General features: G+C 37.0%; 2 protein-coding genes across 3 annotated transcripts; one reads left to right on the top strand and one right to left on the bottom strand.

Moving 5' to 3' along the window:
• The first annotated feature begins 6544 nt into the window (after positions 1–6544).
• On the top strand, positions 6545–49732 carry LOC140754402 (uncharacterized). The gene is made up of 2 exons (XM_073089407.1): positions 6545–6699; positions 46029–49732. The coding sequence occupies exon 2, from the start codon at positions 46059–46061 to the stop codon at positions 47799–47801; it is 1743 nt and encodes a 580-aa protein (XP_072945508.1). The 5' UTR covers positions 6545–6699; positions 46029–46058; the 3' UTR covers positions 47802–49732.
• Positions 49733–70499: 20767 nt separating this feature from the next.
• Positions 70500–97030, bottom strand: LOC140754217 (uncharacterized). 2 transcript variants are annotated; one of them, XM_073089166.1, is made up of 5 exons: positions 96895–97030; positions 84887–84983; positions 77950–78162; positions 77179–77311; positions 70500–72040 (listed from the first exon to the last, which is right to left on the bottom strand). In XM_073089166.1, exons 1-5 carry the CDS (start codon positions 96918–96920, stop codon positions 71889–71891), a joined length of 621 nt encoding a protein of 206 aa, XP_072945267.1. In that variant the 5' UTR covers positions 96921–97030; the 3' UTR covers positions 70500–71888. The 2 variants fall into 2 exon arrangements, with proteins under 2 accessions (XP_072945267.1, XP_072945268.1); XM_073089167.1 differs by lacking the exon at positions 77950–78162.
• Positions 97031–127530: the final 30500 nt, after the last annotated feature.

Genomic DNA, 127530 nt, shown 5'->3' with positions numbered 1-127530 from the left:
TCGTTGCTACCTGAGGATTAAGTTGAAATTCCTCTGTTAAGTATATCTCCTTCACCACACCCTCCAAACTGAGAATATCATCATCATCAACCCATTACTGTCTCACTGCTTGGCACGGGTCTCCTCTCATAATGAGAAGGATTAGGCCATAGTCCACCGCGCTGGCCAAGTGCGTATTGGTAGACTTCACATACATTTGATTTTTTTTATAAATCTCTCATGTATGCAGGTTTCCTCACGATGTTTTCCTTCACCGTTTAGCAAGTGATAATTAATTTCTAATACGCACATAACTTTGAAAAGAAATAGAGGTGCGTGCTTGGGATTTGAACCGCGAACCACTCGATCAAGAGGCCGAGTTCCTTAACCACTAGGCTCACTGACTGAATATAGTGTTTAATAATACTGTTATTAAGTAAAAATAGGAGCGACGTTGCTGCCACGAGACACGAACCACAGAGGGTTCTACCACCTTCAAATATCTCTTTACTCTCATTAAACTTTTAGACCGACTTTCTAACCACTAGACTACCACTGTTTTAGCTTACTTCTTGAATTAACAGATAATTTCAACAGGACTAAGTCCGATAGTGGCCCGGCAGTAAAAATAGAAGACGAATACCGTATTCCAAAATCCGAAAGTAAATTTAACCCATTTCAGATTTCCACTAGAAAGTATTTTGCGGAAAAATTATAGCGCAATTCCTTTTTACCTTCAAACGGTTTTCCGCTTCGCACTACGTTATTGTTATTTCCAAAAAGCTTTGAATCTAAAACGGGTTTACTGTAAAACCCTGAAATAGGTTAGTTGGTGTCGAAACGCTATATAGTTGGGACTATTGCAACTGTGCATAAAACTGAGAACAATATTTATATGTAATCGTCAATCTCAGTATATCTGAGTTTGTTAAAATGTTTCAAGTGTAAATGCAATTTATGTAAAAGATGGTACTATTTCTGGATATTCTTACTAACACATTATTGTCAATTTTCATGACGACCCGTATGTTGCAGCGGTCACCACGCCACAAAAATCCTGGGTTCGATTCTCAGCGGGAAAGAAATCTAAATAGTAAATTTAAGTGTATTTCAGTTTTTCTGGGTGTTTATGGGTAAAAAAAATATTATCTTCGAGTGTCTTTGATTTGGTCTTTGATTTTTGACTACATTTATTTTAACCCATATAGCAGACATTTTAAATACTTATATAAGTACAATGCAAATAATATGAAGTTTTTGAGCGGATTATGGACCTGTATGCTAGCCTTATCGTATTTGCTGAATACGTCACTAATTACTAGGATCCCATATCGCCGTTGCTAGAAGTAACTTGCCTGCCAGGGCCAATAGTTCTAAATTGTGATCTGTTGAAGAGCGAAGAAAGTGCCGATAGAAATGCTTCAACTGAACAAAGTACCCTCGCTTTTTGAGTTCGTTTTAATTCATGCATTTTTAATTATAAACTTTTAAAATAAATAAATTATGTTGGGTAAAATGCGTTTAAAACCGCCGCTAAAAATTTTCAAAGCCATATACCGAATGCCGGTCGGCTACGGAAAATTATCGAAAATTTCCACTTCTGCCAACCGCGACGCTTTCCTGTATACCAAGTTACTGTTATGTCCTAGAATCGTGTCCGTAATGAGATTGTCACAATTCTGTGGGAAATTATGTCGAATTCACACGCATTTTCATATTACTTCTGATTAAAATGTTGTTAATAAAATGTTCACGTATTTTTGTCACCAATCTTTTAAATTTGTGGCAAAAGTTTTTTTCAGATGGACAGACAGGTTTATATTAATTTATGACAGCCGTATTAAGTGCTAGTTCTGATTCGATGGGTGTGGTAAGGCACAAAATATTTAAAAGTGGGTAAAATCCATTATGGTTTAACTTTGGAGGTTGCAAACGCCACACCTATTTTTATTCATAACAGCAATGTTAAGCACGGCTGTGTTTGGGTGTTTCAACTTAATTTTAAGGGATAGTGACGCGTTTGCATCAGACCTCAGGTAGGAATCTAATCCTATCTGGAGCTGATTACACATGACCATGAGCGGCAGTAGCCTCTTACTCATCTACAACACCAATATTATAAAAAAGACACATTCTTATGTACCGCATAATATCCCTTATCATCAAGTGCTACTTGCTATGCTACTTCATATGCTTCTTCTTGCTCAATTCATATGCTACTTCTGTATAATAAAAAAGATACATTCTTATGTACCATATATTAAATCACATAATATCATATTATAAGAAGTACCAATAGTGTTTAACAATCTCTAATCCTAGTTATTTTTACCAACGCTCGAAGTTAAGTGTAAACGCTGTTAACGGTACTTAAACAGCACAGCTTACATTCACTTACATGAAAGCAGTTTATGGGCGACGCTTGTTTGAACTGGCCCGCACCTGCTGCTTGTTTCTCTGTATTTCCCATAGGGTTGCCACTTACAGTTTTGGATTTATTTTAATTTGCAAACGAATGCGTAGTAGAATATTAACAGGGTTATATTCATACTTAGGTCGTTTGTCCACCGCCACCGTCAGTGAACCGATACTGAGAACGAGATAATTTCGGGCCGATTTTAATATGACGTGACGGCGATAGTTTGTCCACCGCGACCGATATCGCCGGTTTAGTTTGTTCCAGCTGTCACGCGTGTGACGGCAGTGTATAGACAAGTTCAAAGTTTATATTGCCCGCACATCGGCCCGTCAAAATGCGTAGAAGACTATGGCCTAAACTTCTTTCACTCAAAGTTTTCAGTAGTTTTTAATACTAATCTGTAATCCTAGTTATTTTTACCACCGCTCGAAGTTAAGTGTAAACGCGTTTAACGGTACTTAAACAGCACAGCTTACATTCACTTACATGAAAGCAGTTTATGGGCGACGCTTGTTTGAACTGGCCCGCACCTGCTGCTTGTTTCTCTGTATTTCCCATAGGGTTGCCACTTACAGTGTTGGTTTTTTTTTTATTTCAAGTAATGCATGATATTTTATTTTAGATACAAATAAGCGTGTAGTGAATGAAAAACAAGATTGGATTCATATTTAGAACTGGTTCAAAATTGGGTGGCCCTTTACCTTAAGTTGAAAGTTGTAAGAAGTGGAAACATGAGGAGACCCTGTCCAGCAGTGGGACAGTAATGGATTGACTAGGCGACGGTGCTTCATTTACAGCCAAATTTAAATTTTTATTATGTTTTGATATTAGCCTAAGTATAGTGTGGTGGCATTGAGGCACGCCTTAAAGGAGGCCTATATCTAGCAGTGGAATTATAAAGGCTAATGTGATGATAATGATGATTGATATTAAAAATGAAACCAGCCCTATCTCCAAATTTAGTTAGAAAATCCAGCCTTTGGCAACCCTAAGACCACTAAAACAGCTTCCACTTACTGAACTACACAACATCGTTAACTTGTAAGTATAATTCTGTTGAAGTTAACTGAAACTAAAAATATATTATTCACTATCCTTTACAGAGTCTTCGCAAATCCAATCTGTCCCATTTATTGTGTCAAATATTTCTTTTTTTATTATTTATATTGTCGTAGCAAACGAGTATACAGTCCATATGATGGTAAGGGACTTCTGTTGCAATGGACATCTGAAATCAATCCCAGATAAGATTGAAATCCTACCTAAGATCGGCAACAAATGCGTTGCTACCCTGAAGAGTTGGAACATTATGGATAAGTATGTCTTAATTATCACACTCTTTAAACCAGAACACAGCAGCGTTTAACACAGTTGTCATAAGGCAGAACAAGGTGTGGCGGTGCAGCGGTGATGCCTCCGGATTCGAAGCACAGAGTCTTCTACCACCTTCACAATACTAGGTGGGGGTGTACCTAAAAACATTTTTAATTTCTAGATGGACTGTAGATACGTTCTTAGTTAGAACAGGTAGGTTAAGTAGGTATTTCCTCAAGGTCTTTGCCCTGGAGATAAGGTTCGTTGTAAAGTATTTCACCATCATCTTGCCAAAATGATTTAGAACGGGAAAGGCTCACAAAAGTACTTTCCAGAAGTATTCCTCTAGAAGGTTTCCCCTAAATGTTAAAAAAACATCTCTTAAAAAAAGAAAAGTATTAAAAAATAATTGACTACTCCATAGGATCCTTAGGCTGGTCACAGACATACATACATACATTACATACATACATACATTACATACATACATACTTACTTACATACATACATACATACATACATACATACATACATAGAAAGTCACAAGTAAGTTTATCTGTATTAGACCCTTCAATTCAAAACAACAAAACACAAATAGCTCTACCATTAAAAACATCAATCAAAACTATAAATAATCTTCTATTTTGTTAAGAGATAAAAATATTCATAAATATTTGCAAGAAGGCAGTTTGTCTGTGACAAGTTCAGGTGTCGTGAATGGAAGGCCCAACTGTCAACCGAATACTTGGAATAGATAATAAAAAGACGAACTATTCACGTCAAAGACAGACCTGAATAAGTAAAAGGCTATTTACACTAACAAAAATACTATTGAAAACAGTTTTTAACAAAACGTTTTTTTATTGCTTCCATTGATCGATCAAGCTACAATTAAAGTAGAAATGATAGACAAGTTTTTGAAACTCGGTCGCTCAATCGGGATCTAAAGTTTGATGCCCAGGCAAGCACATTTGATTTTTCAAAATTACGTGCTTTTTACAAATTAATTTGCTAGAATGCAATTGCTAATTTGCTAGAAATTTGCTAGAAATTACAATTTGCTAGAAATTAATTATTAATTTTATTAATTAATTAATTATTAATTTGCTCAAAAACGCCATGAGAAAACCTACAAGCCTAAGACTTCAAAAACTTATGAAAAGGGGATGAAGTCTACAAGTTTGCACTTGGCCAGCGCAGGACTATCGCTAAACCCCTTTCACTGAGAGAAGAATGCCAGACATGGGACAGATGGGTTCACCACAACGTGCAAATATATAAAAGTAAAACAGATAAGTTATTCGTTTTCAAGGTACATTTTTGCAAGAAATTTTAACCGAACGAAAAAAAATAAACAAAATTATGCGTCACCGAAAGTCGCTTAACCCATTTCATATAACCAACATTTAATACGAAATTTCGCAACACAGTATAATAACAAAAACGCGATACGTAAAACGTATAATGTACATTAGCATAATTCTACGTGAGGTATTAACAAAAATGTTCAGCGGGAGACACCGCTACAGCGCCACAGTGCAGAGTGAATAGTAAGATAAGATGTCTTGATTGTTTACGGTCGAAGGTCTTTTTGGCGTTTGGCGTGAAGTAAAGTTGAAACTAAATCAAAATAATCTAAATAGCCTCTTATGTCCTTACTGAAGGAGCTAGAATGCTTTGTGTTTCGACTCCGGCGGCACCACCACCACACCTATTTCTGCCTAACAACAGCTGTGTTAAGCGCTGCTTTATTCTGGTTGGGGGGTGTGGTAAGGCAGACATACTTTTCCGATTAATTCCAGTTTAATGCTCAGGGGTAACGGCGCATCTGTGGCCGACCTCAGACGGAATCTAATCCTATCTAGGGTTCATTACAGATGTCCAAGATTAAAAATGTCGACTTTACCGTAATTCTTCACAACTCGATTTTTATAAGTTAGGAATAGCAAACGAGCGTGTAGACCACCGTATGGTAAATGTCCACTGCCGCTAATAAATAATATTTGTAATCAACTCCAAATTAGATAGTCGTACTACATCAGGTCAGCTACAGTTGCGTTGCTAGTTTTGAGGACTAAGTTGGAACGCCTTGAATAGGTATTTATCCTTTACCACACCCTTCTTAAACCCTGCTGTTCTTCGCCTGTGTTGTTATTCGAAATAAGTGAGACGACACAAAAGGCTTCTAACACCCTCTAATTACATCTTATTTCCTTAAAACACACACATACACACTCATGTACATATTCGTCAGGATAAGCTTTATAACAAAAGTATTACCGTATAGCAGAGCAATAGAATCATGAAGTTCTGCATTATTATGAAAACAGTATTATTGGACCCGTATTTACGCTAGGGTATGCAGTTTAAACGTATCTGTAAATTTAATGTGTATTTGAATAGAGACATATAAGATTTGAAGTAAATTTAAAATACACTTTCAATACGATGCCTGTACTGAGCTGGTTATTAACTAATACTGGGATATATAAAAAAAACTGTCATTTTCTAGTCTGATTTACTTAGAGTCCTTTTCGGGCGAGCTTCACATACGTATTTCTCTTTTAACAGAAAATACCTCAATCTTATGGCTTTATGCCGGCCCGAAATATTGGTTTTTACTTGTTACATCATACAGTACTGTCAAATTCACTTTCGATTAGAAACTTTGATGACAAATGCACAGAGTAGACTATGGTAGAAATATTTCGTATTAGCGTAAACAGAATTGATCGAAGACCAAGCCACCCTTATTATCTTACTGTTTCTTCTTTACTTAAACACCAGTATATTTCGCTATGTTGAAAGCCGGGGTACCAGATTGGCGTCAGCTTGCGTCGTGAATACACGTGTCGACGATCCGTCGCCCGATTCGTCGACCGATCAATCCGCGATGTATTTTGTTTACACCATCAATGTCTAACTAGATGTGTCTGTGTATATACGCTTGGTTATAGTGCTAGTGATGTGAGCTGTTTCGGATAAAAGTAAGTATTGTTGATTTTTTATGAATAATTAATTCGGTTTCGTGATTTTTGTGTTTACATTTTATATAAATTAGTAAATTAATATTTTATTTAATCCTAAAATAAGTATTAAATTATATTATTTTAAATCTTTTGTGGAGTTTCTGCCGTAGATTATGCGTAGTACACAATACTTTCCCTTTCATTCAAAGGTATTTCTGCACGGATCTTTTTTGAATAAACGCTATTTGAGTTAGAGTTTGAAGCGAAAAAGATACGTGACTCCTCCATTAATTCAATAAAATTAAATAATGTGTTATTTAATTCGATCGACATAAGAAAGGAGCATTTAGCAATCAAATTATTTATGGATCAATTTTGAATAAGTATCATTTCAGTTTGAATTTTATTACACTACAATAAGATTAATTAGACAATTGCGTTGCAATATTAAAATACAGAATGTCGTTTTTCGGGATGTAACTGTTTTTAATTAACTTTATTTCATGATTATTTCATTTTGACATAATTACCTAACATTAATTAATTATTAAACGACTTTATTCATCAATTCTCTATATGCATTCTTTGGTTGCTATGAACATTTTTTTCTGAAATTATGCTAGATTAATTATTTCACCGTTTTTAAAGATAAAAAGATGGCGAAGAATTCACTTATTTATTTGATGTTCCTTTTTTAATAACAATTGAAGATAATAGCCTTTATAGTCGTTTTAATATAATATATATAAACATCTATATTTTATTTTTTCATAATTTTATATTTTGCAACCAGTATCAAAACTTGTTTTTTAAAATATGAGAGTAGTAACAAGCATGAAGTACACCTGATAGGAAGTGACTGCCCAGGGATATCTATAATAAGCCCCAGATAATATTAGAATCCTACCTGAGGTCGGCATTGCGCCGCTACCCCTGAGGACTAAGCTGGAACGCCCTTACCATACTTCAATCCAGAATCCAGGAGCGCTTACCATTGCTGTTACAAGACTGAAATAGGACAATTTATTGTACATCGTATTGTGCAACGAATAACCTCATTAACTCAACTTGAACTCACTTTGTTGAGTTCCAAGTATTACTGTACGGTAATCCTCTTGTATTACTTAATCACTTAATAGAGTCCGGAAAAGAGTACCGGTTACATTAAATTCAATTACATAGTTAAATGCAAAGACTGTTGACATGTTATGTCTCAAAAGGTGTATATTTACACCTTTTGATTAAATACAAATATTTGATCTATCCATTTTTACCTACAAAACATCTTTGACAAAGGTGGTAGAACCTTTTGTGGTTCGACTCCGGCGGCACCACCGCCACACCTATTTCTGCCTAATAACAGCAGTGTTAAGCGCTGCTGTGTTCTGGTTTGAAGGGTGTGGTAAGGAAGACAGACTTTTCCGAGGCGTTCCAGATTTGTCCTCAGGAGTGCTCGGCGCATCTGTGGCCGACCTTAGGTAGAGGAATATCTAACCCTATCTGGGATTGATTACCATCCACTTACCATCAGGTGGAGTGCATGCTCGCCCGTCACACCTATATTATAAAAAAAATCATACAGTGTCTATGAAGAAATTGGCAAGTGTCGTATGTAGGCAATACTGGATACTGGAACTGGATGCATTATTAATAACGGGCATTAATAGCATCTATAGCTACTGACTTATGTATAAGTAAATTTAATTTTCTTATTTATATTTAATGATATAAAAGAAAGCATACAGTGGATTGCAGATAACAATACTTAAACACTGCAATTAAGTGTCTGAAACAAATTTGAAGACAGCGGCTCGTTCGAACAAGAGATCAAATTCTATTTTTTATTTTGTTTTAAAAATTTTAACTAAATAAAATTGCCAAGCGCGAGTCAAATACACACGCAGGATTCCATACCCCAAAATGTTATTTGTTTTTATTTTTAGTATAGAAGTAAATGGATTGTGATTTAAATTTTCTACATAATTATTATAGCAATTCTTTGTATGGCGACCGCCATTTACTTTCAATCTTTTTTATTTTTAGTATTTGTATTATAGCGGCCACCGCATAGCGGCACCTACATACTCGTAGTACGTATAACATCTTATACATAAAATTCTCGTGTGACAATGTTAGTTACCCTACTCCTCCGAAACGGCTTTACCGATTTTCTCCAAATTTTATATGCATGTTCAGTAGGTCTGAGAATCAGCTACTAACTATTTTTCATACCCCTAAGTGATGAGGGTTGTTCACTCTTAATATTTTTTTATTTATATGACAACACAACGTTTCCGAAGTCAGCTAGTACTCTGTAAAATCTTCAAGACCTCATCTATTACGTGTCAAGAGATAGAGCCCTGTGACAGACGGAGGTTTAGAGGCTTAGCCTATTAGGGTTTCGTTTTAACACTCTGGATACGGAACTCTAAAATAATAAAATGTAAAGTAAAAAATCGACATTTGATGCAAACGTCATCAATATGTCGGCGTCTGCGGTGGAAACTGTCAATAAATGATTACGCGGTTAAAGTTTTTGTATGTGTGTGTGTGTGCGTCTGTAAGTGTGGCGTGCATGCGTGCGTGCGTGTGTGCGTGCGTTTATGCGTGCAAGAGTGCATGCGTGCTTGTGTGCGTGCATGTGAGCATTAAAAATAAACAATTTAGAAGTACCTAAAACGTTATTTTATAATTATGGTTTGGTTACGGAACCCTAAAAATAATAAAATATAGAGCAAAAAAAATACATTTGATGCAAACGTCATCAATATGTCGGCGTCTGCGGTGGAAACTGTCAATAAAATGATTACGCGGTTAAAGTTTGATTCATATGTCGATTTTGTAAAACTTGACACGTTAATCCATCAGTTTTCCAATTAATCAATTCACGTGCGGTGTTGACGTATCAAATTGCTAAATAAAATGGTTTATAGTTTGTTCTTTATGTTTTGTTGTCATGTGCATGTGGACACTTCTCTGTCTCTCTCCGTATCAATTGTTGTACGTGTGTGTGTTTGTGCGTGCGTGTGTGCGTGCGTGTATGTATAAAAATAAACAATTTAGAAGTAATACGTTATTTTATAATTATTATATTAACATATGCATGCTACAGTTATTGTCTAAATGCAATACTTTGTACCTTAATCGAAAGAAATCCTGAATATGTTATTTTTATGTTGCAACTATAGATTAGTAAAGATTAGGAGTGCCTAACAAGAAAATGTAACCAGTTTTGACAATTTCAATTGTCACTGTCATCTACTTTCGTGTTTTAAAAATATTAAATAAAACTTATTTTTAGAGCATTTCGTCGATTTCGTGTTATTCTTGCACCACTTAACTGCACATGTTGGCATTGATCCGCGTAAACTACACCATAACAGTCGGAGACATAATGAGAAAACAGTCAGCCATTATACATAATGTGTCAGCCATTTGTGGCTTCCTTCAATTACAAGGCGGTGAGATATCTATACTTATCTATGACTGCAACAAATAACTATTCAACATGAATTAAATGCAAAGTAAAGCTAATAATATGCAAAATTATTAATAAAACAAATGTTACCATAAAATGTCTCTAAAAAATGAATCAAACTTCTCTTTTAAATTAATTATTTTTGATTTCAAAAATTACTTTTACGGTGGCTTCTTTTCACCTGAAAGCTTAGCATCTTTTTCCTTAAAAATGAAGTAAAATCCTCAGTATCTGGGTACAATTAGCGTAAATCAGACCCACAATCCTATTAGCGGTGGCCCGCGGCGTGAAATGTTAATAGCGACACACCGTTACAAAAGGTTGCGGGGTGAACAGGAAACCGAATTTTTGGAATTGAAATTTTAAAATATATATATGTCTCTTATAAATAAGTATGTGGTTGGTCGTTTTCAATTTGGACTTTCCTCATGAAAATGTTAAACGAAATTTGGGATTAAAATTGGAGCAGATAATTCAAGTCACATAGAACCTAGATTAGAAGAATTTATATTTTTCCTTGTAATTCTAAGTATATGAAATTAAGATAACTTTGGATGCAGACGGCCCAACCGGTCGGAGTGGCGCAGACTAGGGGAGGCCTATGTCCAGCAGTGGACCAGTAAAGGCTGATGGATGGATGGATGAAGATAACTTTCACCGACTAAAACGAATATTTGTCTAGTTTACGTAATCCTCTGACCAATATGACGTTACGCCTTTTTTAACTAGGAGAAATCTTCAAAGGTACCCGGTACCCTGGGAGCGACACAGGATTAAGTGGGATGTTTACCGTAAAACCCTCGGTGGCCGACCTCGGCGCTACGTAAAGGACTCCGCGATCTTCAAAAGAATGCAACCGGAGTCCTCTTAGCGCGTTGCCCCGTCGGGCTTCGTGGTGAGCATGACGCTTGCCACACCGTCTGGTGTGCACGACGGAATGGAACCACACTGACCACCGTCCTTCCCCAGGTCGCTGCCAGGTCGGTTCGACCTCCCAAATTTGCCGCCCGGATAGAACACGAACATTTCTAAAAATAAAGAAACGTTCTAAATTTAAAGTCACATATAATTACATTAAATATATTTAAGTGAGAACTTGTATTAAATACAGATAACTAAACACTGACTAAAGCGAATATTTACCCGCCACCCAGTAACGTGGGAGCGACACTGGGTTATGTGAGACTCTAACCGCACTAACATCCCCCGGTGGCCGTCTTCGACGTTGCGTTAAGGACTCCGGGATCTCCAAAAGAATGCCACCGGAGTCCTCTTAACGCGTTGCCCCGTCGGGCTCCGTGATGATCACGACGCCTGCCACACCGTCTAGTGTGCACAGTATGCGACCACACATACCGCCGTCCTTCCCAGGATCGCTGGCTGGATGGTTCGAGCTCTAACCGCCCGAAACCTAACCTAACCCGTAACTAAAGCGTTCTAAATTTAAACTAAAATGTAAATATATTATTCACATTTAAGTGAGAACTTAAATTAAATACAGATAACACCAACTAAAGCGAATATTTGTCTTAGGGTAATTAACCCTTGGCCCAAGTTGACGTTACGGCTAACGAGTAAATTGTAGGGGTCGATGATTTTAATTAAATTTAACTTAACAAACGAACAGTTAAATTGGGCACAAATTTGTAACAGATGCGACTTTTGAGTTGAATGGGAATTAATGCAAACACAACCTTATTGTAACTGTATTATTGCATTTGATCTGTACCCTTAGTATGAGTTTTTAAGTTTTTACAAAAATGACTGTTTATGGATTTGTTTACGTATTTCCAGTCCATACCAGTCCTTTAGGCGCTGATTAGAAATGTATGGGCGAATACGAAAACAAATACAAAAACAGTAATTTTATAAAACGTAATAACTCATACTAAGCATACTATAATGATCGTAATCGGATATACAGGGATAAAAGATACCGTTTATCCCGAAAAAATACCGCTCCCTAGGGATAAATAAAAACCTCTGACCGAAAACCACAAGTACAGGCTACTAATTATATAACTAGAGATGTCCCCATGGTAATTTGATATGAATAACCAAGTCGTGCCTATCACCACAGACCTGTATTGTACCTGTGTGAATACTAGCAATTCGCACTTGGCAAGCGCGGTAGGCAATGACCTAAGACCCACCTTTGAAGGTGGTAGTACCCTTTATGGTTCGACTCCAGCGGCACCACCGCTACACCTATTTCTACCTAATAACAGCAGTGTTAGGCGCTACTGTGTTCCGTTTTGAAGGGTGTGGTAAGGGAGACAGACTTTTCCGAGGCGTTCTAGCTTAGTCCTCAGGGGTAGCGGCGCATGTGTGCTCGACCTCAGGTAGGAATATCCAATCCTATCTGGGGTTGATAACAGATGTCCATGGGCGGCAATAGCCACTTACCATCAGGTGGACTGCATGCTCCTCTGCTACTCCTAAATTATAAAAAAAACCCTCTAACAGAGGAGACCGTGTCCAGTCAGTCATCATCATCATTAACCCATTACTGTCCCACTGCTGGTCTCGGGTCTTCTCTCTGAATAAGAAGGATTAGGCCAGTAGTCCGCCGCACTGGCCAAGTGCGTATTGATAGACATAGTTTTTCAGATTTCTCAGACATGCAGGTTTCCTCACGATGTTTTCCTTCTCCGTTTAAGCAAGTTATAATAAGGGCGTGAAATTTTTATATAATATAATTACATATCATTCTAGAGTTATTATAATTAATTATTAATATTATATTATATACATATTGTTCATAAAATATTATTTACAATTGTGTCACAATTTTTTATAATACTATATAAATTAGACTAAGTCATAAAAAGTAATTATCACAATAGGCAATTTGATGTCGGCGGTAACGGATTATTATATTTTTGAAATTTAAATTTAAGCAATAATGTCAACATTTCATTTTATCATTAAGATATTCGTCAATACTGTAGTAACTTATATTCACGAGTCGTTCTCTTATATTTAGAAATTTGTTTTGGTAAAACGTTAAATATATTTTTAGTTTTTCTTGGGCATCTTGTATACTTTATATTGAACAGGTGCAGTAGTAGTAGTCGTTTCAGGAGTAAGACAGTAAAATAAACTTACAGTTTAAGAACTAAAAATGACGCTAAAATCGCTAAAAAAAAATCCGATTCCTGACAGTCCTGATGAGGAGAATGGGAATTATTTTTTTAAATCGTGTATTGTCATCGATAAAAGCGCGGTAAAAATATCATCAGTGCCCTTATTATGAATGTTTACAAACATGACTGTTTTGTTATTACCCGACTGCCAAGGAAGGGTTATGTTTTTCGCGCGTATCTTGTATGTTTGTCTTTCTTTATTTGATCCGATCTTACAAACGGCTGGATGAATTTCAACAGTTAAGGTGTCATTATATTTGTCTCAATGACCCGAGTGTCCTTAGATAGGTGTTAGTAAAAAAAAAACAAAATGGCGGATTTCTGGCGCGAAATAGTAACACGTTTTAAAAAAAAAGTTAACCGAACCTATCGAGTAGGGTATCAAATGAAAGGAAATTAAACGGAGATTATAAAAACATATTTGTATATATATAAAACAGCAAGGTGACTGACTGACTGACTAACTAAATGACTTTTTCATTTTTCAGAAATCAACGTACAGCCTAAACTAAGGACCTTACAGTTCTGAAATTTTGCACATAGGTTCTCTATATAGCGTGAATAAGTACTAAGAAAGGCCTTTTGGAAATTCTACCCTTAAGAGGGTAAAATAGGGAAAAACAGTTTTTTTGAAATCCTTTAATTTTGAAGCAACTGCTATAAAATTTTGTATTTGGCTTTCTGGATAGGAACAAGGACGCACTTATTTATCCCCCTCCGAAAAATCAACCCCGTAGAGGGTTAAATAAGGGTTAAAAGTTCATTTGAACAACCGTCAATTTTAAAGCAAACACTATGAAATTTTGTATCAGAATTGTTGGATAAAAATAATGAAATTCTACCTCTGACGAGGTAAAATAATGACCGAAACTTTGAATTACTAAAGTTATATATTTTATAGACCGTAAATGGTGAATTTTTCTCGCGAAATAGTAACACGTTTTAAAAAAAAATAACCAAACCTATCGAGTAGGGTGTCGAAATAAAGAAAATTAAGAGTAGATTACTCATACATTATATAATATATCTTATACATATATAAAATTCTCGTGTTAGTTACCGTACTCCTCCGAAACGGCTTCACCGATTTTCACCAAATTTTATATACATAATCAGTAGGTCTGAGAATCGGCCACTATCTATTTTTTTACCCCTAAGTGATAAGGGTTGTTCGCCCTTAACATTTTTTTATTTATTTGGCAACACAACGTTTGCCAGGTCAGCTAGTACATATGTACACATCGAGATGACTGTCTGACTAAATGAGTGAGTTGCTGTGCCAGAGATCAACGCAAATGGAAACCGCTGAACTTAAGCGTGCTGGAATTTTACACATAGGTTATTTATATAGCGTAAATGAGCACTAGGATAAATAAAATAGGATATAATATCGTTTGAACATGTTTTGTTTTTGAAGCAGACACCTACTATGAAACTTTGTATTGGCTTTCTGGATAAAAATAATGAAATACGTATTTCACTGCTTTTGGAAATTCTACTTCAGCCTTTTTGGTGCAGTCGGGTTTTTGATTTTTTTAATTAATTACTTGTTTGTTTACATAGTTTCCCATGCATTTCCAGTCAACGCCTCTAGCGGTTTATATTAAAACTGATTGGAATAGTATGGGAAATACGTAAACAAATACATAAACAGTCATTTTTGTAAAAACGTAAAAACTCATACTAAGGGTACAGACAAATGATCACTCGCGTCCAATTCATCCCTCGTGGTGCGACCTCGACCCAATTGCTAGATTAGTGGCAGTCAATCACGTTTTACTTGACCTCAGATTAACCGCTAATCCGCTTAGTAACCGCCAGTATATAAATGTATATATTTAGAGTATGTTCCGCAGTATATAAATATATTTTGTATATTGTGAAATTACAATTCGACTTTTCAATATTTAATTAGAATAACTTGACTATAAATAAGTTTAAGAAGGCAAATAATAACATGGAATACGTTATGTACATAATTACATATTCTTTGTTTACAATGTACATACTCGTACATGTAATGTACATAGTTTAATCATTTATTCATCAGAATTACATTAAATCAGAATGTTCCGATCATCAGTAATTAATCCTATCACCATTCCAACTATCACTAAATAACAAGTCAAAATGTCAATAATTAGTTATATAACCCGAGTATACTAATTTGTAATGAAAACCAAATACTTATCCGAGTTAATCTACTTAAGTTTTAGTTCATACTAAGTAATCGTTGAATCTGTAAGCTTGTGTTGAAAGCATACTTGGTAAGGCGAGCAACACTTGCCAAGTAAAAGGGCTACTAAGATATGGTAGCTGGGTTTGTACACAACTAAATTTATCACGTACTTTTTAATATGATATGATTAATAAGCAAGTAAACTAAAAAGTAACAAGAAGAATGGTATCCGCGTAAAGATGCTAGCAGCTCTGAATATAGAAATGAATCGCGTCGCCATAGCATATTGTATGAGTACACTCGCTCGCAAAAACTTTTGAGCAGACTAGCAGTTTGGCGCGGACTATACATTTCACTTTAGTAGAGCGTTTCTTCCACTCAAACCTATCAAAATTTCTATCGTTGTTCAACTTTTCTAAAGTGCAGTCACTTGCACATTAAAGTGTATAATGTATAGTAACTAGCTGACCCGGCAAACGTTGTGTTGCCATATAAATAAAAAAATGTTAAGGGTGAACAACCCTTATCACTTGGGGGTATTAAAAATAGATAGTGAGCGATTCTCAGACCTACTGAATATGCATATAAAACTTGGTGAAAATTGGTAAAGCTGTTTCGGAGGAGTACGGTAACTAACATTGTGACACGAGAGTTTTATGCATAAGATAACAAAATAAAAACAACAAATAGGAATTAACATCTCTTAACAAATAATAATAATAATAAGCCTTTTATTTATCTTTAACCTAACCTAGATACATATAATTAAAGTTTAGCAACAAAAACGAGAAATAAAATACTTAAGTTAAAGCCCCTTTGCGGGTATAGGCAACAAAAAAGGCCTTAACAAATATTGAGCGTAAATTGTGATCCACATATCCGAAGATAGCAGATAGTCGATAACCACCGATAGTATTTGTCGCAGGTTGACAGCGCTATACTATACTTGAACTTAATCGGAAATAGGTTGCTGCCCTCGAAGCCTTTGAATGTCTCATACAAGTACCATCCAACCTCTAATTTCAGATTAAATTATCAAGTATACCAGTTACCGCTAAAATTAATTCGATTTAAGCAATATCCGATTCTCATTCAAAGCTATTGACGTATTAGGGTTATAATATACGAACGACAGTCCGTGCGGCGACCGTCGTTGACGATCAACAGTAGTCGCTGACGATATGCGGCGACAATCGCTTGCGACCGCTAAAGTTTGTCGCTGTCGGTTATACACTGCTTACAACGACCATCACCGACTGTCACCTCCTGTCATAATCGACCACTAGCGACAGCCGACTGCCGTTTGTGTATTACTTACTGTCGCTCATATGTCACCTACCTTATATTTAAAACCAAGTTAGCCACAATACCAAACCATACAGATACGATTTAGTTAGACACGACAAGACACCACACTCTTCAAACGGAGCAGATACGAATATAATCCGTAGTTCAGTTGAGACTTAGTTAGTGCTAAGTAAAAGTTGAGTTCGGTGTAAGCGCGTGCTGAGGCATCTCACTAATTCGCACAAGACTTGCCAAATGTAGAGCTATTTAGCGTTAACGTTGCGGCTTAGCGTTGAGAGCGACTACAGTGTTATTACTGACTGCATTCTTGAGATAACGTTATATGATTATACTTCATAGAGAGTGTTGAAATTTAAAGCGATAATTACTATGGCAATTCGGCCTGAAACATACTTGAACAAGCTGCTCTAAAATAGATGAGTGTCATTTTTGATGATATTCTAATAATAAAAATAATTGTTTCATTTAAAACGAAAAAAAGTAATAACCACTCTTAATAGATATTGGACTGTTTGTAGATCATACAATGTAAATCCGAAATTACCCGATTATAGCCGAGTGTCCTCTTCTAAAACTTGATATACCTTAAATATTTACGGCATAGTTACGACAAAATAAGTTACCATGCATACGTTGCAAGATTAGTTATATACTACAAGACACAACGCCCTGCAAACTGAACAGATACGAATATAATCCGTAGTTCAGTGGAGACTTAGTTAGTGCTAAGTAATAGTTGAGTTCGGTGTAAGCGCGTGCTGAAGCGTCTCACTAATTCGCACAAGACTTGCCAAATGTAGAGCTATTTAGCGTTAACGTTGCGGCTTAGCGTTGAGAGCGACTACAGTGTTATTACTGACTGCATTCTTGAGATAACGTTGTATGATTATTATACTTGAAAGAGGACTGGAATTTAAAGTGGTAATTACTGTGGTAATTCTGTTCGGGGCATAATTTAGCAAGCTGCCCAAATGTGGATCGAAATAATATATGCGTTAAAGGCCAACCTAAACAACATAAGGCCTTCGACAAAGTTTAACGACTGATATTCAATAACAACGTGGTTAATAACTTTATTTACTCTGATGTTCGTACTTCAGAGTCAAATTACATTCATCATAGCAAATTTACGGTAATTTGCTTGATTTAGCTACTAGCAGTCACCCATCCTACTCCCGACCGCACCAGATGTTGCTTAACTTTGTAGATTGCTTAAATTTCAAGCTCCTATTTATTTCCTTCGGAAAATGATTTCCGTATATGTATGTAGAAGTATAATATACTCACAACCGCGTATAATATAATACACATTCCGGTTCTATATTTATTAAAGTAGATTTTCTACATATCAAGGTTACGTGGGTCTGACTGACATATCTTGTAACTGCAAGGCGTCGGGAAAATCCGCTAAGTTTCGACTCGAGTCAGCAGTCAATTCATCTTAGTGAAGACTGGAGGAACTGACGAGACGTCGATTTGATATCCCGATACTTTAGTAGTTTAGCGAACGGACGAAGAAACGTATGGACACTAGATTATAATTGCACTAGTTTTTGCCTGCGGCTTTGCCCGCATTTATAAGAAAATAATATAACATACTAACATACATAAAATGAAAATTCATACCTTAACTTTGCTAAAGATCATCACTTGATCAAATGCATAGTTTACGATTCAATCCCTACTAATATCGATTAAAATAATCGATGTTTTGGGTCCAAAAGATCGATTGTCCGATTAATCGATCTTAGATCGCACATCCCTAGTTCCCGTGGGATTTCCGGGATAAAAACTATCCTATGTCCATTCTCGGGTCTCAGACTATCTTTGTACAAAATTTCATTAAAATCGGTTCAGAGGTTTGGGCGTGAGGAAGAGACAACCAGACAGACAAACAGACAGAGTTACTTTCGGATTTATTATATTAGTAAGGATAAGGATGTATATACGAAAATAAGATGCAAAGTGCTATAGGGTCGCGCACTCACCTGCTGCTCATGGGCGCAGCATCTTGTACTAGGTATAAGGCACCTTCAACTTACCCTAAGCTCGAGTTAGCTAGTCTTACCTCGGAATGGTCTACCAGTTACCTCTACCTTCTTCCTCTTCTCACGTGGCGTCGATCTTACAGCACGTTGCACCGCGAACAATGAATTTAACGCGAATTTAAAAGAACGCTACGAATACGAATAGTGGCGTCTACTTCGGAGGTTTAATGAAGTAGGTCACAAGCTTGCAGTCCACGTAATGGTAAGTGACAACCAGGTATCAGGTGGACTACATGCTCGTCTGCTACTCCTATATTATAAAATAAAAGTCCACTAGTGTAAAGATGATAGAACTCTCAGTGGTTCGTCTCCAGCGGCACTACCGCCACACCTTTTTCAGCCTAATAACACTAAAACTGTTAAACGCTGTTATACGGTGTTGTGGTGGGGTTTGAAGTGTGTGGTAAGGGAGACATACCTCTTTTTTTGTTTACGAGGGGGAAACCTTCAAAAGGTACCCTATGCCGTGGGAGCGGCACGGGGTTATGTGGGATTCTTACCGCACTAAAACCCCCCCGGTGGCCGTTCTCGGCGCTGCGTAGAGGACTCCGGGATCTCCAGAGGAATGCAACCGGAGTCCTCTTAGCGCGTTGCCCCATCGGGCTCCACCCAGGTGAGCGTGACGCTCGCCACACCATCGTGTGTGCACGTCGGTATGTGACCACACATACCGCCGACCTTCCAGGGTCGCTGTCCGGGCAGTTCGAGCTCCCACTCGTGCCACCCGCAACCCCGAAAGCCCCTTTTAATCGTCTCTTACGACAGGCCGGGGACACCGTAGCCCTGTTCTGGTCCTGGAACTACAGGGACCAAGGGAGATTAATAATTGGCGATTTTTATTGTGCTATTTACCTATTGCTATCGAAACAATAGTGTTTTTCAAAATCTGCTCCGTATGCTCACTATTTTATACAATGGAATCGAATTTCCATTACAGTAAATGTTCCACGTAGTTACACGAATATTTTAGCGATACAGACCCAACTTAAATATTAACATTGTAAAATCCGGATCAATTTCGTATTAAATCCATTTAAGCTTTAGAGTTTGGACCGGAAATTAGGGAAAAAGTAAAAGGCCGTGTCACTTGATGAAAAAACTCCACTTTTTGCTCCGCCCTACTCAGGAGTAATCCCTACAAAGCCCTCAACGAGGCCTTAAGTGAAACAGACACGGTTATGAACGGATAATTGTTTTTCTCGACTTTGGGCTTCAGAAGGATTTATGATGGATCAGCAAACAATAGGAAAATGTGTAACAGAAAAAAATGCTAGTATTTTATTTTGTAGGTAACTTGAAATAACTCTGCTGCTACGAAAGTAACGCTAATATTTTACATCGTAGGTAATAGGAAATAGTATTACAATTGGCATGATGACAGATTTTGAAAACCCCTTCTATAATGTACGTCATGTCTACTGATTCCAAAAATCGTATTATCTCTGCAATAAATTCAGTATTAACGAAAATAATAGCATATCTTTTACACTTATTTTGAATTAAGCGCGAAAACGCTCGCGGGCGTCATGGCGTCCTTTGGTGACGTCACATTAGAACATCCCATACGAAAGTTCAAGCAATTCAGTGACATACTCAAAAATGACGTCATTCGCGCCCCGACTAGCGTTTCAGACAAGATGGCCGAGTGCAGTATTTTATACTTTCATTTTATTGAAAATATAATAAATCTTAAAGTATTTATTAAACTGGGTAATTTTTGAGAATCCTTTCAATATATTGTTTTTACATAAATGATTTATTCTTAGATTTTTTAATACTGTCATCATGCCTATTCTATTACTACGAGTTATGGTGAAGGTTCAATCGTTTGTGGTTCGACTCCAAAGGTTAGGAACCTTCTATTCTGTACTCCAATGTATGTCTAATATTTGCAGTGTTAAGCGCTGCTGCGTTCTGGTGTGAAGAGTGTGGTAAAGATGATATTTACATGACATTTCTCAACTTACTTTTCAGGGCTACGCTTCTCACAGGCAGAACCCTTAGTCGTATCTTCAATTAATTGCAGATATCTATCACCTGCCGTGTCCACTTATGTGTAGAAGGTGATATCCTTTGTGATTTGACAGTGTAATTGGAGTAATCCGTACTAATTGACTAGGGAACCACACGCAATACTTATTTCTGCCTAATAACAACAGTGTTAGACGCTGCTGTGTTCAGCTTTGAAAGGTGTGACAAGGGAGACATCCGAGGCGTGCCTACTCTGCGCCAACCTTAAGAATAGTCTTATCTGCACCCACTTACCATCAGTTGGACTTCATGCTCGTCTGCTACTCCTATATTATACTAGCTGACCCGGCAAACGTTGTGTTGCCATATAAATTAAAAAAAAAATAGGGTTGTACTACCCCTAACATTTAGGGGGATGAAAAATAGATGTTGGCCGATTCTCATAGATACCGGATAAGCACAAAAAATTTCATCAAAATCGGTCAAGCCGTTTCGGAGGAGTATGGCAACGAAAACTGTGACACGAGAATTTTATATATTAGATAACAAAGTAATAAATTATAATAGCGAGTATGGAGAAAAAGCAAAACGTATTTCTGTTCAACGCGACACATGTGTGTGTAGCAAGCAAACCACACAGAACCCACACTTCAATACAGAATTTATAACATGCTCCAGTTTAATTAAAGTAATTTTCCTTATAATATTTTCTCTCGCTATAAATATCTTACTAACTAAAGGTGCCGGTCTAGTTAATTAGATTCTACTGCAATTTTCCAGCGAGCATAGCTTAATGGAACCGGAGAACTTGATTAATTGAGTTTGTAAATGTGGGGAATCATTTAATTATGTTTGTGTAATAATATGATACACTATATATTTGTGTATTATTAAAAGTATCTCTCCCTTACCACACCCTTCAAACCGGAACACAGCAGCACCTAACACTGCTGTTATTAGGTAGAAAAAGGTGTGGCGGTGGTGCCGCCGGAGTCGAACCACAAAGGGTTCTACCACCTTCAAAACTATCAAGGGAATTGCATGCGCGTTTGCTATATGAAACCTATGTAAAAAAAACATTAATTTTTGGAAAAATAATCCCAAACTTTCAAGTTCCAATCAATCCCAAACACGACTGAGTGTATCACATTTTTTTTTGTAAAATAGGTATACATTTTACGAAACGGGGCGTTTCCGTTATATAATACAAATTCAGCTTCATTTAACTTCACTTCTGAAACGACCCGTGAACTTAATTAAAATGGCAACCTTGCCTGGCATTATAAATATGCCAGCATGACAAAACCCCTGATAAAAATGACTTTCGTTTATTAAATTGCGACCTACCGCTCGCGGCAACGCCCGCGTTTTTCTCTCTTCGTACCCTCCCTATGCACTGACTTCTACACTGTTATGTCATTTATATTTTTGTGAAAGTTACCTATCAATTCAGCCCTGAATATCAGCACTATGAAGGCAGAACCCTTTGTCGTTCGATTCCGGCAGCACCACCGACACACTTATTTCTACCTCATAACAGCAGTGTTAAGCGCTGCTGTGTTCTAGTTTAAAGTATGTGGTAAGGAAAACATACTTTTTCGAGGCGTTCCAGCTTAGTCCCAGGAGTAGCGGCGCATTTGTTGACGAACTCAGGTAGGTCGACCTCTATTCCTATCTGGGGTTGATTACAGATGTCCATGAGCTGCAATAGCCACTTACCATCAGGTGGATTGAATGCTCATGTGCTACTCTTATATTATAAAAAAGCCGTTTTCAAGAAGAACAAATAAATTAACTAACTAAATATTTTCTTTAAGTTTGTATAAACACATTTATTTATATTAAAGTAGGCTTTTTTCTTTAAAAAATTAAACTTTATAAAGCTGAATAATTATATTTATAGTTTCACAATACAATTCAGTTACATGTCAAAACGTATATTTAAAATCAATATTTTTTTGCAAAGCTTGCAACTTTTATTAGCCAATTTAAAGGTACAGATTTAATTTGTATGCTTGCGAAAATTTACTCTCATCAATTTTGCCAAACGTCAAATATACAGCTTAATAACATCAAAACTAAAAAATGCTTTAAACTTGGCAAGCATTTGATAAAACTATTTCAACCAATACCAAAAGGCAAATATACTGCCGTGTTAATTAAATGTTAATGAACAGTCTGCTAGGATGCAGTGAATAACTGTTTTCACCAAAGTTCAAAGTTTGGGTGAAATTTCAAATTAAATATAGAAAGTTTAAGTTGAGCAGATACGGTATTGTGTTTCGTACCTTTGAGTAAAGTGCACTGTGTGTAGTCTATTGTATTGTAGATAATATTTTTTCCCATCACTCAACGAAGGATGAGGTTCCATCCACATCAACTGGATTGGTAGCGGTCCTCCACGGTTCGGTTTGCACGGTCATTTTTGCCCCGTACAAAATTTGGAAATCTATTAATTCCGAAAAAATGTCTGTGGTCATTAAACATAATTTTCACTTAACCAATGACACCATTTTATGTAAATGTCTCATTATTCTCATTAAAATTATAAACACGAAGTTTTAAACCGCTAAGGACTATGAATGGAATGAATAGTTGGTTTCGGTGTTAATCCGAATAAAGCTGTGTAAAATACTTTTAATCGTTTTCATTAAAATTTTATATATTCAGGATACATATATATATTTTTTTAATTATTAAAACTACTCAAAAACAGTATTTTTGGTTTTTATTTTTTATTGCTAAGGCAGCCTACTACTACTACTCTGTAAAAAATCTAGTGTCTATTTATTACGGTTCAATAGATAGAACACTGTGACGGACAGACGAACAGCAGAAGCTTAATTATAGAGTTCCGTTTATAAGGTACGGAACCCTAAAAACTAAGGATACTACATAAATGTCAAAAATTAAAACACTTAGTTCAGACATGCATGTTATAAATTTTTAATTGACATACTTAATTTTCTTCATTACAAAACCTAGTATTACAGACACGTAGTAAACTTGTTAATTTTAAGTTATTAAGCTTTTTCCACGAAACATGGCAACTCATTTATTCAGACTGAAGTTATATGAGCGACACGATTTTAACCAAAATGTGATAGACATGAAATAATTAATGTGTATAAACATAAGTGAACCGAAAATCATCACAATTTTCAATGAATTTATAATACGACACGTTTCAATATATTTAATTATTTTATATTCAAAGTAATTTTTAATAACTTGTAATAATTATAATTTTCATGTAATTGTATGCCTGAGGAATCTTTATTTTACCTGATGTACATGATTTTAAATTAAAAGTAATGGCGTCTTTATATTCTCGCCCGAGAATCTTCTTTTACTCTACGCTGAGAGCCTTTGGATACACGTTCACGATTCGCAGGAAAGTTTGTTACAGCAACTATTTTAGTGCCACTACCTTAACGTATCCGACCTTGCCTGCTTGTGATCATTTCGTGTTGTTTTGTATTTCTTTTAAATATGGAAGTAGTAAAAGGGCATGTGGCCCATCTTATGGTGAGTATTTACTGCCACCCAATTGATTTATAAATTTGAATAAGTACGAGTATATCTATCTTCCAACCGAAACACACCAGCGCTTCACTCTTTTATCTTTATAACGGTAAGATAGGTGTACTACCGAAGTCAAATAACAAAGTGTAGTAGTCACAATCATAATTGAGAAGTCACTGGGCATCGCGAGTATGAAGATTTCATGTAATTGACTCTCGGCATCTAGCTTGTGGTGTCTCGAAAGACGTAACGCGCGGGAATCCTTGTGAGAGAATGCATAGCCGCCCTTACATTTAAACAGACACATTCTAGCAGAAGTATTTCAACTATTAACTCTGTATAAAGTTATTCAGTGTGAGATCTAAATCTTACGAACAGGCGTTTAAACAAGGACCAGGTCTTTTTTATGTTCCAGTACAAAACACGGGTTACCTGTTATTAAGGCCTAGTGCTTATCTCACTGCTAAAAATAACATGAGTGAAAAGATTTTGTTAGTGATCAGATTGGGAAAATACTGATATTTGACCCACCTATTTACGATATTTAAAATCGCTCGTAAGATCTCAGGTTATATTCAATGAGGACGTGCCTCCCGAAGTGAGCCACTAGCAGTCACCCATCCGACACTCGACCGCGACATCATACAAAACAAGATTTACATTCCAAAATAATTAAAATATTCACATTTGCTACAGAAAACCTGTATTTAAATATGATATTACCCAATTTCGTAAGCAATAACTGAAACACTATTTCATAACTCATTCCGGTCTCAAAAACAATTCTGTATTTCTTTCAAAACACTACAACTCCTTTACATGACTCCTTTAAAATTCCACTCATATTGTACAAACAGAAAAATTATATTTGTTCAAAATAGAGTTCGTAAAACACACTATAAATCATACAATAACTCTTATACTATTGGCAACGCACGCAGCCTGTACACACGCGAGCAAAATAACGGTCCACTGCTAAAAAACTATAGTAAGTTACTAAAGTTAGTTACTTAAATTTAAAATGTTAGAATACTTACTTACGTTTAATTTTTATTTAGAATTATACTTCAACTAAAATTATCCATTATTTTCAATGTTATTAATACAAGCATATTTTTAAAACCTAACCTAAAACCAAAGTAAGGTTTCGATTTCATTGCTACTAAAACTAAAATTATATTTATTTTTAGTATAATTACAATCACATTTTTTATTTGCAAAATAGTTCTTTTGACACTAAGTGATCAATAAAATATAAATTCAATCTTAAATGTACCGCTGTCTCTAACGCATTTCTACTCCACCAGAAAACAGAAACCGTGTCATGCCTATATCTTTTCTTATATTGCTAAGCATAAAAAATACGTTTCTCCGCTAATATACTCGTATTGAAGAGAAAATAGTTTTAAGTATAATAACGAACAATAAATGCGAGTTAAGTAATTCAGTACTTTATTGATAAAAGCTCCTAACGCTTGTGGTATTTGTGGTCACTTCTATGGTGATTTATTTCTTGCATCCATGTTGACTAATGCCCGTTATTAATATACAATGTATTTTTATGTCTACCAAGATCGACTTGACATTTTCTGCTGACTAGAAATGATCGTATTTTAATCTTTAGCAGGCAAAAATTGGATAAATTATGATTACTATGTAACGGGTCACTATAATAAATTTTCCGCTAACTGTACAAAAAAAAGATTTGATATTTTTTACAAATGTTTTTTATCTATCTCCTTAATTTGTTTTTACAGTACCCTTAGTATGAGTTTTTACGTTGTTACAAAAATGACTGTTTTTGTATTTGTTTACGTATTTCCCATACAACTCCAATCAGTTCAGATATAATCCGCTAGTAGATTGGAAACGTATGGGCAAATATGTAAACAAATACATAAACAGTCATTAAAACGACTCGCAAACGAGTCAGTAAGACAACCCGCGTGGCGGAGCGGTCACCATACTGGTCTGACGCGCAAAGGATCCCGGGTTCGATCCCCGGCCAGACAGACATTTAAATGATGAATTTAGATTTCTGTTTCTGGGTTTGTGTATTTGTCTATGTGTGTGTCCCTGGCACCCACGACACAGGGAATCCTAGTGTGGGGCTGTGCGAGTAGAAAGCGTTTTTATTTTTGTATAAACATAAAAACTTATACTAAGGATACAGAATATAAACCAACTTATTATTTTTGCGCAATATTATAAGCGACATATGACGACATAGAGTTCCAACAACTAAACGAGCATCGTAAACAAGCCTGACAGGCTTTTATCGACATACTCTTTTGATTAACAGAATACCAGGAAAATGTCGCGAACTACTCCCTTGAATGGGAAAATCTACGCCCTTACGCGCTGATGTAATAGACCTACGACGATAGAGTTGCCCTTTTGTAGAAAGGAAAATTAGTTCTTTTAAGAATATGGTAGTTTAAGATATGAAGGAATAATTGAACATACATGCACACATATGCATACACACTGGTCAAAATCATAATTCTTTCGCCGTCGTAGTCGGGTAAAAATCTTAAAATTTTACGAAAATACCCGATATGGTAACTTTAACAAGACTTTTAAATACATTTGAATTATTTTATTTGATACATTTATCCTTAAAGGTATTAGTATTAATAATACAAAATGAATCTTATATTGTCAAGACAAAGACTCAATAAACCAGCTTTATCATTTAGTAATAAAAATTTGATCTCGCCCGCGCGTTAGAAGGGTGCCGGGCCCACGCCAATCAGTAACGTATTCTGCATAACAAACAGCTAGACAGGTCAGTCAGGACAATATTAAGTCGGGTTTTGTTGTAAAAAGCTAAAGATGGCCGCTCCACGATGAAATCTTGTCAACCCGAGGTACTAAAATGTATATTTATAAATAATTATGTTTAATTGTGCTATTCATCATACCAGAACACAGCGCTTAAGACTTTCAATATATATATATATATATATATATGAATACTAGCTGACCCGGCAAACGTTGTGTTGCCACATAAATAAAAAAATGTTAAGGGTGAACAACCCTTACAACTTAAGGGTATAAGAAATAGACCGAAACCGATTCTCTGACCTACTGAATATGCATAAAAAAAAAATTGATGAAAATCGGTAAAGCCGTTTCGATGGAGTACGGTAACATTGTGACACGAGAATTTTATATATGAATATGAATATATTCTACACTCGAGGAGTAATCTGTTACCTCTGGGTCAGCCTTACGCTACCACTGAGTACCACAAAAAAAATCCCCTAACGTATATGGAGTAATTTTTTTTTTATAATATTTAAGTAGCAGACGAACATGCACCACCTGATGATTAACCCCAGATAAGTTTAGTTTTCTACCTAAGGTCGACCACAGGTGCGCCGCTACCCCTGAGGATTAAGCTTTCATGCCTCGGAAATATATGTCTCCCTTACCAAACTCTTTAAACCAGAACACAGCAGCACTTAAAGGGCCATCATAAATAATTTGCTCTCAAGTGTACTTAAAATCGACGATTGCACAATTTAGTTAGTGTGTCCCTTACTGCACGCTTAACAACGCGAGTTGGCACCGCACCAAATTCCGTGCCAGTTACAAATACTGTGTTTAGACTTAAAACCTAAATAATGGTCGTAAACACAATTGTAATTCAACATCATTGTGTGTAATGTGTGAGAATATTTCTTTTGCTTTTGCTGACTGCACTGAGATTGATTACCCACATTGGTTTTCGCATATTTTTATGAGATTTAGTTTTTAGGGTTCTGTCAGCATAAACTTTTATAAAGAGTATGACAATTTTACAAAGTGTGCATACAGTTGACAATTTTACAATGTGTGTATACACTTGACAATTTTACAAAGTATGCATAAACTTGTCAATTTTACAAAGTATGCATAAACTTGACAATTTTACAATGTGTGCATACAGTTGACAATTTTACAAAATATGCATAAACTTGACAATTTTACAATGTCTGTATACACTTGACAATTTTACAATGTCAGTATACACTTGACAATTTTACAATGTCTGTTTACACTGACAATTTCACAAAGTGTGTATACACTTGACATTTTTACAATATCTGTATACACTTGAAAATTTCACAAAGTATGCATACACTTGACAATTTTACAATATGTGCATACAGTTGACAATTTTACAAAGCGTGTATACACTTGACAATCTTACATAGTGTGTATACACTTGACAATTTCACAAAGTATGCATACACTTGACAATTTCACAATGTGTGCATATACGTGACGATTTTACAACGTGTGTATACACTTGACAATTTTACAAAGTGTGTATACACTTGACAATTTTACAAAGTATGTATACACTTGACAATTTAACAAAGTGTGCATACACTTGACAATTTTACAAAGTGTACATAGTATGGCCGCAGACCTATCGATCCCTAAATTGTGCGAATCAGACCCATTTTAAGTTGTTTCAACGCCCCATTTGTACCAGAAAAACGATAAAATAATTTTGCAAAAAAGGTAACCAATGCTGACAATAGCAATAAACCCAACGAAACCCCAAAGGTAATTAATATTAAGTAACCCGATAAAAGTCAATTAAATTTTTAATGTTTGACCAAGACCCTCTCATTTTAAGAGGATTTATAAAGCCAAAAATTCCTAGAAGGGGCACAATTAATTTTCTTTTAATACTGGCCTCTTATTCTGTACATAACTGACTTGGAAAAGACATAAATTTTGTAGAAAGAAGGTCAAGTTGAGATTCTTATACCGCGTCTTCTCCACTGCGAGCTGATGATATCATTCCCACCGCTGGGCAAGACTTGCTTTTAAATCTGGGGAAGCCTAGAGCATAACTATAAAAATCCGGGGAAGATTCGTTTTAATGGCGCTTTCGTTCCGAATATTTTTCAACTGCCCCATGCCCTACGACAATATTAAGTAGATTCACGCGCACAAATTGACCACATAGTACTCCTTGGAAGTTTATCCACTCGTTATATTTTTAAATATTTAGTTTACCAAATTTATAAACCTTTCGAGAAATATCGAGGCAATACACAATTCACGTGTATACTGCACAGCGGTCCGAAGGGAATGAACATACAACCCCATCCAAATTGGATCAGTAGTTATTGACAAAATCGAAGAAATACAAGCTTACATACATACAAATACACATACATACAAACACACATACATACATACATACGTACATAGCGGTTAAATAGTAATTTTATAATTATATTTTTTGACGTGACAACGTCTTATAATTCGATGGAGCCGGCAGCACGTACCAAAAAACATGACTCATGCGACGTTACCTCGCTCTCTCCTACTTGAGTGAGCGATGCGTCGGCGTGGACAGCTGCTATACAATAATAAATTTACACGTTTTCGTCATGTATAAAAAAAAATTACATAATTGTATTTTTGCATACAAATAAATGTAACTTGATCAATTCCATTGTGATTTCCTCCTTCTCTAAATCCATACAAAATATCTATCAAACAAATAAAAATAAAATTTTCTTTTGAAAAATGCAACCATTCCATCAGTATTTTCTTATGACGTTGTCACGTTCAACTATCGTCAGTAAACCGACTTTACAGACAATCGAGATTTTTTTAAGTCAATTAATCAATACTGCATGTATGAAGTCCCATAGAGTTCAACTTCTGGTTTGAAGGTAAGGCATTCCATCTTAGTCCTTAGCAACAAAGCACATTGATAATATTTAACTTATTCGAGTTAGTGCAAGTGCGCAGCTTAATGATGTGTTGGCTCCGCACCAAGTGCTGTGCTCACATACTTTGATATTTACGGCTCACAACTACTGCTCCTTTATGAGTTTGAAGGTGGTACAACCCTTTGTGGTGCGACTCTGGCGGCACACCGTCACTCCTATTTCCACCTAATAACAGCAGTGACAAGCGCTGTTGTGTTTTGGTTTGAAGGGTGTGGTAAGGGTGACATACTTTTTTGAGGTGTTCCAGCTTAGTCCTCAGGGGTAGCGGCGTGTTTGTGACCGGCCTCAGGTAGATATCGAATCCTATCTGGAGTTGATTACAGATACATGGACAGCAGTAGCCACTAACCATCAGGTGGACTGTATGCTTGTTTGCTACTCCTATATTATAAAAAAATACAAAAGTTGATAATATTCTACTTATTGGAGTTAGTGCAAGAGCACAGCTTAATGATGTGTTGGCTCCGCACCAAGTGCAGTGCTGTGCTCACGTACTTTGATATTTACGGCTTAAAACTACTGGACTTTTATGAGTTTACATTAAATAACGGAATCGAATCAAATGTATGTATGTACCTAGAAGGGAAGTAGAGAGAAGTGGATGAAATGGAAAATGGTTATTGTAATTTGAATATAAAGACTGCGGGTTCGTGAGACAGATATCTAAATCGTATTAGCTTAGTAGGGTAAAGACAGTACGAGGCGTTCTAACTTAGACCTCAAGGATAGCAACACATCGGTTATCGACTACAGATAGGACCCTAATCCTATCTGGATTTGATTATGCATATCAAAGGACAAAACATATTTACCATCTGATGATAAGTTGGATAAGATGATAAGCCCCCATGGATATTTGTAATTAACTCAGAAAACACAAGATTTCTACTTGAAGTTGGCCACAGCTTCGTCGCTACTAAGTTGGAATACCTCAGATAAGTTTGTATCCCTTACCACACCCTTCAAACCAAAACACAACGCTTAATACTGCTGTTATTCGACAAAAATATGGCAGTGTTACGGCCAAAATCGAACCATAGAGGATTCTACCCTACCACCTTCAAATAAATTGATTATAACTGTTCTCACCTATCTATCTGTTTTATCAGTGTATGTTTACACAAAGGCTAATTAGGTTTAACACAGTGATAATCTATTAGATACACAGTTCGACTTATGCTAATTTCTAATTATAGACCACAAGCCCACACAAGATATTCACCCAATTATGTCTAATCAGCCCAATTAAGACGAATAATTGTTTAATCTGAAACTATAATTTCGTTAATTTGTATAATCAATAATCTGTACCTATTTTTACCCGACCACGGGTAATGTTTTTTTTATAATATAGGAGTAGCAGGCGAGCATGCAGTCCATCTGATGGTAAGTGGCTACCACCGCCCATGGACATCTGCAATCAACCCCAGGTAGGATTAGATTTTCTTACCTGAGGTCGGCCACAGATACGCCGCTACCCCTGAGACTAAGCTGGAACGCCTCGGAAAAATATGTCTCCCCTACCACACCCTTCAAAACGGAACACAGCAGCGCCTAACACTGCTGTTATTAGGCAGAAATAGGTGTGGCGGTGGTGCCGCCGGAGTCGAACCACAGAAGGTTCTACCACCTTCAAATAATGTTTTCCAGCGTTTGCATGTCTCATTCTTTGGCACGCCCTGCAGCCCCCCAAATGGCTTGATGGATTTTAACATATGAGGTGTCGTTGGATTCTTCTAAATTGTAAGTGGCTAAAGCTATATTTCTTACTAGTCGAGTTTTTTGTTTTTATAATCATTCTCTAGGAGATGATGTGTCATTTCCTTTTTCAGTTGTCATATACGTCATACATTACTCTCCAAATTTTAATGATCCTACTGACACATAAGAGCCTGATTTCAAAAAACAAACTCTTCAATTTTCGTTTACAAATTATTTGAAAATTTGTGCACATTAAAATTATCTATGGTGGGAAAAACGTTAGATAGATTTCTTATTAATAAGGAACGTTACTTTAAGTCTGAATTTAAGTTCATTAAAGAACCTATGTTTTTCATTATAAAGTTTGGTATAAAGTAAACCAAACAAGTCAATATCATGTATCGCGTACCCTATTACAACGTTGTCGAATTAGGGGTGGCCTCAGGTCATATCAAGTCAGTCATTACCTAAGTCATTAGTGTCGCGTGTCGACATTTTGTGAAAATATTTTATTTGTTAAACTTAAGCAAGCCAAATATATACGTACGGGCTGCAGGGAGGATACATAAGACCGATAGCTACTAATTAAGTTAACTCTAATAATCGAATATTACAATGATTACACAAAAAAAAACTTAAGACTTGACTTATGCTCAAAGTTGGAGACATAAAAGTGGAGTCACACGCCCACACAGAATGTCCAGAAATACTATAACAAAAGATCCGCCGACGCGACACCGGCCGCTTCCACGACACTGCGTGGGATCGCGGCACTTAATGCATTCCAGTCATCCCAAGGCAGCTACGCGATTATATAATAAGCCTAACAATACTATAGTACTCAGAAAAAACAGTAAAGTCTATAGTTTTATCTCACATTTTGCCTAACAATATTATAGTACTCAGAAAAACAGTAAAGTCTGTAGTTTTATCTCACATTTTGTTTAAAATATTTTTGTCTTGATGGTTAGTGTTGTAAGTTATGACCACGTCTGGACATTGAGAAAATTGGCATTGTTTTATGTAGCTGTGCCCCGCGGTTTCACCTCCGTTTAGAAGTGTAAATACTTGGGAAATTTCGTGGGTTTATAATCTTTTCTACCCTTTATTCTTCTTCTAAAGTAAACGTAGACCAAGTTAAAGGGTGGTAGAACCCTTTGTGATTTGACTCCGGTGGCACCACCGCCATATCTATTTCTACCTCTTAACAGGAGTATTAAGCGTTGCTGTATTCTGGTTTGAAAGGTGTGGTAAGAGAGACATACTTTTCCGAGGCGTTCCAGCTTAGTCCTCAGAGGTAGTGGCGTACCTGTGGCCAACCTCAGGTAGGATATCTAATCCTATCTGGGGTTGATTACAGGCCATGGGTGGCAGCAGCCATTTAACATCAGAAGGACTCGTCTGCTACTATTGTATTATAAAAAAAGTTATGCTTTATAACATCATCTAACTACCAGGGTAAATTCTTACTTCACTTCTAAAAACTGATGAATGTACTTGCATTTGCGAATGACCATAAATAATTTAACATCATGTTTTTCATAAAAGACGTGGTCCAAAAATCATTTAGTATAATAAATAACCTTAAAATTAATAGGGTACTGTAATGACATCACATTAATACAGTTCTGAATATATGAAAAGCTCAGTACGTACTTATCTGGTGTCATTATTTACGATAATTATTCTGATTAAATACAGAACTTTATTATTGAATTACGGGCGAAGTTGGAGTATGTCAATATGTAAAAATATTAATATGGCCGGTAATGTTCTGGCCCTGAATGATAATTAAATTAATTAATGTTTTAAAATACGATACATATGACTTTAATAATCCACCGATGTGCACGTGCTATCTGACGGCTTAACACTATTTTTCTGAGATTAAAATAGCAATCATCAGCAACTCATTACTCTCCCACTGCTGGGCACGGCTCTCCTCTCAGAATGAAGAAGGATTAGGCCATAGTCCACCACGCTGGCCAAGTATGGTACACTTCACATGCCTTTGAAAACTTTTTTTAAGATTTCTTTGGTATGCAGGTTTAAAAATAGCAAACATGCTTCTAACAATCCACCTTATGGTAAGCAATCACTTAGCCCATGATCATCTTTAACTATCTGTTTTACCTGACGCCGATCACAAATGTATTTTCACTCTCGAGGACTGTGATGGTCGTCGCATATGTAATTAAGCCAACATCGACACCCTTCCATCGAAAGGCAAGAACTTCATTGTAGAATTATGTGTGACGTTTGTACCTCCCCGATCGAATATTCGGTGCCAGCTCTCATCATGATACAATTTCATGACAAATAACCACCACAACATGACAGTCTACCACCACCATACCACCACACCAATTCATACATAAGAACTACTCTTAAATGCTACATAAACTAACCATAGTTGGTAGTCCGCCCAAGTCCTCCCTTAAAGTCATTGCCATACCTCCACGGCCTCTTACTAAAATTAAGCGAAATAAGCGTTTCAATTCGGAAACGTTAATGACTCTAATGACATTCGGGTACATTAGAGCGTCATCGTCATTTCTAAACGCGTCATAAATTTCACATCCCAGTTTACGAAGCGCTCCACAAGCAGATGCCACATAATATCATTAGAGCTAAAATTAATGGCTCGGCCTATCCAATTAGCGGCACCTCGCACTATACGGCTTATTTACTTAGTGAAGTGCTGGCTAGCGGGTGATTCGATTATGTTTAGGTCATTACTGGTTGGTAAATTGATTTCGGAAGGGTTGTAACTTTTTTTGGTCGTACATCGTTGACCTATTATAATCCAACAGCTAGGCACGTTCTTGTATTGCAGTTTTAGGGCATAGTCTACCGCGTAGGGCAAGTGCTAAGTGGGAAACTTTATACATCCTTGGGAACCCTTTTTATTTAAGAACCGTCAGGGAGCCTCACGATGTTTTCCATCACCATTGTGACAAGTGACCATTAATTTCTAATACGTAGATAACTTTTAAAATCAGAGGTGCGTACCTGGGTTCGAAACTCGGGCCATTTACTATACATGCTTCATATATGCCAGATGCTGACTACCCGCTTGGCGGAGCCATCACCATACTGGTCTGACCCCCAGCCAGACAGACTTCTGAATTAGATATCTGTTCTGGACCTGGATGTTTGTGTATATCTTCGTTTGTGGCCAACTGTCCATGAAACAGAGAATCCTAGCGTTATGAGTGTAGAAAGCATGTTTAATGAGGAAAGAATGTATAATATGTTTATCAATAAAAGCAAACCCTTCAAACAAGAGCAGCAGTGCGAACACAAGTGCTTACACCGCAACCAAACCACAGTATTTAACCACTACCAACATAATTTAACAATACGTTACATTTCGAATACCTTTGTTGAAATCACAAGCGATTTTGCGCTATGAAATACGTCATGTTTTACATATTTCAATAAATTGACACGAAATTGTGGTCAATACCCAAACATGAGGGAATGATGATTTAAAATGGATTTCAGGGAAATATTTATCGAAGTATTATATTATCCGACTTATATTTTAAAATTGTGACAGAAAAGTTAAATAATACTCTTAGTGCTTTGATGTTGTCCGGATTTTAATTCCAGTGAAAATAATTGGTTCTAAAAGTAAAAGTCTTAAATAATCGCAATATAACTTGGCTACTGCCACTCATACACATCTGCACAACATTCCTACCTGAGCCCAGCTACAGATGCACCGCTATCCCCGAGGACTAAGCTGAAATGCCTCGGAAATGATGTCTCCCTTACCAGACCCTTCAAACCAGAATACACTGGTTGACCAAATATATAATTTAAACAGTGATTGTTCTTGTCAAAGTACAGCAGTAACAGTAGTCTTTACAAAAATGACTGTATCAGAACTTATTGGAAATATATGGGAAATACGTAAACAAACACAAAAACAGTCGTTTATGTAAAAACGTAAAAAAACATACTAAGGGTACAGTTGGACTGCACCGTCCTTTGTTTCAATTTTTAAAAAAGATTTATCTTCAATTTTTTAATATATTTTAGAGTCAATTTTCTAAAATATAAATTTAGAAGGTGCAGGGATACTACACGTAACTTTAGCTAATTTAGTTTCAGGGAAATTTCAGCGTCCGCCGCAACGCAAACTAATTTCATTTATAAGGGTTGATGATTCATAACTTGAGCGTCGTATGAGTGCATGCGGCCAAGGAACTTGATAAAAGGGTAAATTTACCTTACCGACGAGATGAATTTGACAAAATTGAAGTTTTTGGCTTTTTGTATGAGTAGCAAAGGAGTATGTAATCCATCTGATGGTAAAAGGTTTAAAGGTGGTAGAACCCTTTGTGGTTCGACTCCGGCGGCACCACCGCCACATCTATTTCTGCCTAATAACAGCATTTTTAGGCGCTGCTGTATTCCGTTTTGAAAGGTGTGGTAAGGGAGACATACTTTTTCGAGACGTTGCAGCTTAGTCCTCAGGGGTAGCGCGTCGGTGGCCGACCTCAGATAGGAATAACTAATCCTATCTGGGGTAGATTACAGATATCCATGGGCGGCAGTAGCCACTTACCATCGGGTGGACTGCGTGCTCATCTGCTACTCTTATATTATAAAAAAATGGACACTGCCGCCTGTCTGTGGGCAGCTCCACATATAACATGTTTTACCTGAAGCCGATCATAAACACGTTTCCACTCTTGACGACTAAAACTTTTTTATATAGAGGGTGAATTTTTCAAAAGGGCCTTCAGGGCCAAATCCGAAACTATAAGAATTAGCGAAAATGCTGAAAGGAGTTACCAGACCGATTTTGACAAAAACTAAAACTGCATTATTCGTTTTTTAAAATATCTTTTTCCCTAGCCGGGAATCGAACGAGTTCATTTTCACAAAAAAATACATCCTCTATATTATTCCTCGATCTCTCTATATATGACAGTGTTGCTTATAAGGATTAAATTTTGGGAAGTAATGATAAATGACAAACTAAAGGAAAGCCTCAATTTTAAGAAAATACGTATTGTTTCATATTCATTTGGCATTTAAGTTCCCGCCATTCATTAATTTAAACATTTCGCATATTAACAATTTTTGTGGCCTATTATTTCAAATCATTCGAAAGAGGATGTTTTGCTCTCCAAAAATTTATATTTTTTTAATCAGCGAGACATTTAGTCAGCTTATTTCCAACTTATATGAGCTATGTAACTTCTCCACTTTTACAAAAGTATACCGTTAGAGATTTCGTATTTATTCAATCATTCTATTTCAAACCAAACATTTTAAAATAGTCATACATATTCCAACCTTTTCAAATAAATAAATTAAATTTTAGAAAAGTATACATTTTAGCGTAAACTAAACTTCAGCGCGCTGTTTTAGCAAAATTGAGCGTACGTCGTAGTGTGAACTAATTACTTTAGTGAGTGTGGACGGGTTATAATTACCTGGTGAAATAACTTGCATACGACCCGCTATAGTTGGCTGTAGTATTAGTAAAGCTTCGTTATAACATCAACCCATTACTGTCCAACTGCTGGGCACCGGGACTCCGGAGTTAAACGGGTTTAGGCCATAGCTCATCGCGCTAGTCAAGTGCGGATTGGTAGAACTCATACACAATTAAGGACTTTTTAAAATGCAGGCTTCCTCAAAATATTGATTTTCACTGTTTAAGTTATAGTTCATTTCTGAAATATATTTAACTAGCACGTTAAAACATGTGATAATTAACTTCTAATACAGTTAACTGAAAAATCAAAGTTAGATGCTTGGGATTCGAACCTGGGATCTGCCGATTGAGAGCCTGCCTTTCAACCATTTAGCTAATACTGCATTAGACATATGTAATTAACCCTAAAATTATTAATCTATTAAAATCTTACTTTTGCACAACCGACGCATTACTATTTCAATTTCATAACTGACTTGACGTTAGCGTGTAACGATTAACGTATTATATTTTGTAAAGTACGTCAACGCTACGTTAAGCTTCAAGATTGTAACGTACGTCACAGGCAACTAATTACGTTAGCAGGGTGGACAGACTAATAACTGCTTGCATATATTATGCGAAGTAACTGGCTGAACGTCAAAGTTCTTTACACAGTCAAATGTTAAATTAAACCTTCTTAACCTTTGAATTTAATACGACTTATTGCACTTACGATTTTGTTAAAGAAATTTCCGCTATTCTAATTATTCGTACAGGTAGTATATAGTTCAGAAGTATAATTATTTTATTGTTGTATTTATATAAGTTATTTTTTGCTTATAGATTAAATTATTTTTAGCTAAATTTATCTTTATCTTCAAACAATAGTGTAGTGCTTCTATGTACTAATTTGGGGTATGATAAGGAAAGCTTATTAGGGCGCTTTTCCTGTCACGCACGTTTAGGCTCGCACGGCCCACTTGCACACATGATATAATTCGCCGCAGTCTCGTCGCGACTTAATTGGTTGTGCGTATTTTGAAGGTGGTAGAACCTTTTGTACATCGACTCCGGTGGCACCATCGCCTCACCTATTTCTGCCTAATAGCAACAGTGTTAGGTGCGGCCGTGTTCCATTTTGAAGGGCGTGGTAAGGGAGACATACTTTACCGTGGCGTTCCTTAGTCCTCAGGGGTAGCGGCGCATCTGTGGTCGACCTCAGCTAGGAATATCCAATCCTGTCTGGGGTTGATTACAGATGTCCATGGGCGGCAGTAGCCACTTACTATCAGTTAGACTGCATGCTCGTCTGCTACTCCTATATTATAAAAAAACGATAGGATGCAAATAACATGCATATGGGTGAGACGCGCATACAAGCGTAAACATACATGACAGAAAAAGTGTCCTTATATCATCGAGATCATCAAAGTACCTGTGACACATGTGACCTGTGACAATACGTTGGTAACTTTGCGTAAAGCTTCAGCAAGATTGTAGCGTACGTCACAGCTAACTAATTACATTAGCGGGTGGACAGACTAATAACTGCTAGCATATATTATACGAAATAACTGGCTGAATGTCAAGCTTAAAATCACATGTTAAAGTTAAGCTTATTGCGGTAAAGAAATTATTCATTTAATAATTTTTCGTTACTATAATAATGTATATAGTAATGTATTTAATTTATTCTTGTTCGTAAGAATTTGAGTTTTTTTTTTGTTTGTAATAAAAGCTGTTTAAATTTCTAGCTAGATATATCTCTATCATCAAATAATATTTTAACACTTTTTTGTACTAATTTGAGTGTGGTAAAGCAAGTATATCAAGTATTAGCGTGCTTTTCCTGTCACGCGTTTACGCTCGTACCTCACATAAAATAATTCGCTGCGGTCTCGCGACCCATGTGCGTGAGCGTATGAAACGAAAGGATGTAAGTGACACGCATGCGAGGTGCGTATAGTATAGATAGATAGAGATAGAGAGGTGCGCATGCGTGACAGGAAAATTGTCTTTATATGAGGCGGACCGGATTAATCGGCATCATCAAATACCATCATCAAAGACCAACTTGAAGATTTTTGCTGTGCAAGACTTAGATATCAAACGATACATTTTCGTTGGTATGATCGTATACAACTTATTAATAAAGAATGCGTGTTTTTCGTGTTTTTGTCTAAAGACATTAGGTATTCCTGTGAAATAATTTAAGATAAAATGTATTAAACAGATAACTAATACTAAGCTCACCGATGCGTACACAGCGAAGAATTATTTTGGAACCAGTCATTATCATGTGACTAATATTAAAAAATTGAACTAAACTATAAAACATAGGTACTCAAAATAGTAGCAGTATTCACTTTTGAAAGCTTACGTGTACATAACATTAATGCATTTCCACCTAAATTTGAGCGTCGTTGCGAAAACTAATTACATTTCTGGGGGTGGGTGGGGGAAGATTAATACCTCCATGTATTAAGCTCGGACCTATGGCGGGTCAAAGGTTATGCCTACTTCATTATTATATGGTGATATTAAATTACTAATTTAGTTAAGTTATGTTTACTAGGTTTACTAGGTTTTAGGATTCCGTATCCAATGGATAAAAACGGAACCCTATTACTAAGCTTCCGTCTGTCCGTCTGTCACAGGGCTCTATATCCTTAGTATGAGTTTTTACGTTTTTAGTTCTGATACAGTCCGCTAGGGGGTGAAAATGCTGATTGGAAATGTATGGGCAAATACGTAAACAAATACAAACAGACATTTTTGTAAAACCGTAAAAGCTCATACTAAGGGTACTGAACCGTTATAGATATACAGTTAAAAGTTTTACAGAGTATGTATAATGTGGCCCGCTATAACAACAAATAAAAAAGTTGAAAATAAATGACGTCGCCATACAAAAAAAACACTATTTTGCGACGTTTTTCGCTTTATGTATTGAACCGTAAGAGCCGGTCCACACGGCGCGTTGCGTTGCGTTGCGTCGTCGCAACGCAAAGGTTTTGACGCATAGCCGGCCACACGGGCGCTGCGCCAACGCAGCGTTACTACGACGGAGTTGTAACGCTCCGTCATCGCAACGGCGACGCACCGTTGCGATGAGCATTTTAAGTAATCGTCGCAGTCATTCTATAGAAAGCATGGATCGGAAAAGACGTCTGGCATTGCTGCTATTACAACGTCACCGTCACAATACGTAAAAATAAGCGAGATCAGCTTGCGTATGCGTTCCTTATCAACGCATAAACAACTGAGCGCTGCCGCTCCGGCGACGCAATGAGTACTCCCCCTCCCGCTTCGTCTGGTGCGCTGCAGTTCAGTCACGTATGCGCTGCGTCGACGCAGCGCACCGTGTGTACACTATGATTATTAGTATGCAAAATGACGCAGCCACAGCGCTACGTCGACGCAACGCTGACGCAACGCGCCGTGTGGACCGGCTCTAACAGCTAGACATCACACATCACAATTTACAGGAATTAAAGGACATCTCATAACAATATGTTACAATCCATCAAGACCTTGGATCTTTAAGGAATCAAACAAACATCGATAAACATTACCCTCCGCAGTTTTTCAAACATCTTAGAAACCAGGGATAATTATATTTAACATCATATTTAACTAGACAGAACTATAGCATATGCATATAAATTACTTGCATTATTATATTGGAATTTCTCGCAAACATTGTAGCATGCTCGACTTAGCGGGGTCAAAGTTTACAATTACTTGGTGTTGCTTACACTGCAACACGAAGATCAACTAAACTGGTACTTGGTGTCAGTTTGACTGACTCAGTTTAATTTGCACGCTTATGTTAATAATACTCATTCTAAACTACTTTGGCAATATAGCACTTAAAGATCCAGACAATCTTGCAAAGCTGGTTGTAGAAGCAAAATAGGCAGGAGAAGACTTAGAAGCCAATCACCTTTTAAGTGGTAGAATCCTTTGTGGTTTGACTCTGGCGACACCACTGCCACACCTCTTTTTTTTGTTGATGAGGGGGAAATCTTCAAAAGGTACCCAGTATTGTGGGAGCGACACGGGGTCATGTGGGATTTTTGCCGCACTAAAACCCCTCCGGTGGCCATCCTCAGCGCTGCGAAGTGGACTCTGGGATCTCCAACGGAAGGCAACCGGAGTCCTCTGGACGTGTTGCCCCATCAGACTCCGCCCAGGTGAGCCCAGGCGCTCTCCACACAGTCTGGTGTTTGCGACGACTGTATGCGACATATACCGCCGTAGTTTCCGGGGTCGCTTGCTGGACGGTTCGAGCCCCCACTCTTGCCACCCGCAACCCCGAAAGCCCCCTTTTAGTCGCCTCCTACGACAGACAGGGATACCGTAACCCTATTCCCGTATCTATCCCGGAATCTGTGGTTATTTACAGACGTCCACTGGTGGCAGTAGCCACTTATCATTAGATGAACTGCATGCTCGTCTGCTACTCCTATAGTATAGAAAAATCCTTGCCTGAAGTCTAATTCTACTAAAGATATTATTGGAGTCCTGGTGACAGCTGTTGTCAGACAAGCCAAAGATGATGTCATTTAGGCAGCTCGTCAGTTCATCCAGGCTTTCCAGAATGGGTACAACATTCAGTAATGAAGAAAACAGCGAAGAAAACGATAGGGTTCCAAAAATATGATTCTCAATTGGACTTTGTTCGGTTTTAGGTATTAAGACTTCGTCTAGTCTTAAAGGCGGATTTTATTAGCCTGAAGTTACAGCCACGATAACTGGCCATCTGGATTATTTGTATGAAAACTATCCTAAGTATATCCTAAACTCCGATAATCTGATACTTAATTTATTATTACAATAAATACTTTGTCTTAACGTACCTATTAGATAAAATAAAGTAGAATATATTATATATGTGACTCGAAAGATGAATGATAATGATTCATAACCTTATAGCGTGAAGTGTAGTACTAGAAAGTTTTACCTTGTGCATTTGCGACATTTTCGAGATAAATTGTCTTAATAAAGACTCTAGTTACCAAGATTCACTTTTGTAAACAGGTGGTCAAACAAAATTTGTTATACCTAGGTTTTTGTGAAATAAGGTAGGTAAGGTATATGTGCTACAACAAAGACAATAATTTGGAAATCATTGAGATATTGTGTATAAGTTACATTGATAGGAGTACAGTAATACCTCGGACTTACACGATTGGTGGGACCGAGTGATAACCGCGTAAGTCAAATTCGCGTAAGTCGGGGTATGCATGTACAATGTACATACCATCGAATGGTATGATTTCGCATGTGTTGACTTCGCGCAACAATTACAAATGTTTACATGAATAATTGTAGGGTTAGTAAGCTTATTTTTTATAGGCGGGAATTGCGGGACACTCAAACCATAGGAGAATCGACGAGATTTGAAAATCGCGTAACTCCAAATTCGCGTAAGTCGAGGTAGCGTAAGTTGGGGTATTACTGTATAACGGAATCATAATATTTAATATATATGTAATCCTGGCCTAGCTTTAAAATGTATTTTGATAAATAAAGTTGCAGCTGCGCTTCAGCAAATAGCCCCCAGGGCGCTACGCTCGTAATTAGCTGGTGCACTGTAACATGAGTGAGGCGCCTCGTTTGCACATCCTTCGCGCAATTTCGTAATATTTGTCACAGTTATTTATATTTATCACGTCATACGAACAACTTTGCCTTGTTTTTTTTTTTGCTATTTTTGAATTATAGCTTTTACAACCGTTTCAAAACTGCCATAGGGCATGCACAGTTCTCGAATTTAAATACAATCACATTTTCTGCGTAAGAGTCTATTTAGATCTAAGTCCGTTTCCAAAATAAGTCCATGCAAATAAATAAATACACAAAAAATATAAAATTTGTATTTTATTCGTGAAAATAAGTGAAAATTTCACTCAAATAGTGTGTAAATAGTATCTATCATAAATCATTTTATTGTTATTTAAATATCATATTCAATTTTATGAAACAAATTCCTAACATGCCACGACAAATATTATACCAAATGAAGTTGGAGAAGCAAATAGCCCCCAGGGCGCTACGCTCGTAATTAGCTGGTGCACTGTAACATGAGTGAGGCGTCTCGTCTGCAGATACTTCGCGCAATTTTGTAATATTTATCACAACTACGTCAGAAACTTTGCTATGTATTTTATTTACTATATTTGTGTCTTACATTCACACTCTGTATCAAATCTACCCAACGCACGTCATACTTTTTCGAATTGTCATACTATGTCATCTTCGGTACAAAAATCCTACCTCAATGGATAAGTCCATTTTGAAGATTTGCCCGTGCCCGTCAGACCATCTGGGTCTGACAAAAATATAAATCTATTTTGTTTCCATAATAACAACCATAAAATTAACTAAAATTGCAATTACTTATTGATAATTCACTTTTCCTTTTATATAATAACATCACGTCCTATTTAATAAAAATCATATTTGTTGTAGTATGCTATAAGTATATAGTATTTTATACTGCAGCAAAATATACTTTTGTAAATTATGTCGTAGAAGCGAATAGCCCCCAGGGCGCCACGGTCGTAATTAGTTGTTGCACTGTGACGTAAGTGAGGCGTCTCGTCAGCGGATCCATGGCGCAAATTCGTCTTATTTGTCACCATTACCTATCAACTAAATTTGTTTTGTATTTAGTTCATAATATTCGTATCTTCCTGCGAAAATGCATTCGTCTGTTTCAAAGATTTACGCCTGCAAACGGTCAGATATAAAAAACTACTTTTTCCATAACAAAATGCAGAAAATTTAATAAAAACATAGCAATTATTTTATATATGACAAGCACTTGTCCAAGTTACTAAAACATATTCCTACATATTTGTTGTGGTATATTATACTACAACAAATATTTTAGCGAATTATGTCATAGAAGCGAAGAGCCCCCAGGGCTGTACGCTCGTAATTAGCTGTTGCACTTTAATATGAACGTTGATGAGGTATTTTGTCCTCTGATCCTTGTCGTAATTTTGCGCAATTGGCCACAATTACATGTCGACACATCACCTACTTTGTATTGTATTAATTATGCTATATTTGCTTCTGATATTCACACTTTTATGTACTCTATGAACGATGGCAGTGGATTTTTGACTTCGAAATACCCGTTAAAGTCACGTTTATTTTATTTTGGGAACGACTGTTTTTGTTTTTTCCTTTTTTTCGTGACAACAAGTATCAAATTAACTTAAATAATAATATTCTGAAACTGTCCATCTTTCATTAGATATTAATACAACGTAATCCTAACAAACCACTACAAATATTGTACCAAATGAAGTTGGAGAAGCAAATAGCCCCCGGGGCGCTCGTAATTAGCCGTTGCACTGTAGTATGAGTGAGGCGTCTCGTGATCCTTGTCGTATTCTCGCGAAATTAGTCACATTTACGTGTCAGAATTTGGCAAATTGCAGAAGCAGCAGATTCTCTGCTAAAGCAAGGTGGATATATTTACTAAATTTTGGTTAAAAGAACCAAAATAAGCACTAAATCGACAAGTTGGTATCTTTCGCAACTATATACCTTACGGGATAGTAGCAGATAGGACACCTTAGTGTTATTGTCTCAAAAAAGCAAATCCATATAGCACCTAACTTATACTTATAAAAAAATTCTTCAGATAAAACATATACTATCGGAGTTACTAGTACATTACTATACTTAACTAGTATAGATTAATTTGCAAACGCACGATAGGTCAGACAGGACGCGGTTAAGTGGTAACTATTAATTACCATGAACATCAATTATGCCAAGTTATCCAACTTTGATGTCTACGGTAACAATAGACGAAGAAAGTTATAGACTCCTAGCACAACACCTGTATAAATAATTTAAAGCTTTGCCTTCAAAATTCAAATCCATATTTAAGATGGTAAGTGGCTACTGTCGCCCATCTGTAATCAACCTTTGAAAGGATTAGATATGCCTGATGCCTGAGTTCAGCCACAGATGCGCCGCTACCCCAGAGGACTAAGTTGGAATGCCTCGGAAAAGTATGTCTCCGTTACTGCACCCTTCAGACCAGAACACCGCAGCGCTTATCGCTGATGTTATGAGACCGATATAGGTGTGGCGGTGGTGCCGCCGGAGTCGCTTCAAAATATATTACCTAAAAACAGAATCGGCTAATAATTTAATCGGGAGTCTATTTGATTTCTTAGTCTGCGATGCTAACCTAACGTGAGTAACGCCAATTTGGGTACACGTGTAACAAAATTAGTGTTTCCCTCCAGAGAATAATTATGTACTAGAACACAAACAATGTACATCAGATGGGTCAATAGCTCACTTGCCCTCGTATGAAAGACACTTTAACTAAAGAAAATGGGCCCTGTTCCATAGTTCACCAGTAGAAAATAGGTGTTAAAGGTGGTAGAACCTTCTGTAGTTGGATTCCGGCGACACGACCACCACACCTTATGTACAATCTTATTTTAATGTAATATAATAATTAAATAACATAAATTAATACGAGGAACGAGAGAAAGAGTTAAACAGTTAAAAACAATAAACTGTTTTCAGAAACATAAATACAGTTTCCCAAGCTTTTACAAATATTCATCACAAATTTACAGTTAAAATTGCGAACCTCTTTCTTTAATTTATTAAAGTCGATTATTCTGTGATAAACAATACGTACATTCGATTTATTGTAAATGAAATCTTCGATTTATACAATAAATCGAAGATTTCATTTGGGTAATTGCATTGGGGTAATTCATAATTTCAAAGAATAAGATATGAAAACTTTGTTTCAGGTGGTCGAGGATTGAAGATTTTGATATGAGATGGGCAGTCGGGCACAATGGTGCGCGCTCTGGATCATTGTGCTCTTCGTGACTCATTCCGGGAGCGACTGGCTGAACTGCGGCCACATCCCAGAGTGCCACTGCAAATGGTCTTCCGGGAAGAAGACCGCGACATGCATCGCTGCCGGACTCACTCGAGTACCTCATTTAGCGACAGATATACAAGTCCTCGATCTACACAACAACCCGCTAAAAACCTTAGAAGAAGACGCCTTCGCGAGCATAGAACTACTGAACTTACAACGCCTAAACATCAGCGCCACAAACCTCAGGTCGTTACACCCGAATGCGTTCCGCGAACTACGCATATTAATAGAATTAGACATCTCCAGAAACGAACTTATCCAACTCTCGCCTGATACATTCAAAGGGAACGACCGCTTGCGGCTTTTAGTCCTCAACGACAACCCTTTGAGCAAATTAGTTGCGGAGCAATTTCCTCAGCTGCTACATTTAAAGAAGCTAGAACTTTCGAGATGCCGGCTCCGGAAAGTTCATCCGTTCGCCTTTGTTAACCTGCGAGCGCTCGAAACTGTTCATGTACACCAGAACTTACTAACGTATCTCCATCAAGATACGTTTAACCTTCCAGTTTTGAAGACGTTAACTTTATCCGACAATCCCTGGTATTGTGATTGCAGTTTAAGAGAATTTCATGCATGGTTTTTGAGCAGTAATCTCGCCAATGAGGAAGTCGTTTGCAAAGGACCGGACAAACTAGCTCACGTGTCCTGGCGTAATCTCAAAGACGAGGATATGGTTTGTCCACCAACAGCAATTTCAAGCCCAACGGTAATTAGAACGGAATCCGGTGCGGAAATCTCTTTCGGATGTTTTGTGCGTGGTATCCCTAAGCCCTCGGTAACTTGGTCCTTCCACCAAACGGAAGTCCATAACAGTACTCGTAAGCATAGTGAATTAAGTATCCATAAGTATCAAACTGACCATTTCGACGAGTACAACGATGACATTATAAACAAAAGTGCGCAGTGGGTGAATGTGACTATTAGTAATGTAACGAGTGACTTGTCTGGTGAGTGGAAGTGTGTAGCGAAGAGTTCTGTTGGTGAAGCCAGTGCATATCTAACTTTGTTCCTACCCAAAGCGCGAACAGCAACAGCGCGCGTTGCACCTGATTACTCAACTTTCTTTATGATAGGTGGCTCCATGCTCGCTATGACAGGTGCTGGGTTCATAGCCGCGTGTGTATGTTGGAAGACCAGACGTCGGAGAGTACCGCCGAGTAGAAGTTTCACGGACCAAGAAAAGAAACTGTTAGATACTTCTTTAGCTGTAAGCTGCGATAGGACTAGTGGTGACTTAGCGTCGTCGTACGGCTTCGAAATGTTTGAGCGGTCCATGTCGCTGGAAAGCGAAGATACTCAGCGTTGCATGGAGCCAGTACAGATTACGATCGAAGGTCCACCGTGTTCCTTCCCACCACCACCCGCTGAATTTGCGATACCAGCGCCTTATGGAAATATTTTTATATCAGTCCAAGTTTCTGGTCATAACGAGAAATTTCCGGATTTGTTAAGCGGTGGGTCAACGTTACCTAGACGAAGTAGGACGTGTTTTTTGAAGTCAGCCTACGACAATATGGGTCCTAGAGTCACGGCGGCTGGTAGCTCCACTTGGTCCCTTCCAAGTGCTAATGTAGACGCAGGTGACACTCCTGTGATGCCCTTATCGACTTTTTCAACTGAATTTACCGCTCTGTGAAATATGCTTCAGTTTTAAAATTATTTCGTTAATTTTAAGTAACATAAATGTAATTTGATTAAAAACGACAATCGTTGATTAAAATGAATTTTATGAGTGTGTTATTGAGTTTACAACTCAATTAATTTCTTGTTTATATTGATTTTACGGTTTTTAAAAACTTTGTACGTAGGATAGAACTTTGATACTGAAATAAATATCGTAAGGTTTTAACTTAGAATATAGAAAATACACAGAATTCCCATCATAATATTTTTGGTATTTTATTAGTACCTTTCTGTATAATGAAAACTTCAACAAAGAATTCAGTACAATAATAGGCCCCTTTTGACATTTCTTGTAATTTCTTTGATACTTCCTGATCATTACCAAACTTTATATGAATGTTTTCACACGAATACGGAAAGTCAGAAATCAGACAGCCAATTACACAGTCACTTCTAAAGAAGTATTATTATTTAAATTTAGAAATCGTATAACAAAATTTTTGCCAAAATCTTTCCACAGAAGGCTTATCTGTGTATTTTTTATTCTAAGGATTTTAAGCATATTATAGACAAATGAGATTTTTATTGATACAGTTGCTTGAAACTATGTGAAAATGCATTTAGATGAATTTTAAATGTTACAGGACATATCAATTTTCGTCTTATTAACTTTTGAGGATTGTGTTCGCTATTTTATACTTTTATTATGTATGAATAAACATTTTTGAAGTGATTTCTTTAGGGGCGTTGTGCACTTTTTCTGATGAACAAAAAATGTTAAACGCGTCAGACAGGTGACCTGATCGAAAATTCGTAAGACGGAGGGATTGTCATGTTTGTGTATGATAGCGCAATAAATGAATATTGAATTGCACCACATAAATGATAGTATTTTTAAGCTGATAACAAGTCGTGCAAAGTTATTCCCTAACCATTCCAAAATATCAAAAATGCACAGCGTTAATATTTAAATTTTCACTTCTGCCCGTACTCTCGGAGCGCATCCCGTTGATTTTTTTAGGTTTAAACTTTGGATTTTGGGATGCATTTAATATTGTTTAAAAATTTAGGTTTAATTCACAATAAACAGTTGTAATTGCTAATAAAAGGCAAAGGAAAACATTTTTTTACGGACAGAAGACCAAAGTTTTTTCGTTGGTTACAAATATAAATTAGTACATACATTTCAGTGTTTCCCAAAGTCTTAGTTCCTAGATTCATAACCTAACATTGCTTCCTTGAAGTAAGACGTTTTAACTACATTAAAATTAATTTTATACTTAGATTTTCATTATAAGTTTAAAAGATTTTTTTGTGTAACTTGTTTCAATAAAGATTGTAATACAAAATGACATTTCTATTTACATGTTAGTTATTTTTAATATGAAAGGTTAAACTAGCATTTTTGACTGTGGAGGATACCTCCACTCCTATTTCTATACAGTTAGTCAGATGTTCATGAGTGGTAACATAGATTAGTAAAGATTACTCGCTCCTAACAAGAAAATGTAACCTTTTGACAATTGTCACTGTCAATTATTATCGTGTTTGAAAAATTAAAATATTAAAAAAAATAGTTTTTAAATCCTTTAAGAATGAAACGATATTTCTTCGCACTTTTTCTTCGATTTCGTGTCTTAACTGCGCATGTCGGCATTATTTCGCGTTAATTACACCATGACAGCTATTAAACGCCTGACAGAATTGTCAGCTGTTTAAGTCATTTAATGGCTTCCTTCAATTACAAGGCGGTGAGATATCTATACTTTATCTATGGGTGGTAATGACCACTTGCCATCAAATTTTAACATTAAACAATAAATAAATAAATAAAAAAAAGCATACTCATTAGCTACTTCAATCATCTGAAAAAGCCGTCATTTTGAAAGACATTCTTTATCGGAACAATTTATACTTATTACATTTTATAAGAGTTACTTGATTTTGTAATTATGCTGATTCTAGATTGTAATTGTAAATAGATTGTACGATATAGTGACTTTTGGAGAAGCAATTGCTTTAAATTTTATGAGAGAATAAAAACTGATAATTAGAATTTTGTTTTATTTTTATGAAAAAGGAACACACTCACTAATTAATTAATTGTATGTGCATATTACATTTTTTTATAATATAGGAGTAGAAGACGAGCATATAGTCCACCTGATGGTAAGTGGCTACTGCCGCCCTTGGATATCTGTAATCAAGCCCAGATAGGATTAGATACTCCTACCTGAGGTCGGCCACAGATGCGCCGCTACCCCTGAGGACTAAGCTGGAATGCCTCGGAAAACTCTTTCTACCTTACCACACCCTTCAAACCGGAACACAGCAGCGCCTAACACTGCCGTTATTAGGTAGAAATAGGTGTGACCCTCTGTGGGACCGCCGGAGTCGAACCACAGAGGGTTCTACCACCTTCATATATAAATATACTCTTAATACGTGACATAACAGGTTATCTATTGTACAACAGTCAAATAGATCGTATGTAAAATTACGTCTTAAAAATAACAATTAAGAGACCTTATATGTTAAAATCCGCCAAGTCAAGCTAGAGAGCCTGTCAAAGATTGAGACATAATATATAACATTATACAAATAACACTATAGTCAAGTCATTGACCACTAATCATGAGGTGGACTCTATGCTCATTTTTACTGCAATAAAACATGAATAATTATATTCATATAAGGAAGTATTATTACCTACTTCAAATATTAGGATAAGTAGAAAAATGACACAAATGTAAATATGTATAACTCAAAGGTGACTGACTGACATAGTGATCTATCAACGCACAGCCCAAACCACTGGACGGATCGGGCTGAAATTTGGCATGCAGGTAGATGTTATGACGTAGGCATCCGCTAAGAAAGGATTTTGATGAATTCTACCCCCAAGGGGATAAAATAGGGGATGAAAATATTACTTCGTAACGCGAGCGAAGCCGCGGGCAAAATCTCGTGTATTAATAAACTTAAAGTTAGGTAATTTAACGGACTCAGTGGTAGAATAACATCTAGTTTAATAGCCGTATAGTCATCACACATTACGACTTTAGTACATAATACAAAGTATATTGAAAGACTTGTTATAAAAAAGGAAATAAATCGACTTTATTTATATTCAAAGCCTCTCACTAGGGTTTTAGTACTCGTGTAAAGGTTGTAGCCAAAGCGAAATCATAATTTAACATTTAGGTAAATGTCTATAAGGCGTAAGTATACAGAGCCTTCTACGAGTCAGAGTAGTCACACAAATTACTTAAATATATTTTCGAAATAATTCACCAGAAAAGAACAATTAATGAGAGCAAATTTAACTCGTACTTGAATCTAGGTTCGGATTTTTATAAAGTTGTCCATCTTAAAAATTAATTATCATTTACTTAAGTACTTATAAAATGAAAGAAAACATCAAGACGAAATTTAACACCTGAGAGTCTCAAAAATAAGTTCTATGAGGTTTATGAAGTCTAGCAATATTTCTCGTTCTGAGAGAAGACCAGTGAACATCTGCTGTCACTTCATCAGTCCACTTGCCCATTTTGTACTTTAATTTCATAAAGTAGCACCTTTAAATGTACAATACAGTATTAGAGCACAACAAAATAGTACCTACCTACATACTTACTAAACTTGAAAGTTCTTTTTAAATAACTTTTTTTCGCTACGTGAAGAAAATAATTTCGACCCTCAAGTTTCTATTCAGTAACTTCGAACCGGAAATATTTGGGAACTCCACGAAAAGTCTGTTGAATGGGGCTCTGACATTTCAATTTGAGTAAAATAATGGGCCTATTGTGAGTCAATACGCGTGCGAACTTCGAATTGAATGTGACTTGCGTATCGAATACTTTTAATGTACTGTCTATGTTACCGATTCTACCTAAGTCGATCAGTGTAAGTTGCAGAGTGGCTGACCCTAAGAAGTAGCAGGAGCTGACCTTGTTGGATTGCCTCATGTAAAATGTGGCTATTGAGACGAGAAATCCATCTTTCCTTGTGATGTAACATGACTAACTTTTAATTTTGAAATTACATATGCAATACTATGTAGTATAAGCACAATACTAAACGGGTAAGATTCTAATTTTATCTAAGGTTGATTACACATGTAATCCTCATGTTAAATGATAATACATTTAACATGAGGTGGGCTTTATGTTCGCTCATTACTTCTTTATAATAAAAAAGGAAAATTTGTCATTTAAAAGTTAATAAGAAATACACAACTCCTTAATTATATGGGTAGCAGTGACTAGTTTCGTAAAAAGTAAACAGCAACAAGAACTCAAATTTCTTAAAAAAATAATCCAATTTACCACTAGCAATATATGTATAAATTTCATACTTATAAAAAAACACGCGGCCAAAACCACATAATTGTAATAAACATCAAATTAATTAACTGTCGAAATTATTTCCACCAGAACTTTTTTGGGCATTACAAAAAATGGCCGTTAAAAACGGCGTCGACGGTTCAATTTGTGTAAAATAATACGCCCATTGTAAGGCGATACGCGTCCGAACCGAATGTGACTGGCGTAGTAAGAACAAATCGAGTGCCGCGTATTTGCGTATCAAATATCCCGCGTCACGTATTGAATCTGTGTAATAAATGTAAATACTGCGTATTGTGCTTGTAAAATATTGGGTCAAATTTTTGTGATATCTGCAAAATATAGATTGTAAAGAAATGTTAATATATCATTTACTACATACTGGTAGGAGAATGCGATGTAATAGTTCAAATGTTATGTAAGATATTACACGCTAGAAGATGCCTATTCAAGTATACTTGATTTACATAAATCAATAGATTTTTTATATCACTGGCATATAAAATGAGCTTACATTACCTAATGATAAGTGGTAACTGCCGCCCATGGTCATATGTGATCAACTCGAAATATGTAGAGCATATTCTAAGGCGGTTACAGATGCATTCTCAATCGTAAGATAAAATGATGGCTTCATTTTTGATGTTTTTAATACTATAGGAGTAGCAGACAAGCATGCATGGTAAGTGGATACTGGTACCCATGGACATCTGTAATGAACCCCAGATAGGATTAGATATGTCTACCTGAAGTCGGCCACAGATGCGCCGCTACCCCTGAGAACTAAGTTGGAACGCCTCAAAAAGGATGTCTCCAATACCACGTTCTTCAAACCAGAACAGATGAGCGCTTAAAACTGCCGTTATTAGAGAGAAATAAGTTTTTTTTTCAACTTATCAAAAATAAAATGTAATCTTTTGAAATCTAGAATACTTAATTGTTATTGGGAATATGTTAGTTACTGCAGTGAAAATAACAAATATAGTATAAAATCATATAGTATAGTATAAAATAAAATCTAAGAATCAATTAAGGAACAGTAAATAGTATAATTGTGAAAAAAGCGTGGGGTGCTCCATTTATCAGGTTCGAAAAGCGCCCCACACTTTTTCTACAATCATACTATTTACTGTTCCTTAATTGATTCTTAGATTGAAAATTATTTTCTACTCTTTAGTTGATTTTATCATAAAAGCGTGTTTTTTTAGTTCTTTGAACTATACTTATTTTGTTAATTTTTAGTATTTGTTGTTATAGCGACCACCATTATGCATCATTTGTAAAAAAATCAAGTGTCTATCTATTACGGTTTAAGAGATAAAGCCCAGTGACACACGAACAGACAGCGGAGGGTTTCGTTTTAACCTTTGAGTACGGAATCCTAAAAATCATTCTACAAGAGGGCATTATATATATGATTCAGAACATTTGAGTTATAGGGAAATAACATTATTATTTTCTAAACTAAAACTCATGCTATAACAGTTACGCAGTTATTGAAACTAAAAGGCAATAATTATTTGCAATCTAGTAACTTGCGATGAACTTTTTGTAAGGCGCTTGAACAATTTCGCCTCGAAAATCGTTAATCTTGAGGATGTTGATAAGGACAATGGTACAAAATTATTAAAATCGTGTATTATCATCGGTTTTTGATAATTCTTCAAAATTTTGAATTAAACTGAACGTTCAAAGTGGATAGAAATCGGGTTCAAAGATTCCGTTACTCTGTTACGTACATACATACAATCCAAGCTAATAAAAGCGTGTTAAAAATAAACACAATTTAATCAAACATCAAATAGTGTGACAAAGACAAAATACCTCAGCATTTTGCAATACGAATCCACGACCATTGTTAATTGCCTAAATGGACCCAATTTATATTCTTAACCGCTAAACCCTGATTTCCCTCGGCGATACATCTCATCAGAGCGTTTACGAGTTAATAAATAAGTCTTATATATTTACATTTTGTATATATTACTGAGTAATAATGAAAGGTGGTAGGAAGGTCCTCGAATGGGAGACCACGTCGGGAATGGAGTACAGGACACCCCCCGACTAGATGGAGTAATGACCTGAAGTGGATGACGAGTAGCCGCTGGATTCAGACGACTTAAGGCCGGTCGGAGTGGCGCAGATTAGGGGAGGCCTATATCCAGCAGTGGATTCTTAAAGTCTGATAGATGGAATGAAAGGTGGAAAGGGGTGCAAAAAGAGCTCTCCTTCATAACCGGCGATGCATTGGCGACTTCTCTGGTGTCGCAAATGTCTATAGGCGACGATGACTGCTTTCCACCAGGTAACCCGTATGCCTTATCGTGAGATATAGCAATATAATGCAATGGTAGAAGCTGGAGCTTCGACTCCGCAGGCACCACCGTCATATCTATTTTTGCTTAATAATAACAGTAGCAAGGGAGAGATTTTTTTTATTATTATATTGCAGTGGCAATCGAGCAGATTCCATGGATACTATGTTATTGCCGCCTATGAATAACTGTATCTGTACATATAAAATAGTGGTTCGATCTGAAACCTACCACAAATGCGTTGTTTCTCCTGAGGACTGAGATAGTCGCGTCTTATGTGACACAACCGGTATTCACACCCTTTCAACCAAAAGCTACATTGCTTACATTAAAAATAGGTGTGACGGTGATACCACCTCAGTCGAACCATATTCGTTCTACCGCTTTTCAAATTCCGTTATTATAAGTAACGCATCTGCCCACCTTTGTAGGCTCTCCAATTCTATCTGGGGTTGATTACAGATATCCATGGGAGGCGGTAGCCACTTACCATCAGGTGAACTGCAAGCATTTGTTAGTAGTTGTACTTGCATAAAAACGTAACATCCGAACCACGTCAGTGAAAATTCCCAAAATGATCATACACATTCCCATGATTTCCCCCGACGTTCGTTTCATGACAAACGTTTATGACCATCGTAATTCCCGTTTTAAGTAACCTATACACCATCCAGTCATTTTGTGGTAAGCCTTCGGTAACACTACCACCTCACCTATTTCTGCCTCATAACAGCAGTGTTAAACGCTGCTGTGTTCTGGTGTCAAGAGTGTGATAAGGGAGACATAGTTTTCCGAGGCATTCCAGCTTAGTCCTCAGTAGCGGCGCATCTGTGGTCGACCTCAGGTAAGAATATCTAATCCTATCTAGGTTGATAACCAGACGTACTCATAATATAATTTTATTGCAACTAGAGTTCAACAGACATGCTACCTACAATTTACGCTCCTCACAGAGACAAAGGCAGACCACAAACGAGCGATTAATTTCACGCAGTCCCCAGTTAGTAGCCATTTATTGAATTCCAAACAACTATCTGTTGCAATTGCTCTGTTAACAGTCTGGTAGGCATATAATCTAGGTTTGACTTTGGATTGAAATAATAGGTTCTTTCAAATATTAATAAAAAGTTCTTCATAGGGTGGGTTTCATCGAAAGCCCGTTAAAGTGAACAATAACAATGACTTTAACGATAACAATGGAATTTGACAATGATGTTGCACCATGTTACTTGTCATCAATATAATTTCTAATGGCGGAGTGGTCACCATACCGGTCTGACGCGCAGAGGATCCCGGGTTCGATAACCCGCCAGACAGAAATCGAAATGATTAATTTAGGTTTCTGTTTCTGGGTCTGGGTGTTTGTGTAATTGTCTCTGTGTGTGTCCATAGCACCACGATATAGGGAATAGTGTGGGGCTGTGAGTGTAGAAAGCGTTTTTATAATTGTAATTAAAAGAAATAATATGACATACTAACATACACAAAACTGAAAATTCGTACCTTCATTGGTATGACAGTGGCGCCATCTGGCGAAAATTGGTCGTACCAAGTCTGAAACCTTCGTGGGCTCATGAACAACAACTTTTCTAAAGATCATCACTTGATCAAATGCATAGTTTACGATTCAATCCTTACTAATATCGATTAAAATAATCGACTTTTTGGTCCAAAAGATCGATTCTCCGATTAATAGATCTTTGATCGCTATCCCTAGTTCCCGTGGGATTTCCGGGATAAAAACTATCCTATGTCCTTTCTCGGGTTTTAGACTATCTTTGTACAAAATTTCATAAAAATCGGTTCAGTGGTTTAGGCGTGAAGAAGAGACAAACAGACAGACAGACAGACAGAGTTACTTTCGAATTATTAATATTAGTAAGGATTATAATGAAGAATGAAAAAATATAAAGATATGGAAGTTGCCAAAATTTCGCTCGGTTAATGTTATTTACATTAACCGAGCGAAATGACGAGTTAACGTTAAGTTAAGTGTAAGTTAACTGTTTTACTTAACATGTTAACATTAACCAAAATAATGCAACCCATGAAGGCTTTTGTAACGGTTAAAGTTACATAGAACAATCCTCCCTTAAGATGTTTTCTAAATGACTAATTTGATGAAGGCATCAAATAAGATGATATTATCTAAAATTAAGTCGTTTTCTTAACACAATGTTAAAATTAAGCGTCATTTACTCGTTAACTAATGTCCATTATTAATAACCAATCTGTCCACATTTTCGCAAATAAAGGTCAAAAGACACTTTCTAGTAGGCGATCACACAAATCGGGTACTATGCCAGATAGATCCAAATACACATCTAGACCGAATTCCCGTTTTAAATCTATCTAGAAAGTCCTCGGAGCGTGACTGAGATATCTTCCGTGTTTCCGCTCCACTCATTTGATGCAGACTGATCTAGATTAAAGAACAGAATTGCAACACGAGAAAGGCAGACTAGATTTTATCGCAATTTTCTTTCTGGGAACGTTCCTTTCGTATCTACGTTCTTTTGATAATTTCGCGAACTATTGTATTTGGTTGTAGGTATTCAACTATTTTGAAAATAGCTTGTTGTTATAACAATGGTGATGATGCAACCATTAGAGAATTTTGTAACGAATAAAGTTACATGGTGCAATCCACCCTCAATACGTTTTCTAAATTAGGTACTTATTGACGTTTTCTAAATAAGGTGCTTATTTTACCTTCAAATAAGAAGGTATCAAATAAGATGAAGTGCATCTAAAATTAAGTCGTTTTCTTAATACAATGTTAAAAATAAGGAGCGTCATTTAGGCTATAACTAACGTCCATTATTAATAATCAATCTGTCCACATTCATTTCGCGAACTATTTTATTTGGCTTCAGGTATAGAATTATTTTGAAAATAGCTTATTGATAATAATGATGATGATGATGCAACCCATGTAGGCTTTTGTAACGGATAAAGTTACATGGTACAATCCACCCTCATTACAATTTCTAAATTACTTATTCGATGAAGGTATCAATGACACAATGTTGAAATGAAGCAGCGTCATTTAGGCGTTAACTAATGTTCATTATCAATAATCAATCTGTCCACATTTTCGCAGAAGGCAGGCTAGATTTTATCGTAATTCTTTTTGCGAACGTTCCTTTCGTATCTACGTTATTTTTATAATTTTCCGAAGTATATTCTTAACCTTTATAAATTTATTTTGACCTGCCATTTGACATAGTGATTTCGCTATGTACCAAAAATACTTCACATGGAAACAGTTTGAAGATGATAGAGTCCTTTGTGGTTCGACTGCAGGAGTACCACCGTTTACATTACGTACCTTTCTTTACGTTATAAAAAAAGTGCTACGCACTGCGTTTCTGATTTGAAGGGTGTGGTAAGACGTACTTATCCGAGACATACCAACTAACCGACGTTAGGTAGAACTATAATCTGGGATTGATTATAGATGTCCACGAGCAGCAGTAGCCACTTACCATCAAGTAGACTGCATGGTCCTTACATCTATTGAATAAAAAAGGTTTTAATTTTTAATCAAACATCCGAAAACAGCTCTATAAGTAGACTCAAAATTTTTCTTTTCCTTTCGCTCAAATAACGTCTGTAATATCAGATCTAAAAGACAAAAATCTAGTAACATTCCTCCGTCGTATCGCGTTTCAAAGAAAATTAAATGTCTTCGTTTTTCGTCCTCTCTTTACTTTACAAAAAGCTCGATTCCAAGAAGCTTGCTATGACTTCGTTACTTAATAGATAACAAAACTTAAAGTGGATCAAGGGTTTCTTGTCTTAGAAATATAACAATTTTAAAACTATAACAAATGCTAAAATACAAAATGTTGAAAATAAATTGGGGTTGGCATAAAAGAAACCGCTATTCGGCGTTTCTTTTTTGTTTTATTCATTAAACCGAAATAAGAAGAATGTTCAAATTTTCACAACACATTTTCTACGCGTTTTATCAAATCTATCTAATACAACAAAAAATATGGTACGGAACCCTCCATATGCGGAATCGACTCACACTTAGTCAAATATTTCTCCTATCTTTGCTTTTACAAAAACTCTTTTAAAAATGTAAATAGGTACTTGCCTTTTTTGATAACGGGGAGACACCTTTAAAGGGTGCACTGTGCCGTGGGCGCAACACGAGGTTATGTGCGATTCTTCGCGTACTACAACCCCTCCGGTGGCCGTCCTCGGAGCTGCGTTGAGCCGTCCCGTCGGGCTCCACCTAGGTGAGCATCCAGCCATCCTTCCATCAGCCTTTTGAGGTCCACTCTGGACATAGGCCTTCCTGAGACATAGGTAATAAGCACGCCAAAACGTCCGGGGTGCACAACGGCACGCGGCCACACATGCCGCCGTCGCTTCCCGGGGTCGCTGGTGGTTCGAGCTCCCACTCTCACCGCCCGCTACTCCGGAAGCCCCCTTTTAGTACCTTCTTACGACAGGCAGTGGATACGTAGCCCTATTCTGGTCCCGGAAGTACAGGGACAAAATAACTAACATTGACTCGTTCAATTATAATACCATAGGCATTTTAGTATTGAAAAGCATATTCTTTATTATGAATTCGAAGTAGCCACCAAGCCTGCAGATAGACGTAGAGATGTTGAAAGAGAGATGTAAATCAAATACTACGTACTTACTTACTTAGTGAACACATTTCCAATCAGTTCTGATACAGTCCGCTAGGGGCGCTGATTGGAAATGTATGGGAAAAGACGTAAACACATACAAAAGCAGTTATTTTTGTAAAAACGTAAAAACTTATATTAAGGGTACCAGGACTGCATGATTGATTGCTACATCAATGTTATAAAGACTTAAGTAAAATACTACTCAAGGCAACATACCACCATTTGTTACATAAATACAAACAAAACTGTCACCACTATATTCACCACCCATTAATCCAATTAAACTGAACAGCACAATGCTGAATAGTTGTAAATTTTCATCTGTCAGACTATCATTTGTTTCGTTCGCCAGATTGTTAGCCTCGTTAGGATTTCCGTTTAAGTACTTGCTTCACCACCGAGAACTTACAAGCGATAATATCGCTATAAACATATTAGATAGCTTTGAAACTTAAAAGGTATGTAGCAATAACTGGATGTATTTGTTTCTGCAAACAGTGTACAAATTGAGCTCCAGCACAGTGAAAAGATAGCATAATTAAATAATGCCTACATAGGAATATGCGCTTAAATTTTTAGTTTTGTGGCTACAGCCAGTAAAAAGTATTCATTGTCATCAATTCTTCACGTGACTTTTGACTGCTATTGCTACGAAGCTTAACAATCGACATAAAGATTTACATTTCGGCTTTTTTATTTACATTATATTTTAGCTAATGTGATTCAATCTCCAAGGCTTTTGAAACTTACACAATTCAAAATAATCAAAATATTGACATATAAACATTACATCAACAATATTTTCAGTGTAGTTATGGGAGCTGGTCGTCGTGGAAAGAATTGAAATAGTCTATTTCGCGAACGAATTAATACGTTTATTTTACACAACACAAATTATACACAACTTGTAACAAAAAAAAAATGATGTGATAAGTAGAGTCACTTTCCGCGATGCAGGTGAACTGTTCCCATGGTGGACGGGCACCTGCGCGAGCGACACGCCTCGTCAGCGTTGGTCGTTCCGTGAAGGCACAATGCAGCGTGAGCACGGTGTAGGGCTGGCGTAATGCAGCCTTAACGTGTAGGGCTATCCCTTACACGTAACTGTGTTTTATTTTTATGCAAATAATACAAATAATATGATAGCTATAACCACTGCTTAAGGAACCCTACACAACAAAGAGATTACTATCCGATTCCATTAGAAATTCTTGCTAAGCGATAACATCGTTTATCGCTGCTCGCTTTCAAGTGAAACAATGCACTTAATCTGGATAAATGAATGCAATTGAACTGTACTAGATTGTTGTAAATTTTCATCCATTACCATCATTTGTTTTGTTTTGTTCCCCAGGTAGTTAGCTCGATGGATTTTCAATTAGAAGTGGATGTTGTACTGATTTCTTTCAATGCGACTCGCTTATAGCTGTACTTTAATTAATTACAAAAGGTATTTTGTTTTTAGAAAACGGAATAGGAGTGAAGTATACTGTAAAGTAACTGGTTTTTTAAAACACTGAAGCGACCTAAATGAAATTAGAAAAGAAATTATTGAAGAAATATTTTGTTCATTATATTTTTACCCGACTGACGAAGAAGGCCTATGTTTTTACTCATGAATCCTAAAGTGTAAGTATGATTAAATCATGGCAATAAAATATCCTAAACTTCACTATCACTTGACAAAAAAATCTTTCACCCATTCGATTTTTATCGTCTACTGCAGGACACAGGCCCTACCTAAAGGGGTTTTTGCCATACTCACCGCGCCTGGCATGCGTATTGATGTCCGCAGTAGATACCATAGTTACACAGGAACTCTCTGCTACCTATAGTGCTTTAGTCGCCTTTTACAATATTAATTGAAAAAGAGGGAGTGGTGGTATTCGGGCCCGACAACCACATAACGCTGGATACGTACATAAAAATAGCATGTACGAGTAAATTACTTCAAGTGTAAAATTCTCAGTTAAAAAAATAACTTTGTGAAGGTACGCTAAAGCTAAATAAAGACGCCATTCACGGTCTTTAAATGTCGCACCGAGTAAAACTAATTAAAACCTGCGAACGGTGCCAAATTAAAGTTCGACAAGTTCGGAAGTAGGTTTAAGGGGAAAAGGAAAGAGAACTTTACGTTACATCCTGTAGCAAGTTTTTAGTTTGTGCTTTTTGTAATAAATTCTCATTTAGTGTTCTATTATTCAATCGGGTTATATAATAATATATTTACCCAGATGAGTGGTAAAACGAGTACCTACTGTTCGTCCGGGGTGACGTCACCGCCAAACCTATTTATAGCGTGAAGAAGTTCTTGCATTTTGGTGACTTATACATGAGGCGGTAATCTTAGTCCTTAGGTATGGAATCACATTGATTCAGGTCCCCTGGTCCATATGAAGTTTGTCACAGATCTCTATAGGCGGAGTGCAAGCTTGTTTGCTACTTCAACCTTATAAAAAATTACCTTTATATGAATAGTCGGGTTGCTTATTGTAGGTACGTAGATTCTTCAAATAAGTAAACCATACAAAACAATATTCAATTACGATAATTGATGAAACTCTAAATGATATCCATTTGCTATGACTTTAATGAAATTCAATGATAATATGCACTTTATAGTATTTTTCAAACAAGAATGCAAGTGAAATATGTGATTGTGTAAGCAAAAGCTACTGTTACGGTATCCTGATTATCATAATCTATAGTTTAATAGTTCTTTAAACATATAAGCTAAGCTTTAAGGATAAAACCAAGCTTATAATAAAGTGCAAAATATTAACAATAAAATCTCAGAACAGTTACATCGAGTGTAAAACATTTAGCGGATTTAGCTCAATTGCGCTAACGCTAAGCTAAATAAAGACGCCTATTCACAGCCCTTAATTGTCGCACCGAGTAAAACTAATTAAAAACCTGCAAACGCTGCCAAATTCAACATCGACATATTCGAAGTGGAGTTGAGAGAAGTACTTTAGTTACGAGTTATTTATTTAAATAACTCTTTTTAGTTAGTGCACTTGGTAACATTGCAGGCTCTTTGCAATTAAATTTAATTGGTGTGTAATTTCTAGCTGCTGTGTTTTCAATTCAAAAGTATGCTTATTTGCATTGTGTATACTCGTTTTGATAATTATGGCTAAATTTTAAACGGCTGCTCGTATTTGTATGGATTTTATAGGCAAATCTGAGATTAGAGACAAAATATATTTTATGCAGTGAAGTGCCAAGTCTAGCAGATTATAACTTAAAAAACATGGAGTGGTTTGCCCTTACGATGATCATGTTTAAGTACTTAAAATCTTTAAAACAAGTTAGTTTAGGTTGAGGTTTAGTACATCGAGCTGGCCAAGTTCGAATTGGTAGATTTTACATGACTTTGACAACTATTATTTAAATAACTTTCAGGCATCAAGGCTTATTCGTTTTTTGTACCGTTGTAGTAAGTGATTAATTTCTTAAAATATTGCATATATTGCATAATAATTATTGCATAAAAATACAAAATCTTTGCAAGGATAAATTAAATAAAGAATATATAAAGTTAAACACAAAAAGAGTTAACGAAACTAAACTTTTAGGTTCATAGTAAAAGTAATTAAAGAACGGACTTGCCAAATTGAACTCATACATCGAACGAATAGTAAGTGGATTACAGCTTAATTAAGGCTGCATTTACATTTGCATTTGGTTAAACCGTTCTACTTTTAATTGATATTTTATGTAACTACCGTCTTCAATTATTGGAGGAGTATAATTTAATTTTAAAGGTAAGTCTATAGTTTCGGGACCAGAATAGGACTACAATACCCCTGCCTGTCGCAAGAGGCGACTAAAAGGGGCTTCCGGGGTTGTAGGTGGCAAGAGTGGAAGCTCGAACCGCCCGGCCAGTGACCCCGGGAAGGACGGCTGTATGTGTGGTCTCATACCCTCGTGTACAAGAGACGCGAGATGTGGCGAGCGTCATGCTCATCTGGGCGGAGCCCGCCGAGGCAACGCACTAAGAAGACTCCGGTTGCGTTCCTTTAGAGATCCCGGACTTTACGAAGCGCCGAGGATCTACCGTGGGGTTTAAGTGCAGTAAGAATCCTACATAACCCTGTGTCGCTCCCATGGCATAGAGTACCTTTAGAAGGTTTCCGTCTCGTAAACAAAAAAAAATACCATTGTCATGAAAGAAAAAAGGGTTTTCCGGTACAGTAAGATACAAAAAATCGAACCCAGGACAAATTTTAATCCTTTACTTCAAAATTTAATTTAGACGCCTTAATAACGATGATGATAATTAATATGTTACTGTTGTTGTATATTTTGAGGATAACGTTAATGATGTAGTTGATGATGACATTGTTGTTAATGATGATAATGATAATGAATTCATGCTATAGACAAAACACAGGATAAACAATAATAATTCCCTTATCAAGTAGTTCTATAATCCTCTCACAGTACACTAACAATTTCAGGCATGGGAAGCTTCAATTTGGCAGCTGTGATCCAGATATTTATATTTGGATCACACTAGATTAAGTATACTAATCTATGTTAAAATACATAGTATAAACGTGTGCGTTTGAGTAAAATTAATATCAGATTATTTTTGATTACTTACATTGAAGTTGATAGATCCCTCTGTGTTTCAGCTCCGGCGGCACCACCGCCACAACGATTTCTGCCTTATAACAGCAATGTTGCTGTGTTTGTATGTCATGTTCCAACTGAGTTCACAAAGGTAGCAATGTATCGATTGCTGACCTCTGATAGGAATCTAATCTTATCTAGAGTTGATTACAGATGTCCATAGACGGCAGTAACACTTACCATCAGGTGGACTGCATGCTCGTCTGCTACTTATTATAAAAAATATAGTTCATAAACTAAAAAACACGATTTTATGATAAAATCAATTAAAGGAAATCAACTAAATCAATTAAGGAACAGTAAATACCATTTATCAAGTTCGAAGAGCACCCCATTATTATTAAAATCGTGTATTATCATCGGTTTTTGATAATTCTTCAAAATTTTCTATACTAAACTCACTATTCAAGGAAAGTTCCAGATTCGATTCCAGCCAGAATGACCTTTGAACTACATATGCTCTGAACTTAAACATCTCTTTTGAGCCCTTATATGTACGTACATACATATAGATATATATTTTGGAAGGTGGTAGAACCCTTTGTGGTTCGACTCCGGCGGCACCACCGCCACACCTATTTCTACCTAATAACAGCAGTGTTAAGCGCTGCTGTGTTCCGGTTTGAAGGGTGTGGTAAGGGAGACATACTTTTCCGAGGCGTTCCAGCTTAGTCCTCAGGGGTAGCGGCGCATCTGTGGCTGACCTCAGGTAGGAATATCTAATCCTATCTGGGGTTGATTACAGATGTCCATGGGCGGCAGTAGCCACTTACCATCAGGTGGACTGCATGCTCGTCTGCTACTCTTATATTATAAAAAAAATATATATATATAGAATACATATAATAGCAATATATTTCATGTAAATTACTTATTTATTTATTCCTGTTATTCTATTATATTTAATTTTAATGTATATTTTCCTTTGTGATTCTAAACCGAATAATAATATTTGGTAGCATATTGGCTTATTTAAATATCAAATAGCTGCACTGAATTATTTGATCGGAATACTACTGTTTCCTGAAATTAGCATTTTGAAAACTGAATTTCATTTATGGAACAAAATAAACAAAAGCAAACATATTGAAATGATTTGTTATACTCATTGAGCGTTTTAATTAACTCGAATAACAAAAGTATTTCCATATTTAAATACACATTTAAAACAAATTTGACGATGGTAGAACCCTTTTTGGTTCGACTATAATGAACAAAGCACAATCATTATCATCAAACCATTACTGTCCCGCTGCTGAGCACGGGTCTTCTCTCAGAATGAGAAGGATTAGATTATAGTCCGCCGCGCTGGTCAAGAGCAAATTGGTAGACTTCACATACCTTCGAAAACTATTTTATAATTCTAAGGTACGCAGGTTTCCTTGCGATGTTTTCCTTCGCCGTTACAGCAAGTGATCATTAATTTATAATACACATAACTTTAAAAAATAAGAGTGACTGAGATTTGAACCACGGTCCCCTCGAATGAGAGGCCGTGTTTAACCACTAGGCTATCACTGCTTTAAAAAAGCACAAATTCATACTAATGACTACGTCATGTTCATAGTTGTACAATAAATAGTTAATTAAATTTACTATGCTAAACGATTGATAACTAACATGCAAATTCACATATAGTACACAGTTTTAATTTGTTTTGCGATTTCATTTTTGATAATTAACCCATAATTCCTGCATTAATCATATGCATTAAATATTTACTATCACCTACAATAATTAATGTTATAATTAGATCAATATACATTTTACAATTATAATTTTATTTATGTAATTAAAGTGGCAAATGATTGAAGTGGTAAACTCTTTGTGGCTCCGGCGGCATCACCCCAACGCGTATTTCTGCCTAATAACAGCAGTGTTCAGCGCTGCTGTGCTTCTGGTTTCAAGGAGGTGCTAAGGGAGACATAGTTTACCGAGGCATTCCAGCTTAGTCCTCAGGGGTAGTATCGCATTTATCTTTATAGATGATGGATCCTTTGATCTCAGATAGGAATCCATTTTTCTCTGGGGTTCATTACAGATGGCCATGGGCGGCAGTAGCCTCTTACCATTAAGTGGTGGCATGCTCAGGCAAACAAGAAAACGTTCCACATCTGAATCACTAAGAATTTTACAATAACAACCATATTTTTTCTTGTAAACATAACTTATTTTTCAACGTTTTACCCGATTTTTCTTTACTAAGCAAATAAGCAATAATATTTTTTACAATATGAGTAGCAGACGAGCAAGCAGTCCACCTGATGGTAAGTGGCTACTGCCACCCATGGACATCTGTAATCAACTCCAGATAGGATTAGATATTCCTACCTGAGGTCGGCCACAGATCCGCCGCTACCCCTGAGGACTAAGCTGGAACGCCTTTAACACACCTTTCAAACCAGAACACAGCAGCGCTTAACACAACTGTTATTAGGCAGAAATAGGTGTGGCGGTGGTGCCACCGGAGTGGAACCACAAAGGGTTCTACCACCTTCTATAATATTCACCTTCTATCAATTCTATAATAAAGACAGTAATTGCTTAGTGGTTGAAACTTGACCTCTTGATCAAGGTTTCCGTACCCAGCGGGACAATAATGAGTCGACGACGATTCCTATAAAGATCAAATATTCTGCTTAAACACACTTAATACATTTGAAACTACTCACTGGCATTTTATAATAGCCTTAATAGCCCTTCTCCGATAAACTTTGTTTATTGTACCCCATTTGCAAGAGATTGACATGCTAGATAGTAGATGCAGATGTGGCGAGCGAATCGGGGTGAAACGGGTGAATGATGGTGAATAAGAAGTGAATCTGGTTAAGACTGCAAGGAAGCAACAAAAGTGATTTAACTTTCCTAGTAATAGTTTCTGTGAGACGTCGCTAATGTCGCTATCTCAGCTAACGAGATTGAAGCGATATGGTTTAAATAATCGCCTAATATTGTGAAATTGGTAATAGACCATTGTTATTTAAAAATATATTTATAAGAAATATAAAATTAAAAGAGATTACGCCTATTTCTAAGCAATACAAAATCTAAAGAGATATACCCCCATTATTAATAATAATTAATCTATTCAATGTTTTGCCTACCAAAGGCCAACTTTTGACTATTTCTTCATATTAAATATTTCCATTAATCGATCTCTGATAAACTATAATTGTATTATTTAATTATTATTATAAACTAGCTGACCTCGCAATCGTCGTGTTGCCATATAAGTAAAAAAAGAAAAAAAAATGTTAAGGGTGAACAACCCTTATCACTTAGGGGTATGAAAAATTCTGAATATTAATATAAAATTGCATATAAATGCATATAAAATTTGGTGAAAATCGGTAAAACCGTTTCGGAGGAGTACGGTAACTAACATGAGTGACACGAGAATTTTATATATAAGATAAATAGCGTTTATGTACCATGCTACTGCATTCCAATTTAATTTAGATTCCTTGTTCTAAAGATTCTCTCGTATGATTTTCAACAACAAACTAGCCTAATCCATTTTTTGTTTTTACTAACATTGTTAATTCAGCTAATACTTTCAAATACATAATATGTTTAACTGATGTATCGTCTGTGCTAAAACAAATATACAATAATATCTTTTTCAAGTTAATATCGTTATATTATCATTTCGTCAGAATCCGTCCATTGCATCCTGTGTACACACGGCAACAAAGATCTGTACAAGTTCGCAACTTAAAACAAACTTACAACTTAATCTGCCAAGAGACTGATTGATGATGGAGTATCTTGTTTGTTGCTAACGAGATGTACTTTTTATGTTCTGAAGATGGCTGAAATAAAAGTGGGGAATGAACTGCAGTTCACGTTTTTATAAGATTGAATTAGTTAATGTGACGGTGTGTGTATGTTTACGGTGGTAGAACCCTTTGTGGTTCGACTCCGGCGGCACCACCGCCACACCTATTTCTCCCTAATAACAGCAGCGCTGTTGTGTTTCGGTTTGAAGGGTGTGGTAAGGGAGACAGACTTTTCCGAGGCGTTCCAGCTTAGTCCTGAGGGGTAGAGGCGCATCTGTCTCCGACTTCAGGTAGAAATATCTAATCCTATCTGGGGTTGATTACAGATGTCCATGGGCGGCAGTAATCACTTACCATCAGGTGGACTGCATGCTCGTCTGCTACTCTTATATTATAAAAAAGAATAAAAAAAAATTAAAAAAAAATGTGAGTCTAGTCCAAGTATGTGGCCACTGCCGCCCAAGGATATCTTACTACAACCTTCAAAACAGAACGCAGCACCAATTAACACTCCTGTTATTAAGCAGAAATAGGTGTGGCAATGGTACGTCCAGAGTCAAAAAGTTCTCCACCATCAAAATGGTACAGGGGGCCTACCACCATCTATTAAAAACCATCATAGTTCAGAAAAGTTTTATTTCCTCCTTAAAACAGTAAAATATAAATATTCCGTCATACGTCATACATCAGTTCAACAAACTTAAACCTTTATTAATTTTTCACTTATCCTTTATATAAAACCAACTGAAATTGTCATATTTTGCATGAAAAGTTAAATTTCCTGCAAAAAAAAGTAAAAGTATCAAGTAAGTAACAACACTGTATAAAAAGTTGTAAAATAATATCAGTTAAAATTAGAACGCCTACATCATGTGTACCCCTAGGGTGTAGGGGTACACCTGATGTATACCCTTCAAAGTAAAACAGCAGTCAACGCTTTTAGAATGCAGTAGGCGTAGACCAGACAAATTTACATAGCAGTTCAAAGATAAGAAAATTGATAAAAATAACAGTATATTCAGAAAATAGAATGAGCTTACTTATTAAGGAGCTTTATTACAAAAGATAAAGATAAAAGAAGCAACAAAATACCCGTATTAACGAAATCTTTATACTAGTACTTGATCCCATATTTATATCACTTTGATCCCATTTTAGGGATCCGTACTAAAAATGGAATAACGGATCATACGAACAGTAAAAGACCCGAATTAGAAAATACCATCACCCATATTTTCAAATGATAAAAAATATTTTATTACCATTATGGAAAGCGCCCTCTGTGCAGGTGTGGAATAAAAAAAGAGTAGCACTCAATTGAATAGCATACTCATAATTACCATAGAATTAAGAAAAAGCCCGACTGCTTAAAGAAATCTGAAAAGGGAAATAATGTAAGTCGCACAATTTAGACGAATCCAGCGATATCTCATATATTAATAACTGTCGAGCCGTTTGGACTGTAGGACATGCAAAAGAATGAGACATACGAGTACATACATACGCTCGTATAACGTTTCCCTTCACAGTTGGCTAAAAAGCATTATTATCATCAACCCATTTCTCTCCCACTGCTGGGCACGCGTCTCCTCTCAGAATGAGAAGGATAAGGCCATAGTCCACCGCGCTGGCCAAGAGAATATTGGTAGACTTCACATACCTTCGAAAACTTTTTTTAGATTTCTCAGGTATGCAGGTTTCTTTACTATGTATTCCTTCACCGTTTTAGCTAGTGATCATTTTTAATACGCACATAACTATGAAAAATCATAGGTGGGATTTGTACCTCGGACCCTTCGATCAAGAGGCCGAATTTCTTAACCACGAGGCTATCACTGCGGTTTATTATACGGAACCCGTTTTAGGGAAATCGCTTCACACTTACCTAGTATTTTATGCTGATGGCGATCATAATATAAGATTTACATACTACGAAACAACTTTCATAAATCTCTTAGCGTATAAAAACAAAGTTATACCGTAAATTCTTTAGATAAAAGCTTAAATGGGGTTACGTTGCAAATAAACCTTTTCGCTGTTAAAATGTATGCCTTTTGTATTACTTCATTGAATAAATAATTTATTTACAAGTTTTTGTTATCCATCTACCTTTATATTACCTTTGAATTAAGTTAAACAAATCGCTCCATTTTTTAAATTTGAGGTTGCAAAAGTCAGAGGCTGCAATATCATTTTTTGTATATCAATATATAAAAAGCAATGATATCCCAACGGTTTAGAAACTCTACAAATTATTTCTACCTAATAACAGCCGTGTTAGGCGCTGCTGTGTTCCGGTTTGAAGGGTGTGGTAAGGGAGACAGACTTTTCCGAGGCGTTCCAGCTTAGTCCTCAGCGGTAGCGGCGCATCTGTGGCCGACCTCAGGTAGGAATATCTAATCCTATCTAGGGTTGATTACAGATGTCCATGGGCGGCAGTAGCCACTAACCATCAGGTGGACTGCATGCTCGTCTGCTACTCTTATATTATAAAAAAAATTCGGCCTCTCGAACGAGAGGTCCGAGGTTCAAATATTAGACACGCAACTCTGTTTTTTCAAAGTTATGTACATATTATAAATTAATTATGACTTGCTTAAAACGGTGAAGGAAAACATCGTGAGGAAACCTGCATACCTAAAAGAGATTTGTAAATCTCAAAGGTAGGTGAAGTCTACCAATACGCACTTGGCCAGCGCGGTGGACTACGGCCTAATCCTTCTCATTCTGAAAGGAGATCCGTGCCCAGCAGTCAGTCAGTATGTGTATTGCATTGAAAATGCATGTTTGAGTTTAATGTACAGTAAAGATAAAATATAAATAGGAAGCATACACAAATCGTTACTAATTCGAGTCAATTTAATTATTTTTTCAATATAACAGAATATAAGTGTGTTAAAAAAAACCTTGGTTAAAAAACTAAAAAATCACATCTACTTATATAGATTGGTAAAGGTACATTTCAGAAAAACTAATTAATTAATAAACTTTTTATTTAGATTCAGTTCTATAATTACAGTGGATATTACAAATTACAAATCAGTAACATACAAATAAAAATATCATAATTATTGGAATAAAAATGTAATGGAATGTAAAACTTGGAATAAAAACAATAGTTTTAGGTACAATCACTTATTTATCTAATTGAGGATATTAATACACTTAGATAGTCCAATATCTTTATTTACTTACTTATATAAAAAAGTAATAATTATGAAAGATCACAGGAATGAGATTCAAATGTAGATTATTTAAGAGACTTCGAACAAAGACGTATTTCTGTACCCTTAGTATGAGTTATTACGTTTTTACAAAAATGACTGTTTTTATATTTGTTTACATGTTTCCCATACATCTTAAATCAGTTCTGATACAGTCCGCTGCGGGCGTTGATTGCTAATATGTGAGCGAATACGTAAACAAATACAATAACAGTCATTTTTATAAAAACGTAAAAACTCATACTAAGGGTACAGTATACAGGGCAACAAAGTTGTTGATCTGTCCGAAATAATTCAACCTGATTGTTATAATAAATTGAATTATAGTTGCTCAATCTTGTCGGAGGTATAAGTTTGGAAACGTCCGACTCAGGAGAGCCGCTAAATCGTACTGCTTTCATCAATTCATTTATTAGAATAGTGAAAAGCACATATTATTTCTTTTCCAGGTTTTCCTTTGCCTTTTTATTGTTGACGAGGGGGAAACCTTCAAAAGGTACCGACGCCATGGGAGTGACGCAGGGTTATGTGGGATTTTTACCGCACTAAAACCCCCCCGGTGGCCGTCCTCAACGTTTGGTGGAGAATTCCGGGATCTCCAACGGAACACAACCGGAGTCCTAACGCGATGCCCTTCTATCGGGCTCTGCCCTGGGGGAAGCAATTTACGCTCCTCTCACATCCCCTGGTGATTACAGCGATATCACAAACCGCTGTCCTTCCTGGGGTCGCTTGATGGACGGTTTGAGCTCCCACTCTTGCCGCACGCAAGCCCCTTTTAGTCACCTCTTACGACAGGCAGAGGATACCGTAGCCCTATTCTGGTCTCGTTACTACAGGGACAAGGTGTTCCTTTGCCTACCAGTGGAATATAAATACTTGCAGACAACGCTGTCCAATGAAATCACTGATTCAATCAAATTTAGCAGCCAAATTACTGTGTTGTTGTTCATTACTATTACTTCTTACTAGAATTCTGATTACTAAAGGGCGTAAAATATATATGTTTAAATAACGTATCAGAGAGCTTAAGACTATGAATGCAAAAAATATAATGAATTATTTATCAGGTGAAAGCATCGAGTAGGAATTGACGACTTTCTACATCTTCTTCGTTAAATATGACCTGCGACCTTGGTCCTAAGCAACTAAGGTCTGCTTATCAATCTTCGTAGGGTACACGAAGGCGATATCGCTGACCTTAATATTGGATATCTCGGGCTCAGGTACCTTCTTCCGCTCCAGCTGACCTGCGTAGATGTAGTAGACCAGGATGAAGTAAGCTGCCGAACCTGGAAAATAAGGGAAACCTTCATCGACCAAATATCCAAATTCATCATTCAGATATTTGTCTGGCCGGGGATCGAATCCGGGACCTTTGTGCATCAGACCGGTACTGTGACCGCTTCGCAACGCCACTTCATATACGAGTATTTTCTGAACATTTTTTTCCTGAGCTTTCTTTCTAAAATTAAGAAGATTTGAAGAATATAGTGGTCATAAAATTATGCAAATTATAGTATTAAAACACAGATTTGTAGGCCTGTGTATTATAAGCTCTTATTTCAATTTAAAATAACAATCTCTGTAAAGCAATTTTGTAATTAAGTCCGCATACCACATGGTCGGGGCCTGACAATAGTGACAAAAGAATGATGGTGGGCCGACATGTTTTGTTAAATACTCGTAGGTAATGGTATAATCAGTCCTTTGTATGGCCCTGGCTTTGTGTTATATGTGGGAAGCATGTGGAAATTGTTTTATAATTGTAAACAACAAGTGTGTTATCAGCTTTATTAGTAGATGAGCAAATCAAAATTCGGCGAGGCTTCTCGCGTGAGTCTGCAGCCGGCTTTACAGTTCATCTTTAGAAGGTGGTAGAATCCTTTGTGGTTCGACTCCAGCGGCACCACCGCCACACCTATTTCTACCTAATGACCACAGTGTTAAGCGCTGCCGTGTTCTGGTTTGAAGGGTGTGGTAAGGGAGACATACTTTTCCGAGGCGTGCCAGCTTAGTCCTCAGGGGTAGCGGCGTATCTGTGGCCGACCTCAGGTAGGAATATCTAATCCTATCTGGGGTTGATTACAGATGTCCATGGGCGGCAGTAGCCACATACCATCAGGTGGACTGCATGTTCGTCTGCTACTCTTATATTATAAAAAAAAGGTCATCTAATTTTAACACTTTACGATGTTCATCTAATTATGATCCTAGGAGTGTTTAGCTATCTATCAACGCTTGGGTGTATAGGTATTTTTGAAACCTTAATGTGTTCACATACTTTCGAATCTGGCTGTACAAGGGCGTGGATTTGTGTGTGTGCAGTTTTGAGAAGTTTATTCAAGAGTCCTAATAGTTTAGATGTGAAAAGTCTATGTCAGTGTATTCTGTCCAAACATATTTTTTATAATTTTGGATAAGTAAACGAACATGGGATCTGAGTAAGTGTAGCTACCACCATTGCCACCGTGGACGTCTGTAATCAATCTCAGATAAGATAATTGATATCGGCCACAGACGCGTTGCTTCTGAGGACTAAGTTGGAACACCTCGGATTTATTTATAAGATACAGGCTAGACTATGAAATTATTATACTATTGATACGACCAAACTCCGTTATTCGGCGAATGATTCGTCTTATCCTGTATTTGTGATAGAATCGCCACAGTTGATTGGTACTTCCGCGAATTTGATCTAACTCGCGGCTTTGGATCTAGAATAGAAAATACCTATTTGGAGGGTATCAAAGGAAATTCATGGTAAATTCGGTCATCCGGCCACATCGATTCGTATTTACTTGAAGGATATATTTAAACAGTAAATTACCGTTTAATACGAAATTACTAAGTAATTAAACACACTATTTACCTTTATTTTAACAAATGTAATCAGACTACAGTTTTTTTATAAACTATATTCAAGTTGATTCAAAAAAAAAAAAAAAAATCTGTTCCTAATCACTTACTCTCAGTATCTAACAAACTATTTGCGATTACAAACAAATACAATCGAATATGTTTAAAATGGTAATAAATATGGTTTTAATTAAGAGATTGCACGCCCATAGGTAACTACAGAGAAATGTAAAACCGTCCAAAAATTTTGTAAACACCTGTATTATGCAAAAAATACTGATTACTGATTGCCTACTGTTATTATTATTATTTAATAATATAGGAGTAGCAGAAGAGCATGCAGATGGTGATGGTAAATGGCTACTGCCGCCCATGGACATCTGTAATCAACCCCAGATAGGATTAGGTAATCCTACCTGAGGTCGGCCACAGATACGCCGCTACCCCTGAGGACTAAGCTGGAACGCCTCAGAAAAGTATTTATGTTACTTTGTAACCAAAAAAACAAAGAGAAATCCCTAAGTTTTTGGCACCAACACACTAGACCACAAACGACCCGTCCCATAAACTATTTCTCCCGACAAGCTCACATACGGTTCTTATAAAATGTATAGAAAACGTCACAACTTGGCAAACACGTACCATTTCCGAAATGTCGCACAGCGTAATGCAATGAAACATTTCCGCTGGGAAGCTAAAATATTAGAAAAAGGTTTTCAGGCGTTCGATACAAACATAAATAGGCACTTTCTTAAAAGGGATCCCTTTCTTCACTATTTTCGTATTTACTTTCCAAATAAGCGATTCTTATCAGATAGTCCATAATCGAAGTATGTATTTTTTCAAAATGAAAACCATTTGGTCACTGGTTACAAACAAAATTAAAAATTCTACTAACACAGTTTTAGTTTTTATCGAAATCGACCTGGTGACTGGTATAACATTTTTCGCTATATCCTACATTTTCGGATTAACTTTCCACGGCTCTTGAAAAAATCACCGTGTATTTCTGCCCATCGCTTATGTATACGTAAACGTTTTAGTATCTTAAAAAAAACACCACATTCTTACCAATTTACAACCGAAAAAAAGAAAATACAATCCCTACATGTTTGGCACCAACATACCAGACCACAAACGACCCGTCCCATAAACTATTTCTCCCGACAAGCTCACATACGGTTCTTATAAAATGTATAGAAAACGTCACAACTTGGCAAACACGTGCCATTTCCGAAATGTCGCACAGCGTAATGCAATGAAACATTTTCGCTGGAAAGCTAAAATGGTTTTCAGACGTTCGATACAAAACATAAATAGGCACTTTCTTAAAAGGGATCCCTTTCTTCACTATGTTCTTTGTTATTATTTTCCAAATAAGCGATTCATATCAGATAGTCCATAATCGAAGTATGTATTTTTTCAAAATGAAAACCATTTGGTCACTGGTTACAAAAAAAAAATAAAAATTCTAATAATACAGTTTTAGTTTTCATCGAAATCGACCTGGTGACTGGTATAACATTTTTCGCTATATCCTACATTTTCGGATTAACTTTCCACGGCTCTTGAAAAAATCACCGTGTATTTCTGCCAATCGCTTATGTATATGTAAACTTTTTAGTATCTTAAAAAAAACACCACATTCTTACCAATTTATAACCGAAAAAAACAAAATATAATCCCTACATGTTTGGCACCAACATACCAGACCACAAACGACCCGTCCCATAAACTATTTCTCCCGACAAGCTCACATACGGTTCTTATAAAATGTATAGAAAACGTCACAACTTGGCAAACACGTACCATTTCCGAAATGTCGCACAGCGTAATGCAATGAAACATTTCCGCTGGGAAGCTAAGATATTAGAGAAAGGTTTTCAGACGTTCGATACAAAACATAAATAGGCACTTTCTTAAAAGGGATCCCTTTCTTCACTATGTTCTTTGTTATTATTTTCCAAATAAGCGATTCTTATCAGATAGTCCATAATCGTATGTATTTTTTCAAAATGAAAACCATTTGGTCACTGGTTACAAACAAAATTAAAAATTCTACTAACACTTTTCGCTAACATTAGCTAACTAACATTTTTCGCTATATCCTACATTTTCGGATTAACTTTCCACGGCTCTTGAAAAAATCTCACATACGGTTCTTATAAAATGTATAGAAAACGTCACAACTTGGCAAACACGTACCATTTCCGAAATGTCGCACAGCGTAATGCAATGAAACATTTCCGCTGGGAAGCTAAGATATTAGAGAATGGTTTTCAGGCGTTCGATACAAACATAAATAGGCACTTTCTTAAAAGGGATCCTTTTCTTCACTATGTTCGTATTTACTTTCCAAATAAGCGATTCTTATCAGATAGTCCATAATCGAAGTATGTATTTTTTCAAAATGAAAACCATTTAGTCACTGGTTACAAAAAAAAATAAAAATTCTAATAATACAGTTTTAGTTTTATTCGAAATCGATCTGGTGACTGGTATAACATTTTTCGCTATATCCTACATTTTCGGATTAACTTTCCACGGCTCTTGAAAAAATCACCTTGTATTTCTGCCAATTGCTTATGGATACGTAAACTTTTTAGTATCTTAAAAAAAAACACCACATTCTTACCAATTTATAACCGAAAAAAAGAAAATACAATCCCTACATGTTTGGCACCAACATACCAGACCACAAACGACCCGTCCCATAAACTATTTCTCCTGACAAGCTCACATACGGTTCTTATACAATGTATAGAAAACGTCACAACTTGGCAAACACGTACCATTTCCGAAATGTCGCACAGCGTAATGCAATGAAACATTTCCGCTGGGAAGCTAAGATATTAGAGAAAGGTTTTCAGGCGTTCGATACATTGAGAGGGAATAGGAAAATATTTACTGCGATAGACTCTGAAGTGTCTACGTTTGTTCTATTAATACAATACTACAAGTGGTTTTATAACTCTATTCCTTCCCAGTTATTATTTTAGTTGCCTGTACCCTAAGTGCCCCCAGCGGACTGTACTGATTGGAAATGTATGGGAAATATGAAAACAAATACAAAAATAGTAAATTTTGTAAAAACGTAAAAAAACATACTAAGGGTACTAGTGAGTCAAATAAGTTAGTATTTGCGGGTTAACTACAACCAATATTGAGCTAAAATTTTGCATACATGTTTGGTTTACATGATAATTCATGATAAGTGACGTCATTATATGAAATTTGAAAGGGTGGGTTACACCATAGGCCTGTTTAGTTTGCGATAAAGTTAACGATAATGTAATGGAATGTAAAAAATCTGTAATTTGTACCACTGTTACTACGATTTTTAGTCGACGTTGACGGATAGAGAAATTGACAAAAACAAGAACTAACCGATCGAAATCGACCGGTTAACGTTCCGTTGGTAAGTTCGTTCCGTTATGACGTTAGGTTAATCGTAACGAAATCGAGGTTGATTAGTCAATTCTATGTTCCAGTTAAAAATATCACAGAAAAATAATTAAAATATATAGCATAAAATTGTAATGCGATTCTCATAAAAAATAGATTGTCTTACCAATATCAACGCTATAAGTAACGATGTTATTGATGCCCATGCCAATCACGGTCAGGTAGATGAGAATGGCCAGGAAGATAATGAGACGAGCGGTGGCAACGCCAACGTACACTCGAATTGGCCCAGGGCGATTCTGTAAGCATAATATATAAAATTAGAGAATGGCAAAGTGAAAACCAAGTCAAAGATTCGATTACATAACCAGTTTTTCAAATTCATGTGCGTCGTCGTCATGTCTGGTTCATGACTGAGCTCGAGTTTCCTCTTAGAATGGGAAGGATTTGGTCATAGTCCTGCTTGGCTAAGTGAATATTGGTAGGCTTCACATACCTTTGAATAAGATTTCTCGGGTATTCAGGTTTCCTCACAATGTTTTCCAACACCATTAGAGAGAGATAATTAATTTCTAATGCGCACATAATATAGAAAGACCTCGGACACCTCGATCGAGCGGTTGATTTCAACCACTATGCTATCACTGCTTATTACACAGCACGGTGGTAAGTAGCTACTGCCGCCCATGGACATCTGTATTCAACCCCAGACAGGATTAGATATTCCTACCTGAGGTCGACCACAGATGCGCCCGCTACTCCTGAGTACTAAGCTGGGACGCCTCGAAAAAGTATGTCTCCCTTACCACATCCTTCTAATCAGAACACAGCAGCGTTTAACATTGCTATTATGAGGCCGAAATAGGTGTGGCGGAGGTGCCTTCGAAGTCGAACAACAAAGGGTTCTACCACCTTCAATAATATTTCAACCACTAACCTTATGCAGTCCAACAAGACAAGCAATATTGGTGATCAGCCAAGTGAAGTTAATGCAGAGTATTAATATCAGAAGAGTCGCGAGTTGGACCAGGAAATATTTGTCCGCTGGAATGCCTATTGGGTGCTTGTCGATATGGTCAAAACCATGGGAAGTAATCCCTAAGTAGATGGCCATGGCCAAAAGCATCAGAGTATGGATAGTGTTGAATACCTGAAAATTTTACGAAAAATTAAATAAAATTTTAATTAAATATTTGTTTACATCGCGGCTGTCATTATAGATATCCTGTAAAAAAGGAAATGTCTATCTATTATGGTGCAAGAGAGCCCTGCGGAGGAGAGAGCGAAGGTATATTAGTAGGGTTCCTTTTTTAACACGCTTTTATTAGCTGGGGTTGTATGTATGTATGTATGTAGGTATGTATGTAGGTATGTATGTAACTAAGTAACGGAATCTTTGAACACGATTTCTATCCACTTTGAACGTTCAGTTTAATTCAAAATTTTGAAAAATTAAAAAATCCAATGACAATACACGATTTTAATAATTTCGTACCATTGTCCTTATCGACATCCTCAGGATTAACGATTTTCGAGGCGATATTGTTCGAACGCCTTAGAGAAAGTTTATCGCAAAGCTACGAGATTGCAACAATTATTACTTTTTAGTTTCAATAACTGTTATAGCGTGATTTTTAGTTTTAAATAATAATGTTATTTCCCTATAACTCAATTTTTCTGAAGCATATCTGATAATGCCCTCTTATAGAATGATTTTTAGGATTCCGTACTCAAAGGCTAAAACGAAACCCTCCGCTGTCTGTTCACTGAGCTTTATCTCTTAAACCGTAATAGATAGACACTTGAATGTTCTACAGAGGACGCATAATGGTGACCGCTATAACAAATACTAAAAAATAATAAAATAAATATCGTATAAATAACTAAAAAGCATGCTTTTATGATCAAATGAACTAAAAAGTAGAAAATAATCTTCAATCTAGGAATCAATTAAGGAACAGTAAATAGTATAATTGTGGGAAAAGTGTGGGGCGCTTTTCGAAAACTGATAAATGGAGCACCCCACGCTTTTTTCACAATTATACTGTTTTATGAGTATGGAACACTTAAAAACCCGACTGCTTAATAATAATTCATTGAAAATATAATCATGCAATTGCAAATCTGATGGTAAGTGATATTTGCCACCTATTTGATATAGAACATATTCTACACAAGGCAATAGTAGGACAGTAATGGATTGATGACGGTATTTGACAGAAATTCTATTAAATCAACAATCAACTGAAATTGATCACAGGAGGTGCGGTGCATATGTCATCGTCGTCATCAACCCATTGCTGTCCCACTGCTGGGCACGGGTCTCCTCTCAGAATAAGAAGGATTAGGCCATAGTCCGCCGCGCTAGCCAAGTGCGTATAGGTATACTTCACACTTTTAGATTTTTTTTATATAAATCACTCAGGTGTGCAGGTTTCCTCACGATGTTTTCCTTGACCGTTTCAAGCAAGTGATAATTAATTTCTAATACGCACATAACTTTGAAAAATCAGAGGTGCATGCCTAGGATTTGAACCTCAAGTCCCTCGTTAGAGAGGCCGAGTTTCTTAACCATTATGCTATCACTGTTTCTGCATACAATAACGTTCAATGCTCTTAAACAAACGTATTACCTGCTCTAATAGTAACATAACACTGAGACATAAGCCAACAGAGCACCTGTATCAACTTATCGGATTACCAATTAGTGCGATCGAGTTAGTTGCGCTGTATCACGAAACGGTTACGTTTTTACGTCAACTACTTAGATAATCTGTTTTACCTTTGTATTTTATGCACTTATTTTTATATATTACTGGAGTATTAATAAGCAATTTAGAAGGTGAAAGAATCCTCTGTGTTTCAACTTCGGTAGCACCACCGCCACACCTATTTTTGTCTTATAACAAAAAGCAGTATTAAGCGCTGTTGTGTTCTGATTTAAAAGGTATAGGGTGGTAAGTGAGACCCAATTGTTCGAGGCTTTCCAGGTGCGTTGCTGCCCATGCGGGCTTAGTCCTAAGAGGCAACAACGCATCTGTGGCTGACCTCAGGTAGGAATCTAATTTTATTTGGGTTTAGTTCCAAATATCCATGGCGGCTGTAGTCACTTACCATCAGGTGGACTGCTCTTTTCTACCTCAATATTATAAAAAAGATACAGAAATCGGAGATTATTAACGGTTTGGGTAACGGTCGGTATTTACTAAAAAGTTTTCTGTTTTAATACTAGCTGACCCGGCAAACGTTGTGTTGCCATAAAAATAAAAAAAGTTAAGGATGAACAACCCTTATCACTTAGGGGTATGTAAATAGATAGGAGCCGATTCTCAGACCTACTGAAAATGCATATAAAATTTGGTGAAAATCGGTAAAGCCGTTTCGGAGGAGTACGGTAACTAACATTGTGACACGAGAATTTTATATATAAGATAAAATTAAGTATTATACAAGTAGCACCCTACCATGCAGTCCACCTGATGATAAATGATTTCTAATTTCATGAAAGTATCGGCCTACTAATAAATATTTATATCTTAGATCGACCTATCACATTATCTTAAGGAAAATCATAAAAACATACCTGTTTGTGCTCTTAAAACATGTTCCTAGGTATTTCTTACCGTTTTCCTTAACCAAATAAAGAATATGTACATTAACTGTTGTGCGCAGATTCATTTTTAGAGGAAAAGTATCAATGAGCCTAAAAATATATAAATCGAACGTATTATTTAAACTGCTTATAAAATGATTTTACAGGTAAATGCCATAGATTAGTAAAGATTAATCACTCCTAACAAGAAAATGTACCCAGTTTTGAGAATTGAAATAGTTGCGTAAAAAAGTTTTGCCACGTCTCGGTGCTAAAATGTCCCTAAAATATTTGAAATTATTATTATAAATTATTTAATTATCATGTAAATTACGCAGTATTAGTTATTTATTCGTAAATATTCTCTAAAAATGTTTTTATTTGTCAAGAATTCAAAAAAAGAACTTACTATAATAAGCCATTTGCGGCTTCATTCAATTTCAAGGCGGCGAAGTATCTTTACTAATCTATGGTAAATGCAAGTATGTAAGTTTTACGAAACACGTGGCAAAGCGGCCACCATACATGTATGACGCGCAGTGATCCAGGTTCTGGCCGGAGAGGTAAATAAATCATATACATATATGACGCGCAGTGACCCAGGATCAAACCTGGCCGGAGAGGTAAATAAATCATAAATTTAGATTTCTGTTCTGAGTCTGGGTGTTTGTGTATTCGTCTATCTTTGTGTCCAAAGCAACAGGTGGTGGAAACTTTTGTGGTTCAACTCTGGCGGCACCGCCGCCACACCTATTTCTACCTAATAAAAACAGTGTTAAGCGCTGCTGTGTCCTGGTTTGAAGGGTGTGGTAGGGGAGACATACTTTTCTGAGGCGTTCCAGCTTAGTCCTTAAGAGTAGCGGCGCATCTGTGGCCGACCTCAGGTGGGAATATCTAATCCTATCTGGGGTTGATTACAGATGTCCATGGGCGGCAGAAGACACTTACCATCAGGTGGACTATATGCTCGTCTGCTACTCCTATATTATAAAAAAAAAACACGACACAGGGAATCCTAGTATGTAAGCAATGAGTGTTGAAAGTGTATTCTTGCGAACACTGGTGTTAAAGGAAAAGTAATATCAGTGACAATCCCGCTTGAAGTCTTCATATCAATCTGATATGCAAAAAGTTCCGGGTTTCCCCTACAGTTAAATTTTGATTTACGTTCTAGTTCGTGTGTTTGTATGCTTACTTGTGTGGTTAATAACGCAGGTTATTCTAGTAGGCTATGTACATGAAAGGCACTAGATAATTCTTTTATTCAATTAAGTATGTAAATTTTGCACACTATATTTATTTATAAAATACTAGCTGACCCGGCAAACGTTGTGTAGCCGTATAAATAAAAAAATGTTAAGGTTGAACAACCCTTATCACTTAAGGTTATGAAAAATAGATAGTAGCCGATTCTCAGACCTACTGAATATGCATATAAAAAATTATGAAAATAGGCAAAGCCGTTTCGGAGGAGTACCTACGGTAACTAACATTGTGACACGAGAATTTTATATATAAAATTTATCGTACTGGCTTAGAGAAACATACTTATAAATAACAAGATAAATGATTTAACAATACCTACCTACATGAGACATCTCCCGTCACAAGGCTGCTAAAATTGTAAATTTAAAACTTGCACAATTTTAAAAACATTTTGAAAACGCAGCCAAAATTCAGTTTCGTTCCGGACAATATCTCTTAAGCAGACAGTCACGCCGCAGTGAGCGAAAACAAGTGACGTTTCGAATATGACGTCATCCTACAACCTGTGGTGAGACCAAAAAATCATCATGAATTTATGATCCACATACGTTGTATCAAGCTTGAAAAAAGCGACTGTGAAATTCCCCACAGGTTTTGTCGTATGGTTGGCACATTGTTTTTTTTTTAATACAAAAAGATAATTTGTTTTTATTTTTATTAAATTAATAACACGTAGTATTTTTACCCGCGGCTTCGCTAGCAGTCAGAGGTCTTGTCTATCCCTCAGGAACGTTACATTTTTCGGGATTAAAAGTATCCTATGTTATTTTCTGAATTTCTGACAATGTGTGTAAAATTTTCATAACAGTCAGTTATGTACTTAAAGCGTGAAAGTGTTGCAAACAAACTCACATTCACATTTTTTATATTAGTTTAAACACCTACTGTAAATATCATATCCTGTGAGACATGTGTACTAAAATTCAAAATTCAAAAGTTGCACAATTTTAAAAATGAAAAACATTTTGAAAACGCAGCCTAAATTCAGTGTCGTTCCGGACAATATCTCTTAAGCAGACAGTCACGCCGCAGTGAGCGAAAACAAGTGACGTTTCGAATATGACGTCATCCTACAACCTGTGGTGAGACCAAAAAATCATCATGAATTTATGATCCACATACGTTGTATCGAGCTTGGAAAAAGCGACTGTGAAATTCCCCACAGGTTTTGTAGTAGGGTTGGTACGTTTGTTTTTTATTACTCGTAAATTAATATTTTTTTTTGCTTTTATTAAATATTAAACCAGGTACCGACCAATCCATCTGATTCACCATTATGTTATAAGGTTATATAATTGCTTAATCACCGTATATATAGGGTTTTTCAATATTGAAATAGCAAATGAGAGTGCGGTCTGCATTCTCGTTTGCCATCATGCATGATGTTAAGTAAGTGAAGACTAACGCCCATTAATAATTCTCAATCTATCCAAATTCTGACTACCAAAGATAGTAATTTGACAATTTCTGATATAAAGTTATTGTCAAATGAGTGTAAGATGGAACGCCTTATATAAGTATGTCTCCCTTACCACATGCTTCAAACCCGAACACTTCAGTTCTTAACACTGCTTTTATTAGGCAGAAATAGACGCGGCGATGGTGCCTGCCTTACTACATAGGATTCAAACACCTTCTAAAACCACAAAAGGTTCATCGTGACAGCCCTATGTTCTAATATATTTTACCCCGACAATTTTAGATTTTCCACATCACCACCCCGCCAGAATTCTATTCAATAGGAACACTGTAGATTACGTGGATCAGGTGTAAGAATTCTGAATTTACAATTATGGCTTTTTACTGCGTTACGGTGTTTTAACCAAATTCCTAAAAGAGAGAGAATATATATATTTAGAAATATTTTCCGTTACTCATAAGATGTCACTGGTCTATAATTTATACATTTTTTTTTGATGGAAACATACTTGAAGAGAAGTTTATTATGGTGCCAAAGTTGTTAAAAGTATTGATCTCCGAAAAAACTACACTTAAGTAAGACGAAAACGCTAAAAAAATATCAGTGTTTACACATCCTTCCTTATATTTTCCTTATATAAAGAACTATATTCGCAACATATACCAATGTCCTGTATTATATAAAAACCCAACACTTATAACTGCGTAGAATTATGAGAGACAATAAATTTGTACAAAGAATTAACTCAACATACCATGTTCATAAATCCGACTTAAAACACTTGATTCTGTTTACCCAACTTTTTAGACACTAGACAATTGTACAAAAATAATCACACAGATAAACCTATACAATGGACTGACTTAAGGTATAAAGTTCAAGTATCCAAGTTTGTAGTATCTAATTCTATTGACACAAGTCTTTTTATCGAGTTGTGTGAAAGTTAATACTAGACTTTGCAGATATAAACCTATATAAAGAACTGATTCGATATACCAAGTTCAAGTATCCGAGTTTGTATTACCCAATTCTAGTCACCCGACTCTTTTGATTGAATTGTTTGACGGTTTACACTTTACACATTTACATATACAAAGAACTCATTTGACATACCAAGTTTAAGTATCCGAGTTTGTATTACCCAATTCTAGTCACCCGACTCTTTTGATTGAATTGTTTGACGGTTTACACTTTACACATTTATACATTCAAAGAACTGTTTTTCTATACAAAGTTCAAATATCCGAGTTTGTACTACCCAATTCTATTCACCCGACTCTTTTGATTAAATTGTGTGACGGTTAATAATACACTTTGCACATATAAACCTACATAAACAACTAATTCGACATACCAAGTTCAAGTATCCGAGTTTATAATACCCAATTCTATTCACCCGACGCTTTTGATTGAATTGTTTGACGGTTTACACTTTACACATTTACATATACAAAGAACTGATTTAATATACAAAGATCAAATATCCGAGTTTATACAACCCAATTCTATTCACCCGACTCTTTTCATTGACTTTGATTGAAATTATGACGGGCTATAATACACTTTGCACATTTACAAAGAACTGATTCAACATACCAAGTTCAAGTACCCGAGTATAAAACACCCGACTCTGAGCGGAATACAGCAGCAGCATCTCGTGAACAGCGGTTCCGGGCTAGAGGTGGCCGACTTTCTGCAAAAAAAGAAAATCGGATTAAAAATTGTTTCCATTGTCTAACGTTACGATTGTACGACATTGCGTGTGGCTTTTTGTTGACGTTATGTTTAAGGTTAAGGTTAATGTACATCCTCAGACATAGAGAGCGTCAGACGTGTGCTATTGCAGGCGTAAAATATTCTCAAGTATATATTACGGTTTTAAAGATGTGGTAAAGGAGACATCCATTTAAAAGAGATTTACTTAAGGAAAAAATATATTTTCAACATGTTTTTGATCATTTTTTATCAATGCGTCAATCAAATTCAGGGATCTCTTTCACATGTTATGTAACATGTTGATAATGACTTACAAAATGAGCACTAAAAGACTGATCAGTCACATCTAAACAGAATCAGATCTAAACAAGTTCAATGTGAAACATACTTTCGTTATACTAAACCTACGGAACCTTACAGAAACTATGGAAACAAACACACAAAAACTGAATTTTACACGTCACACCCACACAGTAGTTTGTGACTTCCCGCGGAGTTTTATCGAAAACTTTTCGAGGCTTTTTGCAAACTCAAAGCGTTTACAAAGGCCTGTTTCTGAATATTCGTATTTTTTTCGCATTTAATCTGAGAGCCATGTGTCAAAGTTAGATATAAATGAAACTACGAAAAAGTTATATTCGAGTTATAGAACGCTTATAACTTATCACGTTTGAATGACAAACGATATTTTGTAACACATACAAAGGACAGGCTAAAAACGTTATTTTTATTAATTGATTTTTTGACGTGACAACGTCTTATAATTCGATGGAGCCGGTTGCACGCACCGAAAAACATGACTCATGCGGCGTTACCTCGCTCTGAGACGTTCCATTTAAGGCTTGAAGTGCAAGCGAGAGCGCAGAACGAGCAACAAGAGGCACAATTGGCCTCCGAGTATTAACCTCCTTATCTATATCCATACAAAATATCTATCAAACAAATAAAATTAAAATTTTCTTTTGAAAAATGCAACCATTCCATCAGTATTTTCTTATGACGTTGTCACGTTCAACTATCGTCATTAAACCGACTTTGCAGACAACCGTTTTTTTTTTCTATATTATAGAAATACAGTGTGAATGACCGACTTCACGAAGGAACCCTGTTCTATAAGGTGTTGGAAGTCTCAATTGCTACCACAATCTTATAAAAATAAATATTTGACTACTTATGTATTCGAAATCCTTTTCACTGCAATCGCATTTCTATCAAGTAACAGTATTGCTCATACTATTGTAATAAGATATGTCCATCTGGCAGACCTGTTTTGTTAACCACATCAAATATTTCAATGTGGTATCAACAAATAGGTATATACTTAAGGTTACTGCTCACCTATTTATATATTTTTTCCTATTTATATATACCTTTTTTAATCCAAGTAGCAAAACGCCACGGTACCAAAACATAGCACCATAAGGCAAAACGTATTTATTCGTACTCTTTTCAGAAAATACTAATTTAATATCATGGACGTGTATAGGTAATAAATAGTATAATTGATCCGCTTCGTGGGTCCGCCATCTTGAATTTTGAATGACGTGACTAAGTTAGTCATATATTGTCATCCAAATAAGACGTAAGACTATTTTAGCTAAATCGGTCGAAGTTAAGCAAGATTTGACACTCACATAATACGATAGGAATCTAATCTTATCTGAGGTTGATTACTGATGTCCATTAGCGGCAGTAGCTACTTACCATCGGGATGACTGCACGCTTGTCCTCTACTCTTATATTATAAAAAAATAGCAAGGCAAGTTCAATAAAAGCTTGTAAATATAACACGAACAATTAAAGTTCTATTCACTAAGAAAGTGGTAGAGCCCTTTGTGGTTTGAGTCCGGAGGTACCACCGCTACCCCTATTTCTCTCTCATAACAGCAGTGTTAAACGCTGGTGTGTTCTGATTTGAAGGGTGTGGTAACGGAGACATACTTTTTCAAGGCGTTCCAGCTTAGTCCTCAGGGATAGCGGTGCAACTGTGACCGACTTCAGGTAGGAATATTTAATCCTATCTAGAGTTAACTACATATTTCCATTGGTGACAGTAGCCGCTTAGAATAGAAAAAAAAAAAACAAAAAAAAATACCTGATCATCTGATAGAGATGGGCTACATGCTCGTCCGCTACTCTTACATCATAACAAAACTTACGAAGCAAATTCAATAATGCTTGTAAAAAGAACACGAAAAGGTAAATTTATATTTACTTAATAGCAAATAGTTATCTAATACCAAAGAGTATTTACAACATGCCATGCCCGTGTCTTCTGCCGGTACTCAAGATGTAACAGAATCCTACAAAGTTATATTAAAACATTAATCAAGCTCTGTCCGACCTGTTGGTAAAAACAAGCTTTCATGTTGCTGTAAACAGGATGGTAGGGTGACCATGGTTTAATTTTTGGTAGGGAAAGTATTATCCTATTTTTTTTCTTTCCATTCCAATTCTCCGAAGAAATACCTTCAAATATCAAATAAAAACAAAAATAGATTTATATTGTTTTTTTTTTATAGAATGCTGAACGCTGAATGATGAATGAGTAGGATTTAGGTCATAGTCTGCTAAAAGGACCGAGACTAGTGGCGCAGATTGGTAGGCCGAACACACTTAAAATAAAATATAATTCGACATCATTATAACTATTCCTAAAAAATGTAAGTTTCCTCGCGTTTTCTTTCACCATTAAAACAGAATAATTTTATTCATTCGTAATACACCATAGATAGTCCCCGTCGAAACCTCATACGATTACCACAATTTATCTAAAAAATATCATCAGCATCACAAGACATTTTAATGATTATCACAAAATGAATACAAAGATAAAATAAAAGAAAAGATAGAAACACTACAAAAACAGGACCCGTCCTAAGAAAACTTATTATATGGCCAACGAGTTTATGAAACGAGTAATCATGTTATCTTTTTTCGTTTCAGACTTAGTTTCCGACTTATTGGAATTAAATTGTGTAAGAGTGCTGGAATTGTATTTATTTCAGGGACAAAGAAAAAACTAAACCTTTTAGATCAATTTTTGAAGGCGTAGAACTCTTTGTGGTTCGACTTCAACGGCACCACCGCCACACCGTTTTCGGCTTCATAACAGTATTGTTAAGCGCTGCTGTGTTCTGGTTTGAAGGGTGTACCCAGCAGTGGGACATAAAAAAGGTAGCTACGTAACTTTGTCTACCTTTCAAACTTTGCTAATTGAACTTTAACCAATTCTAGACCTATTAGATCTAGTATAACTGTAACATCCCAAGTACTAATTACGTTCCGCTCTGAATACTATGAAAGACGGTGCTAACAACATACTAGTTTTATCGCAATACTAACACATTATTATCGTATGAACTTAAAACTACAGTCCCTTCGGCGTACATACTTTTGAACATTTAGAAAGTAAGAGAAAATGAGATATTGTACTATTGTTTCGTGTAAAATAAATGAAGAAATTTTTAATTAATGTTATATCAATTTCAATTGATTAAGCAAATTAATTACTTATTCATATCTGTAATATATTTTTGTTTTGCTTTTTTGTATGGTAAGAAGTTGTTTTAACTGGCAAGAAAATGTATTTTAGATTATTACACAAAATATGAATAACTCTATTTCCTTATCTAAATTTTAGGATCTCTATCTGTCATAATTTTGTAATTTATTGAATTATTTATTTATATTTTTTCTAAATAAAACCTCCTTTTTAATAGTACTTGGCTGAATGGCTGTAATTTTCTTGGAAAAATAATTTAGATTAAATATATAAAAATATGACTGATGGCTGTCAATGAAGAAAAAATGTGGTTGTGAAAATATATGGTATAAAAGTTGAAATATATGGTGTTATAAAAGGGAAACAAGGTATTATCATTTCACATCTAATTTGAACCCTAACTGTTGCCTTAAGTCCGTATGAAAAGACAAAACTGAGATAATTAAACTGATGATTATTATTTATGATGCTACCATAGATAAGTATAGATATCACACCGCCTTCTAATTGAAGGAAGCCATTGAATGACTTATACAGCTGACTTCTGTCTGCCGTTTAATGGCTGTCATTTTGTAATTTACGCGGAATAATGCCGACATGCGCAGTTAAGACAAGAAATCGAAGAAAAAGTGCTAGGAAATATCGTTTCATTCGTAAATGATCTTAAAACTACATTTTTTTATATTTTTTAAACTCAAAAATAGATGACAGTGAGAATTGTCAAAAGGTTACATTTTCTTATAAGGAGCGAGTAATCTTTACTAATCTATGGATGCTACAAGTAAGATTCCTATTATAAAAGTTAAATACAGATGCCCTTAGACCTCAAAGGCCACTTATTGTACGTCTAACTCCTTCCAAAACATTAGATAGATTGTAGAGATGACTAATTAATATTTACATAACAATACAATAAAAATCCGCTTTGTTTTCCTCCTATCATTCAAAACAACACATATCTCTCATTGGAAAACAATTGTGTTTATCTAAACATCTTTAAGAATGCGTGTGTCAGTGTGAAATTCTTGCTCGACGCTTCTATAAGCGTATGCTTCTGTAAGCATTGCTTGTTTTGCTTTCATTTTGTCAACAGTTCTACTGTTATTAATATGAAATTGTTTTAAAATTACTAACTATTAAAAAGGCAATGAATTTGTGGAATAAAAGTAACCCTATCTCTCTTTGTTAGTTCATCGAAAAAACAATTTTGTTTATTTAAACATCTAAAAGAATGCGTGTGTCAGTGTGAAATTCTTGCTCGACGCTTCTATAAGCGTATGCTTTTGTAAACATTCTTGTTTATATGCAACTTGTATTCCTTTAATTTTTTCAACAGTTTTAGGGTGATGTCAATATGAAATTGTTTCAAATTTACAAACTATTAAAGTGTTGATGAATTAATAGAATAAAAGTTACCCTATTTCTCTTTGTAAGTTCGTCGAAAAAGAAATATATTAACTTATAATGCGTGTGTGAGTATGTAAAATTCTTGCTCGACGCTTCTATAGGCGTATGCTTCTGGAAGCTTTCATTTTGACAACAGGCAACAGTTTTGGAGCCATGTCAGTGGGAAATGAAATGAAATGAAATATATTTATTTTTGTATAGGCCAACGACGGCAATTACAAATTGTCAGGTACAATTTTTTTCTTAAACTACTACCGGATCGGAACGCGACCTCTACTGAGAAGATCCGGTAAGAAACTCAGCGGGTTTGTCTTTTTTTTTAATAATAATTATTATCTTTTTTTAATGCCATCATTTTTACATATAATTAATAAAGCATTAGCTCCGGTATCTTGCTTTACATATATCTAAAAAAGAAGTTTGTTCAGCAAGATACGCTACACTTTGACATTTTCTTAATTAATTAATAATTTTGTTATTGATCAGTCCCAAGCTGTTTTATCATTAATATAATCAGAAATTTTATAATAAGCTTTACGACTAAGTTTGATTTTGATTATGGCTTTAAATTTATTAATTGACAAATTTCTGATTTCGGAGGGAAGTTTATTATAAAAACGTATACATAGACCCATAAAAGAATTACTAATTTTGTGGAGACGAGTAACATGTGTATAAAGATTATGTTTGTTCCTTGTATTTACATTATGCGTGTCACACCGTTTTACAAATTTATTAATATTTTTCCTTACATACATTAGATTTTCATATATGTATTGAGATATACCAGTTAGAATATTTATTTATTTAAACAGTTCTTTTAGTGAAGCTCTTGGAGGCAGGATGTAGATAGCTCGTATAGCTCTCTTTTGCAATATAAAAATATCATTTAGGTGTGACGAGCACCCCCATAGCAATATACCATACGTCATAATGCTATGAAAGTAACTAAAATAAACTATTCTAGCTGTTTCTACATCAGTTAGAAGTCTAATTTTTCTAACAGCATATGCCGCCGAACTGAGTCTACCCGACAATTTATCTATATGGGAACCCCATTGCAATTTGGCGTCAACAGTAACACCAGGGAAATGGTTTCATCATCATCGACCCATTACTGTCACTGCTGGTAACAGGTCTTATCTTAGAATAAGAAAGATTAGGTCATAGTTCACCGCGCTGGCCAATTGCGTATTGGTAGACTTCACATACCTTATGAAAACTTTTTTTTAAGGTTTCTCAGGTATGCAGGTTTCCTCGTGATGTTTTCCTTCACTGTTTAAGCAAGTGATCATTATTTTTAATACACACATAGCTATGAAAAATCAGAAGTGCGTGCCTGGGATTCGAACCTCGGACCCCTCGATCAAGACGTAGCCGAGTTTCTTAACCACTAGGCTATCACTGCTGATGCGGGAAATGGTTTATAAATACAAATTACTTCACGGTGACGTATCAGTGGGATGAAAGTAACTTTCTCACTCTAGATCTTTAGGTTAGCAGATTGCGGACCGAGATTCAATTCCTGCTACATTCCATAATAACTAGCATATGCCATTTAAAAAACCGTTATGTATAAGTTTCTAAACGTGATAAGGAAAATATCTTAAGAAACCTCATTTTTGTGAGACTATTTTTATTAATTTGAAGTTGCTAAATAGCATGCGATCCACTTTACTGTAAATTACCCCATGGGAAATTGTAAACAACTATGTGGGCAGAAATTGTCAAAGGTGTACGTGAAGATGTACGTGAAGCTAAATATTGATTATTAATAACAGACATGAGTCGGTTTTTTTTATAATATAGGAGTAGCAGACGAGCATGCAGTCCACCTGATGGTATGTGGCTACTGCCGCTCATGGACATCTGTAACCCTAGATAGGATTAGATATTCCTACCTAAGGTCGGTCACAGATGCGCCGCTACCCGTGAGGACTTAGCTGGCACGTCTCGGAAAAGTATGTCTCCCTTACCACTCTTCAAACCAGAACACAGTATCTACCTATCGCTAATGTTATGAGGCAGAAATAGATAGGAAATCCCGTGTTAATCATCTTCACCATTCTATTCTTTACACCGTTACTAATAATCAATCTATTCATTGTTCTACCAAAAATTGTCGTTTGACAATTTCTTCAAAAGTAGTAGTGACCTCAGAGACCTCTAAATGAAAATATAAACAAAATATTTAATTCTCCCTTAAATATGAACCACAAACACATTAGCACAGAACATTAAAATATCAGAGAGCTCTTAACTGCGCCAAAAATAGATTTGCAAAATTAAATAACAGCTTGAAAGAATAACTCGATTAGAGGACCGCTGTAACACCATTTTTACGAGAAATTTTACTGTAATTACAATACTAAATTCACAGACTGTAATTACAATTAACATTTTTATAACCGACTAGCGGATAATTGCGGGTTTGTCTCTGTTTTTCTTTTTTTGTGTAATTGAAGTTGCTAACGAATATGCGGAGTACCCTTAGTATGAGATTTTACTTTTTTACAAAAAATAACTGTTTTTGTATTTGTTTACGTATTTGCCCATATATTTCCAATCAGCGCCCCTAGCGGACTGTATCAGAACTGATTGGAAATGTATGAGAAATACGTAAACTAATACAAAACAGTCATTTTTGTAAACGCGTAAAAACTCATACTAAGGGTATCAGTACCCTAAAGGTGGCAGCAATCACTTACCTCCTTAGACATCTACTTAGACATCTGTAACAAGAAATATAAGGGCGTTCTACTTGAATTCGATCATGGATGTATTGACACTCATGAATATAAGATGGTTCATATGTATGTCAACCGACATCCACATCGTTTCAACGAAACTTAATTTTTTTACCCTAAGTGTGACGATGATACCCAGTCAAACCATAGATCTATCTTTTTATGTGTATGTTTTTATAACGAAGTTTATTTATTTGTACAATACTATAATAAATTTAATCTAATGTTATCTACACTAAACATACCCCAAAAATTTAAAATTATAATAAAAATAATCGTAAAATTAAACTTATAAAATAAAAATATAGGTATGTTTGATTGATGTATTATGATGAGCCTCAAACATAAATGTTTCCAAAAATTAGCAATACTACCTAGGCATGATGCATGCATACCATGCATTACAAGTGGAAGTACTTGGAAGGTGGTAGAACCCTTTGTGGTTCGACTCCGGCGGCACCACCGCCACACCTATTTCTACCTAATAACAGCAGTGTTGGGCGCTGCTGTGTTCCTGTTTGAAGGGTGTGGTAAGGGAGACAGACTTTTCCGAGGCGTTCCAGCTTAGTCCTCAGGAGTAGCGGCGCATCGGTGGTTTAGGTTAATATCTAATCCTATCTGGGGTTGATTACAGATGTCCATGGACGGCAGTAGCCACTTGCCATCAGGTGGACTGCATGCTTTATAATATAGGAGTAGCAGAACTCCTATATTATAAAAAAAAAGTATTCAGTATATAATCACGCGTTATTGTTCATAAACGTAACTCAACTAAATACGTATAATAAAATAAACATTACAGAAAAAAATATAATTTTTGAATCGCTACTCATAAAATACCAACAAAGTTTTCAAACAAAATGGGCCTTTGTGCTGCAGTCATGCGGTAACTACAAAATTACAAAAAGTAAAGTTTTCCACATACTTTTCATTTTCAACCTTTAGTATTACGAAATTAGCACATTGTGTACTTTTCTTTATGAATTTAAGTTTATAAAGTATTCGAGGGTGTTTCAAATTGTGAGTCACGAGTCGTGACTCCCTGAGGGACCTATATACATAAGAGGGTCGCATGACCTCAGTAAAGAAAATGCAAACTTCAGAAACATATTAATATAATTAATGTAAAAAATGTGTGTTGAAGTACGTAATTATGCACTTTATATTTCGATTTCATCGAATTATGAAGACACATACAAATGTTTTACGTATTTCTTGTTTGAAATATATATTCATATTATATATAAAATTCTCGTGTCACAATGTTAGTTACCGTACTCCTCCGAAACGGCTTTACCGATTTTCACCAAATTTTATATGCATATTCAGTAGGTCTGAGAATCGGCTACTATCTATTTTTCATACCCCTAAGTGATAAGGGTTTTTCACCCTTAACTTTAACACAAGAAGCATTGGCAGACAAACAGGAGGTTATAGGATATGAATATGTTTCAAAAACACTGGAATAAGATAGACTTAGACTTCAAGAGGTTAAAAGGTGGTAGAACCCTTTGTGGTTCAACTCCGGCGGCACCACCGCCACACCTATTTATACCTAATAACAGCAGTGTTAGGCGCTGCTGTGTTCCGGTTTGAAGGGTGTGGTAAGGGAGACAGACTTTTCCGAGGCGTTCCAGCTTAGTCCTCAGGGGTAGCGGCGCATCTGTGGCCGACCTCAGGTAGGAATATCTAATCCTATCTGGGGTTGATTACAGATGTCCATGGGCGGCAGTAGCCACATCAGGTGGACTGCATGCTCGTCTGCTATTCTTATATTATAAAAAATAAAAAAAAACCCTTCGTAATTCAATTCCGGTGGCATCACCGCACTGCCATGCCTATATCTGTCTTATAAAATTCTGTTGCGTTCTACTTTGAAATTACTAAGACTAAAATTATCGCGGAATCTCGGAATCGGAGGTGATCTCCACTGAGCGTCATTACTTTCCTCATTTAGTAAGAGAAGCAATAGAGATCAAGAAACATCCTAGGAACTTCAATAGAGAAGATGGTTTTAAGTTAGCCCAAACGTGGAATCCAGTGGTTAGTTTATGCAAGTCACAAATAGTACAAAGTACGGTGCGTAAGGATATTGTCAGTGTTGTGTGTCGTGATATGAAACCTAGAAAAGAAAAACGAACTAGACGTAGGGTAGATAGATTAATCTACCACTAGTACTTGTCAACGGTTTCTCCCCTCCACCTCAGTTTCGCCGTGACCACGATCCATGCAACTGGGTCGAAATATCGGCAATAAAAAACGCATATCGTGAGTACCCGTTACATAATAAAATGTCTACTTTAAAATGTGTGGTAAGGGAGAAAGCCGATGCATTCCAACTTAGTATCCGACCTCAGTACCCTTCCCATGAGTTTTCAAAACATTCCACAATTTTACGTTACGTTTACTCAATCATTATTCTGTAGCATTACCATGAGTTGGCATAGAAACGCCACTATAGAAATGGTAAATAGAAAACTATTGTCATTTTGCTAGTGAATAACATAACTACTATCGTTACGGTATTTCTTGACAACGTCTGTCAAATTAATGACTCATGGGACCGAATTTGTATGGCAATAGATCATAATGACATTCGCTAGCGATTTGATTTCGATAGGTTTTTTACGTATCGAGTTACGTCACTACGGATTTTAGTTCTACGAGTAACCACCAGAGGCGCTGTACAATTTTTCATACATTTATTTTACGCAGTCGCTAGCGAGTAATACTTTTGTAAACTCATGGTAGTCCTACTGTTCCGTTTGCTTCAGTAGTTTAAGTAAACGTAACAATAAGTAAGTGCTTAAGTCTTCTTGTCTGCCTAACATGTTCGCAAAAAAGAGAGACAAAACATAAAGCGCCATTTTGTCAATTTAGACATTTAATATTACTGACACTATAGTTTTGATACAATCCGCTTGGGGCGCTATTAAAATTTGTATGGAAAAATTCGTAAACAAATATCAAAACAGTCATATTTGTTAAAACGTAAAAACTCTTGGTAAGGGTACAGGTAATAATATAAATTCAAACGTGTTACAACTCTTGTAATAATATTAATATCGATCGATTATCATCTAAATATCGACATTAAAATATAAGAAGTTTCTATCGGGATCTTCTGAATTGAGATCATGTTACCCTTCGATACTACATTAAGAAAGTATCATACACTATAACAATTTGCAAGTATTTGATCTATAATAGTACTATTGTAGATTTATCTAAGTAATAAAACGCTTTGATTAACATACAATGCATAAAGTGGTGGGTTTAGCATTAAATTTAGCAGAATACCAGTGATGCGACGTTATATCGACAGATCGATGTCAATATTATGTCACTTTCACTAGTTTCTAGTTACCGTAAACTCCAAACCTCCTCACATATTGAGCTTGATCAAATGCTAAGCTACAAGCGCTTGCAAACATACACCAAACAAGTCAAATGTCCTATCCACACGTTTTGATTTGTAATAGTTTTGAAAGCGCGCGGAAGGGGTATTCAATAATTTTATTATATAGTATGTAATAGTTTGAAAAAATGTCGTTGAACTAAAAAGTAATATTTCTTTAACATATTATGGATTATCAATAAAACGATAATATCGCCATAATCGGCATATCAATGACCTGTCGGTACCTGTAATTTCACTTGAATTCCTACTCCGGGTTTTCCTTATAGCAACGTTGAGTAATCTGAGACGAATATCTCAGTACTCGGGAGGGGCAACACATCTCTGATCAGTTCTGATACAGACTAGGCGCGGTGATTGGAAATGTATGGGCAAATACGTAAACAAATACAAAAACAATCAGATTTGTAAAAACGTAAAATCTCATGCTAAGGATACTGATCTCCGGCAAGTAGAACCTCTACACTACATGGAAGTGGTTACATGTTCATGGATGACATTGACCACTTACCATGAGATGGACTATAATCTCGTTTGATATTCCAATTCATTTACAAATACAGTTCGAAACCACGCTACCTTTGTTATGTACCTACTAAAGACAGCTCGCGACTACCTATTTATTACTACCTACGGCCTGCGACTTCGTAAACATCCTTAAATTTGGCCCCAAATTATAAAATACCCATATCTTATTAAGAAACAATAAACAGACTACAGTTACTTCACAAGTGATAACATAATGTTACATATACTTAACCAAACACACATAATATATCAAACACTGAAACACAAAGAGCAAAACACTTACGTGTCATATTGCAGAGTAACCGTCATTTTCAGAAACAATAATTAAAACTGTTAAATCAAATTAAATTAATTTAAAATTGGAACACGCACTTGCGCCGTTTGAGGCGATACTGACGCGAGAGTGGCGCGCGCGCGAGTCGTTTCGATGCTATGACGTAAAGCATTATTAGGGATGGCGACTTGAGATCGATTAATCGAAGAATCGATTGTTTTACCATAATATTTTAATTTTAATGACTAATATTTTATTATAATATATATTTTAATATAATTGAAATTGAATATATCGATCTCTAATAATGGATTGATTCCGTGAATCGATATTTCGCCCTAGAAAATCGTAATTCGATTGTTTTGAAATCTATTAAATATTCAAAATTTTACAAATGTGTTATATGGACATTTTTCGCTGACAGACACGTATTTCATTGATTGTTTGGGCATGACGCCTTTTTTTGTGCTAACTACACCCCTGTATAGATCGAAGATCGATTTTTGGAAATTTAGGCCTCGATTTTTTGTGCGTGTTCGATACGTTCCATCACACGTCGATTAGAATCGATCCTTTTTGGACAGAATTGCCATCCCTAAGAAATATTCCGGTTTGCAGATTCTTATGTGCGCCTGCGAATTTAGTGCTAACTTAACTGTTAAATGCTCAGATAAAACATAACGCAGAATATTGCATTTAATCACGACATATATTGTGTATATGTGTAATGTGTATATTGTTATATTTAGATTGACTGACGTAATGTTGCATCATATATGCAATATAAAAAAACGCTTTCTACACTCACATCCCCACACTAGGATTCCCTGTATCGTGGGTGTAAACACACACACAAAGACAAATACACAAACACCCAGACCCAGAAACAGAAATCTGAATTCATTATTTAGATATCCGTCTGGCCGGGGACCGAACCCGGGACCCTCGGGGCGTTAGACCGGTATGGTTACCGCTCCACCACGCGCGTCATCAAAAATATATATTACGAAATATATATTATTTTGTAATATTAAGTAAGTAATCGTTTTAATATAGTCGTAGCAGACGATAAGCAGTCCACCTGATGGTAAGTGGCTACTGCCGCCCATGTACATCTGTAATCAACCCCAGAGAGGATTAGATATTCCTACCTGAGGTCGGCCTCAGATGCGCCGCTACCCCTGAGGACTACACTGGAACGCCTCGGAAAAGTATGTCTCCCTTACCACACCCTTCCAACAGCGCTTAACACTGCTGTTATTAGACATAAAAAGTTGCAGCGGTGGTGCCTTCGAAGTCGAACCACAAAGAGCTGCCAAATTTACTCATTACTCGCTCATTTTTCGGCATTTTCCAAACAATCTTTGTTTGTAGATTACAACACGTCGAATTCATTTCGAATCTCTTTTGCGGAGTTTATTTTGTTTTACCGTTGTCTTCGTGATTGAGAGCCTTATGAGCCGTTTGAATAATGAAACAGCTTCATCAGGTAACAAAAAGGTGGAATAAACTCTCAAAGGTTTAAATTCCCAGCCGGGAATTTCCTGGGAATTTATCGCTTCTTTTATTAACTGCAGCGCTTGTTAAGATATTTCAGTATTTGAGCTCAGTCAATCTAGCATGCAAGAATGCAGTGATATAGACAGATTTTATTATGATTTTATGATACCTCGAATAAGGAGTGATACAATATAACGGCTTCTCAATGAGGGGTCCGAGGTTCAAGCCCCACGCCCTATAGATAAGAAGATATAGATATCTCACCGCCTTGTAATTGAAGGAAGCCATTAAATGACTTAAAAAGCTGACAATTCTGTCAGCCGCTTAATGGTGTAATTTACGCGGAATAATGCCGACATGCGCAGTTAAGACACGAAATCGAAGAAAAAGTTTGAAGAAAATTCGTTTCATTAAATTATCTAAAAACTACATTTTTTTTTATTTTTCAAACCCGAAAATAATTGACAGTGACAATTGTCAAAAGTTCACATTTTCTTGTCAAGCACATACAATTTTCCGTAGTTATGTGTCATTAGAAATTAATTATCACTTGCCAAACGGTAAAGGAAAACATGAGAAAACCTATACGAGTATAACTAAAAGTTATTTAAAAAAATAAAACATTTTAAATGTGTGTGAGATCTATGAATTCGCACTTGGCCAGCGCGGAGGACTACGGCCTAAATTCCTCTCACTTTGAGAAGCGACCTATTCCCAGCAGTGGGACAATAACGGGGTTCATGCTTCCGACGATGATCCTTCATTCGTTAAGGTTCAGATTAAAATTCCATACATCTCTGATTTTTCAAAATTAAAATAAATTAATTATCATTTGCTTTAACGGTGAAGCAAAACATTTTTTTAAGCTATTGCATAGCTTCTATCGCGGGCCTTGAGCGTAGAGACCGAATCCAGAAATTCCGTAACGAAAAAACCTAACACCCCCCACTCCGACCGGCACAGCGGTGATACTTTTTAGTAGCGATCTGTGCGCCCCGGGCAACACGCCAGTTGACGGGTTAATGACTTTTTGCATACTGCATAAATAAAATAAATATATAATTGTAATTGCATAACTTGATAAAAAATGCTATGCAATAGCTTTACCGCGGCCGTCTCCGAATGCCACACATATTTTTTTTTTATAATATAGGAGTAGCCAACGAGCATGTAGTCCACTTGATGGTAAGTGGCTACTGCCGCCCATGGACATCTGTAATCAACCTCAGATAGGATTAGTAATCCTACCTGAGGTCGGCCACAGATGCGCCGCTACCCCTGAGGACTAAGCTGGAACGCCTCGGAAAAGTATGTCTCCTTTACCACACCCTTCAAAACGGAACACAGCAGCTCTTAACACTGCTGTTACTAGGCAGAAATAGGTGTGACGGGGGTGCCGCCGGAGACGATCCACAAAGGATTCCACCTCCTTCAACATGATGAAACATGATGAGAAAACTAAAATTCCTGAGAGTTCCCTAAATAAGTAATGTTGGAAACATATCCCGAAAGCTGAATGGACCTCAAAGGATGTACCATTGGGTTCCCTAAGGTATAAATTATATTACGTTTGAGCCCCATAAATTACTATTACCACGCCCTTATAAATTTGTTTCACATGGACCTTATATTGAGACAAAATCCCCGGGGATTTTTGAACCTAAATATAGAGGTACCTGTTTGATTTATATATTTTACTAGCTGACCCGACAAACGTTGTGTAGCCATATAAATAAAAAAAATGTTAAGGGTGAACAACCCTTACCACTTACGGGATTGGAAAATAGATAGAATATTTGAAACTGCGATGGTAGCGAAGTCTGTCGAATCCAATGTGAAACATTCCAAAATCAACAACACATTAAAAATTAATTAAAAAAAACCTTTTCCCGTGGACTAAATCGTGAATGTAATCCATTCTCAAGTCCCCTAGAACACACACAACAAATTTCATCAAAATCAGTCCAGTCGTTTAGGAGGAGTTCAGTGACATACACACGCACATAAGAAAGATGAATATAGCAGTGGCAGACGAGCATGCAGTCCCCATGATAGTAAGTGGCCACTGCCGCCCACTTACATCTCTAATCAACTCCAGATAGGATTAAATATTCCTACCTGAGGTCGGCCACAAATGCACGCAATCGCTACCCCTGAAGACAAAGTTAGAACGCCTCGGAAATGTATGTCCCACTGACCACACCCTTTAAACCAAAACACAGCAGCGTTTAACATTGCTGTTATTAGGCAGAATAACCTTGGCGGTGGTGCCGCGGAAAACGAAGCACAGGGAGTTCTACCATCCAGAAAGATCCATTGTCATCAAAACGTGTATACAAAATTTCGGCGCAAACGATTGGGGCTAATGTTCAAATCTAAATATATATAACTCAAACGTGACTGACTGACATAGTGATCTATCAACGCACAGCCCAAACCACTGGACGGATCGGGCTGAAATTTGGCATGCAGGTAGATGTTATGACGTAGGCATCCGCTAAGAAAGGATTTTGATCAATTGTACCCCAAAGGGGATAAAATGGGGGAAAATATTACTTAACGCGAGCGAAGCCGCGGGCAAAAGCTCGTTCAAATTATAAATCTGTTGCAAGATTTAACCCGTACAGTGTACATACTAACGAACTAATAAGGCAAGGTAAATACTCGTAAAACCTAAAAAATAATATAGTTTTAACACCACAGTCGCAGCTCAAGTTACTCTTGCACTGCTTTTTACAGAACAGAATAAAAAACCAAGAACTTCTGTTGTTAGATCTTTTCTTTATTGCGATCTTCGCAGCATCGCTGTCTTATTGTGGCTACTAATAAGAATTCCCTTCCAACAAATCGCTACTTCCTTTGCACTCTAAAATACCTTGGTTCTTCAAAATCTTGTTGATTGTAAATCTTTTTGTTTCTGTACTAGGTTTTAGCTGTATGCGAAGGGGTGTTTTCCGAGCGTATATGTGTATAGTCCGCGTAAAACTGCGTCGCTCTGAATATAGAAATGAATCGCGTCGCCATAGCAAATTGTATGACTACATGCTCGCAACAACTTCAGAGCGGACTTGCAGTTTGACGCGGACTATATGTTGTCGTATTTTGTGGCACGCCCGTTAGCCTTAACGAACAAATACCATTATAGGAGTGACAACGACTATACTTTCTAGCAATCAGATTTTTTGTTTTTCAATCTAAGTTTGTCAGCTCAAACTTATAGATAAATTGTATAAGTACTATTTATACACATTTGAAGGTGGTAGAAGTGAAGTTCGACACCAATGGCACCACCCCTTTCACTTCCAATAAAATGTTCAGCACTGCTGTATTCCGCTTTGAAGGGTATGGTAAGAGAGATAAATAATCCCAAGCATTTCAACTTAGTTCTCAAGGGTAGTACGGTATCTATATTTTATCTAGGGTATCCATGGGCTTGTCCCTGTAGTCCCGGGACTAGAATAGGGCTACGGTATCCCCTGCCTGTCGTAAGAGGCGACTAAAAGGGGGCTTCCGGGGTTGCGGGCGGCAAGATTGGGAGGTCCGGCAAACAACTCCGGGAAGGACGGCGGTGTGTGTGGTCGCATACCGTCGTAAATACCAGACGGTGTGACGAGTCCTGAAGCTCACCTAGGCGGAGCCCGAAGGGGCAACGCGTTCAGAGGATTTCGGGTTGCGTTCCGTTGGAGATCCCGGAGTCCTCGTGGCAACGCCGAGGACGGCCACCGGGGGGTTTTAGTGTGGTAAGAATCCCACATAATCCTGTGTCGCTACCACGACACCGGGTACCTTTTGAAGGTTTCCCCCTCGATAACAAAAAATGGTATGCATGGGCTACAGTAACAACGTACCATCTTAAGGACTTCATTCTCGTTTACTATTACTATATTACAAAGAAAATACATTTCTTTTCGTTTATTCAGTATTCAATCCAATATTTTCTTTGAACATTGTTTGCGTCTTATTATGATGAAGCAGATTTAACTGCTGTCGGGTCACGTTTCGGGAGGCACGTAGCTGAAAATAGGGGTCGTAGGGTTGAAAGCTTGCGGTCATCGCCCCGTCGGAATGGGGGTCGGAAGGCGATCGTTTTGTTATAACCTTTGAGGTTGGTTTAGCACGCGGTGTCTCGGGTTCATATCCGTCCATCGAAACGTAGGCTTCACGTTTTCTAAATAAAACCTCTGTGGTTTGTTTCCGAAGGCACCACGGTCACACTTATTTCTACCTAATATTAAACGCTGCTGTGATCTGAATTGAAGGTTGTGGTCAATGAAACATACTTACCCGGGGTGTTCCAACTTAGTGCTCTGGGGTAGAATGCACTTGTGGCCTACTTCAGGTAGGACTCTGGTCTTTTCTAGAATTGATACAGTTAGTGGCCAGGCTAATGTTCAGGCTGCATGCTTGCTACTTCGATAGTACATCAACGGGTTGCATTCCGGGAGTACCGGCAGAAGTGAAAACTTTCGAAACCTTACCTGAATAATAAAATATAGTAAATAAAAAATGAAACTGACACACATTGACATATTTTTCTATGCTGACACCAGATGACATTTTGACTTTTGTAGTTTGCTTTGCCATCTTACGAATTTTCGATCAGGCCACGTGGTCTGACGCGTTTAATATTTTTACCCATTACAAAAAGTGCACAACGCCGCTAAAGAAATTTTCGCTTAAAAAAATATACCACTGCTAAGGTACCTTTTTATACTTTTCCGAGGCGTTCCGACTTAGTCCTCAGGGGTAGCGGCGCATCTGTGGCCGACCTAAGGCAGGAATATCTAATCATATCTGGGGTTGACTACAGATGTCCGTGGACGGTAGTAGCCACTTGCCATCAGGTGGACTGCATGCTCGTCTGCTACTCCTATATAAAAAAAGAACCTCCCATGACAAATACCACTGGTTCTACTTATATTATTTTATATTCTATTCATATAAAAAAGATCTAACAAAGTTCACATCATCAAACTTCAATCACACAAAGCCGCGACATAAAAGATTTCTGTACAAAATTTATCATACAAAGACGAATTCCAAAGCTTAATATTAATCTTTGTTTTACGTGCAAATTGTTCGACAACTTCGCCTGTTGGAATGTGATACGAGGGAAGTAACGAAGCTGGTATTGTCCACGGAGTTGAGATTGCTTGTTATCAAGACATGAATTTCGTAAGAAATTTATAAAGCCTTATATGATGAGCGTTGGACAAAAATGTTACAGGCACGCACATACATGTACAATTGTACATGCATACACACACAGACACACTCACACGCACATATTACTCATTAAGTCATTATCAACACAATAATTTGGTGAAATGTTATATTTATAGTGTTATTATGAGCTTCTATACACGTTGGAAACGCACATGTATACAACCTGTCTACGTGGTTAGTTTATGCAAGTCACAAATAGTGCAAAGTACGGTGCGTAAGGATATTGTTAGTGTTGTGTCATGATATGAAACCTAGAAAAGAAAAGCGAACTATACGTAGGTTAGATAGATTAATCTACCACTAGTACTTGTCAACGGTTTCTCCCCGCCACCGCAGTTTTGACGTGACCACGATCCATGCAGCTGGGTCGAAATATCGGCAATAAATACATTTAAAAACGCATATCGTAAGTACCCGTTACATAATAAAATATACGTAATTAACCCCAGATAGGATTAGATATTCCTACCTGAAGTCGGTCATAGATGCACCGTTACTCCTGAGGACTAAACTGGAAAAGTAAGTCTCCCTTACCACACCCTTCAAATCAGAACACAGCAGCGCCTAACACTGCTGTTATAAGGCAAAAATAGGTGTGGAAAGGAGAAAAAATTCAAAGACTTTTCTATTCTTACGGGAAGCATATTCCAACAGTAACTCCTAAGGGCTATAGAATCTACGTCACAATTAAACGGAAACCGAGCATTGCTAGATCATTATTTTACAACTAGTGAAACTTCATCCACAAATAATTACATTAGAAACTTCCATTGCACTGAAACTAACTAAACTAAAGCTTCATATCAATTAGTTTTCATTGGTCCCGAAGGGGTCCTAACTAGATGGGCAAATAGAGAAAGTTTGGACCCCGAGTCATTGCAAGCACCTGTAAGTTCCATTGATATGTTATTTGTTAAAAGTTTGACCTCAGGAGCTTTAAGCTCGGATGTGAACTTACGAGTTCAAAAGTCATGTTGGCGTTTTGTAAGGTCTGCTCACACTGTGTCAATTCGTTAAGTAAGATCGTTGTTGTGTTGATTGGAGCAAGACTACTTGATTTTTAGACATGTCTAAAAATAAATGATCTATAAATTTATTATAAGGTAAAGCCCCCGCCGCCTCTTTATTTTGCTATTCGCGATAAAACCCAAAAATTACTGGACAGTTTTTCATGCGGTCGACACTTATCAATAATCGACGGAGTGTTTCGCCGGAAAGATTTATTGTCTATACAATAATATATATATATATATATTTAGATGTAAGATGTAAGATGTGTACTATATAATAACAGTGTTTAAGGTTTGAAATAAGTATTTTAGAGTATATTTAGGTGGGTTTAATGAATACTAAATAATGCACTATAGTGAGGAAGGATCCTATAGATTGCCAATGACTTTGCAAGGAACTTTCTTTATTGGTTCCCTGAAGTGAACAGTTTTGAATCTATGATAATCGTATTATATGAAAAATCATACTTAAAACTTGAAAATACAAATTTATTTCGTATTCTTCTCAAGGAATCTACAAACTCAGAACTGCTTTCGAATTAGATTTGAGAATCTAAGACGTTTCATTAAGTAATATTAGAGCATCGTGGTAGATGCGCCGCTACCCCTGAGGACTAAGCTGGAACGCCTCGGAAAAGTAAGGGAGACACCCTTACCATACCCTTCAAACGAGAACACAGAAGCGCTTAACACTGCCGTTATTAGGCAGAAATAGGTGTGTCAAAACACAAAGGGATCTTTTTCTTTTTTTTTTTTTGTTATCGAGGGGGAAACCTTCAAAAGGTACCCGACAACGTGGGAGCGACGCCGGGTTATGTGGAATTTTTACCGCACTAAAATCCCCCCCGGTGGCCGTCCTCTGCGCTGCGTAGAGGGCTCCGGAATCTCCAAAGGAACGCAACCAGAGTCCTCTTAGCGCGTTGCCCCGTCGGGCCCCGCCCAGGTGAGCTTGACGCTCGCCACACCATCTGGTGTGTATGACGGTATGCGACCACACATACCGCCGTCCTTTCCGGGGCCGCTGGCTGGGCGGTTCGAGCTCCCACTCTTGCCGCCCGCAACCCCGGAAGCCCCCTTTTAGTCGCCTCTTACACACACAAAGGGATCTACCACCTTCATTTACGAGCACTATAAGGATTTATGATTATTAATGCATTGTTCATCGTATAATTTGATTATATCCTTAATAAGGGCACGTAATTAAGGAAGGGCTGCGAGTAGGCGTCCATAATTGGAACTATTATTAGATTTTCTTATGATGTAATAACCAAAATCAATTTCCCAAAATTGACCCTTATGGAACATGGGATATCGGCTCAAATAATTTCTAAAAGGGTGATGACCCAGTTCTAAAAGTTATAGTTACACCTTTTACATTGTTAAACTTATATTTATTTACCAAATATATTATATTGGATCATAGATTAGTAAAGATACTTCGCCGCCTTGAAATTGAATGAAGCAACAAATGACTCATTATAGTAAGTTCTTTTTTTGAATTCTTGACAAATAAAAACATTTTTAGAAAAAAAATACGAATAAATAACTAATACTGCGTAATTTACAATTAAAATGTACAATTTACATAGTAAATAAATAATTATTTCAAATATTTTAGGGACATTTTAGCACGGAGACGTGGCAAAACTTTTTTACGCAACTATTTCAATTCTCAAAACTGGGTACATTTTCTTGTTAGGAGTGAGTAATCTTTACTATTCTATGTATTGGATTTCAACACAAAGAAAAAAAAATATTAAAATGCATTGATCTACGGTATATGTACGAGTATATACGAGTATACCGTATGTATAATGTATATACAGATACTAATCCGGCCTAATAGTAGTACCTTTTTTCTGTGGACAAGGGGAAACCTTATGGGGGAAAGGACATTCAATTATGTGGGATTTTTAACCACTTTAGCACTCAGTAACTGTGATCAGGGTTACGTGGAGAAATCCTAGATATACAACGAAATACAACCGGAGTTCTCCTAGCACGGTGCCTCAATACGGCTCGACCATAGTCAGCATTTATTCCACACCTTCTGGTGGTTACGACGTCTCGAAACGTTGTCTGATTCGTCCAAATTGTTAGAAAAACAGTAATTTTAATCGCTCACTTTTTATAATAATTTACCGAAATACTACAAAAACAGACCTTAACACATAAAGCACCAAAATCCTATGTATTTGTGTTCAAAACTCACACAATAGAGTACGAAAGTTCAAATAGTGTCCGTCGATAACAGTTGCCAAAAACGAAGCCGAAACAGCTCAACTTTGTGAATTGATGCACACAATGCCAAATATCGACCGTATTTAAATAAATTTTGAATGGTAAATCAAAAATGATATGGAAAATCAATAAGAAAATATTGACGATAAAAAAATAAATTTAAATGAAGAAATAGAAACAATGAAGTACATTACGGTACCAAAACTTATGAAATGAACGGACAAATTATTTAGTTTTGGTTATGCTTACAGAGACTAAAATAAATGTGGATGTAACTTTACTCGCAAAGGTTGAAAAAATCTACACTGATTGATATAGACATTATAAAAACAAATCGAAATATCATATAAGATACTTTACATAAATAAATATCTAACGCGCAGCTACCCATTTTAATACATACTTAGAAACAAATTATAAAACTGACCATTTCTATGTGACTATATGCTCTATATCGGTGTCTTCATTGGAAATGGATTTCACAGACGAGAGAAACACTTGTAGGTACGAGCCATTCCAAAATTTTCAACTTAGTACTTGAGGGCTGCCCTCTGTCTTTCTGTGTTGAGTCAGTGGAAGATCTAATGTAGGACTCTATCTGGGGTTGATTATTTATGTTTCCATGGTCCGAGGATCAAATCCCAGGCACGTATCACTCATTTTTGAAAATTATGTGCGTATTAAAAATCATTATCACTTGCTTAAGCAGCGAAGAAAAACGGTGACGAAACCTGCCTATATGAGAACTCTTAAAAATAATTTCAAAGGTATGTGAAGTCTACCAATTCGCACTTGGTGGTCCATCACCGTGATGGACTATGGCCTGATCCTTTTTATTCTGAGAGGAGACCCATGCCCAGCACTGGTACAGTAATGAGTTGATGATGATTGAGAAAGAAGACCCGATCTCAGTAAGAAAACAATTCATAACACTTGATGGTCCATCAGCGTGATGGACTATGGCCTGGAATATGGCCTTCTTATTCTGAGAGGAGACCTGTAGTACAATAATGAGTTGATGATGATTGAGAAAGAAGACCCGATTTCAATAGGAAAACAATTCATAAATAGTAGTCATATCGCTATATTTATTCAGGAGTCAATTTATGAGCCTGCAGTTTACGAGCTCATTGAGAGTCAAAGTTATGGAAACATTCCCGAGTCTGGATTCTCGGAGCCAAACAAACGTTTAGAACTTTCCAGAAAGCTCCTTGGTGACTTAAAACTGTTCTAGATTGTTTGTCAGCGGCTTAATAGAAATGTAATTCAAAATAACTGTTACTCCCTAAGTTAATAATGCATTAAATATATTTGATTTGGTTAAAGATAACAAAATCAGATCTAAGTTTCCATATATTCAAGTATCTATGAGAACGAATAGATTATAGAAATGAAAATCCAAATACGAGTAATTGTTATTTCTCAAGTCCATACATAATGCACCAATATTCTAATAAATCTTAAATTTTACCATCTCTGTAAGAACTAATTTTAGAGATGAGAGATTTCAATGGGACTTTCAGGCAAAGACAACAATCAAAGAAAAAAATGTGGGCTTCTTTTTACGTTAAGCATTTTTATACTTTATGCATAAACGTTTTAAAACTGAAACTAATAATTTGAAAACTGCGGCAGTATGTACATAAATAGAGATATGAAAAGACATAATCGTAATTTGGTTAATATTCTACAAAAGACTGAAATATGAACAACTATTTTCATATTTTGGGATTTACCAAACAAAAAATGTAACTTCATTTCTGATTTATTCCCATTCAACGGAGATTTTGGTCCAATTGATTTGCATGCTTGATTTACCGCTTATGTCTCTGAAAACTCACTTACGTAAATTCAAATTGAATACGGTAAGCTCATTGTGAGTCAAACTTATGGAAAACAGACGTTGTCAGCATTCGCAATACCGAGACTTAGTGCTTGTTTATATTGAGACGCGTAGGCGGAAGCGGGCGCGGTTTCAAAATAAGTGGTAGAAATCTTTGGGGTTCAACTCCGAAAGCACCACCGCTCCTTATTCCTGCCTAATAACAGCAATGTTAATCCGTGAAATCCTTCTGCTGTCAGTCATATCGCCGAAGGAGGCTATGAAGAACAGAGAGAGAGAGAGAGAGAGAAAACCTTGACCATGCAAGCCGGAAAATCGGGTGTAGAAGACTGGTTCCCCACTCCTATAAGAGAAGCATTGACGCAGGATACGGAAGTTTTCTGCGCCAAACCAAAAGGCATCGAGATGATACGCTGTTCCCGAACACACCTCTGTGATGACTGACGGAGCGGCTCCAGCTCCATCCCGAACCGAGACAGGCCCGGACGCGACAAACGCCATCGGGACCACAGACGAGTGCTATTAGCGTACCCGTGGTCTCGACAAAAGGCGTCCAGAGGAACACCGTGTGGTTTCACTCGGTAGGAGTCCGATATATCTTCTTCGCTGCACCCGCAGCTGAGAGGAAACCATGCACGGTTTTCCCACGATAAAAAAAATACAACTGCTTGGTGGTGAATATGAATACAAATTTCCTGTGACCGCACCCGCGTCCGCCCGTTCTATATGAACAAGCGTTGAGACGTTCTTAGAAAGTTTTTCGCCGTAAAAGTAGTTAGAACTCTGTTTGACTGCAGTCTACCTCTATACCCATTCTATCTATTTTCGTATTTTTATTTCTTTCTACGGGTTTAATTACTTGAGGAGTAATTTCAGTTTCTTTCTTTATTCTTTCTTCACTGTTTCTTTTTCAGAAATGAAATGAGTTGCGAAGTTATGGCAGTGTAAAAATAATCAAAAATTATTTTTAGTTATTTATATGTATAAAAATATTTGTACTTGATACGATTATTAACTCTTCATTAACTGTTTAGGGCAGTGTTTGATAGTTGTAAATGACTATGTTCACTGGAATTTGAAAATCTTTTCGTGTCACCAATGTCATTTAGTAATACAGTTAATTTAATTGCCTTTTTTACTATTCCAATAGAAAATCGTAGGAGGAAAACGAATAGTAGGGCAAATAGGTAAAAATTGCTTTTATGTTTCCTCGTCTTCCGGACTATTCTTAGTCTGTTTTTCAGTAAATACTATTTGCGTTAAGCCCACCTTTAGTTCAGTGCTATTTTTAATAAATAATATGTCATAGACAGTTTGATTTAAGCCCGGTGACAACTGCAAACGCTAATAAAAAATTCATACTTCGATTTCGCGTTTTAGATTTTTTTACACTCCATTGTTACTATTCTCGCAACTAAACCACCCCGTAAAATATTCAAATTCCCATCATTGTTTTTCAACTATTTACATATGTATTTGTTCATTCTTCTATTGTATCCAAACAAAAATCAAACTTTTGATGCGAAAACGCATGTTTTACTCATTTTTTCAACATGAAAATATTATTTCGTTAGTAAGTGTTGTTTTGTGTTGTGTGTTTATATCTAAGTAATTCTTATTTCTAAGTAAACACCTAATTCTTAATAAATACCTATTTCTAAGTTAACACCTATTTCTAAGCAGTCGTCTGTCTTCTAAGCAAATATCTATCTCTTAGAACTACAGACAAAGAAGACCTCATATTGGCTGGAGGCCCGATTTGCTGCAAAGCTTTGTGGCTGACAAATATTTGTGTTCCACCCGGGAGTATGCACGAAAATGTTTGAATACGGGCATATTGCACGTTGTTTCATATTTTGTGATAAATTTATCCGTTCAATGACGCTTCTGGATTTTATCTGAAGGGTGTATAAGGCAGGTGCTCGTAAGGGTTTCACATAGATTTCTAAAGATGAAACACTTCTGTCATAGAATTCTTGTTGTATTTAAATCTAATTTAGTATTTAGTAATAATATTTTTTTATAATAATATAGGAGTAGCAGACGAGCATGCAGTCCATCTGGTGGTAAGTGGCTACTGCCGCCCATGGACATCTGTAATTAGCCCCAGATAGGATTAGATATTCCTACCTGAGGTCGGCCACAGATGCGACGCTGCCTCTGAGGACTAAGCTGGGGCGCCTCGGAAAAGTATATCTCCCTTACCAGACCCTTCAAAACGGAACACAGCAGCGTCTAACACTGCTGTTATTAGGCAGGAATAGGTGTGGTGGTGGTGCCGTCGGAGTCGAACCACAAAAGATTCTACCACCTTCAATCTATATTCTTCTGGTATGTCGACGTAGGCGTTTCACAAATATATCAATAGTTGAAACACATATGTCATAGAATTCTGGTTGTATTAAAATCTAATTTAGTATGCATTGTACATATCTATGGGCAGTAGCCTAATTCTTCTGGTATATTGACGTAGGCGTTTTACATAGATATCAATAGATGAAACACATCTGTCATAGAATTCTGGTTGTATTTCAAGTCTAATTTACTATACATATCCATGGGCGGTAGAGACTAATTCATCAGGTATATAGAACATCTCCATAATTATAAAACAGGGATTCTGAAGCCGATCACCGATGCGCTGCCACTCCTGAAGACAAAATGGTCCCCACATATTTTATTTATAATATAGGGAGTAGCAGACGAGCACGCAGTCCACCTGATGGTAAGTGGCTACTACCGCCCACGGACATCTGTAATCAACCCCAGATATGGTTACATATTCCTACCTGATATCGGCCACAGATGCGCCTCTACCCCTGTGGACAACGCCAGGACTGCTTCACGCTTGAAATAAAAGTGATCTTACCTCTCCGGTAGAACCACACTGAATCTACCTTTCACAACTAACCAACAATACTAACCACGACCAATAAAGCATTAACTAGACATAGTTACCACACGAACTCTATTCTCCATTGTAACCCGCAAACATTGTTGTTCATCCCGTTGACAATATCCCATCACACACAATCCCCCATTAACCCCAATCTCTCTTTCATTCCTTTATTTCGTAGGAGACAATGAATTTTATTGGCATTCGCAACATAGTTCGCGCATTCCGGTTCGCGGTCTGAATGCAGGCTGCGTTCTCAATAAACGATTTTATGGTGCCACTAGCATTAACTCTAGGATTCAGTTTTATTGTGAAGTGAAGTAAATATACTGTTTTGTTGCAGTGGCTTACTGTTTGTTAGTAAACGTGTGTGTAAGCTTCTTCTTGGTGATTTAAAGAAGTGAGCATGTGTTCTACTTTGGCAGGAGTTATAAAGTGGGTTTTTGTGCTTCTGTAGTGTGAGTCAGTAATTAATGTACGAATGTACGAGAAATGAATATGTGCACTTTTTTGTTCAAGACTTATAAAGTAAGTTCGTGTAGTCCACCCCACTCACCCAGTTAGTTAAGAGATTGCAATGTAGTTCTTAGTTCTCATTAACTCTAGGATTCAGTTTTATTGTGAAGTGAAGTAAATATACTGTTTTGTTGCAGTGACTTTTGTTAGAAAAATTGTGTGTAAAAGTGTGTTTTAGTAAAAGTCTTTGGCGTGATGTAAAGAAGTTAGCATGTGCTCTACTTTGGCAAGTGTTATTGTGAGTTTGTGTACTTCTATAGCGTTAGTAGAAAAGTATGTACACTTCTATAGTGAAACTTAAGAGATAAAAGAGATTGCGTACTATTCTTCCGCGTAAATAAAAAGTGAGTATTTGCACTTCTTTGGTACAACTTACAACATGTTCATGTACTTCTGTAGGGAGAGTTAGAAACTGTACCCTTACCATGAGTTTTTACGTTTTGACAAATATGACTGTTGACTGACTTCTTACAATCTTCTAGTTCTGACAGAATCCACTAGGGGCGCTGATTGGAAATAGTATGGGCCAATACGTAAACAAATACCAAAACAGTCATATTTGTCAAAACGTAAAAACTCATGGTAAGGGTACTGTGCGTACACTTCTTTGGCGTAACGTAAATAAGTGACTATATCTATACACTTCTTTGGTAGGACTTAAAGTGACCTATAAACTACAAAAGTGAATTCGTGCACTTATTATTTTTTTAACCTATGAAAGTCCGATAATTATTATTATGGTTTTAAATATTTTACAGCAAAAAACTTGGTGTTCACTTTTGTCTGTATGGTCACTACCACCAAAATGTAAATCTGTAATGTAAGTTGAGATAAAAGAATAAATACATCTGAGAATTAAATTGACATTAACCCTAGAAACTAAAACATACGAGTACATAAAATTAAAAAGCATTTTACATATAAATGAAACATTAAACAGATTTTAAAAGAAGCGTAAAATGCAAATGTACTCTTTATTCTGATACTTAGGAGGCTACAACGTTAAGATGTCACTTTAATAGTGGTAGATAAAGAGACAATGTAATATTTTTTGCTGAATCTTCATATTTATATTTTAAAGTGTAGTCGGGCGTAATAGCGTAGTGTTTTTAATTTTAATTGATGGTGTAAATTCCATAAAATTTGTCTCTGAAATTAAAGTACCTTTTAGGACCAAATTAGACAATTATTAACATATATTTTATGTCAACTTGCTAGTAATTGGTAATAACTCTTGGACGATTTTTTCTTTCCATTTCCCGTCTACTGCTAATTTAAGATAATTACTGTCATATGATTAGTATACTATTTTTCACCAGTACAGTTCAAATCTGTAAAATTGAGTCAAATATACCCCTTATTCCTGTATTCCCTTTATTACAGAAGTACCCATGCTTGCAGGTCACTTAATTAAAAATAACTATCTCTTAATGAATAGCTGTAACCCAAATAAAATTGATACATTTTAATAAATATAATTAAATAATATGTAAAGAGTACTTATTCGACCCAGTTGTGTGAATCGTGGTTACGACGAAACTCAATATAAATATTGGCATAAATTAAAATATCGTGAGGACTCTTCACGTAATAAAATATTAAAAATACATATTTAACTCTCTACTCAAGTTTGTTTAACATGCTGTGCATCAGATGGTAAGTGTACATTCCTGTACCCTTACCATGAGTTTTCAAAACATCCCACAATTTTACGTTACGTTTACTCAATCCATTATTCTGTTCTGTTTGCTTTAGTAGACTGAGTAAACAATAAGGAAGGGCTCAAGTATTTTTTTCTACCTCACATGTTCGCAAAAAAAGAGAGACAAAACATAAAGCGCCATTTTGTCAATTTAGACATTATGTTACTGACACTATAGTTCGGATAAAATCCGCTAGGAGCGTTGATTGGAAATTGTACATTAGAATTGTTGTATTGGAAATTGTTGGAATTGGAATGCTAAATTGTGGCAACACGTAAACAAATACCAAAACAGTCATATTTGTCAAAACGTAAAAAATCATGGTAAGGATACTAAGGACAGAGATCATGTCAGTCAGCCGGCGTCCACACCCATGCACGGAAACGCGAGAACTGCTACACAATAGAAGTTGGTATGGTGATCTACCTCTTTGGTCGAACCATTCTAGTGCCATCACCTTTTAAACTATATATTGCTTTAAGATATTGAAACAAATATACAGGGTGTCCCGTAAGTACCACGACAAACTTGGGGAGAACATAGGTGAGGGTCTGACCTCTCTGGAAAAAAAAAATTACCTTAGTAAAAGTGTCACCGTTTTTGCACTATCAATTGTTTTAGACACCCTGTATATAACACTGAATACTGGATACTGCCACCCCTGGACATCTGTAATTAACCCCAGGTAGGATTAGATATTCCTACCTGAGCTCGGCCACAGCTGCGCCGCTGGAACTCCTCGGAAAACTATATCTCCCTTACGTCTCCTTAAGCAGCGCTTAACACTGCTGTTATGAGGCAGAAATAGGTGTAGCGGGTAGCGGTCATGCCGCCGGAGCCGAACCACAATCATTTATCAATGCCGGTGATGCTGCTTATGTCTCCAAACCTCTACTAATGTTTAGCTTACTCAAAAGCTGTAGATACTTTAAGTATTTACAAACATAAACAAACCAAGGAAATACTCTCTACACACGTGTAAACTGGTTTAACAAGCGTGTTGCCGCGGAGTTGAAAATAGAACATAATAATATTACGTAATGATGAAAAGATACTTTCCCCAGGACTTTCCATCACAAATAATTTATTTCCGCCCACTCCCGATTCGAAGGGTAGCAAATTGGAAATAATTGTAAATTGGTTTCCACTTTGCTTCGATCGTCCTTCCATTTTACTTCGCAATAGTTTTCTTTGGGAAGTTATTGCTTTTCTTAGTTCTGGAACTTATGCCGCTTTGAGTTTCATGTCTTAGTTTATATAATATTTTCGCTTTAAAGTGCTGAGTTTTGGTCAATTTTTTTATTCATACTGAATTTGATTTCATACAGAAGTTCTCAACATTTTTTCATAAACTTTTTCTAAATGTAAATACATCTTGCCTTCAGAGGCAGAAATTCTCTCTATAATTTCATATAATGTTAGTACGTAGCATGAAGTAATATATTTTTAATTAATGATTACTTACATTAATGATGTTGGAAATTATAATTACAGTTGCCTGAGGGTTGTCATTTCAGTTCGATTTTAATTCGACATTATGACAACCTGATTTACGGAATCACCATACCAACTCACATAGGGTTCGGGGTTCAGCCCCCGGTCATGTAAACGTCTAAGTGAAGTGAAGTAAAGTGAAGTGAAATAAAGTGAAGTGAGGTGAAGTGAAGAGTTCTTCAGGGTCTGGGTGTTTGTGTATACATCATTGTGTGTGTGCATAATAAATTCAACTTATTTACTTCGTGTTTAAAAAGCCACAAAAACAATTTATAAATGCCCTTCTTGTCAAAAGAAAAATAAATTTCGTTTTTCCTTTTTAAGGTACATTAATTTTATTCTATCAAGCAATCTTTCCTTTTGTGAATCTATGGCACACTAATGGCTTGATAATAACCAAAAAATTGTACACCAATTTGTACTTACCAATAAACACAATAAGTAGACTTATTATTGTACTACAAATTGACAGGCCATTACGCCACAGATAACAATACATGTTTGTTTCTACAAAAAACGCCTCGGACACCATAAATCATGCCCTCTCTTTCATAATAAAACAAACTTATTTATCTGGAAAACCTCTGTACCTCAAATAAGAGTGGCCATAATAAAAATTTATAGGCAATTTGCGGGAGAAATACAGCCTCCTTGTGCGTAGTCTTTTGTGTTTTACTAATGAAAGAATTTCTTTGAGAAACGCTGCCGCATAAGCTGGATTTGACCTGGATTAGGCAATTTATTTATTAATTATTAAACGTAGCGAGATTGTGGTTTGATTACGTCACTGTTCCTATTTCTGACTTAAGTTTTTTGTTAAGAGTTCTGGTTTAAAGGGTGTGGTAAGGGAGATATACTTTTCGTAGGTATTACAGTTTAGTACTCAGGTAGCGGCGCATCGGTGGTCGGTTAGGTAAGAATCTGGTCTGTTCGTTCGTTCACTGGGACGTCTTAACCCCTGGGCGCACATTTATTGCGGCAATGTCAACATAAGGGCGGTGGGCAGAAAATTCGTGTCTCGAGGATACCCTCTTTGCCCGGGCAGATTCTCAGGTGGTTGAATGCCCCCTGGATTTATAATATTTATTCATAATAATATAATGTTATTTAAAACATTATAATATAATGAACAAGTATCAAAAATAGACCAACCCCACTGTTAAGTGGGTGGTTCGGTACTTGTCGCGTCGTTACCGAGCTCGTCTGCTACTCCTTTATTATAAAAAATACATTTATACTTAGAATTCATTAGCTTTACATGAATGTTTACATCATATCGATAATTCAAAGGTGACCTAAGGTAAGGTAAGTACAAAGGACAAAAGAGGTTAAATTTAATAACTTGAACTGGAAGACATATCGAAAAAACATTGTCTTATATCGTGAAAATAATTCCAACCCCAATTAAATAAATTTTGAGTAATTAGGGAGAGAAATACCACAAAATAAAAAGGAATTTTGTTTCTTTGATATTGTTTTCTTCAAGCTTTAAAATTTTTGACTATGACTTTTTTCGATTTTGAACTAGGTTACGCCTTGAGGCTGAGTGTGTAATTTCTGTCTGTCTTAGAGCCCCCGCAAACTACTGACTTTTTATCGGGCGATAGTTTAGTCGCATTGGGTTCCTAGCACGCCATCGTCAATCCGTTACTGTCCCACTGCTGGGCACGGGTCTCCTCTCAAAGTGAGAGGGGTTTAGGACGTAGTTCACCGCGCTGGCGAAGTGTTAATTTATCAGACTTAAAACAATCTTGAGAACTTTATTTTGTACTCAGTTTGTGCGGGACGACGCGAACAGCTGACTCAAGATTCGACGTAATTATAAGTTTGAAATTGTTTACTTAATTTATAGTTAATAATAGTTCATAAGTTGTAATAAATAAAGACTTCATTATTCGTAACACACGATCAGCTGATTAATATTGTATAGTTCAATGGCCGACGCTAAACAGCTGACTCCAACTCGATCAGCTGATCATAGCAGTAAGACGTAGTTACGTAAACAGCTGATAGTTTTTAATGTAATTTATTGATGTTTTTATTATGTTTGAATAGTGTTTTACTTATGTTTTATTGTTAATAGTATATAATAGGATTTAATAGAATAGGGAAAATAGATAATAGTTTAAGTTTTGTAAATGTATTAAAATAAATATTTCGTAATAGTTTATAGGGCATAGGTATAGGTGTCATTTATAATAGGTTTTGCAATAGTTTAGGTTTTAATAGAAGTTTAAATAGAAATATGTAAATTCCTAAACAAAGTAAATAGATTATTATTATTATTATTATTGTGAATCATCGATTCAAGGCCACAGTTTGAACAGGTTCGTACAGGTCCGTACAGGTTTAGACATAGAATAACGGGAAATAGTTGTAATTGGCCAAAAGGCCTATATTCCTGCCTAAACCTGCTTCTAGTTGTGGTACTTGAGTCGGGGATATAAATAGGCCAGATTTTCAAATTTTCATTCAGTACTGGCAACAGACCTATGGAACAAACAGGAATAAAAGGAACAAGAACAAACAAGGAATTTCAATTCTTCCAACCCAGCAATTATAGTAATGTGCCCCTGCACATTTAATGGTCCTTCAAAAGCCGAATATTGAAGAAATTGAAGAATAGTAAGTAATATTATCGTTCCAATTGTCATTTTTGTGTATTAGCAAGAAGAATGCCGATCACACGCTCCGTGGGAAAAGAACGCCGAGACTCGACGGAAACGAAGCCCTCCTCGTCTGACGCGACCACTGGGACCTCCGCTACGGGCACAACAACAGAAACGTCGGCCACGGGAACCACCGCGACCGACACTACTGGGGGAACCTCCGCTACAGACACGTCCGTCACGACGAAGGGTACAGTAGCGTCAGTAGCCACTGGCACCACGATGGCCAGGCCGGCTGCGACCATTTTCAAGAATCCCGTCGAGCTCACCGCCAGTACTGATTCACCGACAGTAATACAGAAGCCTTCAGAAGCACATAGTCAGCATGGTTCGCGCGCTCCGAGTCGACGCGCCGGATCCACGCGTTCAAGGTCAAAGGCTTACAAGGTAGCCAAGGCCAAAGAAGAACTTATACGTCTGCAAGTGGAACTTGCAACAGCACGCCTCGCCGTTATAGAAGCAGAAGACGACGATGACGACGTCTCCGAGTACTCAAAAACAGAAGCCGACACCAGGGTCGACGAATGGTTGGAACAGCAAGCGCAACCGAGGCTAGCCATAGCCGACGAGCCGCACCTACCTCTCCGCGAAATAGAAGCCATCACGGAAGAGACAAGGCCGGTTCAACAGAATAATAGTACAGCGCACCATACCCAACCAGATCCGCGAGTACATACAACGGCGGGAGCTCAAGCACCGGCGGGAGTCCACGCGCAGCCAGACTTCTCTCAACTTACGTCAGCGATAACACAGGCCATCAAAGCTAGCCAGCGGTCCTCAAAGTTTGTTGAATTACCGACTTTTAACGGTAATTATCAGGACTGGCTACCTTTTAGAGCAGCATATATGGAAACAGAAGAGTCTTTTTCAATAGTAGAAAATATTAATAGGTTAAGAAGACATCTTATAGGAAGAGCTAAGGAAGCAGTTGAAAGCTTATTGATCACCAACGCGCACCCATCCGATGTTATGAAGACCTTGGAAATGAGATTCGGTAGATCGGAGATGATAGCAATGGCCGAAATAGACACATTGAGAACACTGCCGCGCCTCTGCGAGTCGCCTAGGGATATTTGCGTGTTCTCTACTAAGGTTACAAACGCCGTGTCTACACTTCGGGCATTGAAATGCGTCTACTATCTCTACAATCCGGAGGTATCTAAGGTAATGGTGGACAAGCTTACTCCTACTTTACGTTACAGATATTACGACTTTGCTGCAACACAACCGAAAGAAGAGCCTGACTTATTGAAGTTTGAAAAATTTATGAAGAGAGAAGCTGAGCTGTGCGGACCCTATGCACTCCCCGAACAGATGGCACCGTCGATGTATAGTAATAGACGTCCTCATAAGACACATACAGTATTAGAAAAGCAGTCTACAGTTATACAGAAATGCCCCGTATGTGAAGAAACAGGTCACATCGCGACGGACTGCAAACAGTTTAAAGAAGCAAACGAAAGCACAAGATGGGATATAGCAAAGAAGAAACGACTATGCTTTCGGTGTCTACGCTTCAGAAACAAGACTCACAACTGCCGAACGAAGCCGTGTGGTATTAATAGTTGTAAGTATTTTCATAACAGGTTACTACACTTCAACAGAACAGAAAAGGCAGAAACAGAAGAGAAGTCAACAGAGGTCATTAACTCCGCGTGGACTACAGCCAGACCTACAAAGAAGCAAACCTTTTTGAAAATAATCCCGGTGCAGGCAACAGGTCCCAAGAATACGGTCAACACTTACGCGTTATTGGATGATGGGTCTACAGTTACGCTGATAGACGACAGCCTTGCCTACGAAATAGGGGCAAAGGGACCCATCGACCCATTACGTATAGAAGCAATCAACGAGTTGAAAACAGCTGAAACGAAGTCAAGAAGAGTTAGCATCACACTCAACGGGTTGAACAACCACACAGCAAGCATTCAAGCGAGAACAATCAAGAACCTGCACGTATCGCCGCAGGAAATAGCAAGACAACAGATTGAAGAATGTGAACACTTGCGAGATCTTAGCGACGTACTTTCCTATGAAGATGCGAAGCCTACCATACTCATCGGTCAAGACAACTGGCATCTCCTTCTAGCATCAAGAGTGAGAAGGGGAAGGAAGAACCAACCGGTAGCGTCTCTCACGCCACTTGGGTGGGTACTTCACGGAAGCCACAACCGAATTATTGGACGTACCGCTAACTTCGTGTCACACATTACAGAAGCGCCGCAGGAAGATAAGCTTGAAGATCTCATGAAGCATTACTTCGCAATGGACTCGCTATGCATCAACCCAAAGAAGCCACAGTCGGACCCTGAAGAGCAAGCCTTACGTATCTTAAAGAAAAATACAACCCAAACAGAAGAAGGAAGATACGAAACCGCTCTACTATGGAAAAGAGAAGAGGTCGACTTGCCTAACAACTACGACAACTCGTTGACACGTCTTATGCACATAGAAAAGAAGCTTGACCGTAATTCTCAATTAAAACAGAAGTATACAGAACAGATGGACGCGCTTATCAAGAAAGGATACGCCGAGCCTGCACCGAGGACGAAGACTCCCAATAGAACTTGGTATTTACCGCACTTCGCGGTAGTGAACCCAATGAAGCCAGATAAACTCCGAGTGGTACACGACGCCGCAGCGAAAACTAAGGGTGTCGCACTCAACGACTTGCTGTTGAAAGGTCCAGATCTACTGCAATCACTTCCAGGGGTCGTGATGAAGTTCCGACAGCATATGGTTGCAGTAACAGCTGACATTAAGGAAATGTTCATGCAAGTGAAGTTGAGAACAGAAGACAGAGACGCCCTTAGGTACCTGTGGCGAGGGAACCGTCGTGACGATCAACCACCCGAGGAGTATAGAATGACATCACTCATCTTCGGAGCTTCAAGTTCGCCGTCAACAGCAATATTCGTCAAGAACTTGAACGCTAAGAAGTATGAAGAGACCGAGCCAGAAGCAGCCTCCGCCATTATAGAAAAGCATTACGTCGACGACTACCTGGACAGCTTTAGAAGCCTCGAAGAAGCCATACGCATCACTTCAAGCGTGCGTGATATACATAGAAGAGCTTGCTTCGAGTTGAAACAATGGAAGTCCAACACGCCCGCGCTACTACGAGCACTAGGGGAACAGGAGTCGTCACAGAACATAGAACTCTATAAGGCGGGAGAGCAGCTGGAACGTGTGTTAGGAATCGTATGGAAACCGGATACAGACGAACTTACCTTCAACCTCAATTTAACGCGTGTGCCTTGTGAACTTATAGATGGGAAAACACCGACGAAGAGAGAAGCCCTACGTATAGTTATGTCGCTTTTTGATCCGTTAGGCTTTGCTTCACCAGTTACTATAAGAGCTAAGCAGATTTTACAGGAACTCTGGCGGCGTGGGACATCGTGGGACGAGAAAATAGAAGATCACATAGCGGAACAGTGGCGCGACTGGATGGTACACTTGAGAAGCCTCTCGAATATAACAATACCAAGAAGATACCTACAGTACAGCGACGCTACATCCCTTCAGCTCCACGTGTTCACCGACGCCAGCGAGTCAGCCTACGCAGCGGTATTGTATTGGAGAGCAACGGCACCCAACGGCGACGTCAGCATATCACTAATTATGTCCAAGGCCAAGGTGGCACCTTTAAAGTTAACATCTATACCTAGGTTAGAGTTACAAGCTGCAGTGATGGGAACTCGCCTCGCCGACGCCGTCGTTAAAGAACATCAACGAAAGCCGGACTCAAGAACGTTCTGGACGGACAGCCGCACAGTACTCTCATGGATCAAGGCTGGTTCGCGCTCTTACAAGTCGTATGTGGCACATCGCATAGCGGCTATAGAAGAAGGTACAAAGGTAAGTGAGTGGCGCTGGGTGCCAACGAAGTCCAACGTGGCGGACGATGCCACAAGAAATGTCCCAATAGGGTTCAATAAGAACCACAGGTGGTATAGGGGACCGGACTTCCTACACGAGGATTCGAGCACCTGGCCAATAGAGAACTCTGCGTCGTATCCATCAGAACCTACAGGTGAAGAAAGAACACACAACATAGTAACAGAACGAGGTTTGAAGCTGGCTGAAGGTCTACCGGAGATATCTAGATTTTCAAATTGGGATAGATTACGTTTCACTACAGCAAGGGTTTTACAGTTTATACAGCTTTGCAGGACGTCTAAACAGCGGGTCAATTACAAGAGGACTAGACGAAACGCTCAAGCGGACCCCGACTGGCGACGTCAAAAGAAGACACCGGTGGCTCCACAGGTAAAGCATAGAAAAATAGAACAAGCCAAGTGTTATATCTCCGTGCCCGCAGAACTCCTCCGAGAAGCAGAAGAGTTATTAATGCGTTCATCGCAAGAAAGTTCATTTCAGGTTGATATAGATAACATGAAACGTCAGAAGCCTATAGACAGAGATAGCCGATTACATCGATTAAGTGTCAAGTATGAAAATGGTGCCCTGAGACTCCGAAGCCGCATCGAAGCAATAGAAGCCGTCACAAATGAGGTCAAGAACCCCATGGTGCTGGACGGTGACCATCCCACAGTCAAACTATGGATACACAGCATCCATAGACAGATGCACCACAGCGGAGTCGAGGCCACGGTAAACGAGTGTCGACAAAGGTATTGGGTTTTACGGTTACGTCCGGTGACGCGAACTATTATACGACAATGTCTCAGATGCCGAATGAAGACTCAAGCACCGCCGTACCCGAGAACCGGAGACCTACCGTCGTGTCGCTTGGCACATCACAAGCGACCTTTCACATACACAGGAGTCGACTACTTCGGGCCGCTTACAGTAACGGTCGGGCGTACCAATCAGAAGAGGTATGTAGCTATCTTCACCTGTCTAACCACACGTGCTATTCATCTAGAAGTTACAGCATCGCTCACCACCGACTCTGCGGTGATGGCGCTCCGGCGGATGATGGCGCGCCGTGGACGTCCGGCGCAAATATGGTCGGACAACGGCACCAACCTGAGGGGCGCTGACAAGGAACTACGGCAGGCGATCGACGCAGCCACAGCGGAGGAGGCTGCTAAGAAGATCATCTCGTGGCGATTCATCCCACCTGGCGCGCCCTTCATGGGAGGCGCGTGGGAAAGGCTCGTGCGCTCCGTGAAAACTGCACTGCAAGCAACGCTTCACGAACGACATCCAGCAGAAGAAGTCCTCACGACGCTCCTGGCAGAGGTGGAATATACAGTGAACAGCCGACCTCTCACCCACGTGTCAGTGAGCGCCGAGGACCCAGAAGCGCTTACACCGAACCATTTCCTACTCGGCGGGAACGGAAGAGTATCGACCCCGGGAGAGTTCAACGACCGCGACACCATATGCAAAAACAGCTGGCGTGCCGCGCAGAGATTAACCGACATATTCTGGACAAGATGGCTTCGAGAGTACCTTCCTGAGCTTCAACACCGGCGGGAGCCCCACGGAAGAGGGGCAACAGTGAAGATCGGCGACTTAGTACAAATATTGGATAGTAACCTACCTAGGAACATATGGGTTCGAGGTCGGGTCATCGCAACATTTCCGGGTCCAGACAACATAGTAAGAACAGTCGACGTGGCAACCAAGGGAGGAGTTCTACGCCGGCCAGTGAGGAAGCTGGTAGTGCTGCCTATAGAAGACGTCGCCCCAGCACTGACAGAAGATGCAACACAGCTGCACGGCGGGAGAAATGTGCGGGACGACGCGAACAGCTGACTCAAGATTCGACGTAATTATAAGTTTGAAATTGTTTACTTAATTTATAGTTAATAATAGTTCATAAGTTGTAATAAATAAAGACTTCATTATTCGTAACACACGATCAGCTGATTAATATTGTATAGTTCAATGGCCGACGCTAAACAGCTGACTCCAACTCGATCAGCTGATCATAGCAGTAAGACGTAGTTACGTAAACAGCTGATAGTTTTTAATGTAATTTATTGATGTTTTTATTATGTTTGAATAGTGTTTTACTTATGTTTTATTGTTAATAGTATATAATAGGATTTAATAAAATAGGGAAAATAGATAATAGTTTAAGTTTTGTAAATGTATTAAAATAAATATTTCGTAATAGTTTATAGGGCATAGGTATAGGTGTCATTTATAATAGGTTTTGCAATAGTTTAGGTTTTAATAGAAGTTTAAATAGAAATATGTAAATTCCTAAACAAAGTAAATAGATTATTATTATTATTATTATTGTGAATCATCGATTCAAGGCCACAGTTTGAACAGGTTCGTACAGGTCCGTACAGGTTTAGACATAGAATAACGGGAAATAGTTGTAATTGGCCAAAAGGCCTATATTCCTGCCTAAACCTGCTTCTAGTTGTGGTACTTGAGTCGGGGATATAAATAGGCCAGATTTTCAAATTTTCATTCAGTACTGGCAACAGACCTATGGAACAAACAGGAATAAAAGGAACAAGAACAAACAAGGAATTTCAATTCTTCCAACCCAGCAATTATAGTAATGTGCCCCTGCACACAGTTCAGGTACGCAGGCTTTTTCACGTTGGCACGTTGTCACCTTTTTACATTAAATCAAGTGACAATAAATTTCTAATACGTACATATTCTTTTGAATAATCAGAGATGCGTGCTTGGGATTCAAACCCTGGTCCTTCCGATTGAGATGACAAGTTTCTAACAACCAGGATATCTACTAAACAGGTCGCGCACACTAGACAACATTCTGATTCATGTCTGATTTCGAGGGATTTCTTATTTGATATTACCCTACAGCAAGAACCCATGATTGTTTTCTTTTATAGCTACAGTACCTAAAAATAAGAAATATCTATAAAATGTAATACCATTAAATCCACATTGATCCCACAATGCCGATATAACCGCAAACGAGAAAAGTTTAAGAAACACAAACTTCTACCTTATACCGACTCTTGAAATCGGTTACCCAAAGATGAGGATACTTTCGTATATCGTTGTAACCATTCTTATTCATTGAGGTGAGAAAATTACATGTGTATCAGCTATAGAACACATTAAATAGATCCAGTTATTTGCAACAATTAAATCTAAACAGATTAATCTTTCTTTTTTTCTAGGGAGCAACCTTCGAAAGGTACCCGGTATCGTGGGAGTGACACAGAGTTATGTGGGATTCTTACCGCACTAAAACCCCCTCAGTGGCCGTCCTCGGCGCTGCGTAAAGGACTCCGGGATCTCCAAAGGAAAGCAACCGGAGTCCTCTTAGCGCGTTGCCCCATCGGGCTCCGCCTAGGCGAGCTTGACGCACCGTCTGGTGCACACGACTGTATGTGACCACACATAGCGCCGTCCTTCCCGGGGTCGCTGGCCGTGCGGTTCGAGCTCCCACTTTAGCCGCCCGCAACCCCGGAAGCCTCTTTTAGTCGCCTCTTACCACAGGCAGGGGATACCGTAGCCCTATTCTGGTCCCGTGACTACAGGGACAAAACAGATTCATCTAGTGGTATGACTGTTGGCTTACATCAAGTAGGTTTCATGCTTGTTTGCTACTTCAGTGCTATAAAAAACAGGTTCCCCAAAACGTTTCATATTCCTACTGCTATTGCATAGATCGTAGAGGGCGCCACTATCCACGTAACTTTTCCGACGGGTGCTATTAATATTGTATGGTGGGTAGTGGCTGATAGATATAAATTAATTTTCATGTTTAAGTATCAAAGCCAGTGAATAATATATTTGGTCATATACTAGAAATGGTCTAATTTTGATCTTTAGTATGTTAAAAATACCAAATCATCAAATGTATTAGGATAATACTCAAATAGATAAAGTAATTCTTAAAAAGGTCGAGGAAGAGGGCGCCACTATCCTCGAAACTTTTCCCGCAGGTGCTATTAATATTGTATGGCGGGTATTTAGCGGATCACACAAACTTCGCCCGGAACCGCTGAATCTGTAATGGAATTAGTTTTTAGTTAGCAGATTAATGCGTAGCGCAAACTTGACGGAACTTTTGGATGAGATAAGGAATTATACGGGCAGGTACGAAGTTCTGTACATACGAGAGGCTTGTTAACGAAGATGCTATCTGCTTAAAGTTTGGTTTGTAGCTGTAGTAACCTGGAATCGGATTCTTAGGAGCTGGAAATTGGACTTATAGTTGGAAATTTGTATAATACTTATTTTAAGCAAAAATTCCGTCTTTCAGTTCTAATTATTCGTCTTTTTACTAACTCAGTATACACACCAGATATGATCTAGCCATAGCTTATTAAAATATCATGAACGTTTGTATATCAGGACAAGACAAGATGGATTACATTTTTAAGTATCTTTACACCACGCTCTAATCCAGATAGCGGAGCTTTATTCTGGTGCTACAAGATTTTAATAAGCATCATTTCTAGCGTGAAGCAGTTCGGCGTTTCGGTCGAGGGGTGTGGATGCCGATGAAGCGATCCTCATAGTTACCAGGAATGGCAACGCGTCTATGATTTGCTTGTTATTATCTTCAGATACAACTAGTTGGTGGACCTGTGAAGGTGTCCATGGACAGCAGTGATCACTTATCAGAAATACTGAAAACGTATTTCTATTCCAAAGTTTAAACAAGGTGTGGTAGTCATGCCACTTACTGTCGGAGTCGAAACCACGAAACATATCAGCATTCAAACTATGATTAAATGGAAGAAGGAAAGCATTCGTAAGGTCAAGTTTATAGCAAGTAACAATTTGCAGAGGTTTAGAAACCTTTGTAAGAAACTATCGAATTTGGTCTAAATGTTAGGAAAGTGTATTCAAAGGATAGAACTTAGAATGCTTCGCGAACAAGGCAAGAATTACTGAGAATCACGATGGATAAGGTATTTGTTCGAATGTAAAGGAGTAAAGAGTTGAGGAAATTGAATATTAGCGTCAAGTTCTATACTATATTTGAAGATGGTTACATAACAGCAGAGTTAAGCGCTGCTGTGTTCTGGTTTGAAGATTGTGGTAACGGAGACATACATTTCCGAGGCGTTCGAGCATAAACCTCATGGGTAGCGTATCAGTGGCCGACCTCAGGTAGGTATATATAATTCTATCTAGGGTTGATTCCAGATGTCCATGGGCGGCAGCTGCCACTTATTTATCAGGTGGACTGCATGCTCGTCTGCTACTGAAAACCTAGATTCGTTCCATCACACCTGTTTCTGACGTGAATCTGTGATTAACTTAAATATAGCCAATTTTCATATTATTATTATCTTAGTCCCCAGGATTGGCAACGTATAAGTGATCTTCAGCTAGATCTCTTATACTACATAGCTTGCTAGTTCAATGTTAGACATCCCCATAATAATTTTATCGATTATTCAATTGCACGAGAAAATCCACTCGCATATCTTTACTCGCTCGCAGTGAAACACTTTTGTGGTAAATCGGATTATTGGAACGGTATTATTAGGTCTTATTTTTGATCTGACCCTAACAGAGGGATAACAAAAGTAAAAAGACCCTTTGTAGACCCAGATGCTTCTGACCTCAGATTGGCATGAAATTCTATTTGATCAGGGGCAAATTGAATTCTGCTGCT

Source organism: Epargyreus clarus, unplaced genomic scaffold (genome assembly GCF_041222505.1).
Source record: "Epargyreus clarus isolate Ecla_fem2 unplaced genomic scaffold, WU_Ecla_fem_2.2 ptg000029l, whole genome shotgun sequence".
NCBI lineage: Eukaryota > Metazoa > Arthropoda > Insecta > Lepidoptera > Hesperiidae > Epargyreus > Epargyreus clarus.
Note: the sequence above shows the minus strand (reverse complement) of the source record. Positions and strands in the feature narration are given on the sequence as shown.

Bases quoted from the DNA above. Each gene is read 5' to 3' on its own strand.
- LOC140754402 (XM_073089407.1), top strand. From the start codon at position 46,059: ATGGGCAGTCGGGCACAATGGTGCGCGCTCTGGATCATTGTGCTCTTC.
- LOC140754217 (XM_073089166.1), bottom strand. From the start codon at position 96,920: ATGACGGTTACTCTGCAATATGACAC. The intron at 84,984-96,894 runs GTAAGTGTTTTG...CTTTTTTTGCAG, and splicing joins GTTACTCTGCAATATGACAC to AAAGTCGGCCACCTCTAGCC. The intron at 78,163-84,886 runs GTATGTTGAATC...TAAAATTTTCAG, and splicing joins TACTCGGGTACTTGAACTTG to GTATTCAACACTATCCATAC.